Here is a 144,179-nt window from a genome sequence, read left to right on the forward strand (position 1 = left end):
GATCATCACAGTATCTGAATAGCAACTCAACAGCTCATTCTTGTTTTAAAAACCATATTCCAGGTATGTCTCTTCTGAACAATGGATATCCTTCAATCCTTCACTTGTTGATGAATAAACCCTTGTGAGAGCAAACAGATGATTTTGGAGGTGCTTTGTGAGCCCATAGGTACTCTAAAATCTGCCATGGTTTCAGTGTGTGACCTTCTGCTTTCCATCAATCCAATGGTGACTATAAGTGCACAGACCAGAGATGTAAGTGTGACCTTAGTCCTTTCCACTCTACTGTCTCTCAAGAGCTCAGAATCCATTGGGATATGATACCCAAACTGAGGCCATAGCAGCCTGGAAAGCCATAGCTACCTACTCTCAGCAAGGTACCTTTTCCCCAAACCCCCTGACTCCAGGTAGACCCATTTCTCTGGGACAAGAGATACTCTGCTTCTGTCTTGCCACTGGAAAGAGAAATCAAAATAAGTTCGATCATTGTGGGGTATCTCGTAAGTACACATTTTCCTCTAAAATATGGGGAAGAAAAAGGGAAAAAAGTGCTATGAATGTGTGAATATGGAGGATAAATTATATCTGGTAAAAATGCCCCCAAGATATATTTCCAAATTGAGAAGCGTGGGTGGTTTTCCTGGAAGCCAAATGTGCTGCATGGTGAGGTTTTGTGTTGTTGTTCTTCTCCTGCTGCTTTCTCCAAAAGATGTGTTTCATTTTTGTGCATTATATAAGAAGTTCTATTACAAAGACTGAAATATGTCTTTAGTGTTCTCTTGTATTTTTGCCTTTTCGTATTCCTCTCCTTGGACCTGGTACTTTTTCATATTTTTTTTAAAATAAAGCTTCAATCGGTTTTGAATCTACCAAATACACAATGTAGATATATGTGGAAAATGATATGAGAGTCTGCCTAGAAAAATGCTTATTTCAAGGAAATTCCAATCTAAGACATAAAGTTGTAGAAAAGAATTCTTGACTATTAATGTATGTAAATATCTAGAATGTTCAGAGAAAGAATTGGGTCATTTTTATAGTTCAGGAGCATTTAATGACAAGTGTTACGTGCTTGTACACAGTCTTCTCAGACTTCAACACAAAATACATACACAGGGAATTTGTTCTCTTAGCAAAACTGGGGAGGAATTTGGGTATTATTTCTTTGGTTTTATTTTATTTGAAACTTCTGATTTTACATCTTTTATTTTTTGTATTCTTCTTATTTTCTGAACTTCTCTTCCCTCCATGTGGTGAGCTGTGTCTATAGGCTAATTTACTCTGATTTCTAATGCTTACAAGAAAGCCCTGAGAACAATTACTCTCCTCTGTTCCTTGCAATTAAAGTTTATTAACTACAGAATCAGGATTGTTTCAGCTCCCAGCTTTTATGATCTCTTTCTTTTATCCTTCACAGAATTAGTTTAGGGAGACCAAACTTGTATTAGCCTCGCTAGGAAAACCCAACTGAGTAGCTGATTGTTCCTGGTAATAGCAGACAGTTCAATTTGGCCCCTCCCCCACAACTAGACACTTAAAAATATATTGTAAGTACTGTCATGCTCCTTAGGCCTGAAAGTTTTGCATTTCCCTAGAAGGATCATGTGTATATACATGTGGTTTCAAGCTCCTCTTCAAATAAATTCAATATTTACTTAGATGGGGAATGTACCTGCTTTAGGTCCATTTGCTATAGACATAAATGGAACTTGGATAACCTTCTTCCACCCAGTCCTGGGACTCACACCAGAAGAATACCAAAAACTGCTACTTATTAAACTCTTCCTATATAATTTTTGCCAGTACCAGTTTTGAATGAAGGTCCTTTCATTTGCTTGCTTGACTTGCTTGCTTGACTGGCACTCTACCATTTGAGTCACACCTCCAGAACAGCTTCATGCTTGTTATTTTGGAGACAGAGTCTTGTGGACTTTTCTTCCCTGGCTGGCTTTAAAACTACCATCGTCTGAACTCAGCTTTTTGCGTAGCTAGGACAGAAAATGTGAACCACTGGCACATAGCTCCAAACTCTATTTTAAATACTCAAACTATAACATCTTATTTAATTTTCACAAAAATTCTTTATAGGCATCCCCAAATTATTATCTGCATTTTACTCCCTTAGGCCAGGTGGCACAGAATGGTTAAGCAAATTCTTCAAGATCACAGAGCCATGGAGAGGCAGAACTGGTAGAAAAATATTCAATTTATTCCTGAAGACATACCCTTAACCTCAATTCTACAGGATCATTCAGCTTTGTGCAGAGACTAATTAAAAAAATCCCTTTTCTTCTGGGAAGTATTGTGATTAAATATAATCCCAGAGATTTCATTCTTTGTTGGGTTTTTTCCACCTCATTTTTGTCTTGTAAAACCCTTTGTCATCATGATAGTGCTCTGGTTGGAACCGGAATATCCTCTGAAATCTCATGGGCTAAAGGCTAAGTTGCCAGTTGGAGGCACTTTGGGATACTGATTGGATGCTGAGGGTTCAGACAGCATCAAGAATAAACTCCTTAACAACATGTATTGGTAGCATTTGGTGGAGGTGAAGCCGCCTGGGTGGAGTAGGTCACTAGGAGTGTACTCTGGAGAGCATCTCTTGTCTCCTGGCTCCTTCTGTTGCCACAAGGTGAGCAGCTTTCCTCTGCCATGTTTTCCTCCATAGTGTTCCTGTCTCACCTCAGGCCCACAGCGAAGAGCTAGCTTAGTTATGAACAGAAACATCTGCAACCAGGAACCCAAATAAACCTTTCTTCTTTCGATTGATTTTCTGTATTTTGTTATCAAGACAAAACAAAAAACATCCTTATCAACATGGATACCATGCAGTGTGGTTCTTACTTGCACTATAAAAACACGGTGAGGTGTTTCATGCTCAACAGAACAAGGGGTAAGAAACAAATCTTGCATTTTGATAAGATGACTGCAGTACATAAAATGCAACACAATACATTATATTTTCCTCATTGGAATTCTCTTGGAACATCTGTCATCTCCAAATGTGTTTTGGTTTGCCCCACATAGATTTTTCATAGAATTATAATTTATCTCCTATGATCATGTACCAACAGCCTCCACCCTACATACAAATTGATATCCAGCATTCTCCTTATTATAAGAAAGGAGAAATATCTTGATTATTTTCTTATTTCTTTCCAAACATTACCTCAGAAATACCATAAACCCTCTTCTTTCTACATCAGCGTCAAGGCTTTACTTGATATCATGCCATTTCTTTATTTAGATTACTCTAATAAGCATTTCCAATTTACCTTCCAGATAAATTTTCTAACATGCAAACCCTATCAGGCTGCCCATTTGCTTTTTTTCTTTAGCTGCTTCTTGTGCCTTCAAAAGAGAAAGGACATTTCCCACACGGAACCCAAGGTCCATATTATCTCTAAATATAGTCAGAGGAGGAGCTGCAGCAGTTAAATGATGAATAGAGATGAACACACAATTATTTCACATGCAATACGTAGGGACACCACACCTGTTGATAGCACCAGGTGTGGGTAAACAGGATAGGATCTCCTTCTAATCTCTGTCTCAGAACATCCCAAAATAAACTACAATGACTTTTCCCATTTAAACCCAGAAGTGGCACCAATGGTAACCATCAGTGCCAGGCAAGTGTGCTATGATGCTTTTCCTACGCCATCTGCTCTTCTCTTTGTGCTCTTTATTGTAGCATGTGTTGAGATCGTTGAACAATATAAATGAGAATAAGTAAAATAGACTGCTTCATTGAATCCTAAATTGCTAAAATACCTAATCTTGTTTTCTAAGAAACCATCTTTTAACAATAAATATAAAAAAATTGAAGTGATTTTGTGGTATCTGTTGCATTGTTTGGCTAAAACCTAAGTTGCTGCTGTTTACAAATAAACATGTAAACATAAAAAAAACAAACTAAAGCATACACACACACACACACACACACACACACACACACACACACACACACCACTAATGAATTAAATAAAAAGATGGCAATTTATTTCACTATCATGTAAAAGCTAGAGGAGAGATACACTGAGCTTGGGAATACACTGTTATCTACATATTTGCTTATTTTATTTTTCATCTGTGTCTGTCAGAGAGAAAAAGACATAGCCAGACAAAAGACAGAATATCACTTAATTTGTGTGTGTGTGTGTGTGTGTGTGTGTGTGTGTGTGTGTGTATGTATGCTGGTCTTGAGGCTTGAACTTTGGGTCTAGATACTGTCCCTGAGCTTTGTTGTCCAGGCTATCATTCTACTATTTGAGTCACAGTGCTGGCTTTTTGGTGGTTAATTGGCAAATAAGTGCCTCATGGTCTAGCCTGCTCAGAGCTGGCTATGAAGTAAGATTCTCAGATTTCAGCCACCTGAGTCACTAGGATTACAGAAGTAGTCACCTGTGCATCGTTTACACAGAAACTTTAATTTTGTGCTGCATGAAGCTATTGGATGAAATTTTTCATTGTTGTGTTTTTAAGAAGAGGGAAGTAGAGATAGTAGAGGGAAGAGTGAGCGTATAAAATCCTGACAGGGAAGGAAGTTAGAAGGGTAGACAGAGGCCCTCTGAGTTCTGGTTTCCTTTTTTTTTTTTTTTTTGTCAGCCTTGGGGCCTGAACTCTGGGCCTGGGTGCTGTCCCTCAGCTCTTCAGCTCAAGACTAGCGCTCTACCACTTGAGCCACAGCACCACTTCTGGCTTTTCCTGTTTATGTGGTGCTGAGGAATGGAACCTAGGAGTTCATGCATGCAAGGCAAGCGCTCTACCACTGAGCCACCTTCCCAACCCTCCTGGTTTCCTTTTTCTACTCTGTAGTATTAGAATCTTCCAGCTTTTACCTGGGCATGTATATTCCTTTACTGGGGCATGTGTATGCCTTTAGCCCAAGATCTGAAGTAGGGTTATCTCCTTACAGAAGCTTTCTCCACACTGTTCTTTGTGATGCCTAGAAAATGAAGACATTTGGAGAAGCTGTAGGTTGAAGACAGAAGAACCTCTAGAATTCAAGACTTTGAAAGGATTATTTAAAACCTGACAGTTTTAAAACCTGACATTAAGAGGTAGGGTCAAGATCCCCACCATTGGAGATAGAATGCAATGAGACTTTGAGTGCTTGCTCAGGAGCGGTCATGTGACATCTGCCTCTTTTCCTCAGAAGACTCAAGCTGTTTCTCCACTGGAACCCCACTGTCCTACTATGTTAGGCCCATGCTCTGTGGAGGGGCTAATTGTAGGTGTTCGGATGGCAGCCACAGCTGAGACAACCCTTCAACTCCTCCTGTTTTCATACAGACTTGTCATAGAGTAACTCCCAGACAATTGCTGGGCAGTTACACCATTCCTCAGATTTTCAAATCTCTCCAGCTGAGGCCTTAGATATCTTACAACAAATTAAGCAATTTTCCTCACTGCTCTATTTGAGTTCCTGACCCATAGTATCTGGCAATAAAACAAATAGCTTACATATTCTGGAGAGTCCGTATTAAAGCAACTGAGCGTGTCCCTTAACTAAAAAAACATATTGTGTCTGAAAGGATTGAACTAGTTAATATGCCACACCAAGCAACATTAAAGACCTAAACCAACCTTGAATGCTAACTAGCTGGTCTCAAAGAATAAATATGTACCTAGACCTCAACAGCCAGAACACTGGGACAATTTTGTCAAAAACTGTTCAGATCTCTGGAGAAAAATGGAGACTCTGCTGAAATTTGACCCCCAATTATGGTTAAAGAGGAATTTATCTGGTTATTCAAACTTATATCTTCATTCCTTTCCTTGTATCTTGTTCAGAGGTCTGAGGGTGGACTAGGCCTAAGTTAAGCTCACTGTATGGTGTATGCTACACAGCAAAGTTATCAATGTAGGGTCCTGTTATCCAGACACATATCCACAGGCACTAAACACCTGGTTTCTGAGTCACTAGATAGAATGACATTGAGGTCCACAGTAACTTCATTCATTCCTATAATCTCCACTCCTCTCAATAGGACTAACATTATCTTCATTAGTTTTTCCATCATTGTCAGCAACAGGATAGAAATATGACACTGTAGGTTGCTTACACCTCTCTGTAAAGAGTAGAAGTAGATATAATTAAAAAATACATACAAAATCATATACCACTGTACTCTAAAGGAAAGAAAAGGGTTGTGATGGGTGAAACTCTGTTCTAAGAGATCATGAGCATCTAAGTGTCAATACAGGAACTTGACACGTATATTATTTACCTTCTCTGAGGCTCCCTTTCCTCTTCAACCAAAGGACATAACTGACTACTATCTTGGTCTCAGAATAGTGGTAAGTAGAAATTATATGGTGTGAACAGCTGTGGGCTTCTCTGATAAATTAGAGACATCATTGTATACACCCAATTGGAAAAAACAGTGATAACTAATAGAACTATACACACATCTCCCAAATTGAGCAAAAGTAAAAGAAATAAATAGTCCAAAATTGAAAGATTTCTATTTTCTTTCTCTCTTTCTTTCTTTCTTTCTTTCTTTCTTTCTTTCTTTCTTTCTTTCTTTCTTTCTTTCTTTCTTTCTTTCTTTCTTCCTTCCTTCCTTCCTTTCCTCCTTTCTTTCTTTCTTTCTTTCCTCCTTCCTTTCTTCCTTCCTTCCTTCCTTCCTTTCTTTCACTCTCTCTTTCACTCTCTCTCTCTCTCTCTCTCTCTCTCTCTCTCTCTCTCTCTCTCTCCATCTCTCTTTCTCTCTCTTTAGTTTTTATATAAATGAAGTCCTGGTAATTGATAAATTGAAGATGAAAATCCCGCAGCCATGCCTTCCCATATTTGGAGAAATGACAAATAGTCAAAACTGGATTTAATTCCATTTCCTCTCTTTACAATTGCCTTCTACTTTCTTGGCTTTCATTCTAACAGTGTAGATGAAACAAAAATTCCTTAAGGCTAGGTTGAATTTGTTAGTTTATATAAACTACCTAAACATGTACAAAGTGTTTTATAAAAGGCTTATAAAGGAGATATTCTTGATTACTCTCTTGGAAATGCTTAGATAAGCCAACAACTGTCCATGACATGTCATGAAAGTATTGTCAGTACCAAGTGAGGCCTCAGATATGGACAGACACAGGAGAGCAGGTATCTTCTCTTGGGCCTGTCAGTCACTGGTAAATCTCTCCCAGCCTTGGGATCCCACATTCCTCATCCATAAACAACATATAGTATTGAAGCATTTATAAGGTGCCTTCCATTTCAAAGATTTTTTCCAATCCTATTCATTTAAGGAACAGTATTTGGAGGTGTTGGTTCTTGAACCCATTGCCTGAGCTCAAAGCCTAATTCTCCCCCTTACCACCTGTGGAACCTTGAGTGAATGACCTAATTTTTATGTGTCTCAGTTCTCTTATCAGAAATATGTACAAATAATGGTCTCTATCACACAAGACAGCAGGGGTATTAAATGTGGCCATATACTTATAGTGAATAAGTATATGATAATTGAACCTCCACTATTTTGGTCTTAGAATGGTGGTAAGAAGAAATTATATGGTGTGAACAGCTCTGAGCTACTCTGATAAATTAGAGACACCATTGTTACACACCCAGCTGGAAATCAGTGATAACTAAGAGAACTAAATTGAGCAAAAGTAAAAGGAATAAATAGTCCAAAATGGAAAGATCTCTGTACCTGATTTCTATACTTGGAAAAAAAAGCAGGGATCCATTAGAATTGAACACAAAGCAGCAATCTTTCTTGTCATGTTAATTAGGTGGCAGACATCATGTTAGCTAACTTTGCATATTCATTTCTTGCATTCTCCACAATAACTGAGGAATGATTTTTACTTTCCTGATGAGGAAGATAAAGTTTAGAAAGATACATTTCTAAGGCTACAAAACTAGGAAGTTGTGGGCAAAGACTGAACCATAAAAGACCTCAACCATCCCAACCAATGCGTATGGCTGAATGCCAATACGTTGACCTTATGAATTTGCATATCTGTGTGGTTTATTGAAAATTCTAGGGGATGCTATATATACCATATCAAAACCATTAGAATCATAGAATTTCTCGAAGATATTTAAATTTGAACTCCTGAGTTTGCAATTGTAATGTTTGTCTGCATATTTGAGTGACCTTTTTTAAGCAAGACTTGATATTCTTCACATCAACTAGGCAATGGGACTTAATTTGTTTTGTTTTAGGTCCATTTCTGTGAAAGTGTCTGAATCCAATAGCTCAACACTTTCTTTATGAATTTTCCCAGGGCACCTGCAGAAGTATATGATCCATAACTTTATACTAACCAGACAATCCAGATGTCAGCAATTTTTGCTGTTTTACTAGCAGGGCAATGTTCTTCTTGGTCTCTTTATTTTCTGACTCAGATGCAAAGGAAAGATGAAGATGGTCAGACCAAGGCTAAGGGAGGGTTTAATAGTAAAAGAAGGCTTTGGAGTAAAGAAAGTGAAAACAGATGGGCTTGACTAATGTTTACCACCTCCTCATTCTGACCTCCCACTTCTGTGAACAGTACCCACACTCATCATTTCTCAGTCTGATTTCTACAAAATCAAACTAACCATGATCTAAGTTTTCAGTCCCACAAGGTTGCTGTTAAAGATTAATTACTTCAGAGAGAAGTGAAACAATCACCTCCTCTTAATGGTCATCGTTTATTCAAGAAATATTCCCTAGAAATCCACCATACTCCAAGTATCGAAGCAGACACTGGAGAAGTGGAGTGTGTGTAGGATTGTCAGGGGCAAAGTTCTTTTCATATGATAGCTATGACTGGAGAAACACTAAAGTCTGATGAAGAAGTTGGCCATATGATAATGATAATGACAGTGGTAGTGATAATGATAATGATAATAGAAGGCACTACAGCTAGAGGGAAACAAACAGAGGAGACTCCATTGCTCAAGAGTTCATGATTGATGTCTGCTGTGGGGAACAAAACAACAACAATGAGCATTTTGGTGTTTTTGGTGTGACCATTCTGAATCAGTCACCATTACAAAGACCTGATAGCCTAGAATGAATGGCAATCCCTTACAGAAGCTTATCAGATGCCAGAAGGCCTATGATTCATAAACATAAAGTTAAATTATATATCTTGAATATTCAAAGGCTGGAAGTCAGGACAAGTCAGTAAATGAAGGAAAGAGGTATATTAGGCCAAGTAAGATCACTGCAAGATGGCTAGTAAGAATTTTGTCTCAAGTCATGAAAGCAACATGAACTAGGCTAATGGAGTAAGTAGGCTTCCTTCACAAAGCCCAAGAAAATCTAGGGGAATTTCGCTGGCCCTTGGCAAATGGTTGAAGCTGATGAGATCTGATCTGGAAACCTTAACATTTACTCCCCTCTCATCCCCAGGAATAGCATTTCATTGATGGAACAATTTGAGAATACTTAAAATTTTTTGTGATAATGATCTTGCAATAGAAGAACAACTCCCATAGACCTTAATAGCAAGTTGTTCATTGATTTTTTTTCTATTTGAGTAGGCCTATTATGCCATTATTAATTCTGATACAATTTACCTTTATTGCTACTTATTTGTACCACGACTGCATAGAAACCATATATAATTTCCTTTTTTCTAAATCTTTGCAACTTTTATTTCTATTTCCTGTTTTATCACACTGGCTAGCATTTCCCATAAAATATGGAAGAACATGTTTCATAAGTATACTGTTCCACTCTTCCTCAGATACTGCCAAAAACTTAAGTTCATTTCGAACTCCTCTCAGCTCTCTTGCTAACATTGCCTGGCTCCAGAAGAGCCCTCATTGGGATTTGCAGATATTAATGTCAATGATATTGATGTATAAGGTTTCTGGGAGCAACAGGCTTTTTGACCCTCTGTAGAGCCTCACACATGGGGAACAATTTACTCTGCCATATTTGTCAAGCAGCCTGCGTGCCAACTGCTCCATGGAACAAGGCTATCTAGTTAGAATCTCTTCAGCTTTCAATAGTGATTTCCAAAATGATGTATTTCTAAAACTGGAAGGTAATAAGTAACCATTAAATTCTTTCCTTTTTTCCCCTTTGTAAGAACAAAATCCAAATGTAAAAGCTGTGTCAGAAATGTCAAGGAAAAAAATCTCCTTATGAAGCCCTGTCTTAACACTATCAGTGTCTTTTCAAACTCGTTAATAATTATGATCGAAACCAACTCGTTGTTCACCTTAGACTTGATCACTTTCTTAACCAAGTTTCAGTGCAAAAGTAAAATTCTTTTAACCCACACTCAAACAATAGGCATAAAGATTTATCTAACATGTGCTCGGCTAAAAAGATAGTTTCAATCTTGAGCCAACTGCTTTCCATGTTTTTCTCTCCCCACACCAGGATGTATATTTAAAATAACATTTATTTACAAAACTGTATCTTAGCAACAGTGGCACAGCACAAGAGTGTGTTATCTAAAGCAAACCAATACTGGCCGTAAACCATGTAAGCAAAGCAGCCAAATGTGATTGGTATAGCTTTCCTGTGATATTGGGAACCTGGGGTGCAACATGAGATTAAAGGCATATATATCTATATGTATTACACCTCAAGTGATCCTTTACTCAGGCTTAACTTGAGGGAATGGTGACAATTTTTATTCATAAAAAGGGAACCATAATTCTAGAAACTGGATTTTGGAAGCTATCTAATCTAGTCCTGTGATATTATAATGACATAAGAAAAAAACGCCAAAAATGATGATGAAGAAAAGTATAATTTGTTTTACTCTGAACACACAAATACACAAAAATACTGTGAGAAATATGGGTTGTAAACTTTTGTCCAGCTACTCCAATAGTTTTTTTTTTTCTCTTAATTCTTCTGTTAAATAAGAGATTCATTACAAAATAACCAGGTTTCAAATCTGTAGCTTTGAAACAGAGAAAACAAAATAACAACCAAACCACTTTTCAAATTAAGAACCCTATGACTCAAGGTCTTGCAACTTAAGAGACTGAGACCTGAGGATCACAGCTGGAAGCCAGCCTAGGCAGGAAAGTCTATGAGACTCCGATTAAGTAATAAAAGGCAGCAAGTGAAGCTGTGGTTCAAGTGGTAGAGTGCTAGTATTGAGCACAAAGGCCCAGGGACATTGCCCAGGTCCTGAGTTCAAACCCTAGGCCTGGTGAGAGAGTGAGTGAGAGAGAGAGAGAGAGAGAGAGAGAGAGAGAGAGAGAGAGAGAGAGAGAGAGAGAGAGAGAGAGAGAGAGAGAGAGAGAGAACCCATGATTTCAAAGTTAATATTGTGATTACAAATAACTAAAGTAAGTGTATTTTGTTTGTTTTGTTGGAAGCTTATTTACAACTAAGACAAAAAGTAACTAAAGTCTAGAAGAGTTACATACTTTATTCTAAATTTAAAAACTCATTCATCAATATTACTTAATCAAGGCTTTAAATGAATATTAAAGGAGTGTTATTATTTTACTTAGAAATGAAAAAATTTATCCAAGGTAGCAAGACAAACAGAAAGGGGTGGGGGAAGGAGGGAGGGGGAGGAGGGAGAGGGAGAGGGAGAGAGAGAGAGAGAGAGAGAGAGAGAGAGAGAGAGAGAGAGAGAGAGAGAGAGAGAGAGCCTATCTGCAGACTGCTAAGGAATATGTAAAAATAAAACGTTGATTTGGAAAAGGCAATCAAAGTTGATAATGAGGTGAAAAGATATTGTTTTTATGCCCATGCATCTATCATTGTTAAATCGTTAACAGCTGTTGCATCAAAACTACTGGAGCATTTAAAAATTATTATAAATAATTGTAGTGAGCACCTTTGATAGTTTAAAAAAATGGGACATTAATAAGACAGTTAATAAACAAAAAGTTTACTTTGCTTTTTTATAGATTGAAAAATTGTGCTGTTTTTCTTAAAGTCTTCAACTATATTTGAAGAATTAAAACAATATTTTTAAAAAAGATAAACCTACGTGTTTGCTGGCATCTACTAATACTTCACATTCTTTATAAAAGGCCCTATCTTTGATTTGGTCAGTTTGGGTTGACTTTTGACCCAATGGTATCATCTAAACGATAATAGCACTCTATAGTTCAATAGTCTCTACATGATGATTACAACTCAGCGATTTACTGTAATATTGTGATAACAGTTACTACATGCCTGACACATTTTATCATTCTTTCTTCAAGCATCCTTTCCATTTAGGGGCTGAGAACAGAAGCCTGCCCAAGATAAACAGGTAAATACACGTGTTTGGGGGAACATGTGTGGAAGGAATTGATTTTGCTTTAGGAATAGAAGAAAGGCTGAGCAAACTAGGGGAACCCTGACCTCATTTTAGAAATGATTGGAGTTTACCAGCTAGGTAGGCAAAGGATGGAGAAAGAGATTTTTCCAGAGAATGGATGAATGCAAAAACCCAGAAGTTTGGTCAAACAGCCCTAACCAGACTTCCCTAACCAGACTTTGCTGGAGCTCAACATTCAATGGAAAGAGTTGCAATTAAGAGAAGTCTGGAAACATAGGCAGGAGATGCTCTGGGAGGTATGTAAACATGCATTGCCCCTAAAATTCTGATTCGTTGAATCTAGAGTGAGGTCCTTGAAAACCATTTTTTTTTGGTAGGTGGTGGGGCCTGAAGTCTGGGTCTAGGGGCTGTTCCTCAGCTCCTCAGCTCAATGCTAGAGCTTTACCATTTGAGCCACAGTGCTATTTCTAGCTTTTTCTACTTACATGGTGCTGAGGAATTGAACCCAGGGCCTGATGCATGCAAGGCAAGCACTCTATCACTGAGCCACCTTCCCAGCCCTTGAAAACCATTTTTAAGGAAAACTCTGGATAACATCTTTGCAAGTAGTTTTTGTTAATAATTTTATAGTTGTGGCATTTTTACAAGGCTGCCCAGAAAATCCCATTAGACAATGTTTTAACTATTCATCTTTTAGCTAAGGGCTACTTTTGTTCGAGCAGATTTTTTTTTCCTAAATACCATGACAGAGTTAAGAGAGAATTAAATAAACATTCTAAGAGAGGAGAAACATGCTGGATTGAACACAGAGAAGCCCCAAAGAAGAAAGAAGTCTCTAAGTTGAAATTTGAACAGGAATAGAAAAATGTGAATGAATGAAGAACAGAAGCAGTCAGCATTAGGGAATCTTATTTTGGAGGTCATATTTTTGTCATTATTGTTTAACATTGGCAATGCTGGAGATTGGTTTGTAGGCTGAAACTGCTTTCGAATGGCTCACGATACCGGGTAAGCGTGATTGGCTAGTCTGTTCATAACTTTCCGCAGTCTCAGAGGCGTTTATGAAGGTACATTGATAAATGCCAGAAAGCATGAACAAAATGATCATGTTAGAAAGTTCTGCTTCCAATGAGCCATCCTCTCAAATCACACTTCCTTCCTTTCAAGTGTTCAAGAATACAAAGGAAAACAGACAATCCAGAAAAACCTCAGCATTGGTTTTCTCAAAAAGAAATTATTATTTAGTCTCAAGGAAAATTGAGTTTGCATGGATTTTATCCCTGTTCCTGCTGGGTGGGTTTGTTGTTGTTGCCGTTGTCACATAGAAAGAACCCTGCTGATTGGAATTGCTGTTGTGTGCACGCGAGTTTCCCAATGGCCAACAACTTCCTCCTGCAGAGCATAAACTGTGAGGCCACTCCTTTGCAGAGCCCTTGCTTGCCCACTGTAGCTCTGTGCCTTCTGCCCGTCTGCCTGTGTACCCAGTGTTTCCCACACTAAAATCAGCACGTCCCAGGCTGCTGTGAAACCTGACAGAGCGCCAGCTCACACCAGCCACCAGCTACTGTGGCTTCAGGTTGTTTTTCTTTTTTACTCCAGTGGTATAATGAGATTCCATCAATCACCTAAATACTTTTTCGTGTTTGTGAATTAGCTTTATTAGTTTTAGAAATGAAAACCTACAGGGATTCTTTGTAAGCATAAAAGCTCCAAATCTACAAGGAAAAAGATATAGAGAGGAATTTAGGAAGCATAGATTATAAAAGAATTCAGTCATCTTGCTCCTGTTAAGTGGCAATGGTTACAGTTTAATGACACCTTGTGGAGTTAAAAGGGTGTGGGTGGTATGTATAAGCAAAACAATTTAAAAAATGTGAGTCTGCGATTATATAAATAAAATGCATTAAGGCAATGTTATTAAACAGAAAACCCCAAATACATTTGCCAAAGCACTCTTAGAAGCACAGCAATCACTTTTGGTATTCATTTTTAACAACTACAAGCAGTACAATAGCTTCCATTACAGAGTGAAACATCATCTAATATATTAATTGCAATCTGCCTGACATCTTGGCTGAAGTTTTAGGGAAAATTCAATTTTTAGTCAGTGCAACTTCTTTCTCAGGTCATTCTTTTCATTATTCATTAGTCTTAATTCCTAAGTGTCCTGATCTGAGATTGAACTATCTGTTCACTAGAAAACACATAGTAAATGGTTGTCATGTAGATCGGAAGCTGTGGTTTCTTCTTCTTCATTTCTATGGCATTTTGAAGAGACGTGGTAGAGTTCCCTTAACTTTGAGGCACTAGAATTTTTATTTTTGACTTCCTAATTCTAAAACACATGAATAATAAAGAAGTGGTTTCAGAAGTAAATAAAATTCCACTGCACAAAAATAGACCAAACTATTCAACATCTGCAATTTAAGTTGGATTTTCAAATGTAAAAATAAACTTGGGAGGTCCTAGGGGCTTTCTTTCTCATTTGTTTAGAACACAGATTACTATGTGAAGAGGTGGGGGGGATTTCAGAGATACAGAAGAGGCAATGAGCTAAAACTTGGGTTTTGATTCCTGAATGATGAAAAGTTTTCAAATTTATTCTAAAAACAAGATACTGTGAGTTGGAAAGGAAGAAGACTTTTATTATTATTTTTTTGGGGGGAGGGGGTCTGGTCGTGGGGCCTGAACTCTGGGCCTGGGCGCTGTCCCTCAGCTCTTCAGCTCAAGGCTAGCGCTCTACCACTGAGCCACCTTCCCAGCCCAGGAAGAAGACTTTTAAAATGCTCCATGTAAAATAAGTCAATAGTGCAATGGTAGAAGCTGGAATTGGAGGAAATAAATGCCATTACCCTTTCAGTTCTCTTTTATGTGGAAACAGTATATAAGCAAAACTTAATTTCCTAATTCACAGTACTTTTGCTCAGGTTTTAGATAAATTTGGAAGGCACTCACTGAGAGGATTGAAGCCAGGGGCCACAGAAAGTCTCAAAAAGATGTACTAGAAGATGATGTACTGTCCTTCTCCTCCTTAACCAGTGGGTTTTACCCAAAGCTGTGTTCAGGAAGGAGCTCTTACAATAGAAAACAGCATGACCAAATAGCTGTTGAAGGAAGTGGCGCTGTAGCTCAAGTGGTAGAGCGCTCGCCTTGAGCTGAAGAGCTGAGGGACAGCGCTCAGGCCCAGAGTTCAAGCCCCACGACCTACAAAAAAAAACAAAAAACAAAAAAACAAAAAAACAAATAGCTGTTGAACTCTCAAAATTCTAAATCACATACTTAACTAACGATGCATTTGATAAAACAATGAGCTATGTTTAGTAATAGCTTTGGCAAAATATCATGACATTTAATTATTTGGTGCCACCGATTATTGTTTGTTTGCCATGTAGACATTAGTGAAAAGGGCTTGATTTTAATGAAAGCCTTCATGTCTCAAATGTACTAGAAATTAGCTCTTGATTTTAATGAAAAATCTCCTTTTTTAAAGTGTACTAGACATTAGTTCAAAGTTAGTCTATGTTATGTGTATGTTTACTAAATATAGATGCTCTATTATACCAGACATCAAATAGAGTTGGTAAGACAATGTTCTCTGAGGTTACTTGGTAGCTTGATGCTTATGAGCACTACAAACAGACAACATCTCCAGCATCCTGGTGACTGAAGGTCGAAATGAGACTGCCACTGAGTAAATATATATTCCATAAATCAATTAATGTGTAGAGTATGGTATCCCAACTAATGTGCAGGGACTTTGAGTAGGCCTCCATGGGTAAATAACTCTTATCACAGAGCTGAAAGATAACCTCATCATTTACAAGTATGGGGGAAATAGAGAGGGAAAATTAAGGTTAGATCCCATGTACAAGAAAGGCCTGGTAGGAAATAGATTATGCACTATATGGTGTATGTAGTCTGTGAAGTCTCATATTTCTAAGTTTTTGTATCATAAAGAAATCTTTTTACATATGAATTACAGGTGGCTCATGCCTGTAACTCTAGCTACTTAGGAGGCTAAGATCTGAGGATCACAGTGCAAAGCCAGCTTAGGCAAGAAAGTCTATGAGACTCTTATCTCCAATTAGCCATCAAAGAGCTAGAAGTGGAACAGTAGTTCAAGTGGTAGAATGCGACCCTTGGGGGAAAAAATGTCTAGGCCCTGAGTTCAAGCCCCATAGATAAATATAACAGAAAAGTAGACATGCATGTAACCTGGTCTTGTGACTTTAATTAGTAAAGAAATTTTGTAAGAGGTGAACAATATTAGACTTAAAACATGATGAGCAGGAGAGAAAAACTGGGAGAGTAGGAGGGAAGGGGTGGCATTGTCCAAAAAGAAATGTTCTTTACCTAACTAACTGTAACCTCTCTGTACATCATCTTCATAAGAACTATTAAAAAGTTACTGAAAATGATGCTGAGCAAAAGTACAGGAGGGAAATATACTTCACTTTGCTTACTTAGACTGTTGGTCTCTTCTGAGCTGTGCCAAGTATAAAGTTCTGCACTGCAGTTCATTGGACCCAAAAGAACCTTGGTGATTTAGAATGCACTAGAATGCACTTGTCCACTAGAATGCACAAATTTTCCATATTGCCTACTTTTGCTACATTCTTCTAGAAAGATCTGCAATGTTCAAAATGAACTAGTTAGGGCTAGCAACCATGTAAAACAGCTATATTTTCACACTGCATATCAGCTATTTCATATAATTCAACTTAACATATAATGAGGAGGTACAATGTACCGAGAGAGAGGGAGAGAGAGAGAGAGAGAGAGAGAGAGAGAGAGAGAGAGAGAGAGAGAGAGAGAGAGAGAGAGAGAGAGAGAGAGAGAGAGAGAGAGAGAAGAGATCAGGCTAGTTTTTAAACTAAGAAATCACACGGTTGGAAACTAATCCATTAATAAAACAAACATCTCTGATTCTACCTACCTTCAATCAATGCTAAGGTGCAATAAAGGGGAATAAAAAGGCATTCCGAATTTTCTCCTCTCTATTTTAGTCTTTGGTAATTATGTGAAACCCCCAGATCTGTTTTCAATTAGTATGATTTTCTTAATTATTCATATATTCTCATACACTTCTTTCTGTGTCCTGTCAATTTCCCCTTTCAAGCCCAATTTTCCAAAACTGCCTCACAAAACCATTCTTACTGATTAGTGGTTCAACAAGTGGGTTCTTACTGTCTGATTGCTGCTGTTGGAGAAATATTCAGTGAAATCATTGCTATGCTCTGATTAGAACTGCTCATTTTAAGATTTTTTTTCCTCTCTCTTCAGTTGTTTTGAAGCCCAAGGATTGTTAGAACTAGGAAATAATTTTTGGCCAGACAAAATTTCATGAATTGATCCCTGAATGTTGGAAGCATTATCTGTGAGGTCATTAAAGCACTTGTGTGTATTGCAGAGGGTTTGGGGTTTTTTTTGGGGGGTGTGAGTGTTGAGGACGGTGGTGGGCTACAGCTTTCATTTGAAATCATCTCACGACAGGAGCCCATTTCAGGCCTCTAGTTTGGGCTCTACAAAGCATTTGTCAATATTGGACAGCATCTTTTAACATGGAAAGTTCTTAGATGGCAAACACTACAACACTTATGTATAAAGTGCCAAGTTAAAATAATAACACCACTCAATTATAAGTCTGTACAATAAAAGAGCAAAAGATGTGGGTTTCAGGATACCCACTTCAGTGCCTGAAAACATAATAATCATGATAGTTTCTATAGATTAAAGACCTTTTAGCTATTCTATTCTATGTAAATCAACGCAATAGTCTTTATCCTTGGCTTTTATCATCCTATGACATTTTACATATTTTAATTCTTTTTATTTCTGACTCTAACCAGGAAAGTATAAACTCAAATCTTTTCTTTACTCATTTATGCCCAGAACCTAAAATAGTCTGGGAAGTATAAGGTACTCAATACATATTTGTTGACGGACTGAATGGATGATCGCTGAATGGGATGTCAGGTGATGTTGTTTTTTATGAGTATTGGAGGCCTGCAGACAATGATTAAACCCATTTACTCATTTGTTCAACAAATATTTACTGAGTACCTATTTTTCCCAGGCACTGTACTCAGCTTAGAGATGCAATGTGGAATGAGATATGTTCCCTGTTCAGCACAGACAGACCTGCAAATAACCTTCAAAAATCACAGTGGCTTCAGGTTTGTATAATTGCTCACCTGAGACCTTGGTAGGCTTGTCACTTTCCCAGGCTTGAAGCATAGGTTTCTCAGTTCATGAATCTGGTAAGGAAATACCCCTGCCACCATACCTCATGAGCTGCATGAGAGGCGAAATGCACACAGGTATACGCAGGAACCTCTTTTTCAAAGGTGAACAATATCTTTGCTACTTAAAATAAATAGCACAAAGATACCTGAAAATAGAACAATAGGGCTTTTATGTAAGCTGGCCCACAGACTATACATTCAGTTCTGGAAAGTTTCCAAAATTATAAATGCTGTTGTTATAACCAAATCCAGCCTTTGGGCTTCCTTTTATTGGTCAAATAAAGAGGATATACATAATGAAAATCAGAATAGAATAAAATAGGTCTAGTCCTTGAGTCAGAGGATGTAAAATCAACTGAATTCAAATGTGTATTATAGCTGTGATTTGCTAGGTGACCTCCACTTTTGACTTGCAATTGCTGCACCTACAGAATTAGCTATAATACTTGTCAGATATGTAATATTGCATTTGTTTGAGAATGAAGCAAACTAATTTTATGAAAATGCTCATGAAACCAGGAAACCTAGGCAACCTGAAGGATGTAGTGGCTGTGCAATGATGATCCATTTTATGCTCAGGGGAACATGGGAAGCAATTTTATTTTTCTCATCTTGTAAAAACTCACCAAATTCCACAATTAGACTCCTTCTACAAGTAAAGCTATTCCTTTTTTCCCCACTATCTCATTAACACTTCAAATTTACCACTGTTTTCTTTCTTCTATTCTAGGACTGCAGTTTATAAGATCCCAAAGCCCTGCACAACATTCTTTCCTTCTTTAAAGAAAAAATACAATTAAATTAAAAAGTTAATATAAATAGTTTATGCACTCAACCAGTGTGTTTGATGAAGTAGAGAAATAGAAATTATTGCCAGAGACAATATTCATATAAATCCTTCCTCTTGCCTGAGAGACCACTCTCCAAATAAAGCTTTTGAAATTGCACAGGTTATTTGCTCTTCATGCTAATGTCTTTCAAGCTGTGGTGCTTGGCACTATAATTTTGGATAGTTACTTCTCAGGTTTGTCTTTCTTCATTCACCATTATTTTACATTTATTCTGATATAAATCTGGCCTTTGGGAGTGTACCTTAGTTATACATTTCAAGAAAAGAGAAAATTAAAACCATTGGGAAATTTTAAAAAATAAGACAATCTACCTGGTGACTTAAAACTCTCTTTAGAATTTCTAGAATTCTTCATATGATTTTGGTAGAATTTCTCTAGAAATTATTCCGAATGTTTTATTTTAAAATCAAGATTCAGTAACATTAAAATGTCGCAAGTGGTAGAAAGAGTTGAACGAATCTCAGCTTATTGCTTAAATACTTCGGGGAAGAAGGTGGTTGGATAATAGGAGTTCTTACTGCATCCCTGGTTGCATTCATTGATAAACTCATAGCCGAATGGACTATTCGAAGGGAAGGCCGACATGGAGGAAGAAGGTCCCAGGCATTTCTTTGAAGGGTAGAATGTGTTCCTTCTTTGCTCCCTCTGCCTCCTGTCTACCCTGACTTGAATACTCTGCCCCATCACCTACTCTGAATGACACTCTGCACATGTGGGACAGAGCCTTGGGAGCCTGGAAGCAAAAATGATGTGACTATGGGCAGAAACTGAATTAAAACAAACCTCTCAGGCTGGGTGCTGGTGGCTCATGCCTGGAATCCTAGATACTCAAGAGGCTAAGATCTGAGGATCATGGAACCAGACCAGTCTAGGCAGGAAAAGCCCATGAAACTCTCCAATTATCCACCACAAAGATAGAAGTGGAGCTGTGGCTCAAGTGGTAAAGTGCCAGACTTGAGTAAGAAAAGCTCAGGGACAGCACCCAGGCCCTGAGTTCAAGCCCCAGGACTGGCACAAAAATTAATTAATTGATCAAGGAGTAAATACATACATCTTTCCTCCATATAAATTCTTTTCTCAGTGAAAACAAATAGGTTCACCAACACAACACCCAAAGTAGAAGCCACAAAAGAGATTAAGCACCACGCTGTACCATCTCGTGAGTTCATTGATTAGCAGAAAATGGGGTTAGGTATGCTACAGCATAGTATATGTATAGTGGGCAAGATGCAGAATGTATAGGTGTATAGTGGGCAAGATACAGAATGGGAAAGGCCTATCTAGGCCAATGGGCTAGTCAGAAAGTTGAACACACCACAGAGACTTCTCTCATGAATAAGAGTGGGAACACTCACATCATATGTCATATATTTACAGGTTAGCCAAGAAAGCCCAAGGAACATCTTATACCTAAGTAATGAAAAAATCTCCAGAAATGACACATACATATTAGAAACCAAGCTCTGATGACCAAAATCAACAAGCTTGCCTACTGGGAAGGCTGACATCTTCTCAAGTCTTGTACTTCTTTAGATAACAGCTGAGCTAATACTACCCAAAAGAGGAAGGTAAGTTTGGGTTTGTCTGGAACCAATTTAACTACAGCCTTACACCACCCTGAGTTAGTTACATCCGTGGCTCCCTGATGTCTACTTCTCCATATTGCTTTTATGACTTCATTGCAGTCTTAGGCATCTTTCTTTCCCTCCCACTTATTTATTAATTGTGCCATCCCTTATTTTTAGTATTTCTTTAAGAGCAAATTTCCAAATGGACTGTTGTAATTGAAAACGTTTTCCACTTTGGATTGGTCATCTGTGCCACAGCTTCACAATTAACTCTTGTCAAATTGAAAGAACACGGGAATTCCGTGAGAACACTGACTGTCCTACATCAAAGTGGTTTAGCCTTTGGGTGCCTCATTATTTCTCACTGTTATTATTAAGCAGTTATTAAGAGATCTCATTTAGGTGAAAACACTTTAGACCTTGGAAGCACTGTTCAAGTCAAGGACATTGTTAAGGTTGGTTTGATGGCAGAGTAAGAAATGGGTTGTCCAGGGGAGGTCTTTCCCTTCACCTGATTATATGCAGCCTGGGTGATTTTCCTCTGGAAATAGTTACCAGGAAAGCTGTAACCATTATATCTAGCATACTGCTCTAGTTTATTATGTTAAGTACTAGAAATTTAACTATTAAAGAGCTTTCAATACTGGGTGACACTTAGTACATATAAAGGTTCTAAAGCCCACAACTATACCATAACACTGCGTTATCTACCCATTGAACCGCTTCCTACTTCTCTGTCTCAACATGTCTTAACATGGCACCGTGGAATAAATGGTGAACATAAACTCTTATGTTATGAAGTTATGAGCTCATGGCCATGTTTAGTCATTTACAAATATTGTATGTGTATGGACACTCAGCCTTAGTTTTCTTAAATGTAAAATGATAGCCTCCCTTGGATAATTATATTCATTAGTGTCCTTTCACTGTAACTAATATAATCCTTAATGAAAAGAGACTAAAGCAAGGACAAACAACTCCATCTTGTTAGATCAGGAGCCTCAGAGCAGCGTTATTTTCTGGATGGCTGCGTGAGACTTCACTGGGTCTTGCTCATATTTCTCTTCAGAATGACTCTTCTCCTCAGACTTGAATGTCTTTTACAACATGACTGACAAAACCCAAGGAGACAAAGTGAGCTGAAACATGAAGGTGGTTTCTCCTGATAAGTCTCTATATGCCTTGGCGTTTTAGTGAGCATAGGGGCACATGCTATGCCATTCTTGTCAGAGTACCTGGAAATGCTAGTGTCTGGCAATTTTAGTTTATGACTCAGGAAGTGTAGGAAAAGCAGGGGGTTGGTTCTAAGTAGCAAAACAACTCATTCCCACAGTAATACATAGAAGAGCTTCAGTGAATTTCAATCTTCAGCTTTCTCCTTATGTCTGTTTTTAGTTTTTATAATCTTTTTGTATTTTTTCAGTTCTCTACATCCCTGTACTTCATTTTATTCCCATATTTTTCTGTCTATAATGTATACATATAAAACATTAATATTTAAACATGATCAAAGTGTGATTTTTTTGTTTATATATGAAAGCAGATAAACTGCACATTTCATGTTTTTTAGAAATGTATTTCAGAAAATGAAAATTTTATTAAATACCATGGGAGTTAGTTAAAAGCCCTATTTTCATTATAAAAAGGTTACTGTTTCTTGGCAAAGCAGAAATATAGTGGATGCCAGAGGAAACATGGAAAAACAGAGATACTGAGGGGAAGGACTCCGTATGTAAAGAAGGACTCTCAGGAACAAGAATGAATGGATTAAAGTAAGAGCTATTTCATTTTTAGACTCAGTGGTGAAGACTGGCTCCTCAAACTCCTCTCCCTTGGTTGACTCATCGTTTATATAAAATTAACTACCTCATGAAAGTTTTGTGAGAATTAAATGAGAAAGCACATAATGCTTTCAGGAAAATCCAAAGACAGAACTATTTGCCACAATCCTCCCAAGTAATAAACCACAGGAGAGATATAGAATCTGGGTTCATATTTGGTGACTCTAATATAGGCTTATGGCTCCTGTGCTGAAGTTACATTCCAATCATTAGAATCGTGCTTGCTTTCTCATTTGGTTTTTGTAGCTACTTTTCTTCATGAAGAATTTGCTCTCATTCTTGCCAAATTACAAACCTCTACATGAATCCCAAATGTATAGGTCTAATTCTGTACTCTTTTGTGAAGTCTATATTCACATTTCCAAGACACCTCTACAAATACGTCTCTCTAGGTCCTAAAAATACAAGGGATAAGACTGAATACCAGTCAGTGGCTCACACCTGTAATCTAGCTATTCAGGAGAAAGAGATCTGAGGATTGTGTTTCGAAGCCAGACCAGGCAGAAAGGTTCCTGTGAGATTCTTACCTCCAATTACCCACTCAAAAATCAGAAGTGGCACTGCACAAAAAGGCTCAAGGACAGTCCCCAAGCCCTGAATTCAAGCCCCACAACAGATTTTTAAAAATCCAAGAGATACACTCTGTAGACTTGGCATATGAAAAGACTCAATTATACCTGGGATTTTTGGTGTTAAAACAAACAAGCAAAAGGTAGGGTAGTTTAAGATGTGCATTACAGAAATAACTTCTAAGACTTCATACGACTTAACAATTCCTGATTCTATGATCAAAATTAAACTGACAACCCCACACTTTCCATTCTGGTTTGTTCCTCTCTTTCAACTTCAGACTGATAACACTGGTTGTATGATACTGGAGTAAAAAAAATCTAGCATAATTTTGTCAGGCTCAAAGTACTTTCTCGATAGCCCAAAACACATAATGCTCTATCTCACACGCACACAAAATCCTTCTCTAGTCTGATATCAAGCTGCATTTTCAGACAAACCATCACGATGTTCTGAAAAAGGTAGAAAATTTTCTTTTTCTTTTGCCTTGAGCCATTGTAGGTTCGTTAGCAAGGGGTTTTGCAAAATAAGTTGATAAAGGAAGTTATTGACAGATGCATTCTAACATGTGTAGTGTAAATACACAAGAAAATACTTAATGTAGGTGGTTCTGAGGGCTGCTCAATAAGCCCAATTTAGGATCTATAAACCAAAGCAAATGACTTTTGGGAAAGACACATGGGTCTTTACAAGAAGAGATGGGAGACATTGACAATCACAAACATGCCCCTCTGGTTGTGGTGACTTTGGCTGTGGTTGTGTTTAAGAAGATTAGAAGTTGCTTCTTGGGAGGAGATTTATTACAATTGAGTTCCTTTCAGGAATCTCTGCTTTCAGCAAGATAAGAGATTTCAGAAACCCAAACTTTCAGCTCAAAATAGTTCTTATTCAAACTTGCATATTTTGAAGTGGTATATTCTAATCCCTTCCATCAGTCTTAGCACCTTTAATGTTATGTGATCAGCCTTTCTCTCCACTTTTTTTCTGTGTAGACCTTGGAAATCCTATCTTCCTTCAAAATCTGGCTCAACTGTCCTTTCCAGTGCCAATCTCAGATAATTATTCCTCCGTCTTTTTCCTCAGGGCACCTCCTTTAGAATTAGTTCTAAAGTGCCTAACATCTGGTCAATCTTAGAGTCATGTCATTTCAGCTTCTGTACTATTCACTGCTGTGGTTTCACTGGTCCATGTAATGGATTCGGGGTCTCCTGGGGAGGCACTACTGGAAGACAGTAGAACCATTAGGAAGTGAGATCTTGTGAGAGGTTCTTAGATCACTGGGACATGTCCTGAAAGGTGATTGTGACACCCAAGCACTCTCCAGTTTCTCTCAGACTGCTGGTTCCTAGGTTGATGTTTTCCTCAACTACACAATCTCACACAGTGTGCTACCTTCCCTAAAGTTCCAGAGTATTACGTGATCATGGCCTGGAAAATCCAGAACCAACAAAAATGTTTATAAATGCATTGCTTTGGGTATTTCAGGAGAGTAACCTGACACTGTTCAAATCATTGGTTAACTCTTTATTTTGTTCACATGGCCTAAAAATCATATTGAAAAATACCATAGACTATAGAGTAAAACCTTCGATGCTTATGTGATAAAAACCATCTCTAGCATGTTGATGTGAACATTTTCATATAGTTGTAATTATAGATTTGATTCAATTGGGTCAAGGAGATATTTTAAAACTCTATGAAGTTAATTTGGTGGTTGTCTGGTGTTTTTCCTTTTAAGATGTTATTATTGGATGTGCATTTTTGTTCAATTAAAATGGGATTCACTTTTGAAATTTATCAAAGATGCTTTCAGCAGATAATGCATTTGTCATGCGTTTTGCGCTTCTTGAATTGAAATCTGTAGAAATGCTAAATATTATTATGTCATATCATTAGCATTTTGGCTAGAAACCTCTCCCTCTAGGCACATATGGGAGTTTTATTTTTGTGCATAAATTTGCATAAACTTCACTATCTTTCACAGATGAAAGACTTAAGACATTAACTTGACAAATATCATAATCCAGACATCGGTTTCAGTGGGTTTGCAACTACTTAATAGAATATTTTCATGTCTTTAGCTTGCAGTGATCTTCAGTCGTTCTCTCTCTCTCTCTCTCTCTCTCTCTCTCTCTCTCTCTCTCTCTCTCTCTCTCTCTCTCTCTCTCTCTTTCCCTCTCTCTTTCTTTCTCCGCTCCAAAGAGGCATTAATTAGCAGTGACTGTGAATGGACTTAATGAACACTCTTTAAAAAAAACCCACAAGAATAATTTACATGGTTTCATTTGATATTTTCAAACAACTCTATGGCAACATAAAATATGCAGGAAAAGTTTCTTCAGAAAGTAATTACGGATTTTACCCAGGAGATATTTTGCACAGGCAAGTTGAATGTGCTGTGGCATTTCCAAGTTTATTTATTCCCTTTAATCTTTATGCAACCTAAATGTCTCAGCTTCCTCAGCCTACACAGGCGATATCTTAACACCTACATCAACACTTTAATCCCCAAACCCTCATCTGCTGGAAGGCCAAGCTCAGCATCCTCATCTCCACTCTCCCTGAGAAAGCTGCTGCCTGCTAGGCCCTTGCCACAATGCTCCAGCTGCCCACTGACGATGCCGCTGGTGACACTTTTCCTCTGCGCTGAGAGACATCTTGTCATCTGTCTTCGCCTCCGTTGAGTCCCAGGGTAAGTTTGCTTAAGTGCCAGCAATTGAAGACTCAAGGAAATAGTTTTCTACTTCCCCCACAACCATCTCCTGCTCAAGGCCCTCACAGACCATCAGCGTTGGTACCTACAGCAGGGCTCTGAGCCTCTGCCTTATTTGGACTCTGGAGGCTTATTTAAAGTTGGAGTGATTGTGCTTAATGCCATCTTTGTTCATTTCCAATGATGGAGCAAGAGCCTTACTACAGATGGGCAAATGACTTCGCCTAATCTTGATCTCACCACGACTCCCAGTAGGAAATTTGGGTTTCTCTGAGTCAGGGACTTTTTTTTTTTTTAAAGACTGCAACCAAGAAGTCAGGTAGGATTGATGCCTGCACTGCAGAAGGATCCATTTCCAAGGCCATGGGGTTGTTCTTAAGGCTTTAGTTCCTTACAGGTTATTCGAATGATGAAATCCACTCCTTACTAGCAAGCTCTCTCTCAGGGCCTGCCATGTGAATCTCTTCATATGGGAGAATAGCCCAAGGGAAAAAAAATCAATTAAAAACCGTCTGGCAGCAAGATGGAAGTTCTCAGTATATGGAATCACAAAAGGGACATTCCACCATCTCCACTATACTCGCCCCACCCAATGCAAATTACCATGATGACTGCATTCATAACAGGAGGTAGGTTACAGAGATCCACTTGCCAAAATACAGCACTTAAGTTAGCTGTATATCTTTGTTTTTCAATATGTAGAATACAGAGGTCCTAATGATAGAATAGATCGTAAATTGGCAGTAGTGACTTTCTCATAGATTCACGAGGATTAAACTCACTAATATGGGCAATAAAATGTTGTATGTTGGATATGCACAATGGAAATATTTTTATTCTTATTCGAGTGACTTGAACTTAAACTAGTGCCCCAAAGCATGTAACAAAATCCATTTGTCCCTTTTTTTTTTCTTGTTGGAAATACAGGGATTTAAACTTGGGACTTGGTGCTTGTTAGGCAGTACTCTACTACTTGATGCACATTCTCTGGGCTTTTTAGTATTAACATTTTAGTTTCTAACTTTTTGACTGGCATTCATTTATCTAACTGCATTATTCCAATCACTGATTACCCCAGTAATTATGTTGCAATCATTAAAATATGCATTCATTCATTCTCTTAATTATTGTGAATCAAAATCAGCCATGCATAGAATGCCTGGTATGGGATTTTTAGCTCAAGAAAGCCGTTATTAAAAAAAAAAATTCTAAATAGTGAGAACAACCTCGATATCCATTTTTGCCCATTTTTCATTACCGTAACAAAATATCTTAGACGAAGTAAGTTGATAAAAGAAACAAGTTTTTTTAGTTATAATGTCACACTAAGACCAAATATCTGTGGGAGTCCACTGAAACATATCAACTATACCAAAAAGTTCAAATTCCTATTAATGCCCAGAGTCATGTTTCTATTAAAAGCAGATGTATGTCGTGCAAATAATACAAACTGTTATGTAACTCCAGGATACAAAAATCCCTCTAAACTTCAAAATAAAGACATTTGCTCTGCCAAGAACAAGGGAAAAGCAACGACACTAGTGGCGTCCACAAAAGAACTTTAAAAAATATTTTATTTTTTTTACCTCTCACATTCAGTCATTTTCTTCCTTCAACTCCACTACAGTCTCCTTTTTAAGTGTCAGTGAATGAACCCTAGATATTTTTAAACTAAACTAAAAAAAATCATGGACAGTTTGTTTCAAGCCTCATGAAACTCTGAAAGCTGTCCAATCATGAACCATCTATTCTGTGGCCACCTGGAAAGTGTGGGTGGTGTGGGTTCTTCAACTATCTCTTGATTATGTCCTTGGAAAGGAGGAGAAGGTGTCATGCCAATGTTCTCTTGGTTTTCTCTTAATGCCAAACAGATCATGTTGTGTATCTGATCCATCTCATCCCTAATACTGCTGAATTCAACTCATGGTCATTACATCAAACTGTGACATGTAATGGCTGTTTACTACAACGCAGTAGAAATGGGATTCAGATGGCAGAGAGCCTGGTTTTCCTTGACTCCCTTCTTAGTTCACAGACTAGCTTTATAATCAGCCTACAGAAAGCAGTACAGTTTATTCATCTCTCTCTTCATTTGCACTAAAAAGTTCTCTGCATGATTGAAAAGGTGTATATATACATATGCATATATATCTGTATATATGTGAAAATTCTCCAGATGAATTGAGTTGATGTAATAGTTCAATCCTCGTGTATGTCAGCTACAGAACTATATAGATTGAAATGTTAGGCTTATGATAGAGTCTTTTATTTTAAACATAACCCATTTGAATCAGAAGTCTACATATTCAACAGTGATTAATTTACTTACTTACTTTTTTAGTGCCATCTATTCATCCAGGGGTCTCTGAATGATGAGGTGAACCTTAAGCCCTCCCCCCAAAATATGAATTGCTGTAAATACCCTATCTGAATTTTACTATCTTTCATAGCTCTTAAGTTCTATTTATACAGTTTCAGAATAAAGATAAGAGTGAATATATTTAAATATATGAATAATTTAACTTCAGATTAGAAAAAAGCATATCAAGTCAGGCACTGGTGACTTATACCTGTTATTCTAGCTACTCAGGAGGATTTCTGTTTGAAATCAGTGTTGACAGAAAGGTCCAAGAGATTCTTTTTTTTTTATTGTGAAAATACTGTACAGAGGGGTTACAATTAAGATAATGAGTACATTTCTTATCAATCATTGTAGCCTCCTCCTTTGTTTCCCCCTCCCATCTCTTCCCATTCTTCTCCCGGCCCCCCCCCACTCAATCCTCCCCCCACCCCATCCCCCCGCACCAAAGTTGTAAAGTTCGTTTTCAACATAAGGACTTGTACATCTCATTGTTGCAATGGGTCCACCTGTATTCCTATTTATGCGATTTTTTTTCCCCTTCCCCTCCACAAATTATACCAACATCAAATACAGTGAAAGCAGGGTTATACCGTGGGGGAGGGACATACAAAGCAACAAAGAAATAATCTTATAAATGTGTTAGAAACAATCACATGAAAGAAAAAAAACATTTGAATGCATTTCTTAGGGTTCATTTCCCTAACATCAACTTATCTGACCTTTCTGCTTGACTCAGACATATACTAGAAATTGGACAAATGGGATTGCATGAAGCTGCAGAGCTTCTGCATGGCAAAGGACATAGCTAGCAAGATCAATAGAAAGCCCACGGATTGGGAGAAGATCTTCACTAGCCATACAACGGACAAGGGTCTCATATCTAAAATATACCTGGAACTCAAAAAATTAAATCCCCCAACAACAAATCTTCAAAGAAACAACTGCCCAATAAATAAGTGGGCTAAAGACTTAAAGAGAAACTTCTCTGAAGAGGAAAGAAGGATGGCCAATAGACACAAGAAGAAATGCTCAGCCTCCCTAGCCATAAAAGAAATGCAAATCAAAACAACATTGAGATACCACCTCACCCCAGTTAGAATGGTTAAAATCAAGAACTCTAATAACAACAGATGCTGGAAGGGATGTGGACAGAAGGGAAACTTACTACATTGTTGGTGGGAGTATAAAATTGTTCAACCACTTTGGAAAGTAGTATGGAGGTTCCTCAAAAGACTCCACATAGAGCTCCCTATGACCCAGCAATCCCACTTTTGGGCATTTACCCAAATGATCACAAACAAGACCATACTAAAGCAACCAGCACAACTATGTTTATTGCAGCATTATTTACTATAGCTAAGATATGGAACCAACCCAGATGCTCCTCAGTAGATGAATGGATCAAGAAAATGTGGTATATATACACAATGGAATTCTATGCCCCATTTGTTGTGAAATGGAAAGGCTTGGAAAAAATTATATTAATTGAAGGAAGCCAGGCCCAAAGAAACATAGGTCCCATGGTTTCCCTTATTTCTAAGAGATTCTTATCTCCAATTAACCACCAAAAAGCTGGAAGTAGAGCTGATGCTCAAGTAATAGAGTGCTAGCCTTGAGTGGACAGTAGCCAGGCACTGAGTTCAAATACCAGTGCCAGCACAAAAAGCAACCCATCAATCAGTAAGATAAGATACATTAAACAAAGCACATCAATAAGGAAACATTTTTTCTTTCTTCCTATTCTACATTTATTAAATATTTAAATGTACATTTACTTTCAAATTTTATAGAGACTCGCTTCCAGAGGAAAGCATTAAGAGTCTGTCACTCTAGATTTAAACAGGAAAGTAACAGTACCATGGAAGGCTTTTGCTACAATCGTAACATTCTAACACACGTTCATTCACTCATCACCACAGCTAATTAAATCCTTTTTCAAGTGTCCATAATGTCAGATACTCTGTAGGTAAAGTTGCTCAACTTGTGATCCATTTAAACGACTGGTGATAGTTGACATTTGAATGTTTCTTTGTGACAAAGACAGTCTAGGGTTTAGTCCTATTTTACTCGAACACTGAGTAGCTGAGTCACTTGCCCATGACCCACACATGCTTAGAAATGCAGAGCTGGAATTCAAACAGGCAAACTGGTGCAACCCCACAAGCTTTGCAACTCGGAATGGTAGTTATAGTGGAGTAGAAAGTGAAAGTAGAGGCCACTCAGGAGATTGAACGTACAATGGAACTGGGAAGACAAATGGCAGGCACGTTGTTTGCCCACAGGGTCTGCGACCACTGATTCATGTTGTTCCTCCCCACTCCCCTTATCTTCCTCCCTTTAGGCAATTTGTCAGATTATGATTGGTTTGTTTAAAATGACTGAGCCAAGCACTGGTGGTACTTGTCTGTAATCCTAGCTACTGAGGAAGCTGAGATCTGAGGGATCTGAGGATTGCAGTTCAAAGCCAATCAGGGCAGGAAAGACCATGAAACTCATCTCCAGTTAACCAGCAATAAGTCAGAAGTGTAGTGTAACTCAAGTACTAGCGGAAGAAGAAAGAAGAAGAAGAAGAAGAAGAAGAAGAAGAAGAAGAAGAAGAAGAAGAAGAAGAAGAAGAAGAAGAAGAAGAAGAAGAAGAAGAAGAAGAAGAAGAAGAAGAAGAACAAGAACAAGAACAAGAAGAAGAAGAAGAAGAAAGAGATGAGGAGGAGGAGGAGGAGGAGGAGGAGGAGGAGGAGGAGGAGGAGGAGGAGGAGGAGGAGGAGGAGGAGGAGGAGGAGGAGGAGGAGGAGGCGGCGGCGGCAGAACTATCCTCTAGGTGGTAGAAACAGCATGGCAGGCTAGCCTGGCTGAGACATTTTTTAACCCCTCAGCTTCACCGCTAGGTTATTCTGTCCTGTACCAACCAGACCCTCTGCCTTAACCTTTCTCTCTCCCTCTCCCTACCCCTTCTCTCTCTCCCCTGTCTACCTACTCTTTCCTCTTCTCCTTGCCGTCAGCTTCTTTCCCATCCCCTCTCTCTCTTTCCCTCTTCTCTTTGCCCTTCAGTCCCTCTTCTCCTGCCCTTCTCCCTCCATCTCTTCTCCCCTCTCCTCCTCTCCCCCTTCTATCCCTCTTGTTATCCCCTTACAGTTATAGAAACACAAACTATTTTTCTGTCAGTTTCCTTTGTTTATAGTTTTAGATTTTTTTTTCAAATTTTCCTGTGAACTCTGTGGTTGCCTTAAATATCCTAATTTTTAGGTCATGGGGATAATCAGAAACATCAGTGAACCTCTTCGCGCACAGTGCCTTCATTACTTGATGCTGTTTCTTCCTGTATTGTAAAAATCTCAAAGCCCTAGATGTTAAGAAGTAGGTAGACTTTGCAGGTCTGTCTGCTGAGTCCTCTGTGATTTGACAACTTGGAGTAACTAACAAAAGGTACTCATTATTTGTTTACTTTGGTAGCTTGTAACTTGAATGCAGTTCTGTCAAGGGAATCGTTAGTTAGTATTCCTTAGCGATGTCTGTAGAAAAGTATAATTTCCCAAGGGTTATGATCATATTCGTCACACCTCTCAAACTAAGTCATCCTTCTTTTGAAAATCAAAACCTAGAAATACCATATAATCCCCAAGACAATCTTGCTTCAATAACAACAAAAAGATTGTAAGGACTTGGTGAAAATTCAATTGCATTAAAAAGTAGACAATATTTTATACCGTGAAACTTGGGCATTTTTAAGTGAAAACCAATGTGGATTTTTTTTTTTTGCCTGTGAAAAAGTAACACAAATAAAGTGCTACGATTGTTATGGAAAGAAGACATTTACTACTGTCCTATGTTTATGAATAGTTGACAGCTATGTATCCCCTTTTACTCATGCATTGTAATTCACTCATTCTTTTGGGAATAGAAATGACATACTTTGCTGGTTGTTTCTCTAAGACAAGCTTTCACGATGTAGCCCCATCTGACCTCAAACACATGATCCCCTTCCTCAGCCTCTTGAGATTGAAGATTGCAGGTGTGAACCACCACATCCAAAAGAATGATGTTTGAAATAATAATACTCTTCTGAGCAAACGCTATCAACATTATTTACAGCATCTATTTTTATGGCAGTAGATAAAGAGTCCTCATGTTGTCATAACCAACAATAATCTAATGGCACAGTTATAGCTAAGGTTCACCGGTGTTCAATGACCACTAACAGGTCATCTTCAAGAATACAGTAATACCAACTACAGAACACACTTTTTCAGAGCCTTGGGTCATGCCTTCCCTGTCATGCTGGCTTGTCTGTAAGCTCACTTAGGATGAGTTCAGTCAAAGAATACCTGTATTTTCTTTCATCTCAGTGCAGTTGTTTTACAACAACATAAAAATTAGGAATATATTAAATGAAGTAAGCCAGGCCCAAAGAAACATAGGTCCCATGGTTTCCCTTATTTGCAATAACTAGTATATGTCTGAGTCAAACAGAAACTGTCAGACAAGTTGATGTTAGGCGAAATGAACCCCAAGATAAGGACTCAAATGTTTTTTCTTTCATGCGATTGTTTCTAACATATTTATAAGATGATTTCTTTGTTGCTTTGTATGTCCCTCCCCCATGGTATAACCCCTGCTTTCACTGTATTTGATGTTGGTATAATTTATGGAGGGGAAGGGGAAAAAATTATTTAAATAGAGATACAGGTGGACTCATTGCAACAATGAGATGTACAGTGGGGGGGGGGGAGATGAGAAGGGATGGTAAGGGAAAACAAAGGAGGAGGCAACAATAAGAAATGTACTCACTTGATAAGAAATGTACACATTATCTTGCCCAGGCAATTGTAACCCCTCTGTACGGTATTTTCAAAAATTAAAAAAAAAGTAGGAGCAACAGACACACAATCATGCCTCACTCACACCTGTAATGCTAGCTACTCAGGAGGCTGAGATCCGGAGTATCTGGTTCAAATGCATCCCAGATTAAAAAAATCTGACACTTGATGTCCAATTAGCCATCAAAACAAAAACAAAAACAAAAATCCACTAACACCAAAAATAACAGGCTCAAGCAAGGCTCAAGAGGAAGAACACCAACTAAGGATGAAGGAAGCAGAGCAGTATCACACACACCCAAATTCTTGTTTTGAAAGATCAAGACTGGGACCAAGAAATCTGCATTTTACTTTCTTTCTTTTTATCTTCTTTTCTTTTCTGTATTTTGTTTTGAATTCAAGGTCTTAAGCTTTTGAGTCAGTTGCTCTACCAGCTCTTTTTCACTTGTGCTGTTTTTACAGGTAAGTTGATAAGCCTCCTATTTATGCTTCCTGAATAGCTTATAGGTACAAGCTACTGTACCCAGCTTTTTACTGGTGGGGGGGGTCTCCTAATCTTTTCCCCAGGCTCGCCTATAACCATGATTCTTCTAAACTCTTAATTCCCAAGAAGCTATAGACACTGTGCCAGACTATACTTTTATTTCTTTTTATTTGAAAGAGCTTTTACTTATATTGTGCTCCAAGCGGATCTATCTATCTATCTATCTATCTATCTATCTATCTATCTATCTATCTATCTATCTATCTATCTATCTATCTGTGGGATCTTAGGCTAGCTCAGAACTCTTAGACTTAAGCAAGCCTCATTCCTCAGCTCCCCAGAGTTGGGATGGAGATGCATATTACCACATCTGCCCAAAGAACTTGTTTTTCAAGTTATATATGCTGATGACTCAGTGAGAGTTCAAAGGCCAAACTGGAAAAGGATTCAGTGTGCCAATTCTAACTATTGTATTTCACATAGACAAATTACCAGAATTATTTGATGAGGAATATAGTGGTTAAACACAAAGTCTTGAATTAACATAAGGACAATTGTAGAACCAGGAAGAAAGGAGGGATTGAATAACCAAGGCCATATTTCACTGTTTTCTGTTCTTGTAGCAATCATTTTCTTTTTCTTTTCCTCTTTATACATTCCTATCTAAACTGGAAATTTGAAAGCAGTTTTCTTCACAATGTTTTTTTTTTTTTTATCTTTATCCAAACCCAGAACTTAAAAGAAATCTTTTTTGCATGTTATTTTGACATTCCTAATCTTTGTCCCTGAAAGAAATTGGCAATGAAAACAAATAAAATGGAAATTTTTTAAATCCAATCATCAAATTAAATTTAACTGCTGTTCTAGGAAAAAAGCTAGACATTTTCAGAATTCTTCCCAGGCCATTCAATTTGCTTAATATTTTGTTTCAAATTGTCTTCTGTTAGAAGGTTTATTTCTAGCCGGAATTAATAATCGAGAACTGTTCTTTGTTTGTCATTAAAGTGTGGCCATCTTTGAAAAAGGGTCTGTCAACTATGGTAACATCCAAAAGCAGATGAGGAGCTTTATGAAATTCAGTATATAGTACATTTTAAGAAGTCTACCTTCTCTATGCATGGCTTATTTTCTGTTTGGGCTACTACCACCAGAGAATGGATGAAAGCATTCCCTCGATGTTCCAGTTTCTACACAAAGTCACAGTTCCTTGAGATCCACATAGGAAAAGCATCTCAGAATGTCTCACAGAAAGGCAAGTCTTAAGGTGAAAGTTTTAGCAAGGATTTGTTTTAGTTTAACAGCATCAAGAGTAGGGAGAAGTAAAAAAAGAGAGAAACATTTCCTGCTCCTCATGCAGCAAGAAGGAATGAAAAGACTCAAGACAGCAGCTATCATTTGCAGCCTTTATTCTGTCTGAGCCAGGAGAATAGCTTGGCTATGTTGTCTAACAACCATTAACCAGTAGACAAGGGTTCTGGGTAGCCAAGATGGGTGTGGCTTATTAGTCTAAAATATAAAGATATCTGTGGGTAGCTAGATAATAGGTGAGCCTAAGGCTTCCTTTCCTCAGATAAGTTTTTCTCATATACTCAGTTACAAAGTTGCATGGTGGGCTGGGAAGGTGGCTCAGTGGTAGAGTGCTTGCCTTGCATGCTTGAGGCCCTGTGTTTAATTCCTCAGCACCACATAAGCAAAAAGAAAAAAGCTGGAAGTGGCGCTGTGGCTCAAGTGGTAGAGCACTAGCCTTGAGCTGAAGAGCTGAGGGACAGCGCCCAGGCCCAGATTTCAGGCCCTATTACCGGACCCCCCCCCCAAAAAAAACAAAAAAACCCCAAAGTTGCATGGTTTTACCAATTCAAAGGAGAGGGCAGATTTTGCCCTTTTTATGTCTTCCAGTCCTTTGTACTTTAACTGGAGGGAAGTTTAATTCCTTTTGCATTTGCTGCCTGGGTTTTACTTCTAACCAGGCCCATTCTATGTTCCCCTGTTTCTTCCTCTATCTATCTTGACTCATTACCACAAAACAATTTTCATATTTCCATGTAATAAACATTATTGGAAATACTTCATCATTTCTACATTGTTCTTAAATATCTTTTGTATTTAAGTGATATTACCATTGAATTAATGGAACTTGATACTGTTCATGAGTAAGAATTGTTTCATTAAATATTGTGTTCTTTCTTTCCCATAAGATTGAAAATGACAGAATTTGTATGAGAATTCAGTCATGAGAAAACAGAGCAGCCACATTTTGAGAGCCTGAATTGGGAGTCTTTTTTTTTAATATAAATTTTTATTTTTATTTTTTGTGAACATACTGTACAGAGGGGTTACAATTACATGGGCAAGATAATGAGTACATTTCTTATCAAGCATTGCAGCCTCCTCCTTTGTTTACCCTTCACATCTCTTCCCAGCCTCCCCCCCCCCCGCCCCCCCAGGCAGTCCCCCCCCTCCCCGCACCAAAGTTGTAAGGTTCGTTTTCGATATGACAACTTGTACTTCTCATAGTTGCAACGGGTCCACATGTATCCTTAAACGACTTCTTGTTTTCCCCATCTCCTCCACAAATTATACCGACATCAAATATAGTGAAAGCAGGGGTTATACTGTGGGGGAGGGACATACAAAGCAACAAAGAAATAATCTTATAAATGCATTAGAAACAAATGCATGAAAGAAAAAAAAACATTTAAATACATATCTAGGGGTTCATTTTCCTAACATCACATTATCTGACCTTTTCTGTTTGACTCATACATATACTAGATATGGCAAATAAGGGAAACCATGGGACCTATGTTTCTTTGGGCTTGGCTTACTTCACTTAATATAATTTTTTCCAAGCCTTTTCATTTCCTAACAAATGGGGAAACGTCATTCTTTCTGATGGAGGCATAGAATTCCATTGTGTATATATATCACATTTTCTTGATCCATTCATCTACTGAGGGGCATCTGGGTTGGTTCCATATCTTAGCTATGGTAAATAATGCTGCAATAAACATAGTTGTGCTGGTAGCTTTAGTGTGGTCTTGTTTGTAAACATTTGGGTAAATGCCCAAAAGTGGGATTGCTGGGTCATAGGGGAGCTCTATGTGAAGTCTTTTCAGGAACCTCCATAGTGCCTTCCAAGGTGGTTGAACAAGTTTACATCCCCACCAACAATGAAGTAAGGTTCCCTTCTGTCCACATCCCTTCCAGCATCTGTTGTTAGAGTTCTTGATTATAGCCATTCTAACGGGTGAGTGGTGGTATCTCAATGTTGTTTTGATTTGCATTTCTTTTATGGCTAGGGAGGTTGAGCATTTCTTCATGTGTCTATTGGCCATCCTTCTTTCTTCTTCAGAGAAGTTTCTTTCCAATCTTTAGCCCACTTATTTATTGGGCGGTTGTTTCTTTGAGGATTTGTTGTTGGGGGATTTAATTTTTTGAGTTCCAAGTATATTTTAGATATGAGACAAATTGGGAGTCTTCATTGGAGAGCTGGCGTCTGCAGGTGGACTCTTGGATCAAAGACCTGCAGCCCCTTGAATACACTTAACACTGTTAGAAAACTGAGCCATAAGAGCAGGAAAGGAAAGAAAGAGCAGAAAACAATAACAACAAACCATATCAACTCAAGTGGAGAGCTGAAGTGGGACACCATGGTGACTGGAAAAGAGCCAGCAGACACAAGACATGCAGTATGGTGTAATGGCACCTAAGCTGATCTCAGCCTAAGTAGGGCCAGGGGCAGGAAACAAGGTCATAGGAGTCTTTGGAGTTCAAAGCACAGGACTGACAGGTCCAGTAACCTACTATTCAAGTCCCCACTCCTGCCTCTAGGAAATCAGATACATCCGTTACCTTGGGGTGGAACTTCCCTGCTTCTACCATGAAAACAAGATGGCACCAATTAAACTCAATATCCTGTCATCTACCAAGTGGCTAAAATGGTCTTATTTCACTTGTAAGGAATAAGCATTGAAGAGAGTCTTCTCAGAAATCACTGCTTTTTGTACTGTACAAGTGATTGATGATACAGAGGTAAGTTCAGGAGGAACTTAAATTTTATTGTCAAGGTGATGTACAGAAGGGTTACAGTTACATGAGTACGGTAATGATTACATTTCTTGTCAAACTTGTTAACCTTTCCCCTCCCAATACCCCCCCCCAAGTTGTACAAGTAATTTCCAACATATTGTCTTGTGAGTATCAATTTTTAAAGATACATCATCCTTTTAAAATACTTTTAACAATTGCAGATATAGGAGCCATGGCAAGAATTTTTGGCTTAGGTAACAATGAGTTCTCATTTGAAGTGTGTTTGATAATTGCAAATGAATTCTGTTTGTGCTAGCAGAAAAATTCTAATAAGGATTAGTAAGATTAGTTTTATAATAGAACCCTCACACCTTAGGGCTGAGAAGTGCTATCACTTATGCTAAATGAATGGGGAAAAAAGCAGGTTCAATATAATTTATGAAATCTTCTTTAATTATGAGTTTTGCATGGGAGGGAAAATGGCTTTTTATATACATCAATGACATTGTACTTATCTCTAAAAATAGAGTATATTAAATTAATTGGCATATGTGGGGAAACACTTTACTTGTTCCTGGAAGCATTTTTAATAAACTCTGTGTTGATTTAGCTGTAAAAACAATAGATGTCTCTATCCCAGCTACATGGCAGGCAGAGGTAGAAGGATGACAGAGGCCAGTCCTGGCAACAGTGACACTCTACTGGAAATATAAACCAAAGCAAAACCAAAACATCTGGGGGAGAAAGCAAGACTGGCTTGATAGCTGACTTGTCCACCAGGTACAAGGCCCTGAGGTCCAACATCACTTCTACCTTTAAAAAAACAACAGATTGCCCATGTAATCGTAACCCCTCTGTACAGTATTTTCACAATAAAAAAATAAAAAATAAAATAAAAAAAGAGACTTTGCCAAAAAAGAAAAACAACAGAAAAATTACAGGCTTATAGAAGTCTCTTTAAGAAAAAAAGGGCTAGCTCTTAAGTCAGATACCTTTATAGCTTATGTCATATAATGTGACATTTGATTATATCAAATGAACATTTCTGTATTCAAAAGGACCCTAAAATCAAATTACAATACCAACAAGAAAGAATTAATTTCATATGAAGTCTTTCTGAAGCATCCCTGGTACATTACAAAGGCTCAACATATGTTGACACTATAAAGAATTGTTTCGCAATAAAATCTGAAATTTTTGACTCATTGGAAAGGAAAATTGTGTCTTAGTAATTTTTAATTGAACTATATACACAGGAAAGAACAAAACTCCTAATGTGCACTTTAATGAATCTTCACAAAGGGAAAATATCCTCCTAGGTCAAGAAACAAAGCATGATCAGTTTGATTAGTTTTCAGAAGCCTTCTGGGGTCTCCATCCAGTTATTACTTCTCTACTTTCCAAGGTAACCCCTCCCTATGAAAATCTAACAACTGTCTTGTGGACAGTGATGCTTAGGCTTGAGTTCTATGTAAATAGAATCATTACAAGGACTTGGGACCTGCTTGTGCTCAAAATATTGAGTTCACTAAGCCTGTAAAATTTGTGATAAGTAACCAAAATCAGGAAATGTACACAAATATATTAAACAAAATATTGTATTTGCAGAAGAGCATGCAAATGATATAATTCCTTTGAAAAACGAATTCTTAATCCAACAAAATGAATTCCAGGAAACTGGGACTCAAAGGGGTACAGGGAGAGATGAATGAAGAGAGGAAGATAGGGTGGAGAATGCATCATAAAATCCAATGCCTATCCTAAGAAATTAAGAAAATTGAGGGGGCAGATTGAGTTAGAAGGGATGGGGAGAATGGTGAAAGAGGTGATATCATCAAGATGCATTTGCTGAATATAATTCCTTTGTACAACTTCTTAAAGGTAATCAAAACACAATGCAAAACAAAACAAAACCCTTGACACTTTTGCCTGCATTTGTAGCTGTCTCCTGGCCCCTGGGTCATTCTTTCCAGAAGCTACTTTGGATTTCAGGAATCCCAGAGCTTATGGACAAACATAGTGGCCAGACTGTGATTCTTTCTCCAGGCAGCAAGGACTATATTAGCCCCCATCCCAGGTACAAATTCTCAAATAACGGCCAACCAAACCAGTCTGACTCCACTATACTACCTTTTCTTATATAATCCGGGAGTCAACTGTGGTCCTATCAATCCACTTTCCTTCATCCCCCATTCCCTCCCAAAAACTAAGGATGCTGGGTTGCTTTGCCTTTCCTATGTTAAGCTTTTGGGATTTATGCACATATTGAAACTATGTTTAGTTGGGTGTTGATGATTCATGTCAGTCATCCTAGCCATACTCAGAAGGCTGAGATCTGCGGACCAAGGTTCGAAGCTAGCCTGAGCAGGAAAGTCTGTGAGACTCTTATCTCTAATAAATCACTCAGAAAAAGCCAGAAGTGGTTGTGTGGCTCAAGTGCTAGAGCGTTAGCCTTGAGCAAATGGAGCTCAGGGATAATAAACACACACACACACACACACACACACACACACACACACACACACACAAATTTGTACTTGTGGGAATCTGAACATGTGAAGGGATTAGAAGTGGGGTAGAAAATGTTAGAGGGTGAACTATACTGAATACAGTGCACCTGTGAATGAAGAAAAGCAAAATGAAACTCATGAAACTCATTGAAAGTTGTTGGATAATAAGGGGCAGTGGGATGGGGAAAGGGACAGTAAACAGGGGGAGGTTTCTTATTAAAATGCTGTACATTCCTGTGTAAAATACCATGGTGAAAAAGTTATGTATGATTAACATACACATACGTATGTACATATGTATGTACATACGTATGTGTATGTATATATATATATATATATATATATATATATTTGATGGTGGGAAGGAAGCAGAAGAGCCTTCTGGGTATACTAGTGGAGGGTAAGAGGAGAGGGTGAAGGAAGTGAACTTCACCAGAATGTCTTATGTACATGTGTGAACATAGATCTGTGAAGCTTATTGGTGTTGGCTTGGGAAGGGGAGAGGAGGGATGAGGGAAGGGGTGAGTCTGATAAAAAAAAATACATTGTATACTTATATGAACACGTTGAAATGAAACCTCCTAAACAACTAATTGATGCTGATTAAAAAATATATATGTGGGGGAAGATCCTCCCCTCCCTGCTTTTATTTTTGTTTTGCTTGGTTTGCTTTAGTTTGGATTATTTTTGCTTTTGTTTCTAATCTTTTTTTCCCATTTAATTTTTCAGCAAGTGGCTAGATCTGATTACTCCTCTGGTTTGGGACTGAAGCAACAGAATTCTACAGTATGCACTTACATTAGTTTTGTACTCTGCATTAGAAGTGTACGACAAATGTAGCGGCTTAAAACAACAACCGGCTCTCATTTCCCTGGGTCAGAAGTCCTTCAAGGATGGATTCTATTCAGGGTTCTGCATGCCAATGTCTGCAGCTACTGAGGCTGACCTACATCAAGATCAAAGTGGTGGACAGAGCTTGCTAAAGCTTGGATAGAAAGTGGAGCATTCAATTCAGGCCTATCAGATAGACTATCAAGTCTATCAGAAAGAGCAGTAGCTTATTAGGACAATATTAGTATCAAACGACAAACACACACACAGACACACACACACTCAACTCAGGGCCAAATGCTTGTTTTTTTTCTGAGAAAAATTGTGAGATACTTTGGAATTGACCCAAAATCATCCTGCCTGACTGGCACATTTGTGTTTCTGTTCTTGCATTGTCTTTGTGCTCTTTTACAGCCCTTTGAGCTGTGAGCAATAGGTAATAGGAAATTATTCTTTCCCAATGTTGTGCCAGGTAGCAGGAACTGACTATTGCTTGTGACTAGACCTGCATCTACATACAGACTTCTTTTAGTGCTCCTGTTTGCTGTGATATATCTGCTCTGAATTTTTCTTTGAAGCTGGTTGTACTGTCTCAATCATTAGTTAATGATGTAGATAAAATATTTCACGTGTTATGTTCATATTATATTTGTATGAGCATCACAATTTTACTCTTTTAAGTAATATTCCACGCAGGGTCAAATGCCTTGTCTTTAAATGACTTTATTTCTAATACTAGGCAACAATTTGACATTCTTATCAGAAAAATAACCCAGAGCAAAAAAACAAAAGTCTATAGGAGTGACTCAAGTAGTAAAAGTATTGTGAGGACCAAGAAATAAAAACAAAAAGCATATGCTTTAATATGTCATTATTTTTCATTGGTCTGCCTCTTTATAGAAGCTAAGACAGATTTACTATTTAAATAAATTTGAATATTTATGAGGATCCCAATTCTTACTTAACATATATTTTCAGTCATTTCTGTGATTCTCTTGCTCCTCACTCCTTGAACAGGAATAGAGTTGGCCTTTAAGTTACTATTCTGATGGACAGCAGAGCCTGCTTCACAAGTTCCATCCATACATAATGCCACAAAAATACTCATTTCCTCAGAAGATTGGATTCTCTAAGATACTTTAGTAATTTCGCATTACTATTGTGATAAAAACTCCAGGTTCTTAAGCGGTCCCACCTCCTTTCCTAGAAGCTTCCCACATTGAGAAATGACAGTATTTAAAATTTCTTCAACACAACATGGGTAGTCTTAAATTGAGAACTGGTTCTACCTATAAAGTCTTTCTCTGCCAACCTTTCAGGGTTGTTTTTAATCCACTTCCTTTATTTCACCTTCACTTCTTTCTTTCCTTCTCTTTCTTTCGTTCCCATTGTCATACCTTCTGCTTCACTCATTTCTATTCAATCTATATTTTTAGGGTTATGAGAGAGCATAAGTGATATTTGTGTTTTTCAGCCTGCTTTATTTTGTTTAACATCATGATCCCTCGTTCTATCCATTTTTTCCACATATTGCATAATTTCATAATTGCATAATTTTTATGGCTAAATAACACTCCATTATACACATGCATCACATTTCTTTATCAATTCATTATTGATGGACACGTAAGCTTGATTCCATAGGCTTTTTAAAAGGTATACTAGATACTTGCAAAGACTGTGCATGACATCAAAGAGAAGCTTTGAAAACTCCAGTGCTAGAGGCTAGTTAGAACTGTGGAAATCTGCAAAGGATTCTGAGACTGTAAAGTTGAAAGCCAAGAGAAAAACAGAAGCAAGGTGTGTCCTTGAAACCAGAAATATTTCATGAAGTAGAGTGTGGCCCATGGCATGTAGCAGTGCTGAGAGCCCAGTAACGAATGGAGTAATGTAGAGCTCATTACATCTAATAACCTGGAAAACTTTAACAATCAATGTTAATAAATTTAGTGGGAAAAGAAGCCTCACTTCAGTAGGTTCAAGAGTGAACTGGGAACAAGGTAGTGAAAGACAAAATAAAAGGGAACAAACAGAACAGAAAGCAAAGTAATATATGGAGTTAAGGCAAAGGGTATTAAGTTATCATACATGTGAAAACAGGAGGATTCAAGGTATAAGAAGTTACTTAACAAGAAAGAAAGGAAGACAAGATAGTTATCAACTTATCCAGTATATGCATAGAGAAATGGCTTTGTTAGTTTCCTGATTGTATTGCTTTGACTATGTTTAAATAATTCAAGTATTTTTTTAAAAAATCACATAAAGAGAGGTAAGAACCAAGAGCTGTGAAGCAGTGCTATCAAAAGTTATAAAGGAGCTATTTATAAAAAAAAGACTTATAAGTAGAACTTTTGGTCAAATCAAAAAGGACTTCTGGGCACTTTTAAATACCAGCTTAATATTTTAGTTATGATTGTTGTAGCATCCAATTATTCACTCATGAGTTACATGAAGATACATTTTTCTCCTTTACTGACCAGAAACAAATAGAACAATGATAGTTGTGCTCAAGAATGTGGTTTATTTTCTATTCTGTGCACATGAAAAAGAGAAAGCAAAATATTTCTGTGATATTTGCTTGAAAATGATGACCATTGTCCCTAAGTAAATGAAAAGAAAGAAGAAAACAGTCATGTTGGAAAGGTAGATTGGCTGAAATCAAAGAATTGGACAGAGTGTACCATTAGAGTAGTTGAACTGGCAGAGACTTCGAAAGCTAAGTAAACAGGTTAGGGTGTGAGATGCACACTATAGAAATTTCCGTGATGGTGCAGTTACTGGTAATGAATATCTTGGGGCATGGAACTACAAAAATGGCCTACAAAGGTGGTGGAGAGAATTGCAAGTAATGTGCCCAAAGAACTGGAAAGCCAGTACACTCATTTTGGTGAAAGAGGAAGATTTCAAACTCATTTGTGATTGAAGAATGACCCAAACTGTGGCTAATGACAGAAATAAGATGGGGGGGGTGCTATATCAACTTTATATCATAACTTTATATCATAACTTTAACAAAAAGCTATTGTTTTGAAGAAGGAAGACAATAGCAAGAATTTTATTGATCCCTGTATCTTGACCTTATTGAACATGTGAAAGTGTGAATAAAATATGCTTATACTTTGCATTTGGAATAGTGTTTTTTAAAGAAACAAAGAACTAAACTGAGTAAGATAAAATTTGAATATTGACAAAATAATTTTCTTCCCCAAATTCTTTGTATTAATGTACCCTGTAATGGGCTATAGGTCCCTTCCCCATGGTAGGGGAAGAAAAGACTTGGATAGAATAAAAAACAGGATTGTTTTCTGTATTATATTTTATAAATTGAGTGTGTATTGTTTTCTGTATTATATTTTATAAATTGTGTGTGTGTGTGTGTGTGTGTGTGTGTGTGTGTGTGTGTGTGTGTGTGTGTAATCTTGAAGCAGAATACCTTTTGAATAATATTGAGTTTTACAGACCAACAGCAACAACAATATTTGAAATATTGTATGGCAGTATAAAAATCAAAATTTCTCCTTAGACTTAATATTGTCCTAAATGTTTATTCTTCAGAGAAACCTTTCCAGTAGCACATATGAAATCTGGATAAATTTTTGAAATATTTTTGAAAGGAAAGAAAAAAATTCATGTAATAATATCAGTAACAGAGACGTGAGATTTAAAGGTAGTAATGGTCCTGAGTCTGACATTTCCACTTCTCCCCAAATTCTTTCTCTTCCTCCCCTCTCCTTTTTCCCTCCCTCCCCCTCCTTTTTCTTCATCCTTCCTTCCTATGATTTCTCTTCTATCTGCCTCTTCTAGGTACCCCAGTTTCTTTGATGCTTTGAATTTTTGTCTAGGTAGTAAATTGTGCTCTGATTACAATGAGTTACTTTCCACATCGATGAGGTTTTGCCTCTCATTAAAACTTTTCTTGAGTTTATTTTCTACCCTTTAAAAAAGTATCACAAGTAATTGTACAAAGGAAGTTTCCATTCAGCAAAGCAGTTGATGAATACAATGCATCTAGATGAAGGTCACCCCTTTCAACACTGTATTTGTTTTGTTGTTATACACAATTAAAAAATATCTACCATTTTCCAAAAAGAAAAAGAAGTGTACTCATTACCTGACTTACATAAATGTAACCCTTCTGTATATCACCTTTATAATAACAACAAGAAATATATATATATATATAATGCCATTTTCAATATTGATGTAAAACATTTATTTGTTCTTACTGTTTTTCATTTCTTTTGAAGGACCTGTGCAAAATCCTTTTATATGACTGTTAGTGATAAAACTTTCATCATTGTTAGTAGCCGCTCCAGTCTTATGGCTGATTTGTTACCTCAGTTTATACTTTTGGTTTGTTATAGACACACACACATACACACATACACATATATATTCATTAGACTTAGAGGACTTTGTTTTATTTGTATGTATATCTCACCGAATCATCTTTATCAAGAGTTTCTTGTCTGCAGAGGTTTTTGTTTATATGCTTAGCAAACAGAAACTTTTATGCATTATTACATCTGTGAGTACATTTGTGGAAGTGCCTTCATCTTTTTCTCTAAAATAATATTCTAGTATCTTGTGAATTTGTTGCATTTCTCTAATATTACAATTAATAGCATGTCAATTACTCTGAGTTGGTTGTGTCACATGGCGTGCATGTATTCATTATAATGCTATACCCTTGAAATAATTATGTAAATTGTTTTTAGAAATCTTTAAAGCATATAAATGGACATAAATCAAAAGGTAAAAAAATTATTTAAAGTGATTACCATAGATTTACATTCTGATTTTTCTCTTTTTGGTTATTTTTATTTTCTAAGCAGAGTCTCACTAATAGTTCAGGCTGGCTTTGAACTCCAGACCCTTCTGCTTCAGCCTCTAGCATATGGGATGAAAGACATGAACAACCATACCAAGCTTTATATTCTGAATTTCTACTGTCCTAATATCAATCCTATTGATCAATTTTAAAATAGTAAAATTTCAGACTATAATTGCAAAACTCCTAAAGATCAGGAACAACTTCCTCCATTTAACAGAACCTAGGTGGAATTATTGAGTGCTATCCCTGAAGAGTCCTACAGAATTTCCTGTTCTAGGAGGACAGTGGGAGTAAAGGAGTCAAATACCTCATATACATTTTTTTCAAGCTCTGAAATATATACCAGTCATCTATTGCAGGCTGAATTTACAAAGAAAGGACCCAGTTGTTTTCCCAGTTTCATTTAAACATTCATGAAGATCCAAGTAAGAAGGCCCTGAAGCCCAAGGATAACATTTTTTTGCTGCATGAACAGAAATTACAGAAAGTGATGGGCTTGGTAAAGCAATTTCTAGTTAGGCACTGAGATTGGTGAGACCGTTGCTTGACAAACATTTATTCTTTCACCCCTTGCCTCTTTAGGAAGAGGATTGCTCCCTGCTTTCCAGATGGTGGTCTTCTCCAGGTGACATGTCTTACTCTGTAGAATTTGGGCTTGAATGACTATGTAAAATCAATACCAGAGCTTAACCATCATTGTTTATTTTTATGTATTCCACTTGGCAGGTGAGACTTGTTTCCAAGAAGCTGCCATGCTTACTTTTTCGGAGCTCATTCATGTATGATAGCTCCTTCTCATTCAGAGCTGAGTAGCTGCTCCACTTGGTTGTCTGTGAGGATAAAAACTTTCAGCTATGATGTGGTGATGATTAAAGTTTCCTCAGCACAGGCTGGCTGACACAAATACCTGACACCATAGATATGAATTTCAGGGTACAGAGTTTGATCTTTGGCCTTGCTTAGCTATCATTTAGCCTCTCCAGTACTGGAGTTGAATTAACAATAACTCTTTCTTAAGATTTTCTTGACCCCTTAACAGCTGCCTAGCCATTGTTTCTCTAATTCTGGTCTATTCACTCTTCCATTATACATCCTACCTTATTCAGGGGATGTTTTTATGTTTGCTAGAAGTTCTATGTTTCTGAGGATATTTGTATTTATAATGAAGGGATCCTCCTACAGTAATTTTAAATCAGCTGGAGCAACAGATTGACATACAGAGAATAAATTATATAAGTACCTAACAAACACCAAAAAAACCAAAGTTAAACCCAAACATATCAGCTATTAACTGAAGTAAAAATGCTGTAGTTTTTCCAATTAAAAGGCAAAAGTTAGACTGGAAGCATGGCTCAAGTGGTAGAGCACTATCTCTGAGCAAGTGAGAGTGCAGGGCCCTGAATTCAAGCCCCAGTGAACACACACACATACACCGAAGGACAAAAGGTTATTATCTCATCCAGTCATAATAACTAGGCCCACTGTGTACTTCTAATAAGATAAACATAAAGATAAAATGCAAGGAAACTGAAAGATTAAGAAAAAAGGGTATTGAAAAGATATACTACATAAACATTTCCTGGAAAAGGTATGTATTGCTTATTAAAATCATAGTAGTAGATTTCCCAATCCATTGTGGTTACATATACATACACACACATGTATCTCTTACATATCTACTGTCATTTTTTAAAAAGGTAGGTAATTAGTACAATGTGTCATATAGTGAAACTATTATAGAAAGAGGGTTCATACATATCCGAATACTGGATTTTTGGTTTATAATTTAGAAAATACTTCTGAGGAAACATCAAATAGTAGAGACTGACTAATTACAGAGGAAGCTTACCTATCTGACAAAATCAGATATTAGTAACAATATAGGTAATTTGAACTTTTAAAAAGATTTTTTAGCACATATTAATTGTGTAAGGGGAGGCTTTCATTGTGACATTTCCATACCTACCTACCTGCCAGATATACATAACTCACCCCTGTCTCTGTCTCTCTGCTTCATCTCCCCTCATTTCTTAAAACAATTGCAACATGTTCCATGGTAGTAGTTTGGACTTTTAAATCTATGATGTCTAAGTACAATTGAAAAAAATGAAGTATTTCTCCTAACTGAAATTTGAATGGAAACTTAGCATTTCCCCCTAAAATTGGAAAATCTCCTTCAGTCAGTAGAAGCTGAGCTGGGTTTCAAGGAGAAGGTTAAGGCTGGAAATCCAAGCAGGTCATCAATATGGTCTTCCAAGTCGGGGTTCTAGGCAAGGGTCAGGAGATTGAGGTCTAGGGATAAAACAAAGGATTCAGGAGAGATCGGCAGGTGCGGGCGTAGTTTCTAAACAACACAAAATGTCCAGCAAGGAAGTCAAGACTAAACTGGAATCCTGCACACCTGAAACCTAGTTGTGTCTTCCCAGAGATGATTCTGTGCCCTCATTGACACTGAATTGTAGAGTTGTATAGTTCTGCACCAAGGCCACTTGGCAACAGACATCCTCTGATCTTAGTGAAAAACTGGAGGGAACTGAGAAAAAGCAACAGACAATTAAATTTAGAGCATAAAGTCAGATTGAGAGAGAAAGCAAGGCTGGTTTCTCACATGTACCTTTTTAATTAGTTCTGACTATGGACCAACTTGTTTTCACATTCCAGGTCAAAGGTAGGACTGCAGGTAGGCAAATGGTTCCCACTGGAATATAAAGAAAATGGAGATATGGGAGGTCTTTACAAGATCTTATTTCCACTCCTAAACTTCCAATTGTTGAACAATAAAATAGCTTGTCAGCCAGGCACTGCAACCCTAGCTACTCAGGAGGCTCAGATCTAAGGATCACAATTTGAAGCTTGCCTGGGCGAGAAAGTTCATAACACCTTCAACTCTGATTAACCACCAAAAAGCTAGAAGTGGAGTTGCGGCTGAAGCAGAACACAAGTCTTGAGTGAAAAAGCTAAGGAACAGCTAGATCTGAGTTTGAACCCCAGTACACACACACACACAGACACAAAGACACACACACAAAACGAACAAAACAAAAAAACCACTGCTACCACCAACAAAACCACTCTCTGTCACTCCTCTGACTGATTTTCTTAAACCTGGTATTACCTACATCAAATCCATTCTCTAAAGCAATGCCACATACCAGCTGGTGAAGCCCACCATTTACTTGCTAAAACTGTAGGTGATGTACAAAAGCACCCTGCACATGACAGATTCCTATTGATCAAACTCTGTTTTGTCTTCCCCACAAACTCACTCCTTCACTTCAAACCAAACCAAGTGTTCAAGGATACCCTTAGCAGCTCTCATTTCCTAAAAGGCCAAGCTTGCTGACCAGTTCTTCAAATCTTACCTAACACTCTTTGCTTTCTTTTTTGTTGTGGAGCTTGACCTCTGGGCCTGGGTGCTGTCTCTGAATTCTTCAGCTCAAAGTTAATGTTCTACCACTTGAGCCACAGCTTCACTTCTTGTTTTCTGGTAGCTAATTGGAGATAAGAGTCTCACGGACATTCCTGCCCAAGCTGGCTTTGGACCGTGATCCTCAGATCTCAGCCTCTTGAGTAGCTAGGATTACAGGTGTGAGTCACCTGGTACCTGGCTATTCTATGCTTTTGTATTCTTAAACTGTCCATCAACAGTATCATCATCTCTTCCTGTTTTATTTGTCTATTCATTTAGTATTTATACAATGTTAACCATCTTGTTCTCATTGCACTTAAAACTGAAGATGGAAAAATACAAAATAGGTCATTTACTGACTTAGAGCACCTCTTTACCCAGTTGGGGAAACTACTCATGAAACTGAAAACATGTTTGATGTCTGCAACAACATTTCTTTTTCTCTCACTAAAGCATAACCTCCCCACTCCAGCTATCCCCAAGACACACATTGCTTTTTCTTCTCTCCATCTTTTCCAAGTTGAGAACTTGAAGTAATTTTGGTCTTGGTTGGGAAGTATAATCAATCATTGGGAATATGTCTTGCATTTCTCCAGTGAAAACTATAAATTTAATAAGCTTAAATTAGTTTAGGACACTACTTGTAGGCATACAAGCAGTATGATTTAATGTGCATTGAAAATTTTGCTAATTTAGCTTCTGGGTCATGTTTTGTGTGTGTGTGTGTCCAGAAAAGTTTAAACAAATGTACATATTTCCTAAAGTCACACAGCAAATGATTGTCAAACTTAAAAAATATACCTAGAAATACTGGCTAATTATTCCCTTTTAGATTGAATTTGTGTATGCAAAATTTGTGTTATTTTCATTGGTGGAAGCAAGAATATTGTTGCCTATGTCAATGAAATTGGGCAAATCCAATGAAAAAAATCCATCAATGTAAACTGCAGATACAAATTAGCAAATTCTTCCATCTTCTGTTTATGTGTATAACATTATTTTGAGAAATCACTTGCATTTAAATGTATTCCAAGTATGATTTCATAAATGAAATAATTACATGTCCTCAGGAAAATAACTATTAATATAATTTCATACAATATTTATGTTTTGTGCAGTTAAGAAAAAATTGTATGTTTCTGAAAGTAGAATAAGCTAATTGTAACTGCAAGTCTCTGAAAATCATGGGCAAGACTTTTCAGCTATTGAAGGGAAAATTTCTTAACACATTTTAGAAACCAAAGACGGACTGGTGGTATGGCTCAAGTAGTAGAGTGCCTATCTACTAAGCAAAGCCCTTAGTCCTAGTCACCACCCTCAAAACAACAGCTGGTGATGAGTAAAATCCTCTGAAGTATCTGTCTGGTTGAAAATTTAAAACTTTTGTGAATGAAAAGGAGGAAGGGAAAGTATTAAAGGGGGTGGGTGATTGAAATATATTATATACATGTGTGGATATGAAACAATTTCTCCTGTACATCTAATCTTGGGTAATAAGAAAGAAGAAGAATGGAAGGGGCTGGGCACAAGTGGCTCATGCCTACAATACTAGCTACCCAGGAGGCTGAGAACTGAGGATTGTGGTTCAAAGTTAGCTTGGGCAGGAAAGTCCATGAGACGCTTCCCTCCAATTGATCACCAAAATGCTAGAAGTGAAGCTCAGGAAGTAGACATTCAGAAGTACTCAGGTAGTAGAATACTTGCCTTGAGCATAAAAGCTCAGGGATAGCACCCAAGGCCTCAGGAATGACCCCAAAAAAGGAGGAAGAGGAGGAGGAGGAGGAGTTGGAGGCAGAGGGGGAGGAGAAGAGGAAGGGGGAAGGGGAGGAGAAGATGACAGAAAAAGAAGGGGGAAGGAGGTAGAAAGAAAGGAAGAAAGTGAGAAAGAATGAATGAAGAGAAGACAGAAAGAGAGAAAGAGAGGAAAGAAGGAAGAAAGAAAGGAGGAAGAAGGAAGGAAGGAAGGAAGGAAGGAAGGAAGGAAGGAAGGAAGGAAGGAAGGAAAGAAAGAAAGAAAGAAAGAGAGGGAAAGAGAAAGAAAGAAAGAAGGAAAGAAAGAAAGGCTAAGAACGAAAGAAAGGATAAGAAACAGAAATGAAGGAAGGAAGGAAGGAAGGAAGGAAGGAAGGAAGGAAGGAAGGAAGGAAGGAAGGAAGGAAGGAAGAAAAAAGAAAAAACAGCAGCTTCTGGAAGAAAAATGTGGGATAGACAAAAAATAAATTAAAACAATGGTTTAAAATACCATTAAATTTAAAGAGACAGAAACAATGAGCATTCTAAATATCACTTGTCAAAGATACATGTTCTCCCAAAATGAATCACTTCTAAGGCTAGGATATAAAATCGTACTCTCCGTAGCAGTTTACAATCTCTTGATGGCAACTTTGAAAAGACTGCTTATATCTTCTAGAGATAACCTTGAAAATATGAAAAGGTTATTACCAGAATCTATAGAATGATGAAAATAAAGCAGCTGCAGATCTTTAAAGCATTAGCCATCATTTACATACCTTGCTGAACTCCAGAATTCCGACAGCTACATCTGCCCTCATAGGCCGGGGTACTGTGGTTGCAGTACATCTACTGCCATAAAATGTTTCTGCAAGGAAAATTCCAAAAAGAAAGTATCTGTCTGTCTGTCTGTCTATCTATCTATCTATCTATCTATGATACTGACCATAGATTTTTATATAAAGTTAATGAATATGTGTTTTTAAATTGCATGATTTAGATTCCCAGTATTCTACCAAAAAAAAAAAAAGAGATAGGCATGTATTCCATCTCTAGAGCAGATTTTATTTGATACTTTAATTTCTGTGAGACTGAAATTTCCGGTCACTAAGATACAGACTCTGAACAAATGTTACTAGTCGCTATGGTCCTTGTGGGGAGGAGGGCCAGAGAAAGAACGCTTCCAGTGATTCTAATTCTAACTTAGAACTAGAAGTTCCAGACAAAAATAAAGTCAAATCTATCTGAAGCCACAAAAAAAGCTGTCACATGGTAGATTTGGAGGACCATGATGGCAGAAAGAATGGAAGTTCTGAACCCAGCATCTCCAAGTTTCAAAATTACTACTGAAAAGTATAAACTATACAGCCCTGAAGTTGGCACAAAAATGAAATACCCCAAATCCCAGGGTAAACCAAGCGCTGGTGGCTCGCACCTGTAATCCTAGCTACTCCGTCGCTGAGATCTGAAAAATCATAGTTCAAAAGTCAACTCAGGCAGAAAATTCCAGGAGACTCTTAATCTCCAAGAATCATGGGTTGATCAGATAAGGTTACTCGCTATGATCATCCCAACGGATGCTGACATTGGACACAGGTCACTGAAACTGAACACCAGCACTCATTTGTGAGAGAACATGTTGAGTATGCCCCAAAGAAGCATCATCAAAAGTGAAAAAAAAATCACGATGAATTTACAAAGGGGAGGATTTCAAGCAAGGAAGCGATGATTAGCTCTGGATCTCTGGTGTGGGTCACTAATGAAGCAGTTCATGACTTTGCTTACGTTGCTTTCTACTCTGGGACAAACACGGTTCTGCGCAACGCTCTGAGGGTTTCTTGGCTCTGACAAGCAGATGGCAGGGCCAGAACAATGTGACTGGTACTTTGAACGTGGAGGACTCAACTAGGTCATTGAAAACACAGCTTCCCTTTTTTTTCTTGTGCCATCCCATTACATCTACCCAGTAGGAGTAATGCCTTTTACTCTTTCTAAGGCTTAAAATTAAAATTGACAGTGTTCAAAATCATAGCTGTTGCTGTAAAAATGGATTTTAGGGGCCATTAAGTCATGCCTTTGTTGAAATCGTCAGGTCTCACATGGAAGAACATTTAAATTTAAACTTAAAGTAACTAACATTCACTAGAACTAAAATTTAGTTTCTCAGCTGCCTTAGATACATTTCACATTCTCAAAATGGTTCCTCTGGGGGACCATTCAAACATTTATTAGCCGCGGAACATTTATTAGCCGGGAGACTCAGTAAGCCTCAGTTTCCTTAACTGTAAAACCAGGTTAATAATTATAGTTAAAGTTTGTACAGAGAAGTTTGTTCAGTGCTTACAATAGGGCTAATACACAGAAAACTGCCATTCTATCATCACTGCACTTACTATCCTATAATAGAGGATAGCTCAGCATGCATGCTCTCTGACAGTAGGCAGCATTTAACCAGCATCTAGAAGGTTCTGGGCCAAACGTGTGCGTGCAATTGTTTCCCAAATCTACTAACCAGGTAAGTAAGTCCCTCTCTACAGAGGCTGAGTGTTAGAGACCAGGAAGCCAAGAGGTGTGACCTTCATACTCTTCAGTCTTGAATCTAAATGAAAACGGTTTCTCATTTCTAGAGAAGCAAGACTCTGATCCTACTTGTTATCCTTTAGCCTTTTAAGCTCATGGCAGCTCCATTTGGCTTTTGCAGTAAATTAGAAATAAGAGTGTCCCTGACTTTCCTGCCTGAACTGGCCTTAAACCACAGTCCTCAGATCTCAGCTTCCTGAGTAGCTAGGATTACAAGCATGAGCCACCAGAACCTGTGGAAATAACTTTTTTCTTTTCTTTTCCTTCCTTCCTTCCTCCCTTCCTTCCTTCCTCCCTCCCTCCCTTCCTTCCTCCCTCCCTCCCTCCCTTCCTTCCTTCCTTCCTTCCTTCCTTCCTTCCTTCCTTCCTTCCTTCCTTCCTTCTTTCTTTCTTTCTTCCTTCCTTCCTTCCTTCTTTCTTTCCTTTCTTTCTCTTTCTTTCTTTCTTTCTTTCTTTCTTTCTTTCTTCCTTCCTTCCTTCCTTTCTTTCTTTCTTTCTTTCTTTCTTTCTTTCTTTCTTTCTTTCTTTCTTTCTTTCTTCCTTCCTTCCTTCCTTCCTTCCTTCCTTTCTCTTTCTTTATTTTTTCTTGACAGTCCTAGGGCTTGAACTCAGGGTCTCAGTGCTATCCTTCAGCTTCATTTGCTTAAGCCTATCTCTCTACCATTTGAGCCTCTGGGTTTTTTTCTGCGTAGTTTATTAGAGATAGAAGTCTCACGGACTTTCCTGCCAGGGATGGCTTCAAACCACAATCTTCAGATCTCAGTCTCTGAGTAGCTAGGATTATTAGGCATGAGCACTGGCACCCAGCTGGAAATAACTTTTAAGAACTAGTCAGCTGGTGGGTTTTGTTTTTGTATATTTTTTTCAATCTTTACAATATATAGAGAAGGATAAACTTGTAAACTGTTTTTCAAATGTTTCATCTCAGGAGGTTTGTTTTTATACTTTTAAGAATATATTGTTTTACATGATTCCCTCTAGCTCATAAGTTAATATGTGGTAAATTGTTTCTTAATTTCAGTAGTGGTCCTGTAAGCTCCTCAGTTTTTCATAGAATTAGCCTGAAGCTATAAAGTCTTCAGGCTAAGTTTAGCAGCTATTAGAAATAACGCAGTGGGTAGGCAGGCTCTGGAAGTACTGGAGGTAAATTCAGGACATTTTGAGACAGTCAAGCACTTAGAAAAAGTACCAATTGTGAAAGTGACCTATTTCAAAGCTAGGCACAGGTACAGCCTATTCTTACCTCAAAACCCAGAAATCAACCCTGCCTCATAAACAAAAATCTTTGTAACTTCAATACCAGTCATTCTTAGCTATCATCAGATTAAAGTGAACAGAAAAACTTGTGCATCAGTTTAGGAATTATCTGTAAAATGCTCTCCTTACTCTGTCTACTAAGATTTCATTGTTATTATTAGTCTGTTTAAAAATCATTACATTTATTATGTTTTGAGGCACTGCAGAAGCTGATGTGAATTAGACAAAGTATCTGGGTTCATGAGATTTTAGATGAAAACAGAGATGATCAAGAAGCAGATAAGTATAATTTCATGAAATGACAAATACTATGTACTGGAAAATAATTTAGGGAGTGAGTACTCTGGGGCAGGGTATTCATAGACTGAGTGGTATCCTGGCAAGGCCTCAGAGCTGGAGGCTAGAATGTTAAATCTGAGAAAAGACATGTGAAATGAAGGCAGGAGTCATGTTATGAAGAGCAGAGAGGACAGGAAGGTGAAGAGTACAACTGCTCAGCTGAAGGATGATCAAGACTAATTCTAGTCTTGTGTTATTGGCACAAGAGAATAGGCAAAGGAAGAAGACAATGATAGGAGAGGTGAAATCAGATCCAAGACAGGTGGAGCTTGGAAAACTACAGGTAGGACTCTGGATGTTAATGTCATTAGGAATGGTTTGAAGCAGGACATATCATGATTTTAACCATCTCATACTACCTGTAGCATGGGCCCTGCAAGATGCATCAGTGAGTGTTGTGACTATCATTCATCTTACAGTCATTATGTCTCTATGAATATACTACACATTTGAGTATTCTCAGTACCTTCTATTTTTCTCCCATTTTTTCCATACCTCTGCTATACTTCTACATGCTTCTACTGTAGTGCATTTCTCCATTATTTTACATATCAAGTTGTTTTTTTTCTACTAAATGGTTAGTTTGTTAAGAGCAGGGACTATGATTTATTTACCTTTCTGCACACACAGTTTATAGTTCAGTGTATAGCACATAGCAATGTTAAGGAAATAGTTACTGAATGAACACAGGAATAGATGAACTATCCATGAACTTAGGCTTCTGGTGTTTTCTATTCCATGCTAGTCTATCATTTTAAAATCTTTTTTTTTGACATTTTCAATAGACTGTTCAGATTCACATTCACATATTTATAGAAATTTCCATGTTTTTTTTGCTAGGTGGTAACAACTTTTAAGAGAGCTTATTTTTTGTTTATTTATTATTTTTTTGGTCCGGTTGTGGGGCCTGAACTCTGGGCCTGGGCGCTGTCCCTCAGCTCTTCAGCTCAAGGCTAGCGCTCTACCACTTGAGCCACAGTGCCACTTCCGGCTTTTTTCTTTTTGCTTATGTGGTGCTGAGGAATCGAACCCAGGGCCTTATGCATGCAAGGCAAGCGCTCTACCACTGAGCCACCTTCCCAGCCCAGGTGGTAACAACTTTTAGCTTCCTCATGCAGAGGTTGTAATTTGAGTATGGCTTGATGTGTGGAATTTCCTTTATTTCACCAGTTCAAATTCTGGTTCAGACTTTCATTACTGGAAAAGTGCAACAGATATTTTGCTGCCTGAAGGGTCATTCAGACTAAAATTTCTTCCCTCCTAACGCTAATACTGTGTGTCTACTGGAAGATCACTACCAGTGAAATAGCATTTTATTTATAAATTTATGCATTGTTCCATTCAATTTTGCATACTAAATGTGTGTATGCCAGGCCATTCACTTCTACAATACCTTATGCAACACTCCATTAACTCAATAAAGATTTTTAAATATTTTTTATCTTATTTTATGTATTTTTGTGCCAGTCCTGAGGATTGAATTTGGGGCCAAAGCCCTGTCCTTGAGCTTTTTTTTTTCTCAAGGCTAGTGCTCTATGATTTGCACCACAGATCTATTTACAGCTCTTTTGGTACTTAATTGGAGATAAGAGTATCACAGATTTTACTTCCCTGCCTGATTTCAAATTGTGATTCTTAGATCTCAGCTTACCACATAGCTAGGATTATAGGCAGGAACCACCAGTATGCAACTGGAATTTTTATTAGTTGAGACAGGGTCTGTCTCATGCCAGAACTGGCCTGGAACTCACTATACAGGCTGTCTCAGGTTATCTCTGCCTCCACCTCCCAGGTTCTGATATTACACTAATATGACACCATGCCTGGTTTACTAGGTAGTCCTTTTGTCTCCCTTTACAGATAAGAAAATTAGGATTTAGGTATGTCAGGTTACATTCCTCAAGGTTACAGTTATGCTAACAACAAAATGACAGAACTGAGAATTACACACAGGTATGTTTAGCTGGGAATCCTGAGCTCTAAATAATCATTGCATTCATAATATTTCACACTTAAATTCCTGCTTCTTTTGGAATGATACAGCTTTTCCATGATGCAGTCCTACTAAACTTTATAGAGATGTTATATTTGTATTCTCTTTTCCATTTATGTCTAATTAACTCCTGCTCACTTACTTTTACTTCAAATAAAGTATAAAGTCCTTAGTGCTGAGATTACATCCACAGATTCAACTACCTACTGGTTGAAATTATTTTTTCAAAAATGTGTTTATTCAAAGCAATTATAACAATAATAACAAAAATAATAATTTGTTATTTTCAGAACAGTAAAACAAACCATTTATATAAAACTTAACCTTTTTCGACATAACAATCTAGAGATCATTAAAAGCATATAGTAAGATAAACTTTAAAAGGATGTTTCCAAGTACTATATCATTTCATATATGGGAATCAAACATCCTCAAATTTTATCTTCTAGAATGGAGAACCAATCTATCTTGAATTTTTAAGGAGGTCTGCTTTACACGTGACTTGAATTTTCTGAGGGCCTACTACTATGGATGGCCTACATTAAATCTCCACTGAATACTTTATAACTATCCTTAGCACAGTTCTCTATGGCTATGCATATTTATTCAGTTGTACCAGATTATTATTACTCAAAGCTACAATGTCAACTTCTAATGCCAAGACCCACTAGGAAACCAGAAAATTCTGATCCCTTCCTCATTCACAAGAACTCTTCGCTTGCCCTCATTACAATGTAGAGTGAAGGTTTCCCAGGTTGAATTAGTACTTTCTAGGGTCATCCGGCCCTTCTCCTGAACCAGAGTCAACCATGATGGACAAAGCATCCACAAGCAGCTACGTCTGTCCATCATGACTGCTGTCTTTATTTTGAGAGAGTTGGGGGAAGGGAAGATGGGGCAGTGACAGTTACCTTCTGAGACGATGCTCAATGCGCTTTCCGCCTATTGATCTATCTAACCGTTTCAAACTTAACTTCACCTTAATGAAATGACTGGAAGTTCATTTTTTAAGATCTCCTGAGTCAAGATGCTACTCTACAGAACCTAGCAGTCTTCGGTTAGATCCCTCATCCCTTCATATACACGTGCTTTCAATAGCATTTGCTCAGACCCAAACTCAGACCTCATCCCATTCCTTCCCTAAACCTGGGATCAATCCTGCAGCTAGTAGGCCCCGCGGGCCCCGCCCCCGTGCGCGGCGCCGCGAGTGACGTCACACGTTCTCCCGGAAGTGCCGTGCGTGACGCCGGGGGGGGGCGTGCCCCGGCCGCCCCGCGTGTGTTTACCGGTGAAAGGCGGGAGCTTCGGCGCCGGCCTCGGAGCGTTAGTCGCCGAGGTGTGCTTACCGCGTCGGGCCCGGCCGGGAGCCCGTCCGTCGGTCCGTGCGCCTGCCCGCCCAGGACGTGAGGCCCTGCTCGGTGTCGGGCGCGGCGCCATGGAGGTGGTGGAGGCCGCGGCCGCTCAGTTGGAAACTCTGAATTTCAGTAGCTCCGGCTTCAGGGGCGGCCCGGGCCCGGCGGATCCGAGCCCGGCGGGTCCGTGTCCGGACGCCGCCCCCGAGCCCGAGTCCGGGCCGCCGCCGCCGCCGCCGGAGAGCCCCCCGGACGAGCCGGCCGTGGAGGCGCCGCCCTCCGGGGAGCCGCCGCCGCCCGCCGCCGCCGGGAGCCCCGCGCCGCCCCCGGAGCCGCCACGCGTCCTCCCCGGCCCGGACCCCGCACGGCCGGCGCTCGCCCCGCAGCCCCCGGACACCTCGGACTCGGACTCGGACTCGGACTCAGACAGGTCTGGCGCCTTCGGGTCCGGGGCCCTGGGACGGTGGGAGGTGGCGGAGGCCCGGTGCACGTGCGGTCACGTCGCCGGGACCTTCAGCGGCACTCTCAAGTTTCCCTTCCCTCCGACGGTGCTAAGCCCGGAGAGGTCTGGGTGCAGAGTGGGTAACTTTCAGCTACGATGTGATCGGTTATTTCTCCACTTAGCCCTGTTGTCACAATTTTGGAACATTGTGTCAGATCCTACTTACCATCTTGCCATCAGATCTCCCGCCCCCCTCCCGCCCCCGCCCTTTTCTTTTTCTCCCTACGATTGAGGTAGAGGGAAAGAACTTGGCGTTTCGAAGTTCTCCACTGTCACGTTGATTCACAAATCCTGGTAGGGCGCACTCGTTCATGAGATTATCTAGCTGTTTTTAGCAGTTTGTGAATGAAATTCCCCCTCCCCTTTTCCTTGTGGTGTGAAAAGATTTCCAGCATCTGGGACGTTACAGAATCTCGCTGAACATGGTCTACAAACGCTTTGAGTATGCTGTCTGTGTGGGGTGTGAGGAATGTTCCCAACAGATAGACAGAGAGGAGATGAGGACTTCGCTTTTTAGGAAAACCATCATTTTTAAGTGGTAATGAAGAAGGGTGAAGGATTTTAGTAGAGGGAGTGTGAATAGACTAGGAGGGAAATAAGCCAACTGTACACGAGGTTAGTTCTGAGATTATAGTTACCATGTGGGTTTTATAGAGTACAGGTCGCCGGAAAAAGTGAAGTCTGTGGTAGCTTGTTTAGGGAGAAGAATTGAAAGTATACTGAGATAAACCATCGAGGTAGTTAAACCAACCTTTAAGTTGTTCTACATGACTTTTTGACACTTTGTGGTTGGATGATAGAAGAAGGTACCAAGTTTTTGAAAATATTTGCACATACAAACCATCAGTGTTTTTACTTGTTGGTAAGGTAGTACAGCATAGGTTTCAGGGAATTATGCTTAGTATCAGGCAATATCTAGTAACAGTTTAAGAGCGTTGTGGGAGTATGGGAAGGAGGAAATTTGATGAGCAGGTGGTGGCTTTGGAGGAGGTTATGCTTAAGGCATTCCTAAAAAGGAATAGGAATTGTCTGGGGCCAAAGCATTTCAGATCAGGAAAAACACATGTGGCATGTGGAGGTCCATGTACACTGGGTTTCTAAAGTCCTGTGAGTTTGTATGCTAGATTAGACTGTTGGAGGTAGTAGGAGATAGAATTGTGAAGGTTACCAGGGCTCTATGGCTTTTAAGTTAATGGAAAAGCCTTAAACTTTTCTGTCTTTGACTATTTTTTTTTTTAAAGTAGGAATAGTACAAACCCATATAGCCACCACCTTAATTTAACAGTTTTGAAACTCAGTGCAATATGTCTTAAACTCATGTACAGACATCAAGTTACTTTGTCTTTAATTAGAGCATATATTATTGATGAGGACATTCTTTTGTATAAATATAATATCAAAATCATACACAAATATTGCACTATCACATATATAATTAATACTTCTATCTGTTGTTCAGTCGTTTTATTTCTTGGTGCTGGTACGCCAGCTTGAACTCAGGGGCTTGCCCTCTCACTTGACTTTCTTGCTCAATAAACAATTCTTTTATTTATTTATTTATTTATTTATTTTTAATTTAATTTAATTTTATTTGAGAACATATTGTACAGAGGGGCTACAATTACATGGGCAGGATAATGCATACATTTCTTACCAAGCTCAATAAACAATTCTTTTAAAGCAAGAGTGTGAACTGATCAGGATGGAAGGTCATGAAATGATGAAGGAAGTAAGAAGAGCTGATCACTGAAGGGAGAGGTTATCAGTTGGGTACATCGACAACTGTTTCTGAAAAGAAAGTAAGAAGTAAGAGCCTAAAATAGTGGAAATAAGATGAAGAAGTTGAACAGTCTGATTACCAGTCTGGAGTTTGGACTTTACATTCATCCAATAGTGATTCCAGGCTTTTAAGTACCATGACTATATTAAATACTAAGCAGGGAAATAAAAGGGGAACGGGAAAGCATGTTCATAAAGAAAATGCATTTTTTCTTTTGTTTTTAACTTGTTAGTCATGTGAGGTCTACACAGATCAATCATAAGGATGAGATGCTATGGAGGCAGACAGACATTAGACATGGTATATAGTGATACCAGGGCTGAAAGTTCTAGAGTTATATGATGGTGATTGAAATTATTGGAATGAATGAAGTTATCCAGATAATACTGACAGAGAAGAGAGAATCACTGTGCATAGTACCCTTGAAAACAGCAGAGGACCTTGGTGTTGATGGGGGCTTACTCGTTTAATTCTAGCTATTCAGGAGGTTGAGATTTGAATGATTTTAGTTTAAAGCTAACCCTAGAGAAAAAAAAAGTCTGTGAAACTCCCTTCTTCAAAATCACCATCAAAAAGCTGGAAGTGGAGGTGTGGCTCATAGTGGTAGAGTACCAGTCTTGAGGCTAAAAGATAGGGACAGCACCCAGGCCCTGAGTTCAAGCCCCAGAACTGACAAGCACACAACAAAAGCCATGCTGGAAGAGTGGCTTGAGGGTTAGAACATCAGCCAAACAAGCAAACCAAAGGATTGTGATTTGCAAGTTCCAGCTATGGTTCTTCAGGGGGATAAATGCACATAAAATAAGCTGGAATAGGAGAGCCAGTCAAAAGTGGTTTAACACCTAAGAAGTTTTCAGAGGGGCCATCCTTCAGTAGTTTCCAAGTTGTCTGAAGACTGAGAAGAAACTTTTGGCAAGCAAGTGGTCTCCTCATTGGTAACTAAGAGACTGGACTTGCTCACTGATTGTCACATGCTTAATTATACTCAAAATGTCTGACATGTGACATGATAGCAATAGTGGATTTCTATTAGCTGCTTTAAACATAAAGACCACTTCCCTGCACCAGTCATTTTTTGAATTAGAATAGCAGTAGTTAATAAGGTAGATAGTTCCTATTTGAATCATTTTATTTTAATATCATTGTAATACTTGACCAATGTTTTTTTTCTTCTGCAGTGAAACAGATTCAGATAGTTCCAGTTCCTCCTCTTCCTCATCATCTTCCTCATCCTCATCTTCTTCCTCCTGTGTATCACTTCCTCCCGTGTTGTCAGATGGAGAAGATGATTTACAGGTTGAGAAGGAAAATAAGAATTTTCCTCTTAAAACAAAAGATGAGTTGCTTCTTAATGTAAGTACCTAGATTTGTTAAGTTTATTTTTCATGTTTTAAAATGTACTGTTGTGGTACTGATTGATTATATCTGCCTCTCTCTGCCTCATTCATTTGATATGTCTTCTCAGTTTATGCAGAATATTTTGCCATGCCTTTTCTTTCTTACTCTTGCTGATTTCTAAGGTTGCTTAAAACCCTGGCATTTGATAATGGTTTTTATTGGGGGATTAACTTCAGTTTTTTATTTTTTAATCTTTCTTAGAAGACTATTGTGGAAGCAATTGTAGCAACCTGGAATGTGCCAGGTACAGTAAACAAGATTAGACCAGTTTGAATTTCCATGCTACATTCTAGAAAGACATGGATAAATAAAGCAGAGATTAAATTTAATTATTACAAGTGGTATTGAAGTGTGTGAATGTGTATTTGGTCCATGAGAAGATTTGATTTTGCTATTATTTACTTTTATAACTTGGAAAAGTGAGATGATGTGTTCCTTTTTGAGCTATTTTTATGACATCTTTGGGAAAGAGAAGTTCCCCATCCTTTATATACCACTCAGCAGCTAAAGAGAGATGGAGTTACAGTGAGCTCTCTGGTCCATCTAAGTCAGAGCCATGATGAATGGATCTGGAATAATACTAGCACTATTTTATCTTTGAAGCTCCAGGGTGAAAACATTTTTGTTCTGAATATCAAGAGTGGTATGGCTGCAAGTATTTGGTGAATTTAGGCCTCTGTTCTTTGGTAGGATTGGCATTTTGGGTTACTAATGAACATTTGTAAAAGTCAAGGGTAAGACTTTGTGCTACTTTACCTGGAGTCTGGCATACAGCCTTGAACCAGTCTATTGTGGATTCCCATTGCTTGGTCATGAGTCACTGGTGTTAGAGTGGGTGAGTGGGAGAGCATGTGTAGGAAAGCAGAAGCTTGACAGAGCGCACACAGGCCAGGAGCATGCTGACAGGAAGCGAGGGTGAATATGTGTATTTTGAGGAGGGTGGGGCTGAGTCTGTGTCATGTAAACCACCTGGGATGTGGTCTCCATCACAGGAAAAAGGAGGCTTACATCAATTCCAAAAGATGCCCAGTCAGCAGAAGATTGTCTTTTACCTTATAGAGGCAAATACTGGGAAGCGCTTGTCTTGTGTGTGGTTGTGAAGAGCAGACTCAGATTACTCAAGGGAACAGCTTTGTTCCCTTAGAATAGGAGAGCCAGTCAAAATATGTCTAATGCCTAAGAAGTTTTCAGAGTAGAGCGGTCTCTACTCAGCCTGGCTTTTGTGGTGCATTTGTCAGCACTGGGGCTTGAACTCGGGGCCTGGGTGCTGTCCCTTAGCTGTTGAAAGCTTTGTTACTCAAGATGCAGAAGGCCTTATTACAGATTTTTGCCACTTGGGAACTTAGGCAGTCCTTAGGACTGGTCACCCTTGTTTATTTCAGATGTTTCTTGGATGTTTCACCTGTAGATTCATCCTTTGCAGATATCTTTCTGGATTTCTGTGTCCTGGCTCTGAATATGACTTTTTTATGTGCAGCTTTCCCATGAACTTTGGGGACAGTATTCTTACTTAGCTTGTTTTTTTTTCTTTTTAGAAAGTGATGATGCACTCTTCCTGGGAAGTGTCCCATTTTGCTACAACTAGTTCTAGCTGTATGCTTTGGGCTATTTTTTTTTTTTGCCGGTCGTGGGGCTTGAACCCTGGGCCTGGGGCACTGTCTCTCAGCTCTTCAGCTCAAGGCAAGTGCTCTGCCACTTGAGCTACAGCGCCACTTCCGGTTTTCTGGTGGTTTATTGGAGATAGGAGTCTCAAGGTCTCTCCTGCCCCGGCTGGCTTTGAACCGCGATCCTCAGATCTCAGCCTCCTGAGTAGCTAGGATTACAGGCGTGAGCCACCAGCGCCCGGCTGCTTTGGGCTATTTTGTTCAGGACTCTCATTCTTCATGTGGACTCCTAGGAACAGAGGTTGCGTGTCTTAGTTGGTATGAAGCTGCCATTTCTATGCAATCTATAGTTTATTACCTAGTGACATTTTGAAGAAAATTCGTGAACCATTCTATCTGTGTGATCTTTGCTAAAAGGCATATATGAATTAAAATGCTCCAGATAATTTATGGCACTCTTTCTCTCTCTTTCTTTCTTTCATTCATTTAAGTTTATGGCAGTTTTATAGTTTGTGCTGAACCTTTAGTTATTCCTTGAACATTGACATTCTCAGTTTAACACAGCTTTATGTCGTGTCTTTTCTGGAGTGTTTTCTATTGCTATCTAGTCTGCTGAGCTTCATCACTACATCCCTTTATTCTGCTTGTCAGCAGGAATGTCGCTCCTCTGGATCAGCCTCATTAAATCTCTCCCATTGTTTATAGCTGAGTCGTAGGCACCTGTGTGTTGGATGGATATCCCTATTCTGAAAATCTAGAATCAAAAACTTTTCTTAATGCAGATGCGAAAATTCTACACTGGGAACCTTGCTTTCATCCACAAAGTAGTTAAAACTAATATATAAAGTCACTTGTAGTCTATGTATAAAGTAAATATGAAGCAAATGAACTTTATGTTTAGGCAAATACTTCAACGAAAAATCACAAATACTTCTGTTGCCAAGGATTTCTAACTAGAGTCACGTAGCCTGTACTAACAGTACAAATACAGGGGAACTATAGTAAAGTAACTTAGAGGGAACCTTTAGAATTAAACCTTAGCATGAAATTTTATTTTAAATCAGCTTATAACCAAATCTTACCATCTCGAGATTTGGTTTTAATCCCATTAGTAGTGTTGCACACCTGTAATCCCAGTAGTTAGGAGGTCTCAAGCTACAGGCCTCAGTAGCACTTTGGCGAGAGCTTTCTCCAAACAGAAAAAAGGAAGGAGGTGGTGAGGGAAGAGGGGATTGTTACTGTACCATAGATGAACTGAAAAAGGAGTCTTCACAAGTATATCTTAAACATAATGGGATAGAGCAGTCCCTTTAACCAAGAACCCTGCTGTAACGCTGGAAAGACTTCTATAACCCCACATAGTAACTAATACATCATACAGCTTCTAGCTACACTTGGCCCACTGGGTTGATTCGGTGTTTCCATGAGCTGGAAAGTTACTTTTTTTTGCCGATTCTTTTGATTTATTTCTACTCTGAACTGATTTATACTCTCAACTCTTTGTTAAAAAGAAATCAAATAGGTTTGAGTATTTAGAATCACAAGAACATTGGGTCTAGACTGGGAAGGTGGCTCGGTGGTAGAGTGCTTGCCTCACATACGTGAGGCCCTGGGTTCAATTCCTTAGCACCACATAAGCAGAAAAAAGATGGAAGTGTCGCTGTGGCTCAAGCAGTAAGGCACTAGCCATGAGCTGAAGAGTTAAGGAACAGCGTCCAGACCCAGAGTTCAGCCCCCATGACTGACAAAAAAAAGAAAAAAAGAAAAAAGAGCATCGGGCTATAATATTCTAAACTCTTAACCCAGAGTATGTTTTATCAATCAATGTTTATTGCTTTCTTTTCTATATACCTAACTGTAACATTTTAAAATTATGACTAGTGCTTTTGGAGATAAAAGTGAAGAGGGCAAATAGTGATTATAATATGCCACAGCATGACTAAAGGAAAAATTAATGTGAATGAACAATACATGAGAACATTTTGTGTTATAAAAGAAGTGCACTGTATAGTTGAATGTACTACTTGATATGTAGTACGCTCTAGTCACAATATTGGTAATGCATACACATCCTAAACATCTTTGTGTGACTGTATGGAAAATCCTTGGCTATCTCAAGTGGTAAGAAGTTGCAGTGAAGTATTTCATACTTGTTCAGTCTCACAGCACCTATGAATTGTTGTTTCCAAATTCTAACTTGATTGTAAGTTTTGTCCTGAATGTATGTTTCTCTTAACTTAAGCTTTTTATGACTATAGGTACATTTTAAATTACTGCCTTCTATTCTAAATATAAAAAGCACCTACTGACATTCAACTCAGAATGCCTTATATTCAAACGGTGGGCTATACTGGAAAGGAGATACCTTTTGCATTAGTACTTGGTGCTCTTCAATACATAGATTTTTGTTGTTTCTGCTGTTTGAGCTCAGGGCTTTGGTGCTTGTTAGGTAAGTACTCTATCACTTAATACCTGCCCGACCTCTTTTGCTTTAGTTATTTTTGAGATAGAGTCTTAAGTTTTTGCCTGAGCCACTGTTGAACCATGGTCCCCAAACCTATACCATTTACAGGACTACAGGCATGTGCCACCATCTGGCCGCTGATGACCTGCCATTTATCTCAGAGTCCCACATCTGGTGTACCTGGCTAATACTCAAGACCTCTTTGAAAAAAGTTAAAGTTTTATATTTCACTGCACAAAATTATTTCCATAAAGTTTATATGTAAGATGAATTGTGGTTAAGGATGTAGCTCAGTGGTAGAGTACTTGCTTGGCATTGCAGAATGCTCTAGGTTTAATTTCTTTTTTTTTTTGTTATTTATTTATTTTTTTAATTTAATTTAATTTTATTTGTGAACATACTGTACAGAGGAGTTACAATTACATGGGCAGGATAATGCGTACATTTCTTACCAAGCATTGCAGCCTCCTCCTTTGTTTACCCTTCACATCCCTTTCTAGGTTTAATTTCTAACAAAAAAAATACTGAAGACACAAATAATTGTTTTAGGTATCATTCAAATAAATGCTATTTCACTCAGTACTATTTTGTATTCGTGTGTGTGTGTGTGTGTGTGTGTGTGTGTGTGTGTGTGTGTGTGTGTGTGTGTGTGTGTGTGTGTGTGTGTGTGTGTGTTGTTGGTGCCAGAATTTGAACTTAGGACCTCATACTTGTCCTCTTGTTTGGTTGGTTCTTTGCCACTTGATCCATGTATCCATCCTAGCTTTTTGTTGGTTTTACTAGCCCCAGACTGCCATCCTTTGGACCTCAGCCTCCTGAGTAGCAAGGATTCTAGTCATAGGCCAATAGATCCATCTATAGACCAGTATTTAGTTAATTTAGCTGTATGGGTATTTGAACCCAGCCTTGTACTTTCAAGGCTGGCTCTTTACTACTTGAGCAGGACTCTAGCTTTCCAGTCCATATTTGTGAGTTTTTCTGAGTGCTGTAGAAAATAAAGGGCTGGAAATGTGGCTCAGTTGGTAGAGTGCTTGCCTAGCATGCATGAAGTCCTGAGTTCAATTCCTCAGTACCACATACACAGAAAACACCAGAAGTGGCGCTGTGGCTCAAGTGATAAGAGTGCTAGTCTTGAGCAAAAGAAGCTCAGGGACAGTGCCCAGGCCCTGAGTTCAAGCCCCAGGACTGGGGAAAAAAAAAAAAAAAAGACCAATGTCTGATAGAGAAGAACATGGATGAGTGTAAACATGCTTATGCTGAAAGAGACATGACAGTGTTGATGGTAGAATATCAGTAGCATATTGTATGTGATGTGAGAAGCTGTAGGATTGAATAAGAGGAGGGTAACTTGAACTGTCATGGTCACAGAAGGCATCTGTACTTAAATTGAGAGGGAGCTGAGAAAAAGATGATAGATAAAGAGCATGTGCACTTTCCTAAAAGAATTGTGATTTTTGTCATGTGACAGTAATAGTCTTAATGTCAGTCACATGATAGGAGCTCAGGGAAAGAGTGTTCACGTATCATCCATAGAGCTATTTTTGCCAACTCTAAAATCAACATTTTCTTCATCTTTTAACATTTCAGAAAAGTTAAGACTTAAAGCTAATAATTATAGGCATATTACAGTTAGTTGACAGTGATTTTTCTCTTAGCAATATATAAAATCAGTTAGAGTAAAATAGAATGAAGACATACTTAACTAGAAAAGGAAAATGGAAGACATTCCAAAGGATTGGCTTTTTAAGGGAAAATATTTAATGAGCTACTCAGTCATTATACAGTAGAGTAATTAATGAGGGCATTACTGTTAATTGGTAATAGCTAAAGAAATTGCTGAGTTCCATGGAAATTTGTAAATTAACTCTCCCTGGAGAAATTCATGAATTAGAAGCTAAATATTGCATGTGGTCATAGTTGACACAAAGTGTACAGACCTAATCCACTCTTTTTTCTAATATGTTTTGCCAGAAAAAATAAAAATTGCAATCATGGCTCTCAGTACTCCAGGGATTGGAACCTGCTTTCCAACTATATCTGAAAAGTGAAGGCTCACCTAATAGCATCAGGTAACTGGCTGCTAGTCATGTCCTCTGTGCTTTGGTAATATTAGAGAAGTGGTTAGCTTTCTCAGTTCTCCCCAGCCAGGGAGCAAAAAAGAGTAGTGTTTGGTGCCATTTTGATCCCTGTCCCTTTCAGAAGTGGAGGGACACTTTTATCACAATTCCTATTTTGTTCTGGGAGTTTTAGACACTCATCTTTTGATTCGTGTCTATAATTTTAATAGGATGAATTTTTAAATTTAATATGCTACTTTTTAAATATTTTGCTTAACTGAGTAGTCTTGTAGGCCAAATAGCTATTTAGAGAATCAGAATATAATAATATTGACAATAACTGTTCATGAATATTTTAGTAGTGCAGTTAAATATAGTGCATTTTTAATGCCCTCATTTCTTTCTAGAGAATCATAGCAATTAATTTTGTTGTAGTCTGAGATACATTTCTACATTAGCTGTTAGCTGTGTTTACCTGAACTTCAACGTGTTTGGGATTGTATTGTTAGCCACTTGTATTATTTAGAATTTGTATTATTGTTTTATTCAGCTTCCTCATTACTTGTGGATAAGAAGCTGGTAATAAACAAAGTGACTTTTGTGAGAACATGCAAATGAGGAGAAACAGAATCAGGACTGCTGAGATTCCAGAGTGTGCTCTGCTTTTATTAGCAGCATGTATAACAGGATTGAATTCTGTTCATTTTAACCTTCTGATTATTTAGTTTTTAAATAATAATGAATAATAATGTGCATTTTGTCATGGTAAAGGATGTACATCTAATCTAATGTGTTTATTCTGTATTGCTTCTCAGAAAAATTATGACTTAGAATTGTGGAATGTAGTAGAAAATAAATAATTGAATATCTTTAGTATGTTGGTGTTTTGTAGAACGTGTGTGAAATGCTGTGATGTGGCTGGCGATTTATATTCTCATGTGTTCTTTTCTTTGGCTGATGTCAATCCTTGCCTACTCTTCAGTGTTATCTTGAGAAATAATGAATAAACCTGTCCAGAAAACCTTTTTTGGTCCTCTTTGATTCTGAGCCAGTAATCACTTTATAACCCTAATGTTACTTACCTCTAGTTATAGATAATGTACATCTAAGACAAGTTTTCAATTCCATTTTAATTGTGGGAAACGTAATGAAAATAGAAATTAACTATGTCCTCTTCCTAAATGATATATTTAGGTAAGCAGTAAGATGTTACAGTAACACAGTACATGCCATTAAAATGTAGTTTTAAAATTTTGGCTGGATGTAGATTGATGCTGCTAATAACGGGGGTGTTTTGTAAAGTATGTTTGATGTTAGAGAATGTAAAGTGTTGTCCAAGACATCTTTCTGCTATCTCCATGCTGTCTCAGTACTGGAGCTACTGAGTACTTTGTGTCAGGTTGAGGATATATAGGCTGAGGATATATATAGTTCAGCAGTAGACCACTTGCCTGCCTTGCACAAGGCCTTGGGTTTTGTCCCCAGCACTACAAAAAATTTAAAAAAAAAATTAAAAAAAGGATAAAACAAAAAGAAGTGTGTCAAGTGTGGCTGCACATTGAATTTTAAGATGTATTTAGTTTTGATCAATTAAATTTAAGTGTATATAGTCACTTACAGTTAAGTGTCTTAGTATTCGATCTGTAAACAAAAAGGATCTTTCCTGTCCACTCATCTTTCCTTGATGGTAGTAGGGTAATCCAAGCTCATACATTAATCTTCTTCACTTGTATTAAATACCCTTCTTTTCTTCTTACTGGGTGATGAAGGTCTTTGTATCCCAGTTCTCCCTCATTATCTTTACATTAAACATTTCAGTTTGTCTGGATGTCTCTTCTAGCTCTTATGTAGTATCAAAACAGTAATATCCATAAGTATGTATATTCTGGCCTTTTTCCTCCATTACTGGTATTTGTGTTTTACCTATGCACACCCTTTTTGCAGATGAAAAATAAAGTGATTTTTTACTTCCTTTAAAGAAGATTGTATAACTGAGGATATATTCTTATTATCTTATCAGAGACAGCTGCTGTGTTATCATGCAGCCAAATGTTAAGCTAATCATTGTAATAACGTTTGCTGCTGCAAGCCACTGGTATCTATGCATCGGTCCTAGGCAGTAAAGCTCCTTTGGAATTCCCCCTATTCCTCCATTTTCTCCCCCAGTGCTGGAGTTTGAACATAGCTAGCTAGAGCTGCCACTGGACCACCTGAGCCATACCTTCAGTTCTTCTTGGCCTGTGCTGACCTGGCACCAAAATCCTTCAGATCTCAGTCTTCTGAGTAGCTAGGAATAGAGGCATGAGCCACTGCCTCCTGGCAGAAGCCTGCTTTTTTTTTTAATTTTTGAAGAGATTGTATTTAAGGTGTTTTTTTTTTTTCATTCCTAGAGGACTCTATATTGAATTATAGTTTGTTTTCTGCTTTCTCTTATAAAAAACATTCAACTTCTGAGATTTGATTTGCTTGGACTGATAATATAAGTTAGTTCATTTAATAAATATATAATGAGTACCTGCCATGTGCTAGCCATCTTTCTGGCTGTTATAGAAATAAGCACAGTTGAGTAGACCTTGATTCTTGTTAGACCTGTTGTGTGTTCAGAAGAAACAGAAAGCAAGTAAATAAATCCCAGACAGTAGTGTATTGTGTGGAAGGAAAAGTATCAGGGTGATTTAGTAAAGCAGAGATAGAACTGGCAATGGTGCTGCTATTTTAGATTTCTTATCAGAAAAGTGGTGACATTGGCATCCAAAAATCAAGACCTGATCTTAGATAGTGCTCATCTAATGTGGCAATCCAAAGATTTTTTTCTTTTGACTTTTTTAGACATCTGTCTCCTTGAAACCTTCTAAAGTTCTGCTTCTTTGAACACATGTCTTGGGTAAAATCTTGCTGATTGATTTTGGAGCATTTTTTGTTTTTCGTCCTCCTCATGCTATGTAAAAGAGAAAAGTAAGATCTGTTTTCTCTGATTCAGTCTCCCAAATGTCTGCCATTCTCAAAGCAAATATATACTGTGTGGCCTGACTGGACATTGAAAGGCAAATTTGTATCAAGCTCTTCTAATAAGGAATTCCACAAGGCTGATTTCACTTACTTACCACTTGCATGTTTTGTGCATATATCCTTTTTTGTATACCTCTTATGTTCTACAGAATATTTGGAATCGAAATTTTGTACTATCACTAGGCAGCATCATGCCTTTGATATTTTTTGTAATCCATAGAGAACTGTATACACGTTGCTACAGGCTTCTAGTATTGCTAGACTGGAACTGGAAGTCGTCACAGGCAGTGGTATCTGTTTATGTTTTATCCTTAGAGTTTATTCTATAGGAAACCCGAAATCTTTCCCCGTTTATAGTTCAAACTTTTCATTCTTTTAATTCACAGATGAAACAAGTGGCAGTCAAAATTAAGGGGGCCTGGCAGACTCTTTCTGACATTATAGATGTCAGTTTCTGTCTCACCTCAAATATTCTGGCTTTGTGTATCTTTTTTTTTTCTTCCTCTTACAAGTACTCCTCAGAGGAGAACATCAGGATCTCATCTGACCCTAGTGTTTAAAGTATTCTAATCACACATCACACCCACTGTCATCACAACTGCCCAACTCTTTGAAATACCAACCAATATCATTTGAAAAGAAAGGCTATGATGTACTAATGTTGTAAAGGAGTGTGGCGTATTTTTGGAAATAGTTACATTATGATAAAGAAATTAGTAGAAATTTCAGTATGATGTTTACTTATGTTCAAATGATGCCCCATAAAGAGTCTGTTTATAATAGCAATACAAGTATTACATAAATAGAAATTTATAATAGCTAGTAACATGTAAAATAGCTTAGAAAAGACCTAAGCACTTATGTAAGATCTTATAAAAAAAATAATGGTCAGTACTAATAGCACCAAAGTGACAAAAGGATTCTAAAGTTTTTCTACTAAAACATGTGAATACAGTTTAAAAAAAAAATCCCAAAGTGCCTAAATATTGATAGAGTCAGTAGAGCAACGAATTCTTCCCAAATACTGAATTTCATTATGAAAGCCACAGTTGCTAAAAGACTTTAGTATTGACACTTAACACAGATCACTGTATTTCAAATCAGTGGGGACGGAAGGGTCTCAAGTTATTCTACAACCTTGCCAGTTGTAGAATTACTTCCTAGTAATTTCTATAAGGATGAAGCCAATATCCACTCCTCTTTAATAGGATGAAATTACGAATGGAGCAAATATATCAATATTCAGAAGGAATGAGAAAAGTGAAAAACTCACTAGTGGATTTTAAAATTGAGCTCAGGAATGGCTACGGTTTGTGAAATAATTAAATTCTGAAAACAAATGACTAGGGAATGTGCCAGGATGTCTATTTCCTAATACCGAAGTTTAAAGCAAGATTCTATTTTATACCTATTTTGTGACAGACTGTACAATTATCCTCTAAAATATTAAAGCTCTTCTCTCTGCAATCCCCTAACATTATATTCTCAATCATATTTTAAAGGGTTTTTCCATGTCTGAGATACTACACACAGCACTTTGAATCCTCCAGAAACTTGGAAGAAAGGGCATTTGGCACTTAATATGTCAAAGTGGCAAATGGTTGTCCTCTCCCTAAATACACTTAGAAGAATTCTGAGAGATAAAATTATATTTCCCGGCACCATGAAAGCTTTGACCATAAATAGGAATGTTGCTGACTTTTCTCTACATTTATTTGGTTGCGACCCTTAGAGGATCTCTTAAGTAGTCATTAATGAAATAAAAATAGCATGTCAGCGGGGCCATTGGCTCACCACTGAAGCACTAGCTAGTTGGGAGAGTGAGATCAGGAGAATGTGTGATTCAAGGCCAACACGGGCAAAATGCTCACTAGGCCCATCTCACCCAGTAATTGGGTGTGGTGGTTGAGTCTAGCATCCCAGAAAGCAAAACAGAAGAGGATCAATTGAAGACTGGCTGGCCTAGGGAAAAAGTGAAACTATCTGGAAAGTAATCAGAGAAACAAAAGGTCTAGAGGTGTTGACCAAGCAGTGGAGCACCTGGATAAGGAAGCCTTGGCTTCAAGCCCCAGAATCACATACACACACAAACATACATGCATACCCTATTTCAAGTATAGCTTGCTTCTGGGAGGCACTAGCATAATAATGCAAGGCTTCATGCTTGCCAGGCGGGTATTCTGCTGCTTGAGCTGTACTTCTAGCTGCCTTGTTAATCTAGTTATTTTTGAGGTAATGCTGTGCATTTTCCCTGAACAGCCTGGATTTACCTGGTCTAGGACCTAGATCCTCCCATCTCTGATCTCCACCCGAGTAAGTTAGAATTTGTGGTTAGAGCAACCATTGCCTGGCTAGATGTCCTCGTCCTCTACTTTGGCTAAATGATTTTGTTTTTTAAACCTTGTTTAAGTTCCCATAGGGGAAAATGATTAGCTGTTGATCTATGTATAGTATGTTTTGTATTATTTAGGTTTTCTATCTTTTCTAATTGTCCTTCAAAAGCTAATCTTTCTCCCAAATAACTCCTAGCAAAGACTTTGACTAGAGCCTGGTCCTTTCAAAATTTCTTCAGAAAAAAATCCTTCTTTTGATAGTTAATATTATCAGTAACGGTTACAAACACCCGGTTATTTACTTAATCTAAAGGCTGATGACAGTTTTAGTCTCATATTTCTTTTCAACTACATATCTACTTAGGCATTTGTTTCCATAGCAACTGAGATGCAGTTTTTAGCTAGGTCAAAACAGAGAAAAAACTGTAGGTGTAAAGGAATTTATTTTTTAACCTGAAAAGAGAAGGTATGAGGTAAGACCTTCCCAACTTTTACAGAAGACTATTTCCAAGAATTTTATATTTGACTGAAAGGTGGGTGACCACATTCATTACTTTTTTCCTTCAAGAGCCCATATATTCACTCTTCTGTGCCCAGCCCCAGGAAAGATTGCTGCTTGTGTGTTCTGCTACTTAATTACTGTTAAATTAATTAACCAAATTACCAAGGCAACACAAAGAGAAATCTCCTTCTGTGGAGGAATTATTGAGTTCTCAGTAGATTTCTCTTTGAATGGAATGAATTCCTTAATGATAGATTTGGGTTTTGGTTGGGCGTGTCTCTTGTTTAGGTGTAGTTGGAAAAAAGACAAGGCTAATAACTTGACTCTATTAGAATTTAGGATGCATGTTTTAGAGATAGTAAGTGACTCAGTTGGTGAAATGCTGTAGCCACTAGAAAATGCAGCATCAAAGAGGTGTTAAAGAACTTAATATTGTGTCTTCAAAGCTGTGTATACCACTAAGTGGAAAACATTGTTCATTTTTTAAAGTTAATTGAAGCTGGAGCAAGACTATTACTATTATTATTATTATTATTATTATTGTAGGAACTACCTTCCGTTGAAGAGCTCACTATAATTCTGCCTGAAGATATTGAAGTAAAGCCTCTTGGGATGGTTTCAAGTATTATTGAGCAATTAGGTATGTAAATAATTTTATTAGCAAAGATTATATCTAAGCATGCACTAATCATTACATCACAGACGTGATAACTAGTAAAGTTTCTTTGAAATATATAACAACACTTTACGCATTAAGTTTGGATGGATAAAATTGAATTTTTACTTCCATGAATACATTATTTTTATAAAAACCTGTTTTCACTGACACGCTGTTTTCCCTTCCCCTCCTTTTTCCTGTTTCCCTCTTCTCTCCTATTTTCATTTTTTGTGTAGCTGGGATACAGGCCCATTTTACTATGCCAAACTTTATTAAGATGGAATCTTATAAACCTTTTGCCTGGGCTGGTCTTGAACTGCAATCCTCCTATTTTCTGATACCAAATAGTTAGGATTATAATCATGAGTCATTGTATCCAGTGCATATGATACTTCTTTTTATTCATTAGCTTAACACAACTTCCAAAGGGCTGTTTACCCACTCCCTAAATTATGCATGTGCCTGTACACATATTATACAGGAATTTTCCTTCAGGAACCTGAACTTTAGCTGCTGATAAGACATAATTCTCTCTCATTAGCCCTGGACTCTGAAGACAATTCTTAGTGATTCTCATAGAAATTAACAGTATTTCTGCTTTTAGGTCTTCTTTGGGCCAACACATCTCCCTCTTTCCAGCCCACTCAACGTCTGTCATGCCTTTTCCCCAGACTCTCCAGGACCCTCCTCCTCCCTCCTTCATCCCTTTCCTGAGTGTGCACTTGAAGACTACTGTAACCACAGTTGAGCAAAGTTATACAGACTCACCCAATCTGTGGCTGTGTAGTTGTAGAGGGCAGGACTACAGGACAGGCAGATGACTGGCAGTCAAGAGTCCCAAGGGCTGCCTCTTTCCTCTGCAGATCTTTCCAACTCTTGCAGGACCTAAGTCTTCATTTTAAACCAGAGACAACATTCATTCACTCATTCAGGGATTGGAGTATGCCTGTTTTTGAGGTAGCCTCCTGTTGTGTCTCCCACCTTTGAGTTTATCTAATAAACATGTAAATTGAAAAAGTCTGTAAAGTGGAGATACGTTGCTCAGCAGTGGAGTGATGGTAGCTAGCATGAAGTCTTGAGTTCAAAACCCAGTACCGCCAAGAAGAATGTAAGCATTTGATATATCAGTAAATAATTAGTATTCTGTAGGAAAGAATTGTAGAATGAGAAGACAAATTTCTTCTAAAGCAAGATTTTGTGACTGGATGATTGTATTATTTTTGCTAATAATGGTTTCAGATAATGATTGTTGGACTAATGAGTGATTAATAATATATCTTGTTAGATTTTATATTTTAATTCTTCTCTTGGAATTACAGATTTTTTGTACTTCGCTATTTTATAACTAACTTTTATCTACAGAGGGGAAGTATTACTGAGATATATTATGTGACCTTAAATTACATTATAAATTACATTGGAATTAAATCCTAAATTCTTTCTAAAATTCTGTATTATCTTCTTATTAAGTCTTGAAATAATCTGATTTTATTTTTGTCTGCTTTTCAGTAATAATTGAATCTATGAGTAATCTGCCTCCAGTTAATGAGGAGACTGTTATTTTTAAAAGTGACCGACAAGCAGCAGGAAAGGTTAGTGAAAAACCCAAGTTATATGGTCTGTTTCCCTTTTGATTGGTTTTCCTGAAATTCACACATGGCGTGTAGAATTCTTTCTTAGTATTTGTCAGGTACTTTTCCAGGTACTTTGCCTAACTCCTACCCTCCAGGTACTGAGAGCTCATTGGAGACTTTGCATAGTGTAGTTCTTAACCCTTCTTGATTTGCAAGTCCCTGAGCAGTCAGTGGCTCTGAGTCTGTAGGCTTTGGCTTCCTTAAGGGGAAGAATCTGTTCCAACTGAGAAGAGATTTCAGTGACAGTGAAGTGTCATTGTGAGCACACGCTGGGTAGATACCAATGTGTGTATTTCCATAACTACCACAGGTGGAATCCTATACCTCTTACTGTGAGAACAGCCCTTGAGTTTCTCTGGAAAACCATACACTACCAAGCAAGTCGGCGTTCCTAAGCAGTTGGCAGAGGACAGAAAACCTTCTGAGCTGAAGACTATTAGTACAAGTATTCATTTTTTAAATTAAATCCCAAGGAAATATGTACTGACTAGAAAACAAGTAAGAGACCAGCTGCTTTTTGTTGGGAAAACAGCTTAATAGGGTATACTTTTTTCCCCAAATGAACAGGAGTTGAATTCTTTTTGTTACAGAAAATAGAATTATGTTGTTAGAAAAACAACAGCAACCAAAAAAAATAGTTTAAACCAGATTATTGCTGTAAACTACATTACTGCTTTAACTCGATAACCTTCCTTGACCTCTGCCATTTTCTTGCTGTTTAACTCTAGTACAACTTAGAAAGGGGCCCAGCTTTTCCCAGGTCTTCCCACTTTCCACCATGAATGTATGCATTTTGGTGTATAGGCCAGTTTACCAAGGTTGCCAGTCAGAATTAGTTGGAAATGATAACCGATACTTTTTAAAGTAGAATGACTTGTCTAAAGATAGAGCTATAGTTTTTTTTTCCCCTTTAAAATACATAGGGTTGGAGGTGTTTTGCTAAATTTGGGTCTGTACTTTTGATTAATATGTAGAAGTACTGTATTGCATTACAACTTATTTATTCCATAAGGTTAGTAAGGATAGATGAGATTCAAGGAGAGGAATTTGGGAGGTGGGTAGATGAGCATGTTGGAAGCAGCTCTATCTCTTTTGGTTCTTCTTAGGAAAAAACAATTTTTTGCCTTGACAAAAACAAGTAGTTTCTTTGTGTCCTGAAGAAAGTTAGCAGCAGTGAGGAAGAAAGGGAGAAGAAGCAATTGTATCTTTCTTTAATCCTCTTGTTACTGGGGCTTGAACCTAAGGCCTGAGATCAAGAATACAAGTCCTATAAATGCTCTTGCTCTGTTTTTTCACTCATGGCTTGTGCCCTACTGCTTGAGCCATACCTCCACTTCCAGCTTTTTGCTAGTGAACTAGAGAGAGATGCTTGTGGATTTATCTCCCCAAGGCTGGCTCTGAATATCCACTCTCAGAGCTCAACCTCAAGAGCATCTAGGCTTATTGATGTAAACTACTAGCATCACACAAGAGACATAATTGTTTTATTTGCTGAATATGAAGTAAAGTTATTAGAACTGATTGTTTCCTTAAATAACCTTTTATTTATGATTTTCATGACACTTTCCTTTTTCTTGTAGTTATCTTAGACAATTTTAATTTCAAACTAGTCAACCTTTCACTAATTAAATCTCTATAAACTGACATTTTTTTTACATCTCTCAAAGTGTATTTGAATTTTCAGACCTAAGTAAGTATAACTAATAATGATCACTTCTGCTATCATTTGTCTTTGAAGTAGGCCAGATAAAAATATAGCTGATGTTTATGTCCTTTTACTTTAGTCATCTTGCATGAGCTTGGGGATAGAAATTATCTCTAACTTTCAGTTTTTCTTGGAGAGGTTTGTAAATTAAGAACTGACACGTACTGAGAAATTGGAAAGCTGAGACCGGAGGGTAATGAGTTCCAGCGCTACACCAGGACTTGAGGGTAGCCTGGATTTTGTAGTAAAACCATGATTGAAATACAAGCAAACAAAAAATAGATTTATTATAAATCCAAACGCTTGGAAATGATTCCTCCAAATGGCGATGGGGCTGAGGACAGATAGAATTGATCTGTCAAACTTGTGACCAGAATATGCAGAGCATTCTTTTAGTTGATAAAAAACTAAATTGGTTGTACCTTCAGTAGCAAACTATTATACATCCTTTCTTTTCCTCTGTTTTTTTTTTTTTTAGCATGAATAGTCAGTGATATTGGTGTTCCTTTCTAAAATTCACTTACAAGGATCTAAAAGTATCTTATTTTAAGACCTAGAATCTTACCCCCAAAAATAATAATAATAAATCTCAAAGGAATAAAATTGAACTCATCCAGGCTCATTTCCAGTCTCAGATGTGTATTTTTACCTTTGCCCTTTACTCCCAGTAATGATCAGTTCTCCCTGGTGAGTGATGACATTTATCTCCCTCCCTGGATAGGGAGGGGGGTCTTTCAGTCTCACTTATGTTACAGGATGTGATGACTTTCTGCAGGTCCTGTTTATGGATGCAGTGCAGCACTCTCTTTCTCAGTTCTCATAGACCCTTCAACGTGAGATATAGTTATACAGTGGTTTAAATAATCACTCACCTAACCAGTTGACAAGGATATTCTGCTTGCCTGTATTTGCTTCACATTTATTAATAGAGAGTTAGAAAAGCACAAAGAGATGGGAAAAGAAATCTAGATGGATATAGAGGTTTCTTTACTTATTTCTAACAGACCAAACATACTTTCAGCCATTCATTAGGCTAGAGACTATAAGTCTTTTGGGTTTCTTAGAAATAAGTAACTTTGGACTGGGACCATGGCTTAGTGATAGAGTGCCTGCCTAGCATGCATGAAGCCTTGGGTTCAATTAATCACTGCCACATAAACAGAAACAGCCAGAAGTGGTGCTATGGCTCAAGTGACCCTTGAGCAAAAGAAGCTCAGGGACAGTGCCCAGGCCCAGTTCAGGCCCCAGGACTGGCAAAAAAAAAAAAACCCAAAAAAGTAACTTAAAGTTCAAATCTACTTCTAAACTAGAACCAACCATGGTTTGATTTTACAGAACTGTTAATGCTGTGGAAACAACAGAATTTACCTAACACCTGTTCAAGGCAGAAGCTTGATTTTATACTTCTATAAGATTCCAAATACAGACAGCAACTTTTCAAAAGTTACCAGTTATAATTCTTTGTACCTCACCATTTAAATAAGCAAAATAAATATATTCACAATTGGTATCAAGTAGGTAACAATGAAAATGATTTGAATTTGGCAAGGAATACACTTGTTAGATTTTTTTTCTTAAAAACAATTGGAATGAACTAATAATGTGTTTATAATCAAAACATGAATACATTGAGTAAATAACAATGACAATCACCTATTGCTCTAACATTACTGAAATTACCCTTCTTTAAGAAATTATGGATGTGTGTTGTTTTTTAAAGAAGATATTGCTACTTTTCCACATGATTATTTTACATCTTCTACAAGGCCTTTATGCTTCTTCTATTTTAGATATTTGAGATATTTGGACCAGTTGCACATCCATTTTATGTGTTACGGTTTAATTCTTCAGATCACATTGAGAGTAAAGGCATTAAAATAAAGGACATGATGTACTTCGCTCCATCAATGAAAGACTTCACCCAGTATATATTCACAGAAAAACTTAAACAGTAAGTATTAGTTCTTCACTTATTTATTTTTTTCAGAGTAATCCTCATTGTTGGTATTTATTTATTTATTTATTTTAATTATTATTTTTATTGTGAAAATCTGTACAGAGGGGTTACAATTACATGGGCAAGATAATGAGTACATTTCTTATCAAGCATTGTAGCCTCCTCCTTTGTTTCCCCTTCCTATCCCTTCCCATCCTCTCCCTGTCCCCCCACCAAAGTTGTAAAGTTTGTTTTTCCACTTAACGACTTGTACATCTCATTGTTGCAATGGATCCACCTGTATTCCTATTTAAACGATTTGTTTTTTCCCTTCCCCTCCACAAATTGTGTTGGTATTTTATAGTTAAATGATGTTTCTCTTCAAAAGAAATTCAAAAGAGTTCTTTTATCTATTAACATCTTTGTAGAAATTATGTTTTAATTTTTTAAAATGTTGGCATGTTTTGTGCGTTCAAGTAGAATAGTTTTTCTATAAAAATAAATGAGTGTTTTGGAAGGATATAATGAACCACTGAAAAAACATTGTCATATTAGGAATGGAAGAAAAACTGCAAGGAGCAGGGGATCTTACTGCTTACTCCCCACAGACCCTACACTGAGTTGATACACAAATCCCTTTTAGTTCTAGCATTCCCTTTGGTGGGAACTTAAAAATGTAGACTGTGTATTTTTGTAGATAAGCTTTTGCAAGAAGTAGGAAGGAACTTTTAGTCAGTAAGTTGCCCTGGCACTTTGTGAAATTATTAGTCCTTGCTGCTTAGCATAGAAGGTTTCTATATGAAAGAGATGAAAATTTTGTCTTACTGGTTTAACTCATTTAAGAATCCACATAATTAGCTGAAACAACATTTTGCTAAATTGCTCTTCAGGTTTTGTAATATCTGTTTTCCCAAATAACTGCTGACAGACAGGATGAGTTCGATGAGTTCAATAGACATAAAGTCATGAAGATGTTAATGCATTTAAAAATAATGCCTGAAAATAATTAATACTTCATTTTTCTTTGAATGTTAAAGGATGCTGTTGTGTATATGTCATATAATTATCCTTTAAAAATAAAGTATATGGCTTAAAATATAATCAAAAAGCTTTTATGAAAATGTGTCCAATTTGATTTTAAATAATAAGAGTAAGCTAAGTGCCAGTGGGGTACACCTGTAATCCTAGTTACTCAGGAGGTTGAAATCCAGAACGTTGAGAACCTATCTTCAAAATAACCATCAAAAAAAAGGACTGGAGGTATGTTGAAATGGTAACAGCACCAGCCTACAAGTCATTTTATTTATTTTTGTATTTTCTGATCTGTAGTTGGTGTTAAACATTTGTTGAATAGAATGTTACATACATGTTTCAGGTATTATGGAAATCAAAATGTCAAAACTCCTATCCTTTCTATATTTCGGATGTAGCTTCTTATCACCTTGACCCTCTAATCCTAATACATGTGCTTTTTTGTTTTTTTTGTTTTTTTTTATAAGCTACACATTATTTAAATAAACATCCATTACGGTTTGGGTTTTTGTTCTGTTTTTGGTGGGTGTTTTTTGTTTTTTTTTGCCATTTTTAACTATATTATAAAGTTAAAGAAAAGCCCATGTCTTCAACTTTATTTAGATTTCTGTATTGTTGGTTTATAAGCATCTAAGTGAGTCTCGTCTTTTTCTAGGGATAGGGGATCAGATGCATCCTGGAAGAATGATCAAGAGCCGCCCCCAGAGGTAAAAATAATAAACCTGATTGCTCAGTGTTCTACAAAGTAGGATGTGATTTCATCCTATGTTTACTTATTTACTCTTTATTATTAGCTTACAGTAGTTTCAAGGGGAAGATTTCATTGTTATATCAACATATCCTAATTAATCTCACCCTCTGTCACTCTCCCATACCTTCATCTAACAGTTAATTAGTTGCATCTACCTTGTAATTTCATATCAACTTCATTGATAGCTGATACAGCAAGAGTCATTATTTTAAAAAGGTTTACTCAGTTTGGTCAGTTAACCTTTAGGACATGAAGATATTTATTACACATGCTGCCCTCTTTTTGGAGGTATAAAATCATTAGAATTTCTCCATGTTTTTTAAAAATACAGTTATCTTTCCACAAAGACACCTCAGTTTTCTTCATTGTATTCAGCAAGACAATAATTTTATACCCCAAGAAAGGCTGATAATCTAGTTGCTCTAACAAGATAAAATGAATTTGAGAGTAGTGTGTAAATGAGTTAATGATTTAATCGGAGTTCAGTTAAGCTCTCCATGGAGATAGTTAAGCAGATTGTCTTTGCTGAGTTCTTAGGAAGTTTTTCAGTATTGTGGAATTTAGATATTTTTCAGGTTTTACTTTTAGCATTTTAGACTTATTTAAGCAGTGCCAAAGGTCATGGCACTTAACGAGTGAATGACCCTAGTATAGAATACACACCAAAGTGTGTCTTGTCTAAGTATCGTATACACGTAATTGTCCTTAGGGCTCTGTGCCTCCATTTAATGTTCTCTCATTAGATTTCCAGCACATTGTTACTGAAATAAGACTTAAAAGTAAAAATTCATAGAGGCCTTGAAATTTCCTTTGTGATTTTCAGATTTTATAATGCACCCTGGTGTTTCAAGCCTAAGCATTAAAGCCACTAATTCTGTCAATTGCTTATGGTGTTAGTTTAAGTTCATTGCAAACTGAAATCCCACATGCTATGTGCTGTTTGTTCTTCCTAGGTGTCAATCTGGATCATGAAATATATTGAGACTTGATTATGTAGTTGTTGATGACATTTTCAAGCCCAGAATAATTACTTTCCTGATGTTAATCATAGATTAGGATTTAATTGGAAAAATTTTGTACTGTGAAAAATGCTGGACAAGCTAAAGAACATAAAAAACTTTTACAAATGCATCTTATTCACTTGATAGTGTAATTCTGACAAAACCTATGATTTATAGTTGAATAAATGCTAAAGAGATGAAAATTTGGATGACTTTGCAAATAGAAAAGTGTAAATTTCCTTCTGAATTTAGGAAATGTTAGCACAGTTTTCCCCAAGAAATCACTTCAAATAAATTATTCCTAGTTTAAATCCTGTAGCTCCCTCCTTTGCTCTTGAGATGATTTATTTCTTCAGAATGGCAGTATTCTATATTGCCTTTCCTGTTCTCTGATTTTGCTGTGTAAGAAGTTCTTACTGCCTCTTTGAGCCATTTTCGTGTCAGCACATACCCTAACTGCTCCCTGAAGAGTCCCCTTCCTTTCCTGTGTCCCCATAAGATATTTACCTTAGGCAATCCATAGCAACAAGTCTTTGTTTCCTTTTTCTCTTTTTATATTTTTATCTTCATTCTCTTTACATACTAAATTATAGTGCTTGTTCATTGTATTATTTTTTCTTATTTTCTTTGTCTTTGTTGTTGTCCCAGAACTGGGGCTTGAACTAAGGGCACGCCCATCTAATTTTCTCTTTTGACTAATTTCAAAAGATGAAATATTTCCATTTGATTTCAAATACTTTAATGTCTAACAGATACAAGAATTAACCTAAATTTCAGAATCTTAACAAATTAACATCACTTAAAAAAAACTCACTGAGGAATATCCGCATAGCAGACACAGGGTCGTGAATTCAACCTCTAATATTGTACACACATGAAAAATTAATTATTAAATTATGCTGAGCGTATCTGTTGTTTTAGCACCAGGAGGTTTAGGCAGAAAGACCATGAGTTCTAGGATATCCTGGGCTATAGAATGATGTCCTGTCTCAAAACAAAATTCACATAAGGTGTACTAAGTTGATGTCTTGAATTTTTAATTATATACTATATGCATTATCTGTGTAACTGCACTCAGCCATTAGTCAAAATGGAGTTTTGTGAGCTTTTTGTATTTTGCTCAAAGAGACTTCAAACTGATTGCTAAATCTAAACCCTGAGGAGCTAAACCTAAACCCTGAGTCACTGTCCTTGGCCTTCATATTTTTTCATATGAAGCATAACATCTATTTTCTAGTATTAATAGAAAAATAAAATATTCTAATTGTAAGAAACCATGAAAAAAAATCAGTTTTCTATTGGATCTGAAGAGTATAAAATGTGCTTAGTCTCATTCCTCTTTGAGTTCCTTTGCCAGCTGACATCATGATAAGCCTTAAAGGCTGGGCTGAAGGTTAGACTACCAGTCAGGAGTACTCATGGCTCAAGATTGCTAAGTGCTGTGATTTTAATTACCTATCTGAAGCTGTCTAGCAATTAAACAGACAAATAGAAAACTTGAGAATGTTACTGATTAATGGCCTGTGTTAATGAAAAGTCAATTAGGCAGTTAATTCAGAGATTAGCTGATAATACTGAGTATTGAAAAGGGAATCTTATTTTCCTGGTCAGCTTGTAAATAGCAGGTTTATTATCACCTCAATTATTGAGTTGACAAATCCCTGGAATGTAAATCTGAATCCTTTTGTCTGCCAGGCCTTAGATTTCAGTGATGATGAAAAAGAAAAAGAAGCCAAGCACCGGAAGAAATCCCAGACTCAAGGTCGGAAAAAACTTAAATCTGAACTTGCTGAGCCGGGTGAGTGAATGCATTATATAGCCATTCTGCATCTTCATTTACATCTGTGTCATTCATCAGCGCACTTTTGGAGGAGATAGCTAGGGTTGGCTCCCAACAACCAGCTAGCGTTGGAGGCGTTGGACAGTATGGGATGGAGGGTGGAGAGGCTCATAAGAATTCATCCATGAATTTAAAAGATGTAACTGTCTTCCCAGGTACCAAAAATTAAGCCTCATTCCAGTCATTTGTGCTATCAGTACTTTTTTTCTGAAGAAACCCATTTGCTTTTTATTTTTAGAATATGGTACAATATAATTACTTAACACCTAACTCATTGTTTTTTTTTTTTTTACCGTGCATTCCCATTTACTATGCTTTTCATCTTTTCCCTTTTATACAGTTAACCTTTTTGAGATCATTATAGATTTACATACAATTGAATGCAGTAGTAGGAGAAGTGTTGTGTGACCTTCACCTCATGTGATTGCCTGATGTCACAGCCAGGGTTATTGACACTGCAGTCTGTTACAATCAAGACAGCTGTAACATTCCCATCACCAGAAAGCTCAGTTGCATTACCTTTCTATAGTCAAGGCCAAACTCAAGGCAACTACTTGTCTTTTCTGCACTTCTCTAACACTCTTTGTTATTTCGTAAATGTTATGATGCAATATATTACAATTAGGGAATCACTTTTGGACCTTATGTTTTTAGATATCCATTCAAGTTTATCTATATATATTTATGTATTATATATACTATATATTTTTTCTTTCTATATGTATTTGTTTTATTCTTTTTCTTTTTATTAAATATTTTTATGTCGTCTTTCAGTAGTTGTTCAGAGGAGTTTCCATTCAACAAAACAGTTCATGAAAACTGTGCCTCTTGGTCAGTGTCAACCCTTCCATCATTTTTCCCCACCCCTTCCAGCCCCACCTTTTCCTTCAATTTTCTTAATTTTATAGCATAATGAATTTATGACCATATTCTCCCCACTTGCTCTCTTCATTCCTTAGCCCCTTGAAAGAATATTGTTCCATTGTGAGAATATATCATAGGCTGATTAGCCATTCATCCATGAGAGAATATCTGTTGTTTCCAATTTATCCTTATTAGGAATAAAGCTGAAATCAATATTTGTGTGCAAGATTTTGGGAAAAGAAATGATCATTGGTCAAATACTCAAGAGCGCAGTTGCTAGGTTGTAGAGAATTACATTGCATGCTCACTTTCTTAAGAAACTCCCTCCTGCTTTTCAGAATGGCTACAGCATTTTACATTCTCGTCAGTAATACACAAGTGACTCAGATTCTCTGTATTCCCACCAGCAGTTGGTGTTGTCATTATTTATTTTATGAGTGTACTTGTATCAAACTGTTGATTTAATTTGCATTTGACTAATGGTTAATGCCATTTTCTTGTGCCCATTGGCAATACATATAAACTCTCTGATTACTCAAATGTCCATGTACAACTTTTTTTTTTCCTGGCAGGGCAGGGTGAGGGGGGGCGTACTTGAACTCAGGGACTAGGCACTGTCCCTGAGCTTTTATGCTCAAGGGTAGTACTCTACCACTTGACCCACAGCTCCACTCTGGCTTTTTGGTGGTTAATTAGAGATGAGAGTCTCATGTACTTTCCTGCCCAGCCTGGAACCATGATCCTCAGATCTCAGCCTCCTGGTTTGCAGGCCTGAGCCACAAGTACCCTGTTATGCAACATTTTAACTCATTTAATAAATACCACAGAGAAGGTTTACTGTCACTTATTAAAAGTTGGCTTAGTTTTGAAAGAAACTGCTAAAGTATCTTCCAGAGTAGCAGTGCTATTTTGCTTTCCTGCAGCAATGGGTAAGAATTCCTCTGATTTGATACCATCACTGTTGTGGATGTTTGAATTCTAATAAGGGTGTGGTTGCATCTCAGTGCTTTAACTCAAATTTCCCTGATGATATAAGACAACAGTATTTTCATGAGCAAATTTACCATCTGAACGAAATACCTGTTGAGGTCTTCAGCCATTTTTTAATCAGATTAGAGTTTTGTGTGTGTGCACATGGGCGCACACAAGTTTTATCAAAGATTTATTTATACTAGTTACTAGTATACAAAGTTTAGTAGAGAAGTAGAGTTGTATATTTTTTATAACAGTCTTTTATTAGTAGGTCTTGCAAATATTTTCTCCTAGTCTGTGATGTTTCTTTCATTCTCTTGACAGTGTTTTTCAGCAGAAAGAATTAATATTAAAGAAATTCAGCTTAGCAATTCTGTTTTCATGTATCTTATGTGTATAAACTCCAGATTGTGTATAAACTCAGTTTTCTCCTATGTCCTATTTTAGAAGTGTTAGAATTTTGCATTTTACATTTGGATCTGTGATACATTTTGAGTTTGTCTAATGATTGAGTTGGAGTTTGAGTACTGATTAGGGTAAGGTTTGTTTCTAAGGTTTTTGATTTTTTTAAAATTTGTTTTTATGTGCTCTTGTGCAGTTGTCCATCCCAGCCCCATTATTGACAGGCCAGCCTTGCTTCATCCTGTTAGCTCTGCTCTCCTGTCAGGGATCACTTGGTTTTACTTATGTGGCTGTTTCTGACTTTCTTCTCTCCCATTGATCTGTTTGTTCTTCCACTGGTATCATACTGTTTTGATCATCATAGGTTTATGACAGTAAGTCTTGAAGTTGAATATTGTCAGACTTCAGGCTTTACTCTTTGTATTATTCATTTCCCTTTCTTTTTCACTATCACTATGTAGAACTCTGAAATTTATATTTATATCTTTAACTTATTATCTGATTTTTCAAAGTTGTATTTTATTAGACTGTTCATAATCTTTTGTTGAAGCATCTTTGTGATTGAACTATCTTAATTGATTCAAACATCTGTGGATTGCCTTGATTGATTTTCCTTTTTTATTGGATTTGAAATCTTTTGATTCTCTTGATAATGAGTTATTTTGTATGGAAATCTGAATATTTTGAGTTTATACTATGAAATCTTATATAAGTCTATTTTAACTCAGGATCGTTTGCTTTTCAAATTCTGCTCTGGCAGGAAAAGGAAGCAGGCAGGAAAAGGTAGAGGTCCACAGAAGTCCAGGTTTTTCAGGTGGCCCCTCAGTTCTCATGGGTAAAGGATAGCTCTTGCCCGTGAAAATGGGGGAGCCTTCTCATCTGCCCTCAGTCTTTTGTGGCTGGCTGAGCACAGGACAACTTCACCACTGATCCTAATGGAGCGCGGGACAGTGCCAAGTCAACACTACACTCAGTCTCTTCTGACAGTGTCCCACTACATGAGGCGAGGAAGAACTGCCCTGGTGGAGATGGAAGCTTAGTTTTCCCATTGCAGGAAGGCCTGCATTGAGAGGTGCCTGCTCCCTCTGCCCTCGGCGCCCTCGGTGGCTCAGAACAGGCTGCCAAGGATAGCAGCGCCCCTCCCTACTTACCTTTGGACCCCCCAGAGTCAGATGATGGTTTTTGGTTGTTTTTTTTGTGCGGCGTGGCTGATTATCCAAATGTTTTCTGTCTCATTAGGTAGGAAGGCTTTCTTTTTCCTGACTTCACAATTTGTTTAAAGTGGACTGCCATTTATTAGTAATTAAAGAAAAGACATTGAATTTCAACTAATGCTTTTTGACATACTAACCGTAATTTTAATTTGATATATTTGTCTCCTGTTCGAAGGTGAAGATTTCTCCGAGGTACATCAGAATTGGAATGCCTACAGCTCTTCCGAGCATTCAAAGGGCTATCGCAACCGAGAATTCACGAGAGGGTTTCCCAGGGGCCGGTATCCTCGACCCAGCCACGGCAGGCCTCCACCTCAGCAGTTTTATGCCTCAGACCATCTGGTGTCTCCAGAGACTTCCGGATTTCCACCGCAGAGACAAGATAATCCTTTCATGCCCCACTATCCCTTCCCGCCTCCAGCCTTCGACATGCATAACTTCTCACTCCCTCCACCTCCACCCCCCTCTGTAAACATGGGCTGGGCCACACCCAACATGACACCTCACCCCTATCACGTACCATACTCTCTGCCTCCTCCTCCTGCACCTCCACCCCTGCCTCCCCCGCCCTCTCCTGGGGATAGTAATTCTCATTTTAGACCTTATTATTAGATGTGTGCATGCATTTCCAGAGAAATGTGCATTATGCAGATTACATGTGTTCAGGATTTTTTTTAAGAAAAAGATTATAAAGCTAGATTTTTGAAAACTATAAAATATTAGATGAGCTGTAAGTTGATATATATATTTGTAACCTTTGTCACCTATATTCATATGAAAATTTCATCTCACTCTTAGGGGAAAAAATCAATCATGTAATAATTAAAATTGAATCATGCCTTCTGCTACCCTCAACCCCATGGAAATAAATAAAGTAGTGGAGTGGAGTGAGCATTGTCATGGATTAACATATGTTAGACACCGGTAGCATTTTTTGCTACCATCTGAAAATAAGATGTTGAAGTCCTATTGAGAGTCTTCAAAATAAACTATTTTTTATAAACTCATACTTTGGAAATTTATTTTGATTTTATTGAAATTTAGCAGTAGTTATTTAAATACTTCTTTTTAAAAATGTAAGTGAAGGACATAGAGGAGAGAAATCTTATATACTAGCAGAAACTCTGAGCTTCTATGAACAGAAGTTAATATCTCTTTGGTTTGCATAAGCAAGTTTTTCCATTATGTAGTTGTCCACCTGTGAGGTACTGTTCAATAGTCTTCATTACTTAACCCTTCAACATGTATTTAGGGATCAGGCATAGTGGTACATATCTGTAATCCCAGCACTTGGGAGACTGAGATTGAATCAGGAGGATTGCTAGTTGGAGGCAGACCTGAGCTGAATAGGAAGAGCCTCCATGTCCCCCAAAACCATATTTAAGGACTTCCACATTTTTTTTACACGTCCACACAGAGTAGATATTTAGGAAATACTATTGAAATACTGAAGAATGTAGATTTTTAAATGAGCAGTGACATTTAATAGCACTGAGCATGTGAAGTTACGAGTTTTAGAATTTTGAGGCCTTTAAAGTAGTCTGGATTAGCTTGTTATTAAATGAGGAGCCCCAAAGTAGTGCTTCCTCCTGAGCATTCCTCAGCACAGCCTGGACCGGTGTCCTGTGGCGCCTGCCTGTGCACTGTGTGGCCGCATTCTCAGGGCAGAGATTGAGAAGCTCTGCCCTGATAAAGGGTGGCTGATGAGCTGTAGTTTTCATTTTTATTATTGGGAGTGTGGTCTTGGCTTGTCATTAGAAGGGTTAACTTCATGATTTACAGAACTGTCTTTCCGGTAGAATTTCTGGCTGATAGATTGTATCTTAAAGCACTAAAATCCCCCAAATCCTGTTCTATCAGAATGGAAAGAACTCAAGATGCTAACTAAGTTAAGCAGTTGTGATTATCATGGTTTCCCATGCTGTTATCCAGTGACACAACTGCACTGTACCATTTGATCCTTACTTTCAAATAACTTGTACATTCACCACTTAGGCTCAATTTACCTTCCTCCCTATTAGGTAATTTGTTACCATCTACACTATCACTCAATACACTCAGGGCAATAACGGAAACTTCCACATATTTGTGCCCCTTTCTGCAAATAATTTTTTTTTCTGTTTTTCATTACAGGGATCTTCCCTGGCTTCCCACATGCCAGGCAAGGGCTCTGCCCTAAAGCTTTTTTTCTCACCCTAAGACTTTATTTAATCTAAATGAATATGAATATAAAGATACAGATTATATGTACTTAAGTTCTAGAAAGCCACAGAATCATTTATTATACTATGGCTGAAATTAGAGCTGAGGAATATTTCATTAATACTATTTTCCAGATGAAGATATTTGTTTTCAGCTACTAGCACCATTGATGTTCTCACTTAGTGCCCTGCAAATGAGGTACAAATCTGTATCAAATGGAAAAGCACTTATAAAGATAAGCAATGAAGAGAAATACTGAATATTCTTTATACTAAAAAATGTAGTCATGCCAGGCACCGGTGGCTCACGCCTGTAATCCTAGCTACTCAGGAGGCTGAGATCTGAGGATCACGGTTCAAAGCCAGCCTGGGCATGAAAGTCCGTGGAACTCCAATAAACCACCAGAAAACCAGAAGTGGTGCTGTAGCTCAAGTGATAGAGTACTAGCCTTGAGCTGAAGAACTGAGGGACAGTGCTCAGGCCCAGAGTTCAAGCCCCATGACAAAAAAAAATTATATATCTATATCTATATCTATATCTATATATATATATATAGAGAGAGAGAGAATCAGGCACATTTCTAAGGAACATATTCAGGAAGTCAGGCACATACTTGGGAAGATTGGAAGTTTGAGGCAAGCCTCTAGTCTCAAAAAGCTTAGGAGCAAGACCCTGTTTCAAAACAAAAACCCCAAAGAGCTGGAGGAGTCTGGAAGTGCTGTGTACTTGCCTCTCATATGTTGGGTTCAGTCTCCAACAGTGATATATATACATATGATATACATACATATGTAAAATATATAGAGAAAGGTATATATATATATATATATATATATATATATATGTATATCAATCAGTGTCTGTGCATTCAAATAAGGAAAAGCCTGGTTCTAAGAGCTCAGTTGTTTAGCATCCTTCAGTTCTACTTGCACAAGGCTAATGGGATGGGAATGAATTTTACTTTTCAATACCCTGTGGTTAGTTATATCTCTCTATCTCCCAAACAGAACAAATTGACCTTGTTTGTGTGGTGAAGGTTTTTATTTATATTAAGGATAGATGGGCAAAGATATTGTTTCTAACAAGAGCATGCCCCCAGATAATAACAAAATAGGACAAATACAGAGGAAGAAAATCTAATAGCATAGAATCTATTAAAATACAGTAAGTAGTGGTGTGCAGTTTAGATGGTAGAAATGACTAAAATGTTCTCAGTACTAATAGCTAGTACAGCATGTGGAACCTGTTATTGTACCTCTTAACTCTTCAGAGCTTTTATGGTATGTGCCGTGACGTCCCCAGAAGCCTTTGAGTTCCCCAGCTCTTAAACTACCTATTTGTGTGTCATGCAGTGTTCTATCAGTGTCAGACTCAATTGTGGAAGCTGCCTTAGTGTGTGCTCATTCAAAGCAAATGATGAGTTGCCTTTAACATCAGTTTGGTTTTTGGCTGTGTATAATTGCTCTTATATTCGTTGATGTAATAATATGAGTTCTGATTATTTCTGTTTAGCATGACTATGGACAGGGAAGTATTTAAGAGGAGAGAAAAAGTTGCTGTAGGCATAATTTTATGGAATGTTCAAATAGCAGTACTTTGAACCACATCAAATTGCCAAAGATGGCAATCTTATGGTTCAGTTGAATACATTATTTTCTGTATTTGCCTTCATAGCACATCTCCCTGGCACAGCACTCCTCGGGGCCTTTGGGAAGTGCTCTTGTGGATGCTAGCTGGCAGAGATTCGTGGTCGCAGACATTTCTGAGGTACCTCATCTTGCTGAGAAGCTAGCTATTGGATTACAGAGTAAACAAAAAGATTTTTTTCACACGGTTAAAATCTGATTTTTAAAGAAAAAATTATTACTGTGAGGGAAAAGATTATTCATTTTGCTTTTGTAAAATGCAATGATTTCCAAATCAGAGTTGACAAAGTTTCTCCAAAACCAATTCTAGGAGGCTATTGTGTGAAGCCAATATAGAAGATTTTCAGGCCCTAGAGCAAAGTCCTGGGTTTCAAGAGTCAGATCTGGCTACTTACTCAAAATGTCTAATAGAAGATGAGTATTGGTAAGTGATAAAAGAAGTTTATTATGCAACATAGGCAGCTTAACAAAATGTTGTTGCCAGTCTCTTTAAGAAGGATAGTAAATTGGGACTGAGTACATTCCTTAACACCACACAGAAAATAAAAGATAAATCTAACCGGGTGCTGGTGGCTTATGCCTGTAATACTAGCTACTCAGGAGGCTGAGATCTGAGGATCGTAGTTCAAAGACAGCCCAGGTGGGAAATTCCATCCACTCAGAAAACTGGAAGTGGCACTGTAGCTCAAGTGGTAGAGCGCTAGCCTTGAGCTGAAGTGTTGAGGGACTGCGCCCAGGCCCAGAGTTCAAGCCCCACAACGGACCAAAAAAAAGCGGGGGGTTGAGGTGTCTCAGTGGTAGAATGCTTGCCTTGCATGCATGAATGAAGCCCTGGATTCGATTCCTCAGCACCACATAAGCAGAAAAAGCCAGAAGTGGCGCTGTGGTTCAAGTGATAGAGCGCTGGCCTTGAGTTGAAGAGCTGAGGGACAGCGCCCAGGCCCAGAGTTCAAGCCCCACAGCTCACAAAAAAAAGATAATTCTATGGCCTGGTATGAGGGTTCATTTTTTGTTAATCTTGTAAGATTATACCCATGCTGCATAAATATGACAGGGTACTAGCTTTTAGAGGGAGGGTAGTGGATGATGTATATATATATATATATATATATATATATATATAAGCTTTCCAGGGAGTTTAAGAATAAGAAGGAAACACTTCTATTATTCTTCAAATTCTAAGATGTATTATTTTCCTTTCAAGACATTCTCTGCTTTATAAAATAGCTTTAGGATAAGGAAGCCACTGGAAGCTATTCACTAGGTTTACTTGTGAAATACAGAAAGAAAACAATATTAAAAGCAAAAATTCAAAAATACCTTTAAGCAACTGAGAAGTACATATAATTTGCTGCTAACATGTCTATGAAAGACCCACTGAAGTGAGGCTGAATGTTGGTCTGTTCATTCAGTGAACATTTGTTGTGTGGTTGATGATTATTTGTTTGATGATGAGGATACAGCCCTTAGCAAATACACAAGTCCAACAGTTGCTATTGTACTAGGTTATACAGGTTTGTTTATATACGTTATAGCCTATATAAGAAGTCAGATTTACCCCCAGTGGAGAAAAAAAGTAGGACAATAAATCACAGAAAATGGGATTCTAGGGCTGAATTGTAGAAAATAAGAGATAAACTTGAGAAAAGCTGTGAACTATAAAGCAGCTTGGTAAATGCGGATGCCGGGAGACAGTTAGGTAGGTGTGGGTGGGAGAGCGTATGGAGATGTAGTGATGGAAAGGCATCCCTGAAGCCAGAAAGAACTGAAAGCCAGATGACAACTTTGGATTTTATCCTAGAAGTGATGGGGAGCCCTATCCACATGATTCCTTACTGAATTCATGACTTTTGTTTTATGTTTTAGAAGTTGTCACTCTCCTGGAGAAATGAATAAGGAAGGGGAGAATGGGAGGGAGGCAGGCTAGGAAATGATTGATAACAGCACTGGAGAGGGTGAGGAGGAGGACTTACTAGTGGTTATATTGTGGGTAATGAGGTTGCTCAATAGGAGTTCAAGGAACCCGAATTGAATGGGACTTGGAATCCTGGGTTGAGGTAGGAAGGATAAAAGACCTAAGAAAAGTTCTTCAGGATTATGGTTTGCAGGTGTCAGTTCATAGAGGGGAAAGGTATGTTTCTGTATGGTTTTAATCCTTTAAACTTCACAACAAATTTGTGAGGTAGATGAAAAGATTTGTCCCATTTCTTATTGCTACATGAAATTCTATTGAACAGTGGTCAGATTCTGAGATCTTGTAATCACGGCGGGCCGACTCTCAAAGTTTAAAATGTTCAGAAGTCAGAATTGAATGATAGGAAAAGGAGTGTTTATATATATTAGAAATATTCATGCAAGCAATTCTGTTAGAAATGGATTTAATACATATGCCTTATAACAGGTTTCATGCCCTTAAAAATAGTTCCAGAACAATTCAATATGATAGTTTTCCTTTTTATCAACTTACACCTTTCATTTGTTTCTCTCAGGGTTTCTAGTAAATCTGTGATCCACATTTCCAAGTTTTATTCCTGTGTATTTCAGAGGGTAAGGTGTCACATTTTGGTACTTTTAAAAGTAATTTGTTGGGAAGTTTTATTTTTTAAATAACTTCTAAAGTGGTTCTCTCAAAAGTTGGTATGCAACTTTTAATGCTACCGTTGGTAGCATTCATTCCTATAGCAAATACTGATGACAGTGTATCTGTTCATGTGTGGTGTCAGTTTTTAAAATATATTGTATTTTCAGCAATAAGTTAGGCTTCCAAGATAGGTTGAATTGAAGCATTTCAACAAATGTATTTATTTTCTAAACATTTGCTTGAAATAATGCTATATTTTATATTTTATTTATTTATTTTTATTGTGAGAATACCATACAGAGGAGTTACAATTACATGGACAAGATAACGAGTACATTTTTTTTATCAAGCATTGTTGCCTCCTCTTTGTTTACCCTTCCCATCCCTTCCTATCCTCCCCCCTCACCCAATCCTCCCCTCACCCCACCAAAGTTGTAAAGTTCGTTTTTCGACATAACGACTTGTACATCTCATTGTTGCAATGGGCCCACCTGTTTCCCTATTTAAGCGATTTGTTTTCTCCCTTCCCCTCCACAAATTATACCAACATCAAATGCAGTGAAAGCAGGGGTTATACTGTGGGGGAGGGACATACAAAGCAACAAAGAAATCATCTTATAAATATGTTAGAAACAATTGCATGAAAGGAAAAGAAAAACAAAAAAATTGAATATTTATCTTGGGGTTCATTCCCCTAACATCAACTTATCTGTCCTTTTCTGCTTGACTCAGACATATACTAGTTATTGCAAATAAGGGAAACCATGGGACCTATGTTTCTTTGGGCCTGGCTTAATACTTACTTAATATAATTTTTTCCAAGTCTTTCCTAACAAATGGGGCAATGTCATTCTTTCTGATGTTTTTAAACAAATGTGCTATTATTAATTTTGTTTAGAAAAAGCAACTTTGAAGAGAATTTTTCATAGCAATGATACTATTTTTTATGACTTGGCAATATGTAGTCTTTTACTTTCAAAATTGTTCATAAAATGACAGAATTACATGTAGGTTATAGCCTATAGGAACCATTATGTAGCATTTATGTACATTTAAAAAGTATAAATCAGAATACTTAATCCTATTACTAGCACTAGTCAATGATCATTGAAAGGAATTGAGTTTTTCATTTGCAAACTTTGTCTTTTAGGTCATTTAAATAAAGTATCAATAATATTTATAACAGGCATATCAGTCAATTAATGGAAACAGGATATCAACAGTAAAAGTTCTGTCAAAAAAAAAGTTCTGCCTTCCAAATAAACTTTTAGAAATAGTAAGGAAATTACATCTAAGCCGCACCAGTGGCTCACATCTATAATTGCAGCTATTCAAGAGGCTGAGACCTGAGGATTGCAGTTCAAAACCAGCCTGGTGGGGAAGTCCATGAAATTCTTATCCAGGTAACAACAAAAAGCCAGAAGTGGAGCTGTAGCTCAAGTGGCAGAATGTTAAACCTTGAGCAAAAAAAAGGATAGCACCAAGCCCCCAACACTGTCACAAAAAAAATAAAGAATACTCATTTGTATATGAAACTGGCAAAAATAGAAATATGATTATCATACTGAATGTGGTAGAAGCTACAAAACTACCATTGTCCTACACCACTAATATTAAACTTCATAGAGAAGAACTTAGACTATCAAATGCTCCTTTCTAGACTTTACTCATCTTCTGTTGACTACCATTTGTCTTCACTTAGATGGCTAATAGATAGAGGTGATCTGCCCCAGACAGAATCAGAACCTTTCATTCCAATCTTGCTTCACTGAACATTTCTGTTGTCAGTTGGCCCAGTTACTCCAGCCTCCGATACTCAAAGACACAAGGATTGCATAATGCTTTTGGCTTTATGTTTGGAAATGGGCCGGGAACAGTGGCAGATAAAGCAAACAACCTATTTTTCTAATTTTCCAGAGGTAGATAGCTCTCTCAATGTTAATGTTTCAGATGAGTTAGCAACCACCAAAATTCAACATCTTCCTCTTTCCAGGTAACCTCATCCCTGGACTAATAATGTGCTTCTCTTTGTTTAAAATTATATACAATTTTTGGCTTTATGTGTTGAAGAATATATTTACTTGACCCTCTGGGGGGAAACTGTAAATATATAATAGCTGTAGTTACAACCTGACATTTATTTTTTAAAAGATACTTTTTCCTAGTGAGCTATCAGATAAGGATTTGTTTTTGAGGCATCTTCAAATGGTTATTTCTGGAAGTTGGAGGCTCAGGTGGTATAGTGCCAGCCAATGAGCAAAAGCATCAGATACTGAGTTTTGAGTCCCAGTGTCAGACTGAAAAACAAAAAAGAATTTCTGGAGTTTAGTTTGAATTTTTTTCCTGGGATTTAACATGTGAAAAGGAATACAATTTAGGGACTGTGAAGAGAAAAGCAAACTCAAGCAGCTTGATCTGTTTTTCAAAGTATGAATAAATCCCTAGAGATAGTAGTTCTTGAATCTTAAGACTACAGCTATAAATATCTGTGTTATAAAATGGCTAGAGCTTATCAATTTAAGGTTTTCAAAAACCCATAATTTGATGAAAAGAAAAATAGGAAACTAAAAGCAAAACTGAAATTTCCTGATACAGGGATCAGAAGGAGTAATGGAGGGATTATGATAGTCCTTACTTTAGGGAATTGTATGCTAATATAATATATGCTAATAAAAATAAATTTTAGCTGGGCACTGGTGGCTCATGCCTGTAATCCTAGCTACTCAGGAGGCTAAGATCTGAGGATCGTGGTTCAAAGCCAGCCCAGGCAGGAAAGTCTGTGAAACTCTTATCTCCAATAAACCACCAGAAAACCGGAAGTGGTGCTGTAGCTCAAGTGGTAGAGCACTAGCCTTAAGCTGAAGAGCTGAGGGACAGCACTCAGGCCCAGAGTTCAAGGCCCACAACTGACAAAAATAAATAAGTAAATTTTAAAAAGCTAAAAGGCAGCTTCGAATCTATAGTTATTTTCTACTTCTAGTGTAGCCTACTGCAGAACCCTAGATTTTCAGAGCCAAGAGATTAGGCCAAATTCACTGAATTCTTTTTTCAAATATTTAGGTTTTTTTAATCTTTTTTTTTTTTTTTTGTCTATTACTATTGTGAGTTCCTTTTAAAGTTTCAAGGCGGTTCTGGTCATGGTGATGATGAGTCTATAGTCCTGGTCCACCATTCTTCCATATAAAATTAGTAACTGTTATGTCTGTATTACACTTAAATGTCCTTCCTAGAAAATCAAGGCAGGAGTAGTGTGAGGATTTCATCTCTCTTTAAAATGCTCAGCCCAGGCAAAGGAAGAAGTGCTTGTCTAGAATCAGGAAGTCAGACATGAACCACTGACCGTTCATACTCCTGATCATTTTTATGTACCCAACTCCAGCTCATCTGGAATGGCACAAATGGGAGGTGATTCAAGAACACTTGCTGTGTAAAACGATGTCACTTTGCATTCTCTACAGAGGACCATTCTCCTTATGGTGGTATAGTTCACAGCAACATGTATCATGCTTGCCTTGGGCCCTGTGAGATGGGGTTACATCATGAACTCTTTGCTGTGCTGTGCTTGTTCTTTTTGTATTTTACTGTATCCACTCACTCATAGGAAAAATAGTTGAAACAACTATTAAGCCTCATGCTAAGAATAAGTCATAATTGTTGATGTTTCAATAATAGCATAACCAGAATATATCATTCTTTTTTAAATCATGAAATTGAGCACTTCATTTTTAGGTGATTTCTTGGCAAGCTTTCTATGGTGATAAGGTCAAGATAAAAGGTAACAAGGATGGAGAGATGGGAGGTCTACTTGCGTTGTATATGAAAGAAGTAATTGTAATCTAGTTGTATTCTCCCATCCTTTGCATTATTATGTTTGTTTGAAAGGAGGTAGAGCAATAGAACAGAAGAAAATTCCAACACCTTAGGTGGCTAGAGTTTTGTTCTGTTTTCCTGCCAGGCCTGAGGCTTGAACTCTGGGCTTGAGTGCTGTCCCTGAGCTTTTGTGCTTAAGACCACCTTTCTACTCCTTGAGCTGTAGCTCTATTCCCAGCTTTTTGGGGTCATTTTAGTGGACATAGGTCTCATGGACTTTCCTGCCCCAGCTGGCTTCAAACCATGATCCTCAGATCTCAGCCTGCTAGTAGCTAAGATTATAAGTGTGAGCCACCAGTGCATGGTTGTTAGTTATTTTAATGAGGTTTATTTCTGCCCCATACAGAAATGCTTTAGAATGTGCAAAATTCCAACTTAAAAGTCTTTAATATTTTTATTGTCAACAAATAGCAGATATAGGAGAGAACAGGGAAGATAGGGAACTACAATTTCCTGAGCCTGATTTCACTAAGAAATTCTATTCAAAGGAACAAACAAACATTGGACTCCTGAGCAACTAACCTGAAGAGAGCAGTACAAGGAACAAACACTGGACTCCTGAGCAAATAACCTGAAGGGAGCAGTACAAGAATGAGCAAGAATGGAGACAGCACCAGGTTGGGTGTGTGTTTGCCTTTGGCACATAATGGCTGGCACATGGGAGATTCACAGTGAATATGCATTGAATGAATGAATGAATGATTGAATTAATTGTAGAATAAACTAGACAGTATATTGTTGCCTGTGTTGCACTGATGGTATCTTTTAAATTAGTTTAATCGTACAAAAGTGTTTCGTGGAATGTTTACAAGCATGTGTATAATAGACTTTGACCAAATTCACCCCTTCTATTACTTTGTTAATCTCTCATTCTCCTCCCTTTCTTAAAAGCAGCTTTTCGTGGATTGTATTATGCTATTTTCATACATAAATACCTCTTAAAAGATCTCCTATAATATTTTATACCCATAGTTCCCCAGGTTATTTTTCAGGTAGAGTCTTGCTTTTTGCCCAGGGCCAGTCTTGAACCATGATTCTCCTACCTATACTTCCTGTGTACTGGGACAGTATGTGTGAACCACTGTGCCTGGTTTGTTTGGTTAAAATGGAGGGGTCTTGATAACCATTTGTGTAGGCTAGCTTTAAACCATGATCCTTACAATTGCTGCTTCCTGGATAGTTGGAATTGTAGTCATGAAACACCACACTTGCCTACATAATTCTTTTTATTATTTACATGAAGCATAGTAAAGGAAAACAGTGTAGAAATGAGTGCCTTATCTTGCTTCAGTTATAACTCTTATGGAAGAACACTATGACTAAAAGAAACAACAAACCAGTGTAAATCTTCAGTAATAATTATCTTCAAATACAACTGACTTTTGCATATTTAATGCTTCACCATTTCAGTAGTAGTTTCTTCTTGGGAGATTGTGAGAGAGTTTAATAATTAAAATTGAGGAATAAAAATACTTTTCAGTTACCAATGGACAAGTTAGGAGATATCAGAAGAGTTGCAATTAAACTATTGGCTAATATTTAAGTGAATAGCTACTAGAAAACTAAAAATATGCCATAGACTATTCGCTAGGTATTTTCCCTGCCAGGTATATTTCCAGATCCCTTCCTTGTCTTCCTCACTTACCCTTCCCCATTCTTCCATGAAGTAAGGAGTTATGATAAAATTATTGAAGAATGACACGATATCTCAAAGGTGAAGAAACAGTGACTTCAGACACTGGAACTTCTCAGAAAGCCCTGACTTGTCATCTCCCTATTAACACTGATATATACAGATACAAATATATGCAGGGAAAATATTTGTTCTAATCCTCTTCTTATTCAAACAAGTTACTTAAGCTTTGAAATACACATGATTATGGAATGTGACATAATGAAGGATTGGGAAAACAGACTCTGTCTCTAATTCTTCAATTTCTATGAGTCAAGCAAATCTGAGAGGCGGTGTTGCTTCCAAATGGACTTGATTCTTGGAAGGTGAGAAGTTCTTATTCTTTCAAATTTTCACTCTTTTTTATATTAAGCACATATAGATGTACACTGATTATGTACATTGCACATCTGGAGTCTTCAAGTTTTACAGTGAATAATTAGGAAAAAATATTTTTAAAAGGCTCTTGGAAGGAATAATAATAAAAATAATAGCCAGGAAATACTACTGTACATTGGGCTTTTATTTTATTAAAGGTTTTAATCCTCTCCAAGGTCCTACCTAATGGAACAAATTGTAGAGAGCTAATGGCTCTTTGGGAAGCAATCTTTTTAATGGTTGAGCCAGGGTAGGTCTCTCAGGTAAAAGCTTGTTTATAGATTGTGCTGAGATCCGAGACCGAAGTGAGGTCACTCTTGTTGGAATTGAAGTCAAATCATTCCTGCAAGACCATCTAAACCCAAAAGGGAAAGAAGGAAAGCATGTCCTGAGGAGAAAATTACACAGCAAGAGTACAGTGTGCTTGGATTCAGAGTGAAGGAGCAGGGAAAAGACATACAATCTGATCTTACCAAAAGGACACAGGGTTCTGGTTTGGGGCTTAGGAAGCCCAAATTTTAGCTAAAGAAACACATTATATTTTGCTTCACTTTTGACATGTATTCAGTAGATATTTCATCTAGGAGGGATGAAATTTGCCTTTGCTACAATGAGAATGTAATCCACATCTATTGGTTGTCTTAAGATTTATTTCTGCTAAGAACATTTTTCCTAAAGAAATAAACTATTTTCAACAGAATTTTGTAGCAATAAAAAGTATTTCCCAATCTGAAAGAATATTTATATCAATTAGTTGAATATTAAATACATTAAAAATAATCATAAGTAGTACATCCAACGTAGAAAACCTCCACTTGTATTTATTCTCCTTGTTTTCTCCAACTTTCTCTTCGAGGTCTAATTATAGGCAATATTTGGTAAGCACTGAAAATGATATGCTGAGCCATATTTTAAGTACTAGTTTAATAGAAGTACTAATTTAATAAGTTATATGAGAGTGATTATTACCTGAATTCATTCATGGAGGAAAGCATTCACAATGATTAACTTACCAAAACTCAGCCAGCCAGGAAATGGCCCAAGTGAGCTCTGTATCAGACTGAACTTCAGTCCAGAACACGTGGCTCAACTATTCCCTTCAATAGCAGCTATTTCAGAGGAAGGCTCCAACATATAATAGTACTGTGGTAATGACAGTAGGGATACTGCAAATTGTGGTTTAAAATGAAGGGGTGGCAATATCTTGATTTACACTGTGAGGGGATATCTTTGAGCCATATGAAGGATCAAGAAACATTTTCTTGAGCCCAATGAAAAATTCAACTGCTGCATTTCTGAAAGGTTTTGTTTTGTTCTTTCAGATATATAATTTTCCTGATGCATGCAAAAGCATTGAACTAATTGATGAGTTGAGGATATATAATTACTTGGATTTATCTTACACACAAATTACTTCTTGTAGTCAATTATACTAAATCACTAGGAATTTCACAAGACTTAAGTGATTGCTATTGAAGTCAGAAAGACGACACTCTTACCAAAACACTTGTTCTAATATTATTCAGAAAGTAAAACACTTAATTTCTATTACATTATAAATGATTTCTTAGTGATCTTTCCTTCTAAGTCTGCATAATAAACTAATAAGCTCTGAACCCAGAATGAGTAAGTCTCCTTAAATATAAATGCCTATTTTTACCAATGTAATACAGCTAACTAATTTCCGAAGTAAAAATATCAAGATCTTTATATGTCTCCATTTTGTTATGTTCAGTAAAATTAGGGACAAAATCAAATCATGTGTGGGAAATATGACAGATCAACTCAAATATTAACTGAATTTTTATGGATGTCTTTATAGGGTATCTTTTCATTGAATAGGTATGTTCAGTTTTATTAACAATCCACTTGTGAAATACTAAATACATCAAATTTGGCATTAATAAAAGGACAAACTACATGTTTATTCTTGTATTGGCAGAACTTTTTAAATTATCTGTGTATCTCATAGTGCTATGTGCAGAGTAGTTCCATAGAAAATGTATTGTTTAACTGCACTAACTTAGGATCTGGTGGTAAAGAAGGAACTAAGAAAAACAGTCAAAGAACGATTCCAAGTAAAGACATAGCAACTCTAATGATCACAAACCTTGCTGCTGCTGTTGCTTTACAAAGACTCAAGTGAACTGAGAGAAGAAAAAAATATATACGTATATTATGTATGCATATACACATTTATACGTGTAAATGTGTCATTTTAGATTAGGTGATCAGTGTTACTGTGTGGACCTTTTACTGTTAAAGCAGGTATATAGTTTCTCCTTTTTACCTTTATATAATGGAAGTGGAAACAGAGAAATATCAAAAAGTAGGGAAGTTATTTTCTTTCCCTACCCTCCCACTTTGATAAGTCACTCTATGATAGATGAAAGAGGAAGGATCTGAGTTTGAAGTCACAGCCTGAAGCATGAACTAAAGCCTCGAGGACTTTATTCCAAAAGGAATCTCAAAGATTGCAGCACTCAAAGTCTTAATATGATAGCGCTGAAAGCATCAGAAAGAGCTCGTTTCTCTGAAGCTAGAAAGAAAAATGGTTAAAGAAACAGAAACAAAAGTGAAAAGGGTATTAACTTTTATCTAGTTTCAAAATTCAGCGTAGGCTTTCTGTTTCCTTTTCTATGAGATGACATACTTGACTGTCAGATGATTCAGTTCACCTGTTTAGGAAAGGTTGATTCCATAAAATTCCCTGAAGTTCGTGACACATGGAAGAAGGAAGTCGGAAGCTTTGTGACTCTCACTAAACAGTTCAGTTTCCAATTGTCCTTACTAGAAGTCATGATGCCTGTAACATGGAAGCAAGACTCACAAACAAGGTCTACAGGACTTAGGAGAATCTGACTATATGGGTGCTCACCTGAACTGGTACAACCTCACATGCAGAGGGCTCCCAAAGTCCACCTTTTCAATGTGCCAATGACGAAATTAAGAGAGAAGTTTAAATACCTTGAAAAATACAAAAATTGAAACAAAGCAACCAATATTCAAAAAATTTTCAAAAAAAAGTATTCATTACTAGACTCATATAATTGTCATCCCTCTGCACATCACTTCTATAATAACAATAGAGTAAATTAATAATTAAAAAAGAATATTATAGGTCAGGATTTTCAGCAAAATACTCAAAAATGAATTTAACAGCACAATAAAAACACTTCACATGACGAAATGGGCTGCAGCTTTGATAAACAATGGTGTTTCTACATTTGCAAATAAATATGATAGATCATTTTAACCCAACCCTATGATCCCATTTGATCATCCCATTGCTTGTGAAAAAAAGAAACAAACATTCAACATCTTTCATGATAAGACAACTTCTGCCAATTATGTCTAGAAGAAATGTGCTTCAACACAAGAAAGAACAGAGAAGAGAAAACTGCAGCTAGTTATATTCAACTCATTATCTTGCCCATGTAATTGTAACTCCTCTGTACAGTATTTTCACAATAAAAAAAATTGAAAGCATCTGCTCTAAGATCTGGAACAGGACAGAGATGCCTCTTCTTGCCATTTTTATTCAATCTAGTATGCCGCTTTAGGATAAGATTACAGTCTGAGAAATACATTATTGAGTGATTTCATTACTGCGTAAACATTGGAGTATACACACACAAACTAAGATGGCTATTGCACTGGAAAATATAATACATCACCAATGATGTATAACATTCTGTCACTGATCAAAATGTTATGTGGGATCAGATTGAATTGAAAGTCCTTGTCAAGGCAACCAGTAAAAGACATCAAAATAGAAAAAGAAGTGCAATGATCTGTACTTATATCATGGTTTTATACAGAGAAAACCATACTCCATTAGAAATCTGTTCAAACTAACAAACACTGTAACTGCAGGATAAAAAATGAACATCTGTAGCATTTCTCTGCAACAAAAATGAATTATCAAAAAAGGAAAATGAGAGCAACCTCATTAACAATAGCAACTTAGGCTTGAATTTAACTAAGGATATATAAGAGTTTTACTGCTAAAAATTTTAAACTATTGATGAAAGAATCTGAAAAAAATGGGAAAGTATTCATGTTCATGTATTAGAATCAACAGTACTAAAATGTAAAAATCACATAGTATATTATAAGTACATTAAGAACAACAACAAGAAAGATTTTTTTAAAACCCTCTTGTGTCCCTATCTTGGGGTTCATTTTGTTTAGCATTATCTTATAATAACTAGTATATGTCTAGAACAAGCAGAAAAGGTCAAAAGCATATGGAGTACTCTTTTAAAAAGAAAGAAATTCTGTTATTTGAAACCACATGGATGAGAGTGGAGAATCTTGTCATTCTCTAATGTAAATGGAAGCAGCCAGATACAGAAAGATAAATACTACATCTTCTCACTTCTATGTGGAACTTAGTCAAACTCACAAAAGGAGAAAATAGAATAGACTTTATAGAGGGAGAGAGAGAGAGGGATTCAGGATGATGGGTATGAAATCTCAGACAGGAGGAACTTTTTTGAGTTCTTTTGCACATCATACACTGCAAAATTGCTAAAAGAGCACATTTCAAATATTCTCATCACAGAAAAGTATCTGGGATAATGTATACATTAATTAGCTTGATTTAATTATTCCTCTTCATAATTCTAAATCATAACATCACTTTGAATCTCCTAAATTTAAACCATTATGAATCGTCAAATTTGTCATTTAAAAAGTGGAGACAACCCTCTCATATCTCCCCCAGACAAGTCATTACAGTAGTATAAATTGATTTTGTCCTATTCGTGGGGTAGAACCCATGGCTCTCTGTCAGCTGATGGGTAACTGACATCTCTTAGTTGTACCAAAAGTTCTCCAGTTACAATTGTTTTCTTCATCTAAATCTAATGAAAACTGAAAGGTCACACTTCCAGGTTTATTTCGGTATGGCTGTGTCCAGGTGGATAGGGAGAGAAAGATGTTTTCTCCTAGAGCCTCTTGCAGCCCTGGGCCTACAAAAGTTGCTCTTGCACACAAGTATATACATACACAACACACATAATGTGCACACACACGATCTACAAAACCTGAAGTTTAAAAATGTTAGAAACAATAGCAAGAAAGAAGAAAAATATTTGTGTCCATATCTTGGGGTTCATTTCACGTATCATGGTTTTATATGGTCATATGTACATAGCTTTTGACCTTTTCTGCTTGTCCCAGACATATACTAGTTATTGCAAATAAGGGAAACCATGGAACCTATGTTTCTTTGTTTCTTTGTACATTCCTCCCCTACGGTATACTCCCCTGTTTTCACTGTATTTGATTCCAGTGCCCTGCATCTTGTATATACACTTCTCTAATTTGGGGAGGGGAAAGGAAAAAACAAAATGCTTAAATATGGATACAGGTTGACCCATTGTAACAATGACACACTATGTTGAAAACCAACTTTACAACTTTGGCGAGGAAAGGGAGGGGGCGGGGAGAGGTAGTTGTGGAGGTAGGAGGGAAGGGATGGAAGGGGAAAAATAAAGGAGGCAACAATGCTCCATAGGAAATGGACTCATTACCTTGCTCATGTAACTGTAACCCCTCTGTATAGCATTTTACAATAAAAAATGTACCAAAAAGCCCTGAAAAGTTGACAGAGATGATCACTTTAGTGTCCTCTTTCTTTCCCACAATCCTTACTGAAAGGATTCCCTCCACAGCTTTTCCTCTGACTTCCTCGTCTTCTCACTCTAGCTAGATGTCATGATACACAGTAATTCCTTCTCTACAATGTAAAGATCTCTATGATCCAATTTCTTTAAAATTGGTTGAGAAAAAACAAGTACAAATTTCTCTCAAATCCATCAATCTAGATATGGTTTTGTTCTATAATTCTGACAAGTACACATTTCATTTTATTAGATATATAGCAACAAAATATCGGTGTCATTCATTTCTCTCTGTCTCTCTTCATGTTGCAGAACTGGGGTTTGAACTCAAGGTATCACATTTGCTCAGCAGGCACTCCACCTCTGTGTCACGTCTCCAATCCTTTCTTGCGCTGGTTATTTTTGAGATAGGGACTCATGACCTGGGCCATGATCTATGTTGTGTTTCCTATTTTAGCTATAATGACAGGCATGTATCACCACTTCTTTCTAATGAGATGGAGTCTCCCAGAGCTCTCTGCCTGGACTAGTCTGGAACCATGATTCTCCTGCTCTCAGCCTCATAATGAGCGAAGGTTGACAGCATGAGCCAGTGGTGCCTGATCTGTGCCGTTCTTTTTGTATGGATGATTAAAAAGAGAGAGGAGAGAGGGAGAGAGGAAGAGAGAGCAAGGGTGGGAGGGAGGGAGAAAGATAGAAACAATCCCAAGAAGAATAAGAAATGAATTATATGTGCACACAGTAACAAATTCTATTTTAATTTAACAAAAAGAAATATGCCTCATATAAATTTTTGACCTCTTTGTGTTGAATAAATACTTTTCTGTTTGCATGGAAACTAAACCATAAAGACCAAGTTGAATGAGCTACAAAAGCCTCTGTAAGTGCCAGTTGTCTTTGTATATAATCATTTTTGATTGTCAGAAATGCTTAGAGATGACAAAGTAAAAGGAGACAGGTGTTAGTAGTGCACTCATGCACCTTGTAGGCAAATTGTTGGAACTCAGTAGATTATGCTTATTCTCATGCTCAGATGAATACTAATTCTCTTAAGGGGTCCAGAAACTACTGCCATCCTTGGGAATTTTATTCCTGTACTCAATGTGCAATACCACCTTCTTGATACTGGAATTCTGTGCTCAAGTGGCCCTTTACTAGAAAAGACGTTAAATAAATTTAAGTTTTCTCTAACAAACTTACCATTTCTGATTCAAGTCAACCAACCAGAAGCATAAGAAGACTTACCTTTTTCTCTATTTAAGTAAATGCTTAGTGGGTTCCTGTGTTCCAGACCTGGAGACAAATAACTAAACCACGGACTGTCTGCTTCAGAATATTACAGGCCAGAGAGGACAAAAAAAAAAAAAAAGGAAAGCTTTCCATCCAATGGGATGGGTCCCTCAATGGAAACATTAGAATGCAGAGATAGAGAAGATAGAAGAGAGCAAAAAAAAGACAGCACCTGGGAAGTGGCACCTCTGCTATGTCTCAAAAGATAAGTGGAAGGAACAGCTTTTAAGCCAGAGAACTTACTGGGACAGAGTGAGGAAAGGACGTTGTGCAAACAGAAATGCACTTATTACCTGACTTAGGTACTGTAACCACTCTGTACATCACCTTCACCATAGCAATACTTTTTTAAAGTCAAGGAACTTGCATGGACTAAGTTTGAGAACACTAAATCATGATGATCATTGCACTGTTATTCAGTTATACGCTGCTTGACTCTAGAAAATTTGCAATTATTATTTCTTAGCTAAATCCTCTCTAGTGATCAGTATTTAAGAATTTGTCACCAACATCACCTTTATACGTCCTCATATACTGGTATTATTATCTAGCGGTGAAGTTCACCTTTAAATTGCAGCTTTGTCCAAATATTTTGTCATTTTTCTTCTTTTTAACCTCTGTCAAAGTAACAGATTGGTGTAAGTAAGGCACAAAGAAGGAAGGTTTTTGTTTTTTTTTAAAGTAAACTCTCTTGTGACATCTATTTTAATGGACACCATATAGACAAGTTTCAAGGAAATACATTCTTGCCCGGGATAGCATGGCTGTCTCATAGATCATGGTGGACCTGACAGAAGAAGCCATTGCTCCTCTGCTCTTCCCACTGGCCTCCCAGCACCAGCACAGGATGGAGTTCTGCTTGATTTGCAGGTCAGACCCAGACATTAGATTGATCCCTTTCACGAAGATGATACATAAGAGCTCAGAACTATTCCCCTTTCTTTTCTATCTTGTGTGTGGCTGAGTTAGAGAATTTGCCAGCAAACAGTCAGCTTACTATCTCCCCCGTACCTTGATGTACTTTTTCCATATGGTGTTCATAACCTCTCCAGATATAGATTTGGGTAGGGTAGTGTGAGAACTCTTTTTTTTTTTTTCTTGCAGTGTGAGCTAGGCTAGCACTCTACCACTGAGCTACATCCCCAGAAACTTCCTCCCATTTTTCTGTCTCATTTGTAGTCTAGACTGGACTTGAACATGTGATCTTTCTCATCCTCTAAAGCAGTGGGATTACAGGACTGTACCACCACACCCAGCTTGAAACTGCTTTTGTATCCTTTATCTTAACTCTATATATTCATTAATTTATCAAGACCTCTTGATTATCCTAAAGAATTCTGCAACTTACCAACTCCTTTTTCTCCATCCCCATCTACTTTGAGTTGCAATACGCAGCTGTGTGGCTGTGAAGGGTGCAGCTCACACACACAAATGATTTATGCAGTCTTCACATATCCATTGAATACTGCTTTATGTATATTTATATGTTAAATTTCAAAAAGATTTAGTTGATGATCCCAGATAAATTCCTTTTTTCAAAGGCCCGTTCCTATTCAGACATCAAATGAGTTTGGGGTACTCATGTAGAAAGCTCTCTAAGAACTAAGACATGCCAGCACTTGTAGTGCTCTTAAAAGTATTTGTCTGAGTAGTAGATCTACTTGTAGGTTCTTCAGCCTACCAGCATGCAGAGAGAGCCAGAAAAGCCAGAGAGTGAAGAGCAGGTTGTAATGGCTCCCGATCCTCACTAGGCCAGAGAAACAGCCAACTGAGATTTATTTCTTTTTATCTTTTTGATACTAGTCATTCTAACTGTGGCAAGGTAATACTTAATTGTGCTTTTGATTAGTATTTCTCTGATGATTAGGGTTGTTGAACATCCTTTTTTATATACATATCAACCATTGATAAGTCTTCTTTTGAGCTATCCAAACAATTTGCCCACTTTAAATTTGGGTTATTATTATTATTTTTCTTTTGACTTTCATCAGTGTTTTATCATGTTCATTGTAGATATCATTCCATTTTTCAGCTAAATTTATTCTTAGATATTCTATTATCTTGTAAGTATTGTAAATCTTATAAAATCATATCATCTGCTATCTTGGCTGAGGTGACTTCCTCCTTTCCAATTTGGATGCCCTTTGCTTCTTTCTTTTGCAAGCTAGCTCTTCTAAGACCTCAAATATGGTGCAGAGGAACACAGGTAAAAACAAACATCTTTAGCTTCTTTGTGAATTACTCACAGATATCCTCTATTATGTTTTTGGTATATATTATCTCTATATCTATTTTTTTAGGTTTTTAAAAAATTAAGCATGGAGGAACATAGCTTCTTACTGATGTTTCAGTTGATCTATTGAGAGTCTATGATTTTTGTCTTTATTCTATATACAGAATAACTTGCAAGTGCTGAATAATCCTTACATGGATAAACTAGACCTCACCTGATCTGGGTGTATGATCTCTTTGAGGGGCTGCTGGATTTGGTGTGCTGCTTTTCTGCTGATAAGGTATCCTCCTTCTGGGAAATTTCTATTACTCTTGTTTCCTAATCCTTTATCATATTGGACATCTTATTGAGCTTTAAGCCAGGTGAATATCGATTCATTCCTCAAGATTCAGGTGTGCATTTCTCCTCTGGAAAGACCTCTTCCTCTTCAAAGCCGTTGACCTATCCTGCTGTGCCTAGGTCTGTGCCACTGTTGTAGCACTGTTACAGATGATTCATACTTTTTCCTGTCTAAAACTGCAAACTCTTTATTCATGCTTAAATCACCAGTGACCTTCAATGATGCACAACAGAAGTCTAGGAAGTGGGTTTTTTTTCCTAGAAAGAATAGAAAATAGAAGGAACATCCTTTCAATCTGATCATCTGTTATTACAATAGCAAGATGAAGGGTTAGGGAAGTGAGACAGCATTTTATATGCGGCTAATTAGTTATCTCAACAACTATGTTAAATTGCATTTGGGGCTCTTTTTCTAACTAGGTTGATCCTCAAACTTTTCTGTACTTTACTACAAAAAGAAGAATGTTTTTCTTATTGAACATGACATTATTGCTTATGATCAATCATATAGACAATAAGGGAATACACTGTTTTATTAGAGATAAGGAAATATATCCCAAGTAAGAATCAATGAAGCCACGTTTTCTGGTGGTGAAGAATTTATTTACCTATCATTCTTTGGTTATAATGAAGCACTTATTTCATGCTCAAAACTGCCTTGGCATTTTGTGATAATGAGGATGAGCGAAGGCTCTTTGTCTTTGTAATTTACCTACTTCAATATATCCAAAGTATTAGTCTATTTTTTACTTGTGATTTGCAGAAGCCATCAAAGACAAATGAATATACTCAGTGTGTTCAGAGCATCAAAGCGGCATCATAAATGCACTTCATAGCTCTCTTGTCTGCTGGCAATGACTTCTTTTTGTCATAAAGAGTTTTTTTTTAAAGCAGGAACAAATTATATTGTCTTTGCAGAAAAAAATAGATAGTATAGAAGATTTCTTGGATAATTTTTACCTAAAGATGTATTCTTTCATAATTAGCACATTAATGGCTTCGTTTCTCCTTTAATTTGCCTAAACCCAGGCAAGTAAAAATAACTCATGACTTATCTTTCAAAAATTAGATACTACAATTAATTAGGATTAAAAATGCACTTCTCTAGAATATTTTTTGGCTATTTTGTCTCAGTGAAATGGCTAATTCTCTTATGACTTACCTTTTGAATAGACTGCAGTATAGAACCAAGAGCCTCATCATATATAGACTACAGGACTGTATATCACTTCCATTCTAAGAAGCTGCTGTCGCAACAGACCAGATTCCCCAAGAAGCTTGACTGAGAAAGCGATCGCCATACACGGAGCTCTTTCAGGAGCCCTCTGGGCATCAGGATGTCTGGAGGGAAGGAAACAGGATTAGGCAGAGGGAGTCAGGAAGAATTGCTACTCTGTCCTGAAGGGGGTGCCAGGTAGAGGAGAGCTCGGTTATCCTGAAGTTAAGAAGGGCTGGGTTTTTCTTTTTCTTTCTTTCTTTTTTTCTTTTTTTATTGTGAACATACTGTACAGAGGGGTTACAATTACATGGGCAAGATAATGAGTACATTTCTTATCAAGCATTGCAGCCTCCTCCTTTGTTTCACATCAACAGGAGCAAGGATAAGAACCACCTGGTTATCTCAATAGATGCAGAAAAAGCATTCAACAAGATCCAACACCCCTTTATGATGAAGGATTTGGAAAAATTAGGAATCCGTGGAACATTCCTCAATACAATAAGGGCTGGGTTTTTCTATCTTTTCTCCTCTATGTCCAGCAACCAGTCACAGGCTGAATGAAGGGAGTGTGATGTTGGGCAAGTTGTGTATGCTGAAATCAGTCATCCAGTAAGAGGGACCCTGTGATCTGACAGCTGCCAAAACCCTCGAATCAAGAGACTCAAATCAAGAGAGAGAGACAGAGAGACAGAGAGACAGAGAGAGACATGGGGAGACAGAGAGACAGAGAGAGAGATAGAGACAGAGACAGACACACAAAGAGACACACAGATAGACACAGAGAGACAGAGACAGAGAGACAGAGGGAGAGAGAGATCTGTAGTTATAAAAGTCAGAGGTATACATGGTGTAACGCTAATGAAAATGGAGATGACTAAAGATACCAATGAAGTAAAACTTACATGATCTTTGGGCTCATGTGGATTAAATCATAGGTATTTAAGGTAGAATATTTGTGCCATTATAGGATTTAATCAAGCATTAAAATATTGTATTTGTGCATGCATGTATGGATATATACATGTGTGTATATATGTATATACACAGATATATAGATAGATATAGATGTGTCTCCATTGTGTTATGTACTCTCTATCAACTCATTCATTCATTCATCTATCCATTCTCTAAGTTCTTCTGTGACGATCATAGAGGATAGATTTCAGGAAATATTTAGTGATAACAGCCTCAAAGGTCAACATTTTCAGGTAGTTTCAGAAAATGCAATATATTAACTTCAGACTACACATGTTAATCTCTTGCTAGAAAGGTGATGGAAATGTTTACTGACTAAAAGGAAAGAGCCTTAGGCTTGAAGGAGACTTTAACATCCTTGGAGATAAAGTAAAAAGTTCATTTCTTTGGATTAGTGAAAACAGTGAGAGTAAAATTGTCTTTCCAATGTGAAAGCACTCTGTTGCTTTGTGGTTGTGTGTGTGTGTATGTGTGTGTGTGTGTGTGTGTTGATTCTGTTTTGTTTCTCTGGGAGATTAAAGTCTTGGGGAGAGTTCTTCAGCAAGAAACCCAGTAGTCAGAGGATTAAGAACCCTACACCCACATTCCTGGAAAGGAACTAACAAAGCACAATAAGTTCTGAATGCCAGCTTCTTGTGAAGCTCTGGGAAGAATGAACACACACACACACACACACACACACACACAAACACAGTTAGATTCTGATTATTAGTATTAATTTTGCCTTCTCATCACCAATACAACCTACTTATCATATTAAATTCTAAAGAATGGATACTTTATAACAACCAAAGACACCAGCAATTCTACCTGAGTATTTTCCCCCCTTGGGATAACTGGTGAGTGTGAGCGGCTTTGTCACTATGCAGGAGGGCTAAAATGGTTGTGCCCTTGTGCATCTTCCTTCCCGGATGGTTTCCTCATTGGCCTCCTGTTCACTTGACTGTGAGCAGCCCACCATTCTGCCTGAATTGAGCAGGGGTCTGTGTGGTATTGGGTATCTGTTTGTTTGGGTCCTTTTGTTTCTGTGGTGAACAAGGTTACCACAGAGTTTGGTGGATTTTTATTTGCTGCTGCTGCTACTGCAATGGTTTCACTGATCAAAGTCCTTGCTCAGAGCTCCCAAGTTGTTCCTTTTTGGTTGATGGCCTCCCACAGAGACATTGCTTCTCTTTCTGGAGAAGCAATGGAGCTACACTTAGCCACACTCGAACGTTTCTCTGTGGGAGCAATCAGTCTCTGACATGGAACCTGTACTCTCTCCATGGGTAGCTTCTGTTTCTTGAGACTTTTATGACCTTTTTGTTACAAGCAGATAATCTTAGCCTATTTGTTTTTAAATATATTGCTCCTGAAGAGCAAGAGAATATGAAGTTTGATCCTGATTCTCCCAGGAGACTCCTCACATCTTCCCTGGTAGTTCTGCCCGCCACACAGTAGGACGGTAACCCTTGTCTCCGGATCACATGTCCCGTCTCCCTCCCTTCCCACAGGCAGGAGGATTCTCCACATCAAATGTTTGTACAGAGAAGGAAGACTTTCCCATGGACCCCTGGAAGATACCTTGCTTTTATCCAGCCATAGGAAGGGACAGTCTGCAGTGGGCTTGGGGGGAGAAGGTTCTAGCAGTTATTTGAACACTTGTTTGTTAGTGAAGGGAATTCTTTTAAAAGACTTTGGCTGGGTGTGGTGGGTCTTTTATCTGAGCGACATGGTGGCAGAGCTTGCAGGGATTGCAGTTCAAGGCTAGTGTGGCCAAAAAGCCAGGTGTGCGGAGAGTCTTCTCAATGTCCCAGCTATATGAAAGACCTTGGATAGGAAGATCACAGCCCAGCGAGGCCTGAGCAAAAATGTAAACATGCAAAACCCTAGCTACACAATGAGCTTATGTGACATCCGTGTAAGTACAATGCTGTGTGTTCAATCCTAGTGACACCTTTAAAAGGCAAAGACTTCAGTTTTGGCATCACCTTTCCGATACAGTGATGCAAGGGGTGAAAAAAAAAAGAGAAAGAAATAGAAACAAACAAAGTGAAAAACAGAACCTGAAAAATATGTGTTAAATGGTAACAGATGCACATTCTTGCACCATCAATCACCTATGTGGTCAGCAGGTCCCTAATGTATAGGCCTTTACCTTGAGGCCTCTGTCCCTGTGATGGACCAGGGTGTAAATCCTGTGTTTTTCCTCTCCCACTGAGGGAACAAAACCTGATAAGGACATGAATCTTGTTCTGAGTGCACCTTCCAGTCTTGGTACACAATCCTCAGCAGATTAAGGCAGACCTAGGGATCTTTAGAAGTCAATTTAGTATGCTAATGTGAAACTAAGTTCTCTGTCAAGGTTGTTTCAAAAATATTCTGCTCTGTGTAACCTATGTTTGTTTAAAGCTAAAGATTCTGTTTGCTGTAGTGTTTTTCTCATAGGTGTCTGGCCTGTTTAGGACATTCTAGATGATACCCAACTCTATTCTGTTCCATTCTCCCACCACACAGTTTTTTTTTTTGTTGTTTGTTTCTGCCCTATCTTAAAGGATAGACTTACTTTTCCAGTCTTTTTCCCCATCATTATGCTAGATAGGTAGATAGATAGATAGATAGATACATAGATACATAGATAGATACATAGATACATAGATACATATCTCAAGAGAGATTCATAGGAATAATGCAATAAATAAATACTACTTTATTTCTAGAATACTTGAGCTTGTGGTGATATAGACACTTTTATCGCAGGCATTTTTTATCAGACATTTTGACTTGGCAAGTACCTTGAGATAGAATAATGGATGACGTTAGCTGTAATCCTTCAATATGTTGTTGTTAAGTCAGTCTTTGCTGGGCCAGAGACATCATTTGGATGCCTTCCCACAAGTCTTAATTTGAATATACAATTTTAGGTAAAGGCAGGAAAATGGCATGGATTTTGAAATACACTCTTCCATAAAAGACACACATGTCTTTTAGACCTAGTTTGCCCCAGTCAGCAGTCTGTGTAGAATAGGACAAAGAAGACTTTAAAGGGGAACATATTGAATTAGAATCCTGATGTGTAGCCAAAGGGATATGCATATCCTGCATGAACTTACCCTGAACTACCTTCTTAGCATTTGCATTGTAGAGGTTTACAGAGAGGAAAATGCTTGCGATGATGGCACAACATTTCAGGTTTCCTTCCATACCCACCAAAGAGAATTTGAATGTTTTCCACTGAATGTTCCCCCTCCTTTATTTGCTCAAATAAAAGCTTCTTTCTTCCTGGTAAAGGGGAGGGGGAATGCACAGAGATGAAATGTAGCAAAGGAAAGGGAAGGAAATACACAGCTTAGTGGTTAGATGAATCATTTTCAAGCAACTTTTGGTGAGGACTGAAGGAAAGGTGCAGAAGCAAAGAGAGTATTATTGTAAAAAGGAAGTGTGGATTATTTGAACACATTTGACATGTCTTATCTATTAGTATTGACTTGGGTTTACTGAGTGCATGCCACCCTATGATAGAAATGTGTGGGTCTTGATAATATTTACAGATGAATAAATCTGAATGTGTAAAGTTGTTACATGTTAGAGAATTTTGCTTGGAGAACAAGTGTCCCACCACATGGTCTTCCTTTCTCCTTTGCTTTCTTCGTTGGTGGCAGCGATGCTGCCAGCTGTTAGCTGTGGGATGGGGTTGCTATAAGTTGGGCTAGTAGAGAGCTGCCAGTTGTTAGCTGTGGCTTGCAGGTAAGAGTCTGTGTTCAGTGAATGATTTCCAAAGGATTACAGGCTCCCTTGGGAGAATCTTGGTTTGTCTTTGAAAGAAAACCTGAGAACAGAAGATTGTCCTAATAATCTTAGAAGACAATTTAAGATGATTATTATTTGAATGTAAAGTGTCAATGGAGACTTATCTTACAGATGTAACATGATTTACTAGGAATGTCATTTATGGTTGCCAAATATTTTTCCAGGTTCATTTCCTGAATGAAAAATCAAACAGAGATAAAATCTGCAATCAGTAAACCACAAAATGACCTGTTATAGGAACTTCAAGCAAATAAAATATTGGAGCTTTGGTATTAATAATAATGTTTTGAAATTTGCATAATCTGTCATCAGCCATTACTTGGGGGTAGTGACTAATTGACTAGGAAGGCTAGGGTAATGGATCTTTTCTTTTTCTTTTTTTTTTGTCAATTGTGGAGCTTTAACTCTGGGCCTGGGCATGCCATGGCATCAGAAATAGCTTCCTGATTAAGAAATGCAGAAGTAAGTAAGAGATGAACAAAGGATCCACAGTGGCAAGTCATGCAGGCTTAAAGGAGAGAAGCCTCTGCCTTCATTTTTCTTTTGGAAACTGAAAGAGCAGCAAATGTAATAATAACGACCTGCCTGATAGATGACCCGCAGTTCGTTGGGATCTAATTATAATAGCAGTTGGGATATCATTTGCTGTTCCCTCTACAAAGAAGACACATCCAATTGGAATTCCAGCTGTGTCTCTCCCAACCTTTCCCCCCATAGATCCTAGCTAAGTACGGGAGAAATCTGTCTAATTACGGCACCACTTGATGGCCTTTGTAGACTGATTCCTTTCCCATCCGTTCTTACTCCCCTGCCTCCTCAGGCATACACAGGTAATGCTGGAGCTGCTGCTATCCTCACTCTAGGAAGGAGTAAAGACGTATTTATGACCATGAGCCATGAGAGGAAATCTTTTGGGAGAAAAATAATGCTTATTAATATAATATCCTTCTTCTAAATCTACGACTTATAAACAGAGCCATGAAAGAGTCAGTGGTTTGTTGGCGAGAGTTTACAGACTTTGGAAAAATTATGGAAGCAGTCCTGTCTAGACTGGAAAGAAAATTGATTTTGTTTGGTTTGGATTTGGGTTTTCATTTTGAGGGTGTTAGTCTGCATTGATTTTTAACCTCATTTAACTCTCTGAGATTATCTAGATCCCAAATTTGAGGGACTGACTGGAGAACATTAGCTCATGAATAACTGCAAAAGTTACAGGGAAGAAGGTTCCAAATGAGCTTTTTGTATCAATTATATGCGATTGTGTGTGTCTGCGTGCTTGAAAATAGACACTTATGTTTGTGTAGAGCAAAAGTAAGATTATCGATCTAGATAGACTTACAGACACTGGAAGAATGTATAATCAAGCATCTGAGAGACAGCTAAGACTTTCTCAGACAGAAAGAAGGTTTTCCTCATGCTTGCCTTTCATATATCCTGGCAATCAGTTTGTAATGAGAACATGACTCAGCATGGACAAAGAAGTTGTGCCCCAATGTGGGGAGAGGAAGAATCTGCCAGTCCTTTCCCCACAAATACTTATATTGGGTCCACTTCATTGGGAAAATCAGGTCATCATTCCAGTATATGACACAAGTCATTCTACAATCATTGCTCTGTCCTATGCAAGATTAAGATTTACTCTAAAAATAATAGTTAAAAAGCATTCATGGCAGAAATCTTAGAATATGACCAATTGTAAAAACAGTAAGAATGCGTATGTTTATGCTGATAATTGATTCATACCTGGACTTCATGCTGATTGCAGGCTACTCCTGACTGTTTAAATTCTCTCATCTTACCTTTTTGATAGTTTTAGAATGATTCACTAATCAACAACCTTACAATATTTAAAAGATGTACATAGATTTTTCTCATAACTGAAACCCAAGAAAGACAAATCTATTTCTTTTTCCTTTGCCTTGTTGATGTTCACTATCTATAAGTCTCAAAAAATGTTTCTTATAGCTATTTAAATAGAATAAATTGAAACAACATTATTTGAGTTCCTCAAGGTAATTTGGTAACTTAGTGTGTCCATTGACTTGAAACCTCCATTTCCACTAGGCTAATTTGTGTGTGACCTGAAACCTACAATACAGAGAGTACCTTAGGGGGAAAACTCCATACAATTTTAAAGATCTTTGAAGTTCGTTAGCAGTTCAAACCATTATCACAGAAACATGCACCAATAAAGCATCTTCCTAATGCAACTTCCTAATACTTGCTAATATTTCCTAATACTCATGCCACACTCAGTTTGTGCTCTCCCAGCTAATTAATTAATCTAAGGATTAATCAAACTGTATAATCAAAAGCTAGAATTGCCTTGGGATTTTGAACATGAGTTTCTTCTCTCTTTTCTTTATCTGGCAGTGTTAGAATAAAACCAATGCGTATCCCTTTCACGGTAATATTTTTCCTAATCAGTTTCACACAATCGAATCCACAAATGTTCTATGAGTAAACCCAGCATTGTATACTATTATACCCTTTCAGCAAGAAATAAGAATAGATGTGTGCTGGGCATGGTGACATAGGCCGTTATGAGTTTGAAGTCAGCCTGGACCACAGACTGAACTCTAAGCCAGTCTGGACTACATAGCAAGGCCCTGCCTGAAAATTTAAAAAAAAAAATAGTGCATGAGGAATCTGGGAAAAATTCACGTTATAAGTTGACTATCATATAGTTTTCATCAGATAAGAAATTCAAGAAAGAGCTCATTTGTTTTTTTCTTCTGTAAAACATTTCTTATCTATAAGTAATACAAATGGTTTCCTTAAATCCACAAAGGTTGTTTTTTTTTTTTTTTTTACAATCATTATTGTTTTGTGGTATGGCAAGTCACATATGAATTTTGTGTATGTGTCTCTCCTTTTATTTCCTCTTTAAAAATCACGTAGATATAAACATGAAGGAAATTTACTGCTAATGAAAAGTAATGGGAACAGATGACTCCACTTATCCTTGTCCGGCCATCAGGTAAAATGCCACTTCTGACTGCGAAGACAATATATAAGTATTGGTAGGCTCTAGTGGAAGACTGGTAGCAAGATGACTAATGGTCCTTCCTCTGGGGGGCCATCATTTCATCAGAGAATACTTTTAGTTACAGGATAGAGCAGATGCTCCATCTACATTTGTGTACTTCAAACACGCTGAAAGCATAAGGCCAGCCTAAGAGCTCTTACGGTGGAGGGAGGAACGCACGGAGGCATGAAATGGCTGGAAATAACAGAAAATATTACAACACAAACAGGTTCTTCAAACCCTTCGGTGGGAACACATGGGAAGAATCTGAATGGCAACAATAATGGTGCCTTGCAAAATACATCCAAACCTGGGAAGGCAAATAATTTCCAAATACTGCTCTCTATCTTCGGCTAAGATAACAAAAGCATGGAACTACTGAAGCCTTTAGAGCACAGAAAACTACCGCAGCCTTCATGCCACATTGCTGTGGAGCCTGGCCTTGCCTACAACAAAACGTGTACTAGAGAACATTTCTGGTGAAAATTTGTAATCATGGTTCCATAAAGCTGTGACCTCATATAATAAACCAAATTTCAATGGAAGCTAGAAGATCCCTTAAGGAAGGATGTACTTGCATTAGTTTGCTATGTGACTAAACTGATTATTTTATTTTATCGGAAAGATGCTCTACACAGGGGTTACAGTTACATGAGTAAGGTAATGAGCACATTTCTTGTCAAGCATTGTTACCCCTTCCTTTGTTCTTCTACTATTTCTTCCCTCCCCCACATCCACCCAAAGTTGTAAAGTTCTTTCCAACATGATGTCTTGTGAGTATCGTCGTCCTAGACTAGGTTTTCCATGCCTTAGCAGCACTGCTGTTTAGACTAGATAATTCTGGGCTGTGTGCTTCATTCTATGCACTACAGCTGACTCAGCTCCTGAGCAGTGAGTGCCTCACCCCCTCTTCATTAGATGCCAGTGCATCTTCTCCCACTCAGATATTCCCACAAGTCCTCTGAAAGGCAAAACTGTCCCCTATTGAGAATTATTGCTCTAGATTCTGGTCCTATCACTTTCTTTTTTAGGATTAATGAGCTAGAATTCTATTCTGAAATTCTAGAATTAGCAGCACTAAACTGTGGATGGTTGATTTCTATCAACCCTATTGTACCAAACTTTGAAACATTTAGAAAGAAAAGAGAGCACTTAAAAAAAACCTTAAATCCACAACTTTATTGAATATCAAAACAGGAAAAACCTCCCATATGAATACTTTAAGCTAGTATGTTCTGCTGGAATAATGGCTGTAATCCATAATATATGTACATGTATCTACATGTATATGTGCTATAGTGTCATAGTGCATATAAATACATCTAACATACATAAACACATACATAAATGCATACAACTTTTATTTTTCAATTTAAAAAACCCATTAGTATATGGACTTCAGTGCTTGGAAGTCATCTTTTATTCATTATCTAGCTATAGCTTGGCATGCTTTAGCTGGTGCTGCTAACTGATAACGCATTGCAAATGGCATTCCTCATTATTATACATCCAATATAGTTTTCATTTCATTTTTTACATAAAAAAGCCCTGCATGAAACTCAGAAGTAAGAATAATCTTTCTTTCTCATACAGCAAATGTGCCAATACTCTCTGTTGGTCTAAATAAGCTTAGTAGAAGTTAAATATAAATTTATACCGTGTCAAGTGCTACCAATTGTAGGACAGGATAAATCCTCCATTGAAGAGGGCTTCTTTATCAGTGAGGAATTAAATACATGTTTACCCTGAGCAGGTATTTCTCCATGTGCACTGATTCAAGATTTGTTGATATCGATTTTCCTGTTTGTATTCTAGACAGATAGGGGAAACGCTTATCTTCCTAAGAAAGTTAAATTATAAAGCAGAACAATGAAACAAGAGCTGTTGACTGGTTATATGGAGAGAACTTATAGTGCAGCCAGGGCTGAAATCTATAGGAGAGAGATCACTCTGGAATCTTAAATAATCACGTGAAATTTGATCTAGATTATCTTTTGGAAAGAGCAATAGCAAGAGCTTCTCCGTTGAAAGCTTAAAGCACAACATGTGCCAAAATGGATATATGATATAACGTTGAAAACCTCAAAGACCTGAAGAAATGCCCTGCTTATCATGGGAAAAGTAGTGGGCTGATGAGGGAAAATCAGCACAAGTTAGAAGCTCAGTGGGAGCTGTCATCTCTAAGTTAGGGATAATGGCAAGAAATGCTCTGATTGAAGTGGGTTCATTGTAGCCAAGGTAGAGATAGAATTCTAAGATAATGAATGGTGTGTTATCAGGAAATTGGGAAGGCCTGACCCACAGAGAACTATGGGGATAATCAACAGTTCATTGCATCTCTATGGGCAGCCAACAAGAATACTGAGTCTATGACCAGAAAAGATCAGTGGTGAATGATAAAGAAGCTGATCGGTAGGCAGCCCAATAAAAAGCAATTTACTTCTTATTAACTTCCTTCCTAAAATTTGTAGCAAAGATCCATAGCACTATAGCAAGTAAGGACGGCAATGATTTCTTTCATTGTCTCCAAATGGAAATAAATTCATTTACTCTCAAATTGATACACTAGAAAAGTGCTACAAAGTCAGGTGCCAGTGGCTCACTCCTGTAATTGTAGCTATTCAAGAGGCTGAGATCTGAGGACTGTTTCAAGTTAGCTCATGCAGGGTAGTCCAGGAGACTCTTATTTTTAGTTAACTACCAAAAAGCTGAAAATGGAGCTGTGTCTCAAGTGGTAGTACAATATCCTTTAGTTAAAAAAAAAAAAAGTAAATGAGACTCAGGCTCTGAGTTACCACACACACACACACACACACACTCACACACACACACTCACACACAAACACACATACACACACACACACTGTAACGTTGAGCATTTTTGGTCAAAGTTTCTGAATTTCACTGATACTCAGAGACCTGAATCTTTAGTTTGGGCTCCTTCTTATAAGTAACCCTAAATGAGGCACAGCATACAATAGATTTTTGCTTCTGGATCAATAGTCTTCCAACTGTCATTTCCTGTCTCAAATTGTATAACTGGAATCAGCAATATTTGTAATTAGCAGGATATTCCTACAAATGATTGATTACTTGGCTGAAAATGTACTAGCTTTAATGATAAAAATATCATATTAAAGTCCCTAAAATGATTGTCATCTTTACACACACACACACACACACACACACACACACACACACGTATGTCACATGCACTCTCGTAAACAGCAAGAATTAGCATCTTGAGCACCCCAAGAATGCAGAGTGATATTCTCTATGCTATCTTCCCTTAAGTCACCTATTTGGCTCTACAAAAAAGACACTGGTGTGGAAATCCACACTGAATTGCTGAAAGGAAGGGCAAACTTGATTTCTGTTGCTGTCCTTGGTGTGGGAGTTTTGCTGAGAAGATGGGTGCAGTCTGTCATTCACTGTAGGCGTTCACTGATGTGAAGGTATGGAGTCGGTGGTATCCATGCCAGGATGTCTTTCCAAACTAAGGAACAAATCATTGCATTTTGTACCTCTTGGCACAGTGATGTACACCTTGTGGTAGGTCTGTTTGCATTCTGGAAGTAGCATCCACACCTGGGGAAACTGCTCTGACTCCAAGGAGGATGCCAAGTTTTGAAAGAGATGTAGAGAAGGAATGTTTTCTGCATTAATAATTAGTGTTTTCTGCTATAGTATCAATGGACCTGATATTTGTGTATACAGCCAGATAGACCCCATATTATTAAAGGCATAGAGTTAGAAGCAGGTTATGACGTTTCCCAATGACAAAATTCGAAGACAGCTCCAAGCATCCAGAGCAAATCAATGTCTTCTCCAGCAGTGTTATACAACCTTACAAAAAATTAAAAAACTAAACTAAACTAAACTACATGCTGGTATTGTAGGGACCATGGACGCGATGGTGAGCCTGACCTCTGGGCGCTAACATAATCCTGTGGCCCAACATTCTCAGATGAGCTGAGTTCTTTCTGGGTCATTAACTCCTAAGGCTTCATGGGTCTAGCAATAGCCCATGGGAAGATGGTAGTGGCACATCTGACACTGGACATTAATGGAAGCGGAATGCACAAACAGGCTGTCTGAGTAGGTAGTTCCCATTTGACTTGGTAGTGCTGCAGTCTTACAGACCTTAGTTTCCAGACAAGGAGAAGAGTCAAGAAAGGTTACTTGAAATAGTGCCAACTTTCAGTAAGACCCAGTGGATGAAGGAAGACTAAACATGAATTCTTCCAGGTCCTTTTGTGCTCCTGGTTGCCACAGCACCAGTAATTATGTAGAGCACTGGAAGTCCTGTCGGGGGTACCTGACGACAATTCTCAGGAGATCTAGAGTGTCATCACGCGGTGGGGTTTGACACTCAATTGTGTGCACTTGGGTGCATCTTGGCACTCCTTTGTCCAATTGTCAGGCCATAGACCTGAGAAGTGACTCACAGCAATAGAACAAGAGCCCTGGAGGTGGAGGATGTGGATGACGTCACCACGTAGGCCTCGCTCACCCAGTAGCGGTACCCATACAAGGTGAACCGAATCTAGAAGGGGTAAGTAAGGAGGGCATGATGGATTTTACCCTGGAGACCAGCTGCATTAAAATGAACTGTCGTTTGTCACACAAACTCCTGTGCCTCTCCCTAAGAAAAGTGGGCTATCAGCATCCCAGAGTTGCTGAGTGGCTGAAGGGTAGACACCACTGAATGCTTTTGATGCACCACGCAGTTCTCATCTCAGTTCTGGATAACTTGCTCCAGTTCCTCTTGGAAGAATGCCTTCTGATAGCTCCCAGTTATTTGCCCTCTCTGTCTCCCCCTTTCCTGGTGGGCAGACTGTATCTAACCTGTATTGGATGTGGATGTGAGAGCCAAGGAGTGGGTTACAGAAGTTTTGATGTTTGCTTCACCTCAGGAAATCTCTGAAGATTGACTCCAGGATGGAAAGCCAGTGTCCTTTGTTATAAATGCAAGCACGCACACTTCTGCCCGTGAGGATACCATGTTCGTTCCTGCCCGTTCCAAGATGATTCCGGGAGTATGACATGAAGCTATAATGAGCACTCTAGCTCACAGTTTGCTTCCTGGGAACCAACTTGCTGCAAACAGCAATCCATTCCTTCTTCACTATTCACTTTGCTTTTGGCCCAAAACACATAAAGTCTCACAATTTCCCTTTCATTTCCCTCTTCTACTCTCCCTACCCCAACCCAGGTAGGTGTTTGAACAGATTACATATCAAATAAATTCCTACTGTTGTTATGGCACTCCAAGAGACTGTTAGCACACTCTCTCCAAAAGCTGGCAAAAGTGTTCACATTTACACATTTTGCTGTGAAATCAGGTGATTTACATAACAGCAAGTCTGCTTTTAGAAACTGGGAAATTGCTTACATAGTAACTTTCCACCTAAATTTTAGCACAAGTTGTTAGTGAATGACATGAAAAGGTTGCTTCCTCTCTCCCTTTCCTTTTTCTATTTCCGTTTTAGCTTTGTTCCTCCAGAATATAGATTCCCCCACCCCCCAAAATATAGGCTTAAATACACTTTCCTATCATTTCACGAGGGTTTTTTTCTCTTGAATTTCAGAGTAGCTATTTTGTAAAAGATATGATCATAAAAATATGCTTAGTATAGATTATATGTGAACTCACTGTGAATGATGGGTTATGCAAAAAGAAAAGCAGCACAGTAGTTTCTTCCTATTAAAAGAAATAAAAGTTGGAAAGGATTGAGTTATTTTACCCTTTTTGTTTTACACTCTGAGAATATAGAAAGTCGTTCTGGTCTGGGTATTAAGGTATTAGGTGAGTAAACATGTTTTCTCCATTTCACTCTATAGGGACTTAGAGCTCACAGCTCACAGTTTACAATTTTAGAATTTTCCTCAAATCAGAAGCAAACACCTACTATTTTGAAATAGCAAAAGAAATATTTGACTTAGTTTTCTTCTCTTCCTTCCTCTCAAAACTTTCCTCATATATCAGTCCGAGTTTCTTGTAGTAAACACACTTGCAACAAGCTGAAACCATTACCTTTATTTTTGCAACTACATGTGACAAAAGGTCTATGGCCAATGAAAGAAAAATGAAAAATAAAATTAAAGATTTTCTGTACTCATCATATTTCAATTGGGCACAGAGGAGATGCATTAAGAAAACAATGGAGGGTGGGGGAGGGAGTAAGAGAAGGGGGAGTAAGGGAAGGGGTGGGAAGGGGAAACAAAGGAGGAGGCTACAATGCTTGATAAGAAATGTACTCGTTATCTTGCCCATGTAATTGTAACCGCTCTGAACAGTATTTTCACAATAATAAAAAAAAATAGCATTTGGCAAGGTAGGAAAACTATATCTTTTTTCCCTTTTGTGTTTGTTAAGACTTTTCTTTTGTGCAACACTCTGGCCTCCACCTCTGAAATTAAAAGCATGCACTACCAAAAAGAAAGAAAGAAAGAAAGAAAACAATGGAAACTTTCAGAATTTGGGAGATGACTACCAGAAAAATTTAAACAGAAGTGCTTGGAAGAAATTTCCTGTGGGGATAGGATCGATCAAAGAATAGAGAGTCAAAGATGATTCGCTCTTTGAATGTTTTAAAATATTTGTTCATATTACTTTGATTTGAAAACAGACTCCATATTTTGGATGCTAAGCCCTTAAATAATGTATCATCTGTTGATCAGCAGGCTGTTTAGCAACTTCTCAAACAACATGAAAAGATAAAGAAGACTATAAATGATCTATATGTTTATGTCTTTATACTGTTCCTTGTGTCAATCATCTCTGTCCTATAATTTATCCATTTATCTCAATGAAAGGAAAGGGAAATAAGAATTTTCTCCCTCACACCTTAGTTTTAGATTCAGGTCCAATTTTTGTAGGTATCCAAACACCAATGCTCTTTGATTTCTCCTTGATTTAAATTTATTTTACATTGTAGTCTCTCACATGAGGAACAAGAACTTAGAATTTATAACTCAGAAAATAAATTCTGAATTTGAATTGCAGAGTTGACAGCCAGAACAACTAATTTATTCCTCTGAGATATTGCGTAGTATACACAGCTTGCCTGTGATATCTAGAGAACAGGTATCTAAGATGGTTAAAATAATAATCCTCCTGGAAACACCATTAAAAATAATTCAGTAATGTTCTAGACAGGTCTTCCTGGAAGCAGACCACCTGTATTTCATGACATTGTTCTTGTATTTTAAGTATACCTGAGTTCATATTACTTACTATGAATTAACTTTAATTATTTTTACAACACTGACTAAAAGTGATAATGGAATAATAAATATCTTGTGATGATCAGTAGAATTTTATTAACAGTGGCATCGTTTCAAAAATATTACTTACAATTTATGTTTTAAGAAATATTATTTTTTGAAGATAATTACTTGTTATTTAAAGTATTGTAAGGGTTTTTAATTAATCTTATTAGAATTCTTTAATATTTTTGGAAGAATATAGCCAGTATACAGTGGAAGAATATAAAGTAGTCATTATTGCATTACCTTTTTATGAATATTAATAACCTGATTCTTTTATTTTCCAGTAAATTTATTAACCTAAGTGGAATTATTATTTAATATTTGGGGTTGAAAGTAGATGAGTGAGTTTCCTAGAGTATGGAATATGTTTTGCTAATTTTGTATTACAGTGCTAAGGATCCAGGACCCACACATGCCAGACAAGTGCTCTACCCCTGAGCTCCTCTGTCAGCCTCAACAGTAACAGAATATTTTCAGAATTATTGGAGAATAGTACAAAGTCTGCATTACCTATTTTTGAGGCTGTCTGATTCAAAGTATTATTCTCCAGGCTTTTACTTGTGATTTTTTAAAAAACTGTACAATGAGATGATTGGCCTTAATGCTCAGTGATGTTTGATTTGATTTAAAACAGCTCTTAGTGCTACATTCTAATAATTCTGTGAACTCAAGATGCACATTCGGAGTGATATTATGTAGTCTTGATTTTATAGCTGTATAGATTTTTACTAAGCTCCCTTCTTTGTATTGACAGAACAATTGAGACGAGAGAAATGCCTTAGGACTGACTGTGAGGCTCTATCCATGTGACTTTACGTGACCTGTTACTCTTCGCTAGTCATATCAATGCCATCCTTCTCCCCTATGATCAAATATCCCCCACTAACATCTAGACAAAACTTTGTCTCCTCTGCTCTAAACGGAAAACAGCATTCTGTTTGATTATACTCTTTTCATTCTTTTGCTATAACATTGAAACCTAGTCCCTAATTTTTTGGGAGGATATAAGTAGATGTGATCTACTTATATCTCCTAAATCACTGAGTGCAAACTTACATGCCAATCAAATTGTCAGAAGCTTTTCTCTCCCATTGGTTTAACCTTTAATGTCAATTCTGAGTGGCATTAATTTCCACATTAAAATTTAAGAGATAAAAAGAAGGTATAATACAGAAAGGAAATTGCATATGCTCTGTCTTTTCCTTTCCTCCTCTCTTTAGCTTAGAGAAAAAATTCAAAATATCTGTACTTGTTCCCAGATCCAGAGAGTCACAAGTATGCTACTATTTATGGTTAAAAAAGGCCAAGTAAGTGAATGTGGAGACTTGATTCCAAATAAAATGTCTTTTCTTGGCAGCCTAAATACTCCTCACTTTACAAAAGGAGAAAGAAAAAAAATAAAATTCACGAAGTATGACAGTTTAAAGAACAAAACTGAACTGAGGATTAGTGAAATGCTTAGGGATGCTGTAAATCCTAAGAAACCACCCTGAGAGCAAACAGTGAAGAGCCTGTATGGCCAGGTCACAGGTGGAGCAGAACAGGAGTTGGTATGATACCCTCTACGCATGTGAATGTGTTGCTCACAACCAGAACAGAGCCAGGGACAGGTGGCTCAGGCTTGTAATCCTGCCTACTCAGGAGGCTGAGATCTGAGGATCGAGGTTGGAAGCTAGCCTGGTTAGGAAAGTCCATGAGGCTCTTATCTGCAATTAATTATGAAAAAAAGGTCAAGAGTGAAGCTGTGGGTTCAAGTGGTAGATCACCAGCCTTGAGTGAAAAATCTCAGGGATAGTGCCCACGCCCTGAGTTCAAGCATTACAACAGGAACAGCAACAAATAGTGATAGAAAATGGATGAATCGTAAATGATATAGCCATAAAAGCCTTCAGAAATAAAGGCAATACAATACGATAATCACCACAATCTCTTCTGAATCTTCTCTTAATGATATCTCAGAGACTCAACTTAAAGAGGGAATCACGCCTTGCCAATTTCTCTACTAGTCTGTTGACCCATTGTTATTCATTTTTCTTCTTCTGCTTCACATTTATGCTTGGAGTTTAGTAAATACTAAAGAAATATTTGTGAAATGGGTGGCTGAGAAAGCAGATGAATAGGGAATTACACATGCTACATTATTGAAAGGAATTGGGTTTTTTTGGGGGGGGTTGTTTTTTGTTTTGGTAAACCATCAAAGAACTCCAAAGAAATCAGGTTTTCTTGCTTACTACAAAACTCCAGGAGAGTTTAACTTAAGTGACTAAGTAGTTGAAAAACCATGTAATTGCTTAGCAGGCATTTGGGCAATGAAGAATGTCCAAAGCAGAAAGGATTAATAGAATAACCCCTAGTATCTATCTGCTATTTTCAAATGTCTCTAAAGAGGTTTTTGCCTGATTTCCTTCCCTGACACAGAATGCAGAACAAAGCACTCAGCATCCCAGGGCCTTTTGCAGGATGTGAGATTTGGGGGTAATTTTAGAAGAAGCATCTTATAGGTTGCTGGTTTAGAACCAAGATCAACATTCCACAAAGCATTCATTCCTGATCCAAATGAGGCAATGTTGTTTTTTGGTTTTTGTTTTTTTATTTTTTTTTTTAAGTAGCAAAATGTGAAACCACAGAGTTTGGGAACCAAAGGAAAATGTGCCTACAAAGACATAAAAGGAAGGCAATTGTAGACATGCTCCAAAGAGATCCCAGAAGATGTATTTTCATGTCTTGCCTTGGGCCTCTGGAGTTGTCCTGGAAAGAAAGAGCCCATTGTTGGGTGATAATTCAGGTCTTCCTGTCAGTTTTAATTGGGATACTGAAATGGTAAAAATGCAGATTGCCAGGCTCCATTCCTGACCCCCCTCTAGATCAAAGTCTCTTGGAAGTAGACATCAGCGGTGTGTGTGTGTGTGTGTGTGTGTGTGTGTGTGTGTGTGTGTGTGTGTGTGTGTGTGTGTGTGTGTGTGTGTGTGTGTGTGACAAGCTCTACATGTGAGAACTATGCTTCATTAAGTTATGTAGTCATTGATTTCAATGGTTGAATCTATTTATTCAATCTTTATACTTTCAGAAATATCTCTTTAGTGTCAGCTTTCAGAGTTATTCAACATGAACAAATAAACAATAAGCAATCCCAAAGGACTCACAGCTCTGAACTTCAGTCTTGTGGATAAACCATCAACAGAGGTATATGAAGAATACAATATTTTTCTGAATTTCTTATTTGAGCTCCCACCCTATCTAATTGCATTATCCCAGCAAATAATGTGGGTTCAGGGTTTAAAATGATTAATTTAATGTGTGTCCCTTAGGCTGCTCTTACAAGGGCCACTTGAGTGTGGTGACAGAGGGTTTAAGTGACAGCTTTGGGTGAAGTAAATGGTCTTTGGCCAGTGTCTATCCAGCCATTCTGTCCTTCCTTGTGATGGGCAATACCATAAGACAGTGACTGCCCACACAGCCTTCTTCCTTGATATTTACCTAAGCCAGTAGTGTTTCCTTATAAAAGCAAAAACGGCCAATGTCATATCTGGAAGTACGTATTTAGTACCAGAAGTCTTTTTTTCCTATAAATTAGAATGGCCTACGTATCAGAACACATCACATGGCCATCTCTGTACTCTGTCACATTACTAAGAATAGACATTGGTGTGTGCTTTGATGGGGCACCAATGCATACAAAGTTCAAACAAAATCAATGAGAGCAAGACTAAAATCTGAGGAAAGGGCTCCCATTGCTAGAGGCAGTGTGGAAGTGTGTACCTCACTACTCTACCATGATTCTATCTTAAACCATGGCGGAAACAAGAGGATTGTGAGTTCAAAGCCAGTCTGGGCTTCCTAGTGAGATCTTGTTATAAGAAGTCACAAAGTTATGCAGAAAAAGTTTCTAAACATCCCAACTTCATTCATGTGGATACTTTCGTTCCAACAAGACTGCCTCCTCTTTTTTTTTCTATGCACACCTTTAACTTGAAAGATCATTGAATTGATTTATCTGATGCTTTAGAAGAGCTCAATTCCTATGAAGAATTTCCATTTGTTGCTATGTAACAAGCCACCTCAAATTTAGTGATATAAAGCAACAATTTATTTTAGTACCTTTGTGTGGGTTGCCTAAGCCCTTCTGAAGGATATTGCACAATGGGGCTGGGTGGTGATGTTCATCCATACATTTAGTATATAGCCAGGCACATATGGAAGGATTTTTTTTATTTCAAATACCTCAGTTTGGGATATTATTTAATGCTTAGAGGTTGACTTTATTTTTAATTTTTATATATTTTTAGTAAGTCGGTACTTTTATTTGAATGCAGATGGATCTTACTTTTTTATAAAAGTGATAAGACCATGGTTATAAAAACATTTTTTTAAGCAGACATTCATTTTAAATGAAGGAAAAGTAGCTTTGTTGCTGCAAAATGTAATATTTGTATGCATCTTAGCAGGACTGTTGCCTTCTGATTGTCAAGAGTTTAGGTCTTTTTCTCTATCAATGGGTAAATGAGAAAAAAGATAGATCAGAGTTTTTTCCTTGATTCTTAAAATGTATGGAAATCTCATAGGTTGGGGTGAAAGGAAAAGAGCTGGAGAGATAGCAAAATGCTAAAATGCTAGGAACAGAAATCTAAGACAATGTTCTATGCTGACCTACCTCCTCACCTTAGAGAGAAGGAAAGCTCTCTCTTGGTTCTTGGCTGCCCTAACATGAAGGAGAATGATACCTAGCTTTCATGCAGAACATTAGGAAAAGAAGCCTCACGGGAATTCATCACCTTACATGGCCTAACAGAAATGCAGCCGGATCTTCCTGTGCTTCAGAAAAAGGTTGTGACATTGGTCATAAATCAAATTCAAACAGGCTAATAGAGTGCCTCAGGGTCACAGTAAAGGACTTCTAATTTGTCGAGAAAGAAACAAACTTGGGCTACAAGTATCCTTCTCGATATGACATTGGCCAATGTTGATTTTATAAGGAAACAATATGGGTTTATGTAAGTATTAGGCCTCTATTGTTTTGTCTCTCAAACCATTAATGACAATCTATTTCCCACAGCTAAAAACAGATTGTATAATGGCCTAGCTCTTGTGGCTCCAGTACAGAAATTTTATTCCACTCTATCACAAATTGCATTTTTATTTGCGCAAATTTCAACAAAACAAAAAATTAATGGAGGACTGTGCAAAATAAAGATTGTAACAGACTATGATGCTTGCAGAGGGTTGGAGTTTAGAATGTTTAAATAATTTGCTTTTGCACTTACGAGTCTTTCAGACTTCGTCAGGTTCTCTTCTCCAGCTAGCAGAAGCAAGACTGCTTTCCACTTGGAAAGTGTGCACCTCTGGTAGTAGCCTTACATTCCCAACTATATTCAAAGGAGACAGCTAGGGCTCTTTATTTCTATTTGAAAAGCCTATTTCTCTCTATAATTCCATTCTGCAAGTGTTTACTATATCCATTGCTTTTAACCAGCTCCTTGGAAAACAGCTTTCTTACATTTTGTCCAGATTTCTCATATCATTCCTTTTACATCCTAACTGGAAACTGAATTTTCTTTAATCTATCAAAAATTTTTTAAAAAGCTTTAACAGAGAAGTGGTGCATTATCTCTATGAATCTATTTCCTGTTGATGGGAAAGAAATAGTAACTTAGAATTAATGGAAAGAAGATTAATTCGTTGAAAGAATATTAGGCCCCAATTTTTGCATTTCATTATTTAAGCCAAGTTGGAGGAGTGAATTTGCAAACCCAGTTTTCAAAGCCAGGAACAAAGCATAATTAACTGAAAAGAAATGTCTAAAAAATGATTTCATGTTTTCAATGCACATGTTTCACTGATGATTTCCATGTGATGATTTTTAGATGAATGTCTCCCATTTACAATTGGGCAAGACAAATCCTGGATTTGTTCTTTGAGTTTTCTGCAGTATCTTTTATGACAGCTTGGTTATCTTAGCCATATAATTGTTCACTGAGAGGAATTCTTGTGATCAGCCTTTTGGCTCACTATCTTGAAGAAATCAGTTTGAGTATATTGGCCTGACCCCAGGAGAAGTTAGTTAACATTTGAATTATCTAAATGGCTCTAATGAAAGATAATCCAGGGATGGTTTGATATCCTACCCCTTAATTAACCCCAGCTGCTTGTCATTTGTCATAGTCAATTTAAGAGTACTTCGGCGGTTTGTGCTCAAGAGAAATTTCTTTTCAATTCTGAAGGAGTAAATCCAAGATCAAAGCACAGGCAGACTTAATGTCTTCTTTCCTTGCCGTCTTCACATGAGGAAGGTAGGGATTTGGGCATCTTCACTTATGCGGGCAGCATCCCTCTCCAGATGCTCTACTGTATTAACCTAATCATACCCTAAAAGAGCCAATTTCTAATGCTACCACAGTAGAGATTAGGTTTCAGAGATTAGAAGATATTGAGTGTTTAGTCTACAGTGAAAGTGTTCAATTGATGGGGAATGGCTAGAATGATTATCTAGCTACTCCCATCCTTTCAAGAATAGGAAATAAGAATCTAACAGCTCAAGGAAAACAAGCCAGAGTTGATAAGTGGATCTCATTAAATGAAAAAGCTTTGCAGCAATAGAGTGAAAAGACAAATCTTCAAAATGGGAAGAAATCTTTGCCAACGGAGTTTTAACATCTAGAATATATAAAGAACTCAAAAACTTAAACAACAACAAAAAAACAAAGAATCCAATGACTGAAAAGAGGATAGAGGAACTGGAAGACACTTTTCAAGTGAAGTTATACATGACAATAAATGCACAAAAAATATTTGACACCCTTTGCCCTCAGGAAAATGCAAATCAAAACTATTTGGAGATTCTACCTTGCCCCAGAATGGTTGTCATTGAATCCTATTCGCTGTTGGTGGGAATGTAGATTAGTCCATCTACTGGAGAAATCAGTGTGGAGTTTCCTTAAATAAAATGAAAATAGAATCCCTATATGATCTAGCCATATGGCGTCTTCCACGTAAGAACCATGTTCAGTGGTCACACCTATTGCTACCCCATGTTTATTGTGTCACCATTTCTAATACCCAAACTATAGAATAAGCTTTGATAAATGGTTAAAGAAAATGAAGTTTTATCTCCTATCTACAATGAAACCTCTGAAATAATTTATGCTAATACATATTTTAAAGAAAATATGAATACAGTATAATTTTACCCAGTCATAAGGAAATCATGTCTTTTGCTGGAAAATAGAAGGAAGTAAAAATCCTATTCACAAGTTTATTGCCATTTGCAGAAACCAGGAGAGGGGATTAAAAAAAACCCATGAAAGTAAAATGGGGTGACTAGGCATACAGAAGGGAAAAGAAAAGGGGAAAGGGAATGAGAAGGAACAATAGGATGAATATGATCAAGGGCATTCTATACATATATGGAAATGTTACCTAGAAATCTCATTCTCATTATATGTTATAACTATTTTAAATATATACATTATATAATATATTATATAAATATTTTAAACATATTATAGATATTTTAAAGAAGAATCTAGGCAGTGAAGTAGCCTGTACCTTTCTAGATATCCTAGTAAAATTGTGGATTATAAGTGCTTGTAGGTGGTTTACATCACTTGTCGAGATCTAGCTTGGCTGGCTTTTGTCACTCTCTTACTGTAACTGCCTGGTTATAACCTTCCTGCTGGGCTGGCTGGTAGCAGTCCTAATGCAATACGTCGAGTTGCAGCCAGTGCTCTTTTCTAGGTAGAAAGACATCATGGAAAGGAGAGGCAGCAAGTACATAGAATGCCATGATAAAAGAATGTGTAAGGTAAATGGAATAAGAGGAAGAGTGGTCATTTCGAGGTGAGAGCTAAAGCAATCATAAAGCACCTCCTGGAGAAACCGCCGCTTGAATTGGGCTTTAAAGATGATTAAACATTTGATAAATGGACAGCATTTCAAGGATAGCGATGGTAACAGCATCGAGAGGGTCCCAACCATTCTTTTCTCAGAACAGAGAGTAATACAGTGTGAGTGAGAGTAGGTTGTCTTCACATGAAGTGCCTCGTCCACCTTGCTGAGCACTTTGGCCCTCTTTTCAGTCATAGAATTGTGGGACAGTTCAAGTTTCTGTGTAAGAAAACCATTCTGAACATGGGTACCATTTCTGCTAGCAAAAAGACCAGCTACTAGATTAGGGCAGAGACTGTTAGCGAGTCACAACATACTTTTCCCTTCCCCTTGAGAATATTATACTTCAACCTCTCCTAATGCCAAATGATGGAGTTCTAGCCAAAAGAGAGCAGATAGAAGTGAGGTATGTCTTTTCCAGGGCCACAACACAAAAACCTAGTGACACACAACCCTGCATATTCTTTATCCTTTGGAAGCAATATATGAAAAGGTTAGAGCTGTAGACGTGAAGTTGTTATTTGATGGTGAGCCATCCATGAAATTAGAATACTTATTTAAACATTTTGTGAGTACAAAATCAATTTTTGCTCTTGTTAAGCCACTGAGATTTTGAGGTAATCTGTTCAGCAGACTCATTTTATGGTGTGGTGAGGGATGACAAGATTCTGTAATTTTGCAGCTGTAGGAGCAAAAAAAAAAGTGCTTCTGCAATAGATATTTGGGAGCTGATGTAGCAAGGGGTGTGAGCTGAGTTGTGATTCCTTTCAGCTTTTCACTCGGGCAAGATGGTTACAAGAGTAATTTAGAAATCATCAAGTGATAACAAGGTGTTTTGTAAAAAAATAATAATAGCCTATTTGGAGCTACAGTTTTCAATGTAATTAGAAAATATTATTATTTTAAGATTTGCTTTGCAGTTGATTGACACATATTTGTACATAGTTGCAAGGCACAATGCAATGATTTGGCTCAGATATATTTGATCAGCCCAGAGTAATTAGTATATCTATTGCCTAGAGTTTTTCCCTTCCTTAATAGTGAGTGCAGTCAAAAACCTCTCTTCAAACTGCTTTGAGATATACAATACACTATTCTCAATGGTACACATCCTGCTGTATCATAAAATGTAAGAAGTTATTTCTCCGTGCTCCATTTTCCCATACCCAAGTAGAAGCCAAAGCCATGTTCCATGAATGTTCTGTCTCTTGTAAGCATGAGAACAGTGTAAACCAATATTTGTCTTCAGTCATCTCATATTGGTTCTCATTTCAATGTAATCTGGAATAGAACTACCAGAGCTGACGCACTCAGATCTCATGAATGAGAAAGAAATATGTGAGCTTATAACGCACATGAGTTTCACAGTGTTATGACAAAAATTTTTGGCTTCTGTGGAAAAGAATCTAGTAGGGAATTGGGAATACTATCACTCCAGGGGAAAATAGACAGTAGCTATAGACTTTCTAGCTGCGGTTGAAGCTAGTAACGAGTTTAAGAACAATCAGGTAAACTATAGAAGACATCCAAGGCAGAAGGAACTCAAGAGAAGCAAATGAGGTGTCACCTTGGCCAGGCCTCAGATGAATGAATGAGAACGAATAGGAAGTGAAGTATAGGATGTAATGAACATGAAAGATACTGCAGTATCTCAAGAAAGTTGTCACAAATCACAGAAAGTTTACATAAAAAGTTCTGAAGTAACCTTTCACATATAGAAATTGAAAGAGTGCTAAAAAGTATTCTTTGTTATATTATCTCCAGTGGTCTTAGTGTAGTCTGTACCCTAAATTAATTCTTACTTAATGAATGTCTTTTCTCCACATCCACACACAACCCTAGAGCCTATTCAACATTTTGTAAGCCAATCTTTCTGTATTATGTGAAGCTAAAACATTATTATGCTTCTCATAAACTTTCTGTTTTGCTTGTAGTTTTAAAAGGTAATGATTGACTAAAATGCTATGATAGAAATTTTTACTTACAAAATGTGAACAGGAAAAAATTCATCTTCTGCTTTTATCTCAATTCAAAAATGGACTTACCTTGGCAGACTTTATCTACTTAAAAAAGTATTTTAAAAGATCATTTAAAATGATAACACATCTGGTAACAACATTGTATGTGCTCTTTTGATTTGTTAGATAGAAGTGCAATTACATATGCTCTTTCGCAGAACTAAGGAATAACTTGAGTACTGTAAGTGTAATGTGTTTGCTGATGGCCTCCTAGAAAGTAGACATTTGCAGTCTTTTATGAATCCTATCATAGAAGAAATATATTTTCATTTGGAATCTTTGATAATGACTGCTACTTTCTTTAGGGAATTTCCTTTATGATAAAATACTAGACATTTTTCTGTAACAATTTGCTAGCTAAAAGCTTCTCCAATATAAAATGTTTGTCATGCTGCAAAGCTTTCAGGAAGCAAGGCAGAAAAGATTATTGGTATTTAATTTATTGAACCAGAAAATACAGGGATGGCTTTTATGGTCCAGAAAATCTTATGAACAATATCTCTACAAATATTTAATATTTATGTTACGATTCTGGTATTCCTCAAACGTACTGAATATAATACTGAATATGCAAATAAAAAAGGTATCACTGACAGATTAAGTATGAATACACTAATTATGAAATGGACATAGTTTCTTGCAGATAGACAAAAGATAATTGTAAAAGCTTCTTAAACCTATGTCTGAGGCACCTGCAAGCTATTCTGTAGGTTTAAGCTCTTTTAAGTTGACTCTAACTCATTCATCATAGGAAAGCCGAAGTATTCTAAGTTACCCTTGATTGAAGGCTGAAATTGAGTTATGCTATGTGGGAATTTTCTTTATATCTAATGAGTTGAAGCTTTCCTTGTGATGTATTGATAATTGATTTCTCTTTGTACAACACTTGCCAAAACAAATAACATACTTATTGCTTATCCTTCACCAAACCTGTGTGCTTCCATTCCTACCAATTTTAACACTAGTGAACAATTAAATTTTCTCAGGCCGGGTACATTACTCTTGCTTATGTAATATAGATGTTACATGCAGTGGAAAAAATATGAATTGGAAAAAAGCCTTGCAGAAACCAAGAAAATTAAATATTATATTCTAGAAAACTTAAATACATTCAAATTGGATACCTGCTAGACTACTCCAAAATAATAGGAGGAAAGTTATGGAAAAAAAACTGAAATCCAGAGGGATTTTTCTGTCAGGTTGCCTTTAGGGATCTTTATGCTCACCTGCACTTTTCAGAATCTCAGACTAGAAATCATAGAAATACATTATGGATGTGGTTTATGCAAGATGAATGATGAATGCGGCCCTGAAGAAAACCTTTGGCTCAAAAATCTAAGGCTTGCACATAAACTCACTGCTACATGTACGTGCATATAGACACACATACAAAAGCATACTTGTTAAGTTAGAAATAATACATTGTGGATATATATATATATATATATATATATATATATATATATATATATATATATCCTTTGTGAGAATGATTGTTTCCTGTAGCTTGATCCACTCTACCTTATACTTCCATCTTGTTGCTCAGACGCTTTGTAGCATTGCTTGATCTGAGGAAGCTTCACTGGTCTGCCAAAACCTCCCTTAGAGCCATGGCTCAGTGATTGTCCCATCAAACTGGCTTTGTTCTTTTTTGTCCCAGAGATAATTAGTGTTGCTAGGTCCATGCTCAGACATGTCTCCATCTGCCACTGCAGATAAAGGGGTCCTATGTCCCAATGGGTGCCTGTCCAAAAATTATAAAAGACAAGACCAGAGGCCCTCCTAGAAAATGGTATAGAGTGATGTTCAAAGTTTTTCAGTTGATATAAATGTCCCATAATGTCCCAGCTGAGCAGTTATTTTACTTAAAATGGTTTCTTCTTTGGAAATACGACTGATCCCATAATTTTCTTCTGGGTTTGACATTGTTATATGAATGTTTTCTTCCCTTTTCCCTCCTCTTATAGATTAAACAAACTTCCAGATTCCAAACATCATCATCACATATTAGAGTCCACAGTGATTGACGTCTAATTTATAAGTTGTCTTCATTGATCTTATGATTCTAATTATAAGGCAAGTATGTAAGATTGCATTCAGTAGTAGACATAACATCAGAACAGTGTTGATTGAAAGAAAAGGAAACTTTCTGCTATACTGCTGAAGATAATGTTGGTTTGTTGTTGTTTGTTGTTGTTGTTGTTGTTGTTGTCAGTCATGGGGCTTAACTCTGGGCCTGAGCACTGTCCCTCAGCTCTTCAGCTCAAGGCGAGAGCTCTACCATTAGAGCCACAGTGCCACTTCTGGTTTTCTGGTGGTTTATTGAAGATAAGAGTTTCACAGCCTTTCCTGCCTGGGCTGGCTTTGAACTGTGATCCTCAGATCTCAGCTTCCTGAGTTGCTAGGATTACAGGCATGAGCCACCGGTGCCCAGCTTGAAGATAATGTTTAAGTAATTTTTAATATCCTTCTATATAGAAAAAAATGTCTTTGCTTTTCGTATACTTGAATGAGAATCAAGCTCCTTTTTGACTCTATTTGAAAGCAGACATACTAGTTCTATTTCTAAGATCCAGTCCCCAGAAGAAAACTTCTGCACTAGAACAGTTTTGAATCATTCAGACTGTCGATGTGGACTGGAATACTGGAGAAAGGGTCATGAGACTCGGTATCTATTTCAGACACTGCAGTGAGTTTGCTATTCTTTGGGGACAAGGCATTTAACCTCTTTTCCTTTCAGTTTCCCCAGCTGTTAAATTGAAATAAAAGTGGATTCCAGAATAGAATGCCTGTCAAATTGTTAATGAGCAAAAGGAGATAAATTCCACAAACCTTATGGATCAGTGTCATAAAATCCATGTACAGGCAGAAGTACCTGTCATAGATAAAAGCAATATTAATTTTGAATTTGTTGGGTCCTTAGAAGAAATATATGGCATAATTACTTTGGCTTTCCATTAAGGATATTTTTGAAAACAAAAATGAAGGAAAAGATGTGTGTTTTTTTTTCCTTTTTAAAAATAGAATAAAGACTAAGCTCTTTGGGGGAGGAGTGAGAATCATAGGCTGGCATCTCCTTCCAGCAGTGCTAAACTGATGGCTTCCTTTCCTCTTAACACTGGCCAGAGTGGAAATTAGGATGGGGGAAATCTGAGTAAATTTCCTCCCTCAAGTTCCTTCAACCTCTGAAATCTTCACACATCCTCCACCTTCTGCTTTCTGGTGTTTTTGGCTCCTGGATCACAAGAGACTCCTGTGAGACGGAAACCAGTTGGGACATCTCTGGAAAGCAAGATTTAATAAGACTGAGGTGCCAGTATTTTTCATCAACACCGACTGGTCACATGTTGATTTTTTTTTTAAATCTCTGTTAACTCAGTTGAAAGAGGAGAGAAGTTACATCTACAACTAAAATTGCTTAGCCAGTACCTAAATAATTTATATAATGTTTCATTTTCTATTTTTAACTGTTCAGAAAATATTACTCCTGACAAACCATAGCCCGTTAAAAGTAATCTTGCTGTCTTTCTTTCCCAGCCATTTTTAGTTCCAATCTTTCTGGGAAAACTGATGTAGCAAAGTTTGTGTCAGAGATGAAAAGATTTCCAAGTTAGTCCAGACTCTTCAGAAGGTCAGTGTGATTTATTATCAGTGCCATGTGTTTGTTATCAGGCAATCATCTGAAGTTTAATACTTAACATTATAAAGTTAATGAAAAAATAATTGCTTAGAATACTTTTATTTAAAACATTTTTTATTGACATAAAGAATTCCTCTTGGTTGAGAGGTTGAAGCAGTAACATCTACCACTTCCTCTACTAAGCAGAGGGACAAAGAAAGAAAAAAAAAAGGAAAAAGGACCAAAAGTGGATTTACTGGATAAAATGAAGAGGAATGGTCAAGAAGTATTTTGTTGAAAGTTCCTAAATTGAGATGTCTGGTATTTTTTTCTCCTAATTAGAGTGAGGCTGTGGGTTTCAGAAGGAAAGTTGCAGATCTTCATCACATGTAAGAATATTTTATATCCGCATCGTTTGTCCCTGTTGATGCTGGTTATGTGAACTTGGTTTCAATAGTGTTTGTCAGATTTCTCCATTCAAATTGCTCTTCTCTCCTCTGCCATACTGTCCTTCTGGGAAAGAAGTTATTATGTGCAATCGTTACTTTATAAGTAGGAAGTTAAGTGTGTGTGTGTGTGTGTGTGTGTGTGTGTGTGTGTGTGTGTGAGTGTGTGTGCGTGCATGTCTGTACTGGGGCTTGAACTCAGGGTCTGGGTGCTGAACTTTCATGCTCAAGGCTAGTGCTCTACCATTTGAGCCACAGCTCCACTTTCAGCTTTTTTGGTGGTTAGAGATAAAAGTCTCATAGGCTTTCCTGCCTGGGCCTCCTGGAGTAGCTAGAATTACAGGTGTGGGCCACTGAGGTGCCTGTTCATGAGAAGTTATTCTTAAATATATATTTATATATAACTAATTTATATAAGCATATATATGTAAATATATTTACATATATTTACAAATTAGTTGAGTTGTCTCTGTAAGGGATATTTTTAGATACGTTCATTGCTATGGGGTACCATTGCTTCCAGGATACCTCAGCCAACAGAGCATTGAGGTATATGTGTGTAGACTAGCTCAAGTTTGCTTGAATATTCTGTGAATATTTAATGTGTAAACATCTATATCTATGTTATGCTAATTATGAATTCACACTGATGTATATCGCTGATTCATTACTACAAGCCTCTCCTTTGTGAGTAAACTGTCACTCTAAAACAATTAACCCAGCTTTCATTGACCACAATTCATTTACATAATCGTTCACTTCCAATGTATATGTACAGTGGTGTCAGAATCATTAATTATGTCCCTGTGAAAAAACATGCTCATTAAATAGAGTGCATTAATTATGTAAAATAATTTGCTTTTATCGTCTTTGAGATTCTACTGATTTCCAAAGGGTCTTTGGGTTAACAGCTGGGTACTTTGGACATTTATCATGTGAAAAATGCATAAGCATCATATATGCATGGTGCTACATCTGTGAGGATGAATAATAGAACATTGTCTAGCAAGAAAAGATTGTTTATCTTATTCCCTTAAAATAATGTATTTAAGCTCCAACAACAGAGAATATGCCAGGTGCCGGTGGTTTTAGCTATAACTCTAGCTACTGGGGAGGTTAGACATTGGGAGGATCAGGGTTTGTGGGTGGCCCAGGGGGAGGAGTCCATGAGACTCCATGACAACCAATAGGTCAGTGTGGTTTGTACATGCCTGTCATAGTTAAAGCCTTTGTATTAAGCTTCATATCCTATCAGTGACTTTGGAAGCCAAGCTTGGGAGGAACATGGTTCCAGACCAGCTGGGGCATCAAAGTATGTAAGAGCACATTTCCACAGGGGAAAAAGGAAGAAAAAAACCAACAAAGCAATAACAACAGCGCAGACAGTAAATATCAGCTGAATTTATTTGTTTATTGGAGATTTTGATGTGCCCATTTCTGATACTCTGAAAGCAAATATTACTAGAAAAATAGGACAACTGAAAATAGATGCAGGCTTGGTAATATCTCTGTGTAGAAAGTACTGTGGGAAATGCCATAGGAAAGTCCCGTTCTAGTGGCTGTAATGGAAACAGTTATCATGACAGAAAGTTGTTGGCTGTGATGCCTAATGTTACACTCACACAGCGGCTTTCCACAGTGGATGCTCCCGTGGGAACCTGTTATTCGAAGGACTTACTTTTGTCCCTGTCTTAGACCTACTGGATCAGAAACAGCAGTTGGGACTCAGAGCTCTTCTGTCTAGGTCATTCTGCTGTCATAAGTGCAGAACCACTGCATTTATGTTTTGGAAGCCCACAAGTGACCCATCACCAAACACTTGAGGAATCAGGAGCAGTGGTTGTGGGAACTCTGTTTATAACATGCTCAAGCTCAATAGCAGGTAGCCACCCTCTTTGCTGTCTTGTGGCATCTGCATTTGATCATTGGCTCCTCAGTGAGGCTACTTAATCTAGCACCTCATTTACCTGCCCAGGTCCTCAAATCTGAGAGCAGTGAAAAAAACAAACAAACAACTCTATCTTTTCCTCTGTACAAATCCAAAGATGGTTGAAGACGACCCACAGGAGTTCAGAATGGGACCTTATTTAGAAATAAATCCTTTACCAAGGTATCAGGGTCAATTGAGATTATTAGAGCCCTGATTGCCTTTATTAATAAAACTGGATATCTGAACATAGACACACACAAAGGGAAGAGTAAATGAAGATACAAGCAATGAGGGCCATGTGACTGGAGGGATACATCTGCCAGCCAAGGACGAATGGAAAATACTAGAAGCTAGAAGAGCCAGAGAAAACTATATCCCTTGAGTATTCATGCAGGGAAAATTTGATTTCAGACATCTAGCTTCTGGAACTGTGAGATAACCGATTTTTGGTGGCTTTAAGCTATCCAGTCTTGGCTTGTTTGTTTGTTTGGAGACTGGGTCTTGCTATGTAGCCCAGGCTGACCTGAAACTCATGATTGTCCTTTCTCAGCATCTCAAATGCTGGGATTACAGGTATGTACAAGCAATGCCAGCTACATTGCTACAGGTGTTCTAGGAAAATAACACAGGGGTCTGAATCTTTATGCAGGAGCTCTAGGACCCCATCACTCACCCAGTTGTATCAGAAACTGCAGTAGTAGAAGGGGAAGGAAAGATGCCCACAACACTATGGAATATAATGCTACTGGCTCTTTGGATGGAGAAGCCTGTGCCCAGGGATCTTACCCAAACACATGCATAATACCACCACAGCAATTTCATATTGCTGAAGAGAAACACTATTCAAACCTTTCCAAGAAAAACACAATCTGGGCTGATTTGTTGAGAACTCAAGTGTATATTATAAAGAGGCCATCCTCACATAATGCAGAAGCAAACAGAGGGACCAGATAGCAGCCAGGCTATTAGCAAGTGTGCTGCCCATGTGAGCATAAGCCAGCCTATCGGGAAGGCAAGTTAATGTCTTCGTGATGGGAAATGAGTTAAATTGGAAGCACTCACCTTCCCCCGTGACAGCCATACTGCCCTTATTGCCAACTCTACTGAACCATCTCCTCTCCCCCTCCTCCTGATCAAATGCATCCTGTAGTCTTGGAAGAGAGCCTGACACCAAGGCCACGGCTGGCACTGATGCCCCTGCTGGACACAGATGCTCGTGAAACCTTGAAACTCCTCAAGATAACAAAATAACATTGTTCATGCACTCCACTTTCCTCTGCCCTGCCTGACTTCACTCTTTCTGACTAATACTTAAAGAGACCCAAGTTATAAGGGGGATGTGTGTGTGTGCACCATTTCCTCTTTAGCCAGGCTGAAGGATACTTGGCTGCCCTTCCCGGGTTTCACTCCTGAACAAACCATGTTGGACTGTTGAGTTCATCCTTTCTGCGCTTTGTCTTTCCTTGTGCTTTGTGCTAATCTTAGCTTTCCTAAGGTGAAGAGTGGAGTGTGAGAAACAGCACAGGGAAACTGCATTGTTTCCATATTTATTCCCTTGTGTTCAAGTTATGACTGAATGTTGTAGAAAAACACTGCTTGCCATCTTCTGTCTTCTACTTTGTGGCATAAACATCCTTTAATTAGGTCGAGCTTAACTGCTGTGTGAAAATATCCCCGCTATGAACTGGCTATGTCTAAGACACACTCTGATGGTAGTTTCTAGGGTTAATTGAGAAAGACAGACTTAAAATGAGGACTACCAGAGGCTGGGTTGACATCTTAAACAGAGACAGAGGTATGTGTTTAAGCAGAAAGAAAAACTGTCTCTAATGGGGCTAAATCTGGAATGGACAATTGGCGTTGGAATAGCAGGCTCCTTCTTCACTTGCTACAACATGCAGACAAGCTAAGCCACAGGAGCAGGAAGGGAAAGTTCAAATGGGAGGGGGAAAAGAAGCTTTTATAACTACACATCTCTCATCCCTTTCAGTGAAT

The 144,179-nt window shown here is 37.6% G+C and overlaps 1 protein-coding gene and 1 long non-coding RNA gene across 4 annotated transcripts; one reads left to right on the forward strand and one right to left on the reverse strand.

Moving 5' to 3' along the window:
* Window positions 1-47,748: 47,748 nt before the first annotated feature.
* LOC138823057 (uncharacterized) lies at window positions 47,749-58,283 on the reverse strand. Of its 2 annotated transcripts, XR_011370727.1 has the most exons (5): window positions 58,065-58,283; window positions 51,764-51,852; window positions 48,459-48,542; window positions 48,246-48,377; window positions 47,749-48,136 (listed from the first exon to the last, which is right to left on the reverse strand). It is a non-coding gene; the product is annotated as an uncharacterized lncRNA (long non-coding RNA). The 2 variants fall into 2 exon arrangements; XR_011370726.1 differs by having other exon boundaries at window positions 47,749-48,377.
* Window positions 58,284-58,420: 137 nt separating this feature from the next.
* On the forward strand, window positions 58,421-89,050 carry Naf1 (nuclear assembly factor 1 ribonucleoprotein). Of its 2 annotated transcripts, none has more exons than XM_070016549.1 (8): window positions 58,421-58,935; window positions 61,966-62,140; window positions 74,701-74,794; window positions 76,322-76,404; window positions 79,942-80,102; window positions 81,775-81,826; window positions 84,567-84,669; window positions 88,345-89,050. In XM_070016549.1, the coding sequence occupies exons 1-8, from the start codon at window positions 58,589-58,591 to the stop codon at window positions 88,773-88,775; spliced, it is 1,446 nt and encodes a 481-aa protein (XP_069872650.1). In that variant the 5' UTR covers window positions 58,421-58,588; the 3' UTR covers window positions 88,776-89,050. The 2 variants fall into 2 exon arrangements, with proteins under 2 accessions (XP_069872650.1, XP_069872649.1); XM_070016548.1 differs by having other exon boundaries at window positions 58,422-58,935; window positions 88,339-89,050.
* Window positions 89,051-144,179: the final 55,129 nt, after the last annotated feature.

This window comes from Dipodomys merriami, unplaced genomic scaffold (genome assembly GCF_024711535.1).
Source record: "Dipodomys merriami isolate MVZ:Mamm:240054 unplaced genomic scaffold, mDipMer1.0.p SCAF_12, whole genome shotgun sequence".
Classification (NCBI taxonomy): Eukaryota; Metazoa; Chordata; class Mammalia; order Rodentia; family Heteromyidae; genus Dipodomys; species Dipodomys merriami.

What these genes read in the sequence shown, in the direction of transcription:
- Naf1 (XM_070016548.1), top strand. Translation starts at nt 58,589, where the DNA reads ATGGAGGTGGTGGAGGCCGCGGCCGCTCAGTTGGAAACTCTGAATTTC. An exon ending in AAGTATTATTGAGCAATTAG is followed by an intron (nt 74,795 to 76,321) that starts GTATGTAAATAA and finishes TCTGCTTTTCAG; the next exon opens with TAATAATTGAATCTATGAGT. An exon ending in TTCACAGAAAAACTTAAACA is followed by an intron (nt 80,103 to 81,774) that starts GTAAGTATTAGT and finishes GTCTTTTTCTAG; the next exon opens with GGATAGGGGATCAGATGCAT.